Raw genomic sequence first — 140,588 nt, forward strand, 5'->3', positions numbered from 1 at the left:
GCCAAGCAGCAGTGGGCAGCTCCTGGATCCCAACTCTGGTAGGCACCTTGGGCTGTGCACCCCAGTGGCCACCATGGGGCCTCACTCAAAGAGCATCTTGTTCGGGGTCTGGGAGACCCATGGTACTTGCCAGGACAACACATGATGTCCAGGTACAAATGCTTGTCACTGGATTTCAGGCAGTGTTGGCCTAGACTGGGAAGATGTCCGGTTTGGGGTGTGATGGCAGACAGCAGGGGCTTGCAGCCCCACCTCAGCCTGTCCGCTTGCTGTTCTCTCCCAAGGTAGGGGCAAGCAGCCAGAGGCTGGAGCTGACAGGCGCTTGCAGACCCTGACCCCAAAGAAAGAATCTGGACTTGTTCAGGGGTGGGGACTGTGCCATTTCCTACATCCTGTGTTGACCATCCACCTAGGAAATCCCTGCACCAAGAGCTGTGGCTGCAGGGAAATGACCCTTGGACCCTTACATGTTGCAACTTAGCTCTGTGTTGCACTCCAATGGCGTTTATCAAAATTGCTATAGATTTACTGCGTTAGGTTACCTTCTCTAATGTGTCATGTTGGTATCTTTTGTCATGTGTAAGTTTAAAATTTAACTTTGTGTTATGTTACTTAGCTTCAATGGTATTTTGGTCTGTGTTGCTCTAGAGTGAATTTGTGACAAATGTAATTCAGGGCTAGCCTGTGACTTATTTATAAATAATGTAAATTTGTGGAGATGAGGGTTTAAGTTGGGCATGTGTGGGTCTCAGTATTTTTAAAATTATTTAAGGGCAAATTTTTCTCCAGAACGTGGAATTTGTGGATTAATCCGTTTTTACAACTTGCGTTGTAGAGCCATTGCTACATGTGTATTTAAATGTGGAAGAATTCTAAAACTGTCAAAAAATAAAATAACTAGTTTTTAACAAAAATTATCAATCATGCAAAGAAATAAGAAAGTATGGTCCATACAAAACAAAACAGTCACTAGATACTGTCCCCAAGGAGCTCAAATGTTGGAATTACATGATAAAAACTTTAGAATAACTGTTATAAATATGCTTAGCAAATGAAAAAACATGTTTAAAAAATTTTTTAAAAGCATGAGAATAACATCTCACTATATAAAAAAATTTCAATGAAGAAACCAAATAAAACTTCTGGACAGAAAGTTCAATAACTGAAATTAAAAAGGCACTAAATAAGGTCAACAAATAATTGGAACTGGCAGGGAAAAATAGCAGTGAACTTGAAGATAGGTCAATTGAGATGATCTGAGGGATGAAAGAGAAGAAGAAGAGGGAGGAGGGAAGAGAAGAGGGGAGAAGAGGAGAGAAGAAGGGAGGAGAAGAAGAAAAAGGGAGAAGAAGAAGAAGGGAGAAAAAGAAGGGAGAAGGGAGAAGGGAGGAGAAGAAGGGAGAAGGGAGGAGAAGAAGGGAGAAGGGAGGAGAAGAAGGGAGAAGGGAGGAGAAGAAGGGAGAAGGGAGGAGAAGAAGGGAGGGGGAGGACAGAGGGGGAGCACAGAGGGAGAAGAGGGAGAAGAAGGGGGAGGAGGGAGGAGAATAAGAAGGGAGAAGGGAGGAGAAGAGAAGAAGAAAGAAGAAAGAAAGAAGAAGAAAGAAACCCAAAATGTCAGAGTCCACTGAAACACCATCAAGTGCACCAGATGTACAGTAAAGGAGTCCCAGAAGGAAAGGAGAAAGGGGCACATTTCAAAACTATTTCAAGACCAATTAGTTCCCAAATTTAAAGAAAAATAGTAATGTACTTATCCAAGAAGCAATGAATTTCAATTACAATAAACAAAAAGAGACTCACACATAGTCACATCAAAGTCAAACTGTCAAAAGCCAGACTTATATATACATTGAAAGCAGTAAAAAAAAAAAAATAATAATAATAATCCAATTAAAAATGTGAATAAGAAATGAAAAGACATTTCTCCAAAGAAGACATCCAGATGGCAAACAGACACATGAAAACATCACTCATCATCATGGAAATGCTAATCAAAACTAAAGTGAGACCTCACACCTGTCAGAATGGCTAAAATCAACAACACAAGAAATGTGTTGATGAGGCTGTGGAGAAAAAGGAATCCCTTTGCACTGTTGGTGTGAATGCAAACTTGTGTACCACTGTGGAAAACAGGTTGGAGTTTCCTCAAAAAGTTAAAAATAGCACTATCCTATGATCCAGTAATCACCTTACTGGGTATTTACCCCCAAAATACAAAAACCTTAATTCAAAGGGATACATGTGCTCTTGTGTATATAGCAGCATTATTCACAACAGCTCAATTACGGAAACAGTCCAAGTGTGCATCTACAGATGAATGAATAAAGAAGATGTAGTTTATATACACAATGGAATATCATTCAGCCATAAAAAACAACGAAATCTTGCCATTTCCAACAACGTGGAGGGACCTAAAGAGTATAATGCTAAGCAAAAGAAGTCAGTCAGAGACAGACAAATACTATATGATTTCACTATATGATTTCACACAAACAAAAAGGAGCAAAGGGGAAAAGAGAGAGAGAGAGGCAAATCAAGAAACAGACTCCCAGCTATAGAGAACAAACTGATGGTTACCAGAGGGATGGGTAAAATAGGTGATGCGGATTAAGGAGTGCACTTGTCATCATGAGAATACTGTGTGATGCATGGAATTGTTGAATGACTGTATTGTACACCTGAAACCAATATAACACTGTATGTTAATTATACTGGAATTAAAATTAAATTAAATGAATGTAGTAGAAAAAAATTACTCCTAAGGGATCCACATTTAGATTAACCACTGACTTCTCAGCAGACATCATGAAGACCCATGAGCAATGGAATGACTTATTCAAAATCAAAGAAAAGACCATCAACCAGTAATTCTAAGTCCATAAAAACTATCTTTCAAAAATGAAGGTGAAATTAAGATCATCCCAGACCAAAACAAACAAACAAACAAAAAACTGACAATCTGTCTCTAACAGGTCAGACATGTATGCAGTTGAATCTTCTATTCATAACTGCATAGAAGAGTAATTACAAAATTGTGTTGAAGGGCTTAAAATTGACGATCTTATAAAGACATAATATATATGAAAATGGTACCACAAATGCATGGGGAGATAACATAGCCATACTGGAGCAATGTGTTTGTATACAATTGAAATTAAGTTGGTACTAATGTGAACTAAAATGATTTAAGTTAAAATGTACTTATAATCCCAGAGTGATCACTAAGGAAGTAAGTAAAAAGTGACACAAAAATATATAGGAGTTAAACCAGTAGAATAAACAATATCTATTCTTAAAATTTTTTTATGTTTATTTATTTTGAGGGAGAGAGAGACAGAGCACGAGTGGGGAGGGGCAGAGAGAGGGAGACACAGAATCTGAAGCAGGCTTCAGGCTCTGAGCTGTCAGCACAGAGCCTGACATGGGGCTTGAACTCACGAACTGCGAGATCATGACCTGAGCCGAAGTCAGACACTTAACCGATTGAGCCACCCAGGTGCCCAACAATACCTATTTAATACAGAAGAAGCCAGTAACACAGAAATGGAGAAAAAAATAAAGACACAGAAATGTAGAAAACAAAGAGTCACAAAATGGTAAATGGTGCAGTAAGAAGCTCCAAGAATCCATCCCTCCAGCAAAACCAATACTGAAATGATAAAAACTGTCAAAAATCACTATTTTGGAAACCTACTCTAGTTGAAAATTTGAAGTGATCAGTGGAGTCCCTGAAGAAGAAAGAGGCTGGTAAATTTAAATTCTTGGCATTTAAATATTGGTAAATTTAAATGCTTGGCATAGTAGTTATCAGCCCTAAGCCCCAGCCATGCAGAAGCTAGAAATTGAGGTTCTGTTCCATATCTTGCTGTGGCTTGTTAGTTCCAGATGAGCTTTGTCCTCCAAAATCTAGGTTTACATTTTGATCTGATTGGTTTGGTTATTCATTTAAGAAACAGCACAGAGAGTGACCATTTTAAACTCAGACAGAAGTGATTTCTACTGTCTGAAGAAAGAATTTAAAGGGACAAAACACCTGTATTTTCCTTTTGGGTCCAAGTATTTAAGGAGAACTCTGTCAGGGCACTGGTTAAACATGTAGATAGTAGAACAGAGACATCATGGTCACACATGACAAGGAATACAACATTTGCAAAAATAGTTTGGAAAAGCCTTTTTTTTTTTTTTTAAGAGAGAGAGCACGCTCACCCAATGCAGGGCTGGATACCACAACCCTAGGATCATGACCCAAGCCAAAATCAAGAGTTGGACATTCAACCAAGCCACCCAGGTGCCCTGGAAAACTCACCTTTTAAAGAAACAGTAATTTTGCAGGAAGGTAAGATGGCAGAGGAGCAGGGTGACCCTAAGCTCATCTCTTCACTTCAACAGCTAGATTAATATTGAATCATTCTGAACACCCAAGAAATCAACTGGAAATCTTAGAGAACAAAGCTGCATTTCTACAAACCAGAAAAACTACTCGTAGAAGGTAGGACCTGGGTAGAGTTCATGGGAGAAAAGGGCTGCAGTCAAACCCCAGGGGAGGGAGCCCTGACTGTGTTGGGAATAAGGAGAGAGAAGGAGGAGAGAGAAAGCACAGAAAAAAAAAAAAAATGAAAACATGCACAGAGGACTGTACAAGAAAACTACTCCCCAAAACCTTTGACAAGGAAAAATACAACACCGCCAGTCTTCTATAAACAACAGAGTGCAGATTCCAAAGTTTTGGAGGTCTATGAAATTGTGGTTCATGCGTGGGGAGCTGAGCAGTGTTCTGGTGGGAGAGCAGTGTTGAGCCCCAGTAGCAGAAAGCCTGAGGGTCCCCAGGGTCACACGGTGAGAAGTGATTCTCCTGTTTGGAGTGCATTTTGGAGAATGATATAGCCTCTCCACAGACAAAGGACCCTGTGGGCATCATCAAGCTATCCCGCTCACCATAATAGGAGCAAAGATGGTGACTGAGAGTAGCAATCCCTGGCACCAGCTATGTGTTGCGATTTACCATAAACTCTGATACAATGCACGGTTGGGTGACGGTCTTCTACGGTCTTCTATGACAAGATGGCACTAGCCACAATGCAGTATTACCCTCCCCCCAGAAGACCAGTATGGGTCTTCTACAAGGGGTCTCTGTACAAGGGTCTCTGTAGCATGGGGTTTTGAAACACAGCCACGCCTGAGTTAAAAAACAGGAGTGCTGTGGCATTTGGCAGGCTGACAGCTCAGAGACAAGATGAAGGTGGAGATCTGATGGAAACCAGGGACACAGGTGGGGTCACTGTTTGAGTGTCTCTGACGGCTCACTGAACAGAGATGGCTGCATTTCCTGCTCCCAAGAGAGAACGGGGTAAAGAATGTCTTCCCCTTATCCACCAGCTTGAACTATCTCAGTGAGCTAAACAGCACCACCAAGCAGACAGAAGCCACTACACCAAGCACTACCTTCCTGCTCCCTGTAGGCACGTCTCCACTACAGCAATTGCACCTGAGAATCAGAGTAGCAGGTTCCTCCCCCAGAAGACCAGCACAAACCCCTCATCCATAGTGATTTAGTCTACTGATCATAAACTGCTACAAAGCTTCACCTCTAGGGGAAAAAGGATCTTGCTTCCTTTGTTTGTTTTTTGTATTTGTTTCACTATTTTGTTTTGCTGATAGAAAAAGCAATTTTTAAGTTTTTAAAAATTTTTTACACACTTGTTAATTTTATATATGTATTTAAAAATTGTAATGTAATCCATTCCTTTTCTTTCTTTCTCCCTTTTTTCTATCAAGCTTCTCATAACAAGCAGACTAAAACACACGTAGGATCTAGCTTCCTTTGTGTACTTTATTTTTAATTTAATTCAATTTTTAGGTTTTATTTTGTTTTATTTTGCTTTTGTTACCCTCTGTCTCCAAAATGACAAGATGGAGGAATTCATCTAAAAGATATTCACCTAAAAGGAACAGGAAGAAATGATGGCCAGGGATTTAATCAATGCAGATATAAGTAAGAGGTCTGAACTAGAATTTAAAACAATTATAAGATTATTAGTTGGGCCTGAAAAAAGCACAGAAGACACTAGAGAGTCCCTTACTGCAAAGATAAAAGAACTAAAATCTAGTCCAGCTGAAATTAAAAATACTATAACTAAGATGCAATCACAAATGGAGGCCATGAAATCAAGGACAGCAGAGGCAAAGCAGCATATCAGTGATACAGAAGATAAAATCATGGAAAATAGCACAGATGAAATGAAGAGAGAAAGAAAGGTCATGGACCATGAAGGCAGCCTTAAGGAACTCAGTGACTTATTAAAATGCAATAACATTAACATTCGTATCATAGGATGCCAGAAGATGAAGACAGAGAAAGAAAGAGGGCAGAAGGTTTATTTGGCCAAATTAAAAAAAAAAAATAATGTTTATTTTTTTGAGACAGACAGAGACAGAGCACGAGTGGGGGAGGAGCAGAGAGAGAAATAGAGAGAGCGAGATAAAGAATCTGAAACAGACTCCAAGCTCTGAGCTGTCAGCACAGGGCCTGACGCAGGGCTCAAACTCATGAATTGTGAGATCATGACCTGAGCCAAAGTTGGACACTTAACTGACTAAGCCAACAAGGTACCCTTGACCAAATTATACCTGAAAACTTCCCTAATCTTGGAAGAAAACAGACATCAAAATCCAAGAAGCACAGAGAATTCCCATTACATTCAACAAAGGCTGATCATTGCCAAGGCATACCATAGTCAAATTCACAAAATATACAGGCAAGGAAAGAACCCTGAAAGCAGCAAAAGGGTAAAAAAAAGTCCTTAACCTACAAGGGAAGGCAAATCAGTTTTGCAACAGATCTGTCCACAGAAACATAGCAGGCCAGAAACAAGTTGCAGGAAATACTCAACGTGCTGAATGGGAAAAATATGTGGCCAAGAATTCTTTATCCAGCATGGGTGTCATTCAATATAGAAAGAGAGATAAAGAATTTCCCAGACAAAAGCTAAAAGGTTCATGACCACCTAAACCAGCCCTGCACAAAATTTTAAGGAGGACTCTGAGTGGAGAAAAAAAAAGACCAAAGCAACAAACACTAGAAAGGACCAGAGAACATCACCAGAAACACCAACTCTACAGGTAAAACAATGGCACTAAATTTGTATCTTTCCATAGTGACTCCGAATGTAAATGGACTAAATGATCCAATCAAAAGACACAGGGCATCAGAACGGATAAAAAAACAAAAAACAAACAAAACAAGATCCATCTACATATTGCCTACAAGAGAGTCATTTTAGACCCAAAGACCCCTGAATATTGAAAGTGAGGGGATGGAAAACCATCTGTGATGCTAACGGATGTCAAAAAAACCAAAGTAGCCATACTTACAAGAAACAAATTAGATTTTAAAACAAAGATTGTAAAGAGATAAAAAAAAAAGGGGGGGGCATTATATCATAATTAAGGGGTCTATCCATCAAGAAGCATTAACATTTATAAATACTTTTGTCCCTAACGTGGAACCCCAAATATAGAAATCAATTGATAACAAATGTAAATAAACTATTGAAAATAATACAATGTTAGTAGGGGACTTTAACACCACCCTTACAACAATGGACAGATCATGTAAGCAAAAAATCAGTAAGGAAACAAGGGCTTTGAATGACACACTGGACCAGATGGACTTAACAGATAAGCAACAGAATACACACTCTTCTCGAATGCACACGGAACATTATCTAGAATAGACCACATACTGGGTCACATATAAGTCCTCAGCAAGTATAAAAAGATTGAGAGAATATTATGCATATTTTTAGATCACAATGCTATGAAACCTGAAGTCAACTGCAAGAAAAAATTTAGAAAGTCCTCAAGTACAAAAAGGTTAAAGAAATTCCTACTAAAGAAAGAATGGGTTGGCCAGAAATTAAAGAAATAAAAAAAATATATATGGAAGCAAAAGGAAATGAAAACATGATAATCTAAAAACTTTGGGATATAGCAAAGGCAGTCGTAAGGGGAAATATATGGCAATTCAGGCCTATCTCAAGAAGCAAGAAAGGTCCCAAATACAAAACCTAACCTTACACCTAAAGGAGCTAAAAAAGAAACAGCAAATGAAGCCTACAGCCAGAAGAAGAAGGAAAATAATAAAGAGCAGAAATAAATGATATAGAAACAAACAAAAAACAAACAGTAGAACAGATCAATGGAAGTAAGAGCTGACTATTTGAAAGAATTAACAAATTCACAAACCCTTAGCCAGACTCCAAAAAGAAAAGAGAAAGGACCCAAATAGATAAAATCATCAGTGAAAGAGGAGAGATCACAACCAACACCAGAAAAATATAGACAATTATAATACTCTGAAAAATTATATGCCAACAAACTGGGCAATCTGGAAGAAATGGACAAATTCCTAGAAACATACAAACTACCAAAACTGAAACAGGAAGAAATAGAAAATTTGATCAGACCTGTAACCAGCAAAGAAATTGAATCAGTTATCAAAAATCGCTCAACAAACAAAAGTCCAAGGCAGATGCCTTCCCAGGGGGAATTCTACCAGACATTTAAAATAGAGTTAATACCTACTCTTCTCAAACTCTTCCAAAATAAAAAATAATAATAAAATTTTAAAAAATATATACATCTATATAGAAGGAAATCTTTCAAACTCATTATATCGAGCTAGCATTACCTTGGTTCCAAAACCAAAGACCCCACTAAAAAGGCAAATTACAGGCCAATATCTATGATAAGCATGGATGCAAAAATTCTCAACAAGATACTAGAAAATTGAATCCAACAATACATTAAAAGAATTATTTATCACTATAAAGTGGGATTTATTCCTGGGCTGCAGGGGTAGCTCAGTATTTGCAAATCAATCAAAGTGATTAAGAAAAGGATAAGAACATCATCATCTCAATAGATGCAGAAAAGACATTTGACAAAGTGCAACATCCATGCATTATTAAAACCCTCAACAAAGCAGGGTAAGGGGAACATACCTCACCATCATAGGGCCATCTATGAAAAATCCACAGCTAATATCATCCTAAATGGGGAAAAACTGAGAGCTTTCCTTCTAGACTAAGGAACAAGACAGGGGTCCACTCTCACCACTGTTATTTAACATAGTACTGGAAGTACTAGCCTCAACAGTCATACAACAAAAAGAAATAAAAGGCACCCAAACTGGCAAGGAAGAAGTAAAACTTGCACTATTTGCAGATGAGATGAGACTCTATGCAGAAAAGCCAAAAGATTCCAGAAGAAAACTGCTAGAACTGATATACAAATTCAATAAAGTCACAGGATATAAAATCAACATACAGAAATGTGTTGCATTTCTATACAACAATAACGAGGCAGCAGAAAGAGAAATCAAGAATTGATCCCACTTACGGCTGCACCAAAAAACATAAGATACCTAGAAATAAACCTAACCGCACAGGTAAAAAATTTGGAGTCTGAAAACACTTATGAAAGAAACTGAAAAGGATACAAAGAAATGTGAAAACATTCCATGCTCATGGATTGGCAGAAAAATATTGTTAAAATGTCTCAATTACCCAAATTTAATGCAATTCCTATCAAAGTACCACCATCATTCTTTGCCGAGCTAGAACAAACAACCCTAAATTCGTATGGAACCACAAGAGACCCCAAATAGCCAAAGCCATCTTGAAAAAAAGAAAACTGGAGGTATCACAATTCCAGACGTAAAGTTATATTACAAAGCTGTAGTCATCAAGACAGCATGGTACTGGCATAAAAACAGACACCTAGACCAAAAGAACAGAATAGAAAACCAGAATTGAACCCACAACTATATGGGACAATTAATCTTTGGCAAAGTAGGAAAGAATATGCAATGGGAAAATGTCTTTTCAACAAGTAGTGTTGGAAAAACTGGACAGCAACAGGCAAAACAATGAAATGGGGCCACTTTCTTACAGCATACACAAAAATAAACTCAAAATGGAGAAACACCTAAATGTAAGCCAGGAAACCATCAGAATTCTAGAGGAGAACACAGGTAGCAACCACCTTGACCTCAGCCACAGCAACTTCTTACTAGACATGTCTCCAGAGGCAAGGGAAACAAAATCAAACATGAACTATTGCAACTTCATCAAGATAAAAAAACTTCCTTACAGCACAGGAAACTATCAGCAAAACTAAAAGGCAGTCTATAGAATGGGAGATGATATTTGCAAAGGACATATCTGATAAAGGGCTAGTATCTATTATCTATAAAATTCAACACCCAAAGAGTAAATAATCCAGGAAAGAAATGGGCAGGGGAGGAGCCAAGATAGTGGAACAGCATGGAATGTTTTTGGCATCTCGTGTCCATGAAATGCAGCCAGATAAACACTATACCATCCTGCGCACCTAGAAAACTGATTTGAGGAGTAACACAACAATCTGCACAACCTGAATCACAGAACCCAGCAGGTATGCAGCACAAAAAGGTGAACTGGGGGAGAGAAGCCATGGAGGGCAGGGAGTGTTTCTGCTTGCAGAGAGAGGATGCAGTCGGGGGGACAGTATGGGAAAAGCACCCACATACACAAAAGAGGTGGAGAGAAAGTGGAAAAGTGGAAACAGCCACAGGGAATGAACTAAAAAGGGAGAAAGGAGAAAGGAGAGGGTTTAAATTCCATTAAGACTCTATAAACAGGGGGAGTGCAGTCTGAACTTCACAGCTAGATACCTGGTGGTACTCTGGTGGGAAAGGCAAATCTCCAGGAGCAGAGTGAGGTCCAGGGGTCCTCCTGACACGGAGAGAGGTGGTTCCCCTTCTGGGAGGACATCTGGTACAGGCTGTGTGGCCACCCCACAGGCAAAGGTCGTAATGGAGTCTGGAGAGCAATCACATTTGCTGGTGCTGGAACAAGGTCGTTAAGGGTGAAGCCTGGTGCCAGATGTGTGTTGTGATTTTCCATAATCCCTGAAATGCTGCTGCTACACGATTGCATGAACTTTTTCCGGGGCGGGCTGGACCCAGCTGCAGTCTCTGGACATCCGCAACAGCATGGTCCCATGAACATCCCTGGGGAGGCTGACACCTGGCCATTGCTGGGTGAGACCATCCCGTAGAGGGTCATAACAGGCCAAATCCGTAGTCCCTCAGAAGCGAGGGGTCGGGAAACACAGCTGCATCTGAGATAAAACTCAGGAGGGAGGTGCCGCCTGGCAACCTGACAGCTTGGTCATAGTGTAAAAGCAGAGAGTGGATGGAAGCCAAAGACAAAGGACAGGTGTGCTATTGCTGATTGGGGAAACAGAGTTTGGATACTAGAGACTGGGTAGCTAGGTGATGCCATTTTCATCCCTCCCATGCATGTGCATACACACCTACAAGCACTACAACAATCCAACCCAGTAAGCTAAGCAGCACCATCTAGTGGAGAATGGAGCGGTTACACTAAGCCCCACCCAACAGGGACAACCTGGCTCTTCAGGAACACCCCTCTGCCTGCTTAGTTTAAGGACTTTTATAAAGTGCTTCATAGTTTGACTTCTAGAGGAAACATGTAATTTCACTTTTCACTGGTCCAGCTATTCAATTTGTTTTCTTTTTCTTTTCTTTTGCTTGCATACAGAAAAAGAAACATTTATTTTTATTAAAAATATTTTTCTTTAATTTTATTCTACTATATTTCCACTTTTTTGAAAATATTTCAAATTCTATTTTACCTCCATAATTTCATTTTGTTCTATTTCTTTGTATTTATTTTTTAAATTTGCAAACATTTTCCATCTTTTTCCTTTGTCTCTATTTTTTTTCCTTTCTTCCCTAATCCATCAAGCTCTTTTCAACAACCAGTCCTAAAGACATATGACCTAGCATCATTTATTTGATTTTTGTTTCTGTGTCTGTGTTGTTTTTAATTTTTTAATTTTAAATTTTTTCCCTTATTAATTCCCTTTCTTCCTTCAAAATGATGAAATGAAGGAATTCATGCCAAAAGAAAGAGCAGGAAGAAACAACAGCCAAGGACTTATCAACACAGATACAAGCAAGATGTCTGAACCAGAATTTAGACTCATGATAATAAGAATAATAGCTGGGGTCAAAAATAGATTAGAATCTCTTTCTGAGGATATAAAAGAAGAAAAAGCTAGTCAGCGAAGAAATAAAAAAATGCTATAACTGAGCTGCAATCATGAATGGAGGCCACGGCAGCAAAGATGGATGAGGTAGAGCAGTAAATCAACAATATGGAGGACAAGCTTGTGGAGAATAATGAAGCAGAAAAAAAGAGGGAGACTAAGGCAAAAGAGCATGATTTAAGAATTAGAAAAATCAGCGACTCATTAAAAAGTAACATCAAAATCATATGGGTCCCAAAAAGATGAAGAGAGAGAAAAAGGGGTAGAAGGGTTATGTGAGTAAATCATAGCAGAAAACTTTCCTAACCTGGGGAAAGACACAGACCTCAAAATCCAGAAAACACAGAGGACTCCCATTAGATTCAACAAAACTGACCATCAACAAAGCATATCATACTCAAATTCACAAAATAGTCAGGCAAGGAGGGAATCATGAAAGTAGCAAGGGAAAAAAAGTCCCTAACCTACAAGGGAACACAGATCAGGTTTGCAGAAACCTATCCACAGAAACTTGGCAGGCCAGAAAGGAGTGGCAGGATATATTCACTGTGCTGAATCAGAAAAAATATGCAGTGAAGAATTCTTTCTCCAGTAAGGCTGTCATTCAAAATAGAGAGAGAAAAAGTTTCCCAGACAGACAAAACTTAAAGGAGTTTGTGACCACTAAACCAGCCCTGCAAGAAATTTTAAGGGGGACTCTCTGAAGGGAGAAAAGACAAAACAAAACAAAAAAGACCAAAAGCACAAAGACTAGAAAGGACTAGGGAACACTACCAGAAACTCCAACTCTACAAGCAACACAATGGAAAAAAGTTCATATCTTTCAGTATTCACTCTAAATGTCAATGGACTAAATGCTCCAATAAATAGACATAAGGTAACAGAATGGATAAGAAAACAAGATCCATCTATATGCTGTTTACAAGAGACCCACTTTAGACCTAAAGACACCTTCAGATTGAAAGTAAGGGGATGGAGAACCATCTATCATGCTAATGGTCAACAAAAGAAAGCTGAAGTAGCCATACTTATATTGACAATCTAGACTTTAAAATAAGGACTGTAACAAGAAATGAAGAAGGGCATTATATCATACTTAAGGGGTCTATCCACCAAGAAGACCCAACAATTGTAAACACTTATGCTCCAAATGTGGCAGCACCCAAATATATAAATCAATTAATCACAAACATAAAGAAACTCATTGATAATAATACCACAGTTGTAGGGACTTCAACACCCCACTTAGAGCAAAGGACAGGCCACCTAAACAGAAAATCAACAAGGAAACAATAGCTTTGAATGACACACTGGACCAGATGGACTTAACAGATATATTCAGAAAATTGCATCCTAAAGCAGTTGCATCCTAAAGCAGAAGGAATACACCTTCTTCTCTAGTGCACATGGAACATTCTCCAGAATAGATCACCTACTGGGACACAAATCAGCCCTAAACAATTACAAAAAGACTGAGATCATACCGTGCATATTTTCAGACCACAACTCTATGAAACTCAAAATCAACCACAAGAAAAAATGTGGAAAGATAACAAATACTTTGAGACTAAAGACCATCCTACTAAAGAATTAATGGGATAACCAAGAAGTTAAAGAGGAAATTCGAAAGCACCTGGAAGCCAATGAAAACGATAAAACCACAGCCCCAAACCTCTGGGACTCGGCAGAGAGGGAAGTATATAGCAATCCAGGTCTTCCTAAAGAAGGAAGAACGGTCTCAGATACACAACCTAACCTTACACCTTAAGGAGCTGGAACAGAACAGCAAATAAACCAAAAACCAGCAAAAGACAGGAAATAATAAAGATTAGAGCAGAAATCAATGCTATCAAAACCAACCAACCAACCAAACAAACAAACAAAAACAGTAGAACAGATCAATGAAACCAGAAGCTGCTTCCCTGAAAGAATTAACAAAATCGATAAACCCTTGCCAGTTTGATCAAAAAGAAAAAGGAAAGGACCGAAATAAATAAAATCAAGAATTAAAGAGGTGAGAGCACAACCAACACAGCAGATACAAATAATAATAAGAGAATATTATGAGCATTACACACCAATAAAATGGGCAATCTGGAAGAAATGGACAAATTCCTAGAAACATAGAAACTACCAAACCTGAAACAGGAAGAAATAGAAATAATGAACAGACCCATAACAAATAAAGAAATCAAATTAGTAACCAAAAATCTCCCAAAAAACAAGAGTCCAAGGCCAGATGGCTTTCCAGGGGAATTCTATCAAACATTTAAGGAAGAGTTAATACCTATTCTCTTGAAGTTGTTCCAAAAAATAGAAATGGAAGGAAAACTTCCAAACTCTATGAAGCCAGCATTACCTTGATTCCAAAACCAGACAAAGACCCCATGAAAAAGGAGAACTATAGACCAATTTCCCTGATGAACATGGATGCAAGAATCCTCAACAATATATTAGCCAACCAAATCCAACAATACTTTAAAAAAAATTATTCACCATGACCAAGTGGGATTTATACCTGGGATGCAGGGATGGTTCAATATCCAGAAAACAATCAATGTGATACATCACATCAATAAAAGAAAGGACAAGAACCACATGATCCTCCCATTACATGCAGAGAAAGCATTTGACAAAATACAGCATCCTTTCTTGATAAAAAGCCCTTAAGAACGTAGGGATAGAAGGATCATACCTCAAGATCGTAAAAGCCATATATGAAAGACCCAACACTAAAATCATGTTCAATGGGGAAAAACTGAGAGCTTTCTACCTAAGGTCAGGAACAAGACAGGGATGTCCACTCTCACAACTGGTATTCAACATAGTATTGGAAGTCTTATCCTCAGCAATCAGACAACACAAAGAAATAAAATACATCAACTCAGCCAGGAGGAGTTCAAACTTTCACTCTTCACAGATGACATGATACACTATATGGAAAACCCAAAAGATTCTACCAAAAAACTGCTATAACTGATCCATGAATTCAGCAAAGTTGTAGGATATAAAATCAATGCACAGAAATCGGTTGCATTCCTATACATCAATAATGACACAATAGAAAGAGAAATCAAGGAATCGATCCCATTTACAATTGCACCAAAAACCATAAAATACCTAGGAATAAATCTAACCAAAGAGGTGAAAAATCTATACACTGAAAACTACAGAAAGTTTATGAAAAAAACTGAAGACACACAAAAAAGGAAAAATATTCCATGCTCCTGGATAGGAAGAACAAATATTATTAAAATGTCAATACTACTCAAAGCAATCTACATATTCAATGCAATCCCTATCAAAATAACACCATCATTCTTCACAGAACTAGAACAAACAATCCTAAAATCTGTATGGAACCAGAAAAGAATAGCCAAAAGCAATCTTGAAAAACAAAACCAAAGCCGGAGGTATCACAATCCCAGACTTCAAGCTGTATTACAAAGCTGGAATCCTCAGGACAGTATGATACTGGCACAAAAACAGATACTCAGATCAATGGAACAGAATAGAGAACCCGGAAATGGACCCACAAGTATATGGCCAACTAATCTTTGACAAAGCAGGAAAGACTATGCAATGGAATAAAGACAGTGTCTTCAGCAAGTGGTGCTGGGAAAACTGGACAGCGACGTGCAGAAAAATGAACCTGAACCACTTTCTTACACCATACATAAAAATAAACTCAAAATGGATGAAAGACCTAAATGTGAGACAGGAAACCACCAAAATCCTTGAGGAAAAAACAGGCAACAACCTCTTTGACTTAGGCCGTAGCAACTTCTTACTTGACACGTCTCCAGAGGCAAGGGAAATAGAAGCAACAACAAACTATTGGGACCTCATCATGATAAAAACCTTCTGCATAGCAAAGGAAACAATCAACAAAACTAAAACGCAACCGACAAAATGAGAGAAAATATTCACAAATGATATATTGGATAAAGTGGTTAACATCCAAAATCTATAAAGAACTTACCAAACTTAACACCCCAATAACAAATAATCCAGGGAAGAAATTGGCAGAAGACATGAATAGACACTTTTCCAAAGACATTCAGATGGCAAACAGACACATGAAAAGACCCTTCATCATCAGGGAAATACAAATCAAAACCACAATGAGATACCACTTCACACCTTTCAGAATGGCTCAAATTATCAACTCAGGAAACAACAGATGTTGGTGAGGATGCAGAGAAAGGGGAATCCTTTTGCACTGCTGGTGGGAATGCAAACTGGTACAGCTACTTTGGAAAACACTATGGAGGTTCCTTAAACAATTAAAAATAGAACTACTCTCTGACCTAGCAATGGCACTACTAGGAATTTATCCAAAGGATAAAAAAACAAAATGCCGATTCAAAGGGGCACACGCACCCCAATGTTTACAGCAACGCTATCAACAACAGCCAAATTATGGAAAGAGCCCAAATGTCCATCGGTTGATGAATGGATAAGGAGATGTGGTATGCATACAGATACAATGTAATACTACTTGACAATGGAAAAGAATGAAATCTTGCCATTTGCAACCATGTGGATGGAACTAGAGGGTATTATGCTAAATAAGTCGGTCAGAGAAACACAGATATCATATGACTTCACTCATATGTGGAATTTGAGAAACTCTACAGATGAACAGGTAAAAGGAAAGAAAAATAATATAAAAACAGAGAGGAAGGCAAACCACAAGAGACTCTTAAATACAGAGAATAAACATAGTTGCTGGAGGGGGGTGGGTGGAGGGATGGGTTAAATGGGTGATGAACATTAAGAAGTCACTTTTTGGGATGAGCACTGGGTGTCATATGTAAGTCACTGGATTCTATTCCTGAAGCCAAGACTACACTGTATGTTAACTAACTTGAATTTAAATAAAAAATAAAAATCAACAAAAAAAGTAAAAGGCATATGTCCATTTCATCTTAGTTGTTGAATTTATTGGTATAAAGTTGTCCATTAAATGCTCTTATTATCTTTAATGTCAACATGTTCTGTATTGATGTATCACTTTTCATTCTTGTTATTACTAATCTGTTTTCTCTTTTACTTGATCAGTTTTTTTGTTTCCTAAGCTATTATAACAAATAACCATAAACTGAGTGGCTTGAAAATAATAGAAATGTACTCTGTCACATTTTCCTTTGAAAATCGAGGAGCCTTTTAAAGGCTGTAGGAGAGGATTGCTCCTCACCTCTTACTAGTTTCTAGTGGCTAGCAATCTTTGGCTTGAGGATGCATTAGTCCAATCCCTGCCTTATCTTCACTTGGCCGCCTGTTTCTGTGTCTCTTTATGGTCTTCTTATAAGGACACTAAATCATTGGATTTAATATGATATAGTATGATGTCATAACTAAGTATATCTACAATAACCCTACTTCCAAATAAGGTCACATTCTAAAGTTCTGGATGGACATGGCTTTTGAGAGAATACCATTCAGCTCAGCATATTAATCCTGCTAGGTGTTTATCAATTTTAATCATTTCCAAAGTCTCACTTTTTTGTTGATTTTCTGTGTTAATTTCCATCAATTGTGGATATGTTCTCTGTCAATCTCTCTTCAAACATTTCTTCCGTGCCATTCTCTTTTTCTTCACCTTGTGAAACTCAATTACAAGACGCAAGGCCATTTGATTTTGCCTTCAAAACTCAAATACTCTGTCCTTTTTATTTTCACTCCCTTTTCTCTTTGATTTTCAGTTTTTTATTTTCAATTGTCCTGTCTTCCAAGTTTATCAAATTATTTCCTATGTAGTCATATCATATTCAATTCTAGAATTTTCTTTCTGTTTCCCATAGTTTACATGTATTTGCTGAGATTCCCCATCTTTTCATGCATGTTTTCCACCCTTTTTACTACCTCCTTCAGCAATTTATCATAGTCAATCTACTTCTGATAACTACAATATCTGGACAATCTCTGAGTTCACTTCTATTGACTTCTCTCTGAATCAAATCGAATGTCTCTGCTCCTTGAAGGTCTTATAATTTCTTGCTGCATGCTGGATATTTTCTATAAAAGAACAGTAGGTATGAAAATAAATAATAATTACCTCCACAAAAGGGTGTGCCTATTCCTTGTCAGGCTCTTAGACTGGGAAGCTGCATCAATCTAATCTGTGGTTGATGTGGAGATGAGCTGTGCTGATTAGTTTTACCACTTGCTTCAAATATTTTAAATGAAGATTTCTTTTCAGCAGGAATTGGGATCTGAGAATTGGTGAGAACTTAGTAGAACCTTTGTGATTTTCAGCTAAATTGCCAGCTTTCCAAACATGTGGAGTTTCTCTTTGCACTACATTCCAAAGGCATAAGTTAGAATTTGAGGTTTTCTCTTTGTATTCTACTCAGGCTTCCTGAGAAGGTGAACTCTCTCAAATTACCATGTCTTTTGGAGGATACAGTTGCTTACACTCACAATGCCTCAGAAAGATTTTTCCTGTTTTAGTTCTGTTCTATGTTCTTATCTTCCTGGTAAGTGAGTACATTCTTTCTAAAACTAGCAATCTGGCTGATTGAAAAGAAGCAAGACATAAATCACGGATTTATAAGGATAAGCCAATGTTTACTGAACTTCATTTCACAGTGAGTCTATACAGGACAAGGCAGAAGAGATAAGAGAAGTTCTCTTTCATAAATCCACTGAGCACTTACAACATATGACACTATTCCAGCAAAATATAATCTCAGTAACTGGGATGGATAAAAATGGAGCTCCTAAATTATAGAAGATCTTGTTTGATTTTCTAAAATCTAAAATTAGAAGTGGACTAGTTCAGGTTCCTTTTACCATGTGATTCTGCCATCTCCTAAAATCTTATCAATAATATCCATTGAATAGAAAGAGGGAAAAAAAGGGGACGGGCATTCCCCTTTTTCAGAATCTTAATATGAAAACAACAAATACATCCATTTCACTTACATTTCAGTGGCTAATATTCAGTCTCATGCAATTCTTAATTGAAAGGGAGGCTGGGAAATGCAGTTTTGCTGTGTATCCAGAACAAAAAAGAAATACATTCAGTTCATAGAATCTGTTAATTTTGTCACCTTAAAAACCTTCTATCTTTATAGCTAAATATTCAATACAGGAACGTTGATTGAATTGAAGAGGAATGCCTTATCTGTTTATACAAGCTTCTGTACTGACATTGGAGGCAAGTCATATTTTAAGGGAGGGTGTGGTTCTCTTCCATTACTTCAGTGTAAGTGAGGGATAAACACATTCAAAAATCTATTTATAATCCCTTTTTGAATTAACATTTTCACCCTCTGTTATGTTTAAGAGTAAAAGTTACATAATGGGATTAAAATACTATTGAAGTAACTTTTTGTTTTATAAGAATTTAATGTGTTAGTGCATATTTCTAAACCTAATATTCTAGTACAGACCTGTAAGTCCAAGTTCTTCCTGTGTCATCCTCCCCACATGTAATTTATAAACTTTGATTCTATCAATCCCCCTCTCACCATATGTGGTCCTTCACAACTTGAATTTCAGCTTCCTTGATGTACAGGAGTCAGGACCCACCAGTGTTTCTCAGGTGTGGTTGCACTATGATTTTCAGAGGCATGAAAGAAATTTTTCATGGCTTGTATCCAAATATTTTTCTAGTGATGTCAAATTTCAATGCATCGATATTTATTGAAGTATCTCCCATGGTCACTACTGTGTGACCTATGTAAATAGTATTTTATTCCACTTTCTGTCTTATTAGCCCAGAAGTCTTCAGCAGTATTATTTACACAGTCTTATATCTAGAAACTTATTCCTAATTGAGATTTCTAATTCCATCAGATAACCATTTTCTTTTAAAGTGCTCCCTCTTATACGTTAAACTTGTCACCATCTTTTATTTTGGCCATGGGATCATTTCTTCTAAAATGATAAACCCTGTTAATCTTCAAAGATTCTTTTGAGAACCAGTCACTGGGAACCTTCTGGATGATCATTTTCTTCTTTTGAATTTTCTCTGGGATCTGTAAACCATTCTTTATCTGCACAGATATGGATCCAAGTAGAAGCTATCCAATCACTTGCATGACAGAGAGAGAGAGAAAGTTGTTTTTGTGGATACAAGTATCACAACTATTTTGTACCTAGTTTTCTCCCCCTCTCCCCCCTTTGGATTGATTTTGTCCTTCCTACAAAGATCACACCTTGTTTAAAAGGGTTAGTATTTGCTCATTCAAGACTACTTTCACAAATAATTATAATTTCTATATAAATGAAAATCTAAGAAGCTCTTGACAGTAGTTTGTGGTAACTTCTATTAATCATATCTGCTATTACTCACAACCTTTCAGCCTTATGTATGAACACTAGCCCTTGTTTTGTGTAGATCACAACTGAAGTAAACTTACCTATAGCTACTTCTCTCATGCATGAAGTGATTAAAATCCCATTTCAGAGACTAAGCTTCATGAACCTCTTGCAAGGATGTGTGACAGACTAGATGGCATAGTATTTGGCCTTATGGCAGGAATTAAATCAACACCTACAGAATCACTTGTGCAAAGCCTAAGCAATGAAAGTGCTTACATGAATTCAGGTCTGCTCCCCTTAATAAGTGGATTCCAGAAGAAAAAATTTTATAAAGACTGTAAGAAATGTAGTGATATGGTAAAACTATTACTTCAAAACCCAATTCTAAAGGAGCTGCTGAGCAATGCTGAGTATCCGGGGTCCTGGAAAATGTCTCTTATAAAAGTGCTCCAAACAAAACACGCTTTACGATGATTTAGAAAATATGAAAGGCTGGATTTTGTAGACTGCTTGGTACACTTCTGGTTGTTTCTCATAAGTAGGAAAAAAATCTACAATGTTGTAGTCCTTTGGTTTTATTTTCTGGGATTAAAAACAAGTATAGGCATAAATGTTTTCCCATGCTCTTCTTGATGATATCCTCTAAAATAATTTATCAAATGGCTTTATTTATGTCTCTTGTTTATCAGTGTTCATCAAAGTCACTGTCAGCCTTGATTAACTGGTTGAAAATTTCAGAGCAGAGTAAGTAACTTTCATGAACATTTTCCCCAATCCCTGAGAATCATAATCATCACAGAAATGTTTTATCCCTTCATCATAAATCTCTGGAAAGTAGCCGTGTTCGTTCATTGTTAACAGGGCAAGGAGCAGTGTCATAGAGGGTTAATCCATGTAAATTGGCTTCCACTTGTAAAGAAATTTTCTGTAACAGAAAAGAAAATTATATATAGACGTTTGTTCCTTAAAGACATCTTCAATGTCTTCAACATCACATCTTCAATATGTTCTGAGGAACATTTATGGGATTGAGGATGTAAATCAATTCTAATGAGTAACAAGAGTGAGACAGATGCTATACTGACAAAGGTATCAACTGTAGTACCAACAGAGTTGGGAAAACCAAGCTTCTCTACTCAGAAGTTCTTCATTTTTCTTTGGTTTCTAAAAGGAATCAGTAGGCGGAGGAATCAGGAAACGTAGGCGGAGTTGATGAAAATTCTGTGAAAAAGTTTCTGCAAATTTACTTGTCCTACAGCCCTATTTTCAAGGTTGAATACCTTACTAACAATACACTACTTCTCCAAACACAGAAACAATTTCCCTGAGTCGCTCCTCTTCTGGCATTGCTGCTTATGAAGTTAATTTTCAAAAAGGCTGGAGACTTGCCTATAGAAACTTCTCTTATTCCACCTGCAGGAAGTTTGACTGCATAAATCTAACGCTGTGTTTTCTTACCTGAAAATCACGGATGTAAGTCAAGAAAAAACCAAAGAAGGAGAATGACAAAGACCATTCTGCTGCAGTGGTGATCATGTGAAGCACATAACCCTTGAGTGACAATGGAAAAAAAAAAAGAACAGTTCTGTGAAATTTCATTCAAATAATCGATAATTTCTCTCAAATAAAAAACCCATAAAATTTATAATCCAATCTGCCTTATGAAAATTAAAGGACATCAGGTAAATACTAAGGACATTTTAATACACTATAGACTTTTGTTAAAAATGTGTCCATTTGAGCTTAACTATAACAAACATGCTATATTAATTAAAGATGTTAATAAAAGGAGAAGGTATAGAATACATTGATAACACAGAACCCTCTGTACTATTTTCACAATTCTTCTGTAAATATAAACTATCTAAATTCGGATTTGTTTAAAAACTTAATTCCATTTATATTTTATAAATAATTCCATATCTGAACTTCCTGTGGAAAAAAACCCAATCCTTAATTTATTGAACCTAGCTCGAGAATTAAAGACAGACATTAGAAAGTTCCTCCTAAATGATTTACCTACTGTAAATTTCGTCCAGAGCAAATAAAATTTCCATCTGAGAACTAAGACAGGAGAACTTCTACTCTATGATCAGGAAGTTACTGCCTTTCCCACAACCATAAGATTCATTAAATGTCACTAAAAACGTTTAGGTAAAAAATGCTCATGGTAAACGTGGTGTCATTTTTAGAGCATTAAATAATATATGGATTATAGCTAAGAGAATCCAGGGGCTCCTAGGTGGCTCAACTGGTTGAGGATCCAACTCTTGAGTTTGGCTTAAGTCACAATCCTAGGGTCATGAGATCAAGCCCTAGGTCAGGGTCTGCACTGAGCATTGAGACTGCTTGAGATTCTCTTCCTCCCTCCTTCTGTCCCTCTCCTCTGCTCATATATCTCTCTCTAAAATAAAAATATATATACAATAAAAAAAAAATAACTGAGAATGGGGCACCTGGGTGGCTCAATCAGTTAAGCATCCAGCTTTAGCTCAGGTCATGATCTCACGGTCCGTGAGTTCGAGCCCCGCGTTGAGCTCTGCACTGGCAGCTCGGAGCCTGGAGCCTAGTTGGATTCTATGTCTCCCTCTCTCTCTGCTCCTCTCCCACTTATGCTCTGTCTCTCTCTCTCTCTCTCTCAAAAGTAAATAAACATTAAAAAATATTTTTAAAAAATAACTGAAAGAATCTAATAAATTATTCCATTCTTTCATTCTTATGAACATGTCCTATCCAGGGCTAATTCTTTAAAAACAACTTAAAATGAAATGCCACTGAGAGGTTTGTGAAAACAGATGAACTTATTTTATCATCTACTTAGTATATGTCCCTCCACTTTTTTCTCAGGATCAAAGATGTTATCTCCATTCAGATATCCAGTATACTGGAACCCAAATGTAGAGTCCATAATAATAAACTTCCAGATAATAATTCAGAAAACACAAATTCTAATAATAAAAGATCTCAGTTGGGTATGTTGTACACTACATCCATATTTAGGAGAGACAATTTCTGAGAAAACTCTTTGCCATCACGATTCTCTTCATGTCTTGAAAATGTTCACTGATCAGACGTGAGAGAATAACACAGGTAATTCTACACAAACTCAATCATACATAGTAAATAATCCTAATTTAAGAGAATTGACTATTCTACTGAAAAAGTTTCATTTTTGGTGATGACACAAAAGAATACATCAAAACCAACCCAAATAGTCATCTTTAATATAAAACTAAGTTTTGTAGATTCCAAGCTCTTACTTTGTCCTCAGGGTTCCAATGGAGTTTCTGGTCTACATCTTTGCCATAATTGCCACTGTGCAACAATGATGAGGAAGTCAGCACTATAAAAAAAAGTAAGTCAAGGAGAATCTCGGACAAAACCTGTGCATTTAAATTAGATTCAAAATAAAAATAACTTTAAAGGTCCCAAAGGATTACTCATACATTTGTTTCCAAGGTCCAAACCCATTTTCTTAAAGACTAGATGTCACATAGCAGTAGTGAAAATTAAAATGTGCCTGGAGGATTACTATGAAATGGTCTGCAGAGTCAACTCCCCTTTGCTCAGTAAATCAGTACTATCCTCCATAATTGTTCTCAAGGACATAAACTCATCCTTCAGATGTCTGAAGTGAGTATGATCAGGCTAACCATCAGCTTTGTTCCTAGTTCAATTACTAAGGTCCTATGTAAAATTTGAATTTCACATTTCAAGTCTTTTAATTTACTAACCCAAGAATCTCACCCACAAAAGACCTGCTTACAATATGCCAACAGTGTTCACTTAAATTCTGTTATTCAATTCCCTTCCAAGTGGAGCCACATTTTACAGCAAAGGATACTGCTAAATGCACTTACTCCACACCAGATAACCAACAATAGTCTAATCCAGAAGACTTGTTTGCCATGAATTTTGGGCTGCATTTGGTAGGAAAGGATGGTCTGAACCAACATATATAACGAGCCCATACCAAAGGTGAGCACAGCTCCACATATGTGTACAGGAAAAAAGTCTGTTTTCTAAGAGGTAGAAAGAAGAAATAAGTAAATAAGGTAAACTCAAAACACATTACCAACACAATATTTAAAAGCACAAGCCAGCGATTTCAATAGAACATTCACTGAGTGCAAAAATACTGCGAATTCTACAAAATTACTTCTTGAAGTAATTCTCTCTTAGACTACTCAGCATAAGCCAGAGGACTACGGTAAACCAAATTATTCATATGCCACTACTGAAAATATGACAGTAGTTGTTCATTTACTCATTGAATACCATGTTTCTGTGAGTGCCTCTCGTGTGTCAAGCACTGTTCTAAGTACTCAGATATATCAGTGAACAAAACAGGCAAGCATCTGGCCCTCAGAGTTTATATTCAAGTGAAGAAGCAAAAACAATAAATAATAAACTTTAGAAGCAAGTAAAATTCATAGTATGTTAGATGGTGATAAGGATTATAGAAAAAGAGTAATGCACGACAAAGGGAGATTAGCAGGTTGGGAAGCTGGAGGGAGGGAGTTTCAACTTAAACCCAATTTAAATCCAAAAGCAATTTAAAGCCTCAAAAAATTTAAACACCCCACCTTGGCGCTAGTTGATTGGTTTTGATAAAGTATACACGGGATTATCATAAATTATAATTTTTCCCCCTTCACCTCACTCTTACCGGTATCCATTTACATTTTACTTTTTACTACATATACCCTCTGCTTAAAAGTGACAAGAGTGGCTCTCCAAAAATCCTACAAACATCTTCAGTTGAGCCCCTCTAATTCTCGAAGCTGGCACCGTCTGTATTTCATGTGGTTGGGAAGGCACTGCACAGCATCTGGCACGGAGGGCATCACGGGGTAGCGAGAGGGGAGAGGTAGGGCTTGGGCCCCTCCTTTCAGTCAACTGTGCTAATTCACAAATACAGAACCCAACTTTCTTAGTTGAAGCTACAGGAAGTTTCCAGTATAAAGAAGTAAAAGATAACGTTTTTGGCAATGCCATTGGTTTTCTTTTGGAGAGAAAAGGCTACTTTGATCCAGTTTGCGGTGTTATAACTGGCAATGAGTTATGAGTACTGAGAAGGGAAAAAAATGCATTGTCATTTCCACTTTGGGTAACAGAAAAAAAACCCTTCAGCACCTGTAAAACAATAAAAAAATAATAAAAAATAAAACAAAATGGTACTATCTTATCTTCATATGGGAATTTATCTGTACGTATGGATAAAGGCTGGAAAAATATAGACAAAAATGAAATTAACTATTTTAGGGCTATGAGAAGGAATATGGGTGAACTTTTCCCCTTAAAAATATTCTCATATCGTGATGACGCTAGAGATAGAACCTGACTGATGACCATCTGGGACGAGTACACAGTCCCATCAATAAAACCCTGTGACTTAAAAAGTAAAAGTAAAAAATGGAGAACATTTATTACTATATTTTTATAGTTATAATAAAGGCATAAAAAACTGATTTTAACTGGCAGTGCTTCAGCTTGTACATTAAATTTTGTCATATTTTTGAGACCAGAGAAACAGCAAAAGATCTTGAAATAGGTCAGACAGCATTCTTCCTATGGAATGCTAGAGCCTCTGGGACTGGTTCTACACAAATGTGAGTTTTACTTGGCTTGGATTAGGCTACTTTTCACAGAAAACTTCTGTAATAATAAAGCCATGTGTAGCTTAGAATTCATAGGTAAATATTTTGCATACGACTTTTGAAAATGAAACAAACCATCCTTTGAGGTGTAGATAGTTCTATATTTGTTCACAGAGAAGAAGAGTAAAGGAAGAGAACAGAAGAGAATTCTATTCATATTTATTATAGCCATTGTTCTTTGGGCATATTTTATGTAATGCTTTTGCACAAATGCATTGAAACTTGATTGAAAGTTACAGAAACTCACTTACACTTATGGAAAAGAGGGTATTTATACCTTTTATACTCATTTTACTAGAAAGGGCAATGATAGACCTATTTCTTGCATAAGCTAGATTAAAGTGTTCTGTACCTGGAAAAAAAAGTTATGTACAGAGACAGAAGTTAACTTATAGAACACTGATAGTAATACAAATAATCCACATCTGCATAAATGCAAACTGTGTCCTTTTGAATGCTATTAATTATTACCCTGTGAATAATGGCCAGTTTTGCATCATAAATTTATTTTACATTCCTTATCTGACAATAAATGTGTGGTACTTTGACTTCTCTTTTGAGCTGATTTGTAATTCCTAGTATTTCTCTCATGAATTAATAAGTTAAATAAAGTCTTTGACACATTTATCCTCTTTAAAAATATATCCTTTATCAAAGACAAAAACTTATCTTTTGACAAAGACAAGAAAAATTACAGAGATTATGTGTGGTCAGGAGCCAATGTCTGATAAAGAACTTATAAATTACATATTGATTATATCTGTAAACTTTACCTAAAAGCAGTTAATGAAACTTAGGAACTAATATTCTGCTTACTTATCCTTATCCTCTCTCCCAGGTGTCCTTGAGGATAAATTTTACAGGAAGAGAGAATGCCATGTGACAACAGAGGCATATATTACAGAGTTATGCCATGAGCCACGCATACCAAGGGTTACTGGTTTCCACCAGAAACTAAGAAAGAGGCATGGAACAGCCTGTGTCCAAAAGGGAACCATCCCTACTAACATCTTGGTTTCAGACTTCTGGTCTCCTAAACTTTGAGAGAATAAATTTCTGTTATCTTAAGCCACTTGATGTATGGTATTTTATTATGGCAGCCTTATGAAATTAACATAGATTTCTGCTTACTTGACCCTTCCAAGTTTCCTTGAGGGTAAATTTCCTAGGAGGGGAAAAATTCCTCTAAGTAGGCATTGAGGACATATGTGTTTGTTTTGCTGAATATTATCATACACAGTTGTTTTAAAAGAAATTAAATTTATATCTTTTTAGTCAGAGTTTTCAAATCTCATTACATCTCTTTAAATATGGACGGCCACCCACACTCAGATATCACCTCACGCCAGTCAGAGTGGCCAAAATGAACAAATCAGGAGACTATAGATGCTGGAGAGGATGTGGAGAAACGGGAACCCTCTTGCACTGTTGGTGGGAATGCAAACTGGTGCAGCCACTCTGGAAAACAGTGTGGAGGTTCCTCAGAAAATTAAAAATAGACCTACCCTATGACCCAGCAGTAGCACTGCTAGGAATTTACCCAAGGGATACAGGAGTGCTGACGCATAGGGGCACTTGTACCCCAATGTTTATAGCAGCACTCTCAACAATAGCCAAATTATGGAAAGAGCCTAAATGTCCATCAACTGATGAATGGATAAAGAAATTGTGGTTTATATACACAATGGAGTACTACGTGGCAATGAGAAAGAACAAAATATGGCCCTTTGTAGCAACGTGGATGGAAATGGAGAGTGTGATGCTAAGTGAAATAAGCCATACAGAGAAAGACAGATACCATATGTTTTCACTCTTATGTGGATCCTGAGAAACTTAACAGAAACCCCGGGGGAGGAGAAGAAAAAAAGAAAAAAAAGAGGTTAGAGTGGGAGAGAGCCAAAGCATAAGAGACTCTTAAAAACTGAGAACAAACTGAGGGTTGATGGGGGGTGGGAGGGAGGGGAGGGTGGGTGATGGGTATTGAGGAGGGCACCTTTTGGGATGAGCACTGGGTGTTGTATGGAAACCAATTTGTCAATAAATTTCATATATTTATATATATATATACATATATACATATATATATACACACATATATATATATATACATATATATGTATATATATATACATATTATATATGGACGGCCACAAAAGAGGCGCCTGGGTGGCTCAGTTGGCTGGTCGTCTGACTTTGACTCAGGTCATGATCTCACGGTTTGTGGGTTCAAGCCCCACATCAGGCTCTGTGCTGACAGCTCAGAGCCTGGAGCCTCCTTCAGATTCTGTGTCTCCCTCTCTCTCTGTCCCCCCGCTTGCACTCTGTCTCTCTCTCAAAAATAAATAAACATTAAAATAAAATAATAAAAATATATAGACGACCACAATAATCACAAGAGAATTTTTAGCCATCCTGCTTAGTCCCTTAGCCTCTTCACGAAGTTACTAAACAATGAGAACATGTTGGTGGTAAGTACTATGTTAGGTGCTAAATATGCAATATACACAATGGTGAATAAACCCATGGTGCTCACAATTAATGGAGAACTAGATCAACTAAAAATTTTTAAAAACCATAGATATAAAATTAGACTATAAGAAGTACTGTGAGGAATTTGTTTCCAGAGCTTAGAGAACACAAAGAATACAAATAAAGAAAACTCAAACTACACAGAAGCAAGTCTATTCACAGATTTCCCTGAGGAACTACAGCGTGCACTGAGATCTTTAAGACACCTCGATCTGTTTAGGCTTGGGGTTGTGAAATGTCCAACAAAGGAAACATGAAATGGAGTGAAATAACTTATCTTATTTAAAGAACAAAGAAAGTCCAGTGTTATGTACAAGGGAAGACATCAAGAAGGGGAATGATGCAGGGGCGCCTGGGTGGCTCAGTTGGTTGAGAGTCCGACTTCAGCTCAGGTCATGATCTCACGGTTTGTGAATTCGAGCCCCGTGTCAGGTTCTGTGCTGACAGCTCAGAGCCTGGAACCTATTTCAGATTCTGTGTCTCCCTCTCTCTCTGCCCCTTCCCTGCTCATGCTCTGTCTCTCTCTGTCTCAAAACTAAATAAAACATTAAAAAATTAAAAAAAAAAAAAAAGAAGGGGAATGATGCAGAACGAGGTTAAAGAGGTAGACAGCACCCAGATCATGTAAGACCTTTGACTTAATTAAGCAGCCTGGCAGGCAGTTTGCCAAACTCCTTTTTCTCTCCTGATTCTATGTCTTTGCGTGAAACTTTGGAGCTGTACAGCTCTAAGCAGGGGTACAGAGAAACAGAGTAGGATGTATCTATAAGTCCAAAAGATTATACCGGAGCAATATTAAATGAAAGGCTTGCAAGAGTGAGTGCAGAGGAAGTATTCAGGCAACTATGGCAGTAGTCCAGATGAGAGAGAATGAAATCTGAACTGGCTGAGAAGGAGATGGTAGGGAGAGAAGTGGAGATGAAAATGGACAGAAGCAGATGCTTTCAAGACATGTTTAAGAGGTAAGACCAGTAAGTCCCTACTTTAAAACACAGCGCTAGAGTCTCTTCCAAGTCAAGCTCTAGAACTGTAAACATCTGGTTTGTGGACCTTTTTTTCCTGTATCAATCAGCTAGAGTTTGTTTTTGCAAGACAGAAGTGGGAAGAGGGGGCAATGCACTCGCCACTTAAAATAAGCAGTAACAGTTTATGTGAGAAAGGAAGGAAGGATATCTGGGTACTATTACAGAGTCTGCTTATAAACAGGGCCCAGCAATGAAGCCATCAAGGAAGGATGTAGAAGAAATTCAATAGGTCCAAAGCTGCATGAAAAGAGATGTGACCAAGAGAGAAAAAGGAATTTGATTCAAAATTATAAGGCTCAGGTGATGAAGTGAATTAGAATGAAAGCTGAAAACAACAACAAAAAAGTATATCAACTGTTTTTGTAGGTGAATGAGATAAAGGTAGAAAGGCAGTGTGTGTGAGTGCAATCAGGAACTGTCACTGGAATTTACTGGATTGCATAAACAAATTTTAGTTACTAATAGAAGTAACATATTAAGTGTGAAAGTCAGGTTGGGATTCATTTTCCCACATGGGGGTGACAAATATTGTTAAATTGATCAAGGGACAAGCAGAGCAAAGAATCACTATCCATACACTAAAAATTTCCAAAACATATTTTTAAACACTGAGCTTTAGAAACTGATGGACGGGGGGGCGGGTTGCTGAACGGTTTGGGCGGTTAAACATCCAACTTCGGCTCAGGTCATGATCTTGCAGTTCGTGGGTTCAAGCCCTGCAGTGCGCTCTGGGCTGACAGTTCAGAGCCCAGAGCCTACTTTGGAATCTGTGTCTCCCTCTCTCTCTGCCCCTCCTTTGTTTGCACTCTGTCTCTCTTTCTTAAAAATAAATAAACGTTTTAAAAAATAAAAATAAATAAAAAAAAAGAAAGAAAGAAACTGATCAGGGAAGGCAGGACCCTATTTGTGGCAAAGACAACTAGGTAGCTGTCCACCAAAAATTGTATGTCCCTTCCATGGTTTAGAGTTGCCCCAGGAACTGATGCTCAGCAAGACTTCATTTCCTAGCACCCCTGTGTCTAGCAAATACATGTTACTAGAATGATGTGACTCATTCCAGTTACGGTTAAAGATGTAAAGAGGCAGGTGTGATTTTTGCATGTTCTCTTTGACTGTTTCAGCCAGCTGGTTGCAGAAGACATTAAGGACTTAGGGAACAGCAGAGCTCAAAGAAGGATAGTGTCAAGGCCTTAAATCATTGTGGGAGGAAAGCCATCCATCAACCAAAAATAACTACACTAGATGCATGAATATGCCTCTATAAGTATATTTGTATGATGAGTGTGTATAAATAGGGCATCAAACGTCTAAACTGAAACTTTATAAAGACTGTAGAGAGATTAATCAAAAGACACAATGTGCCCAGGATGTGGCTGAAACAATGTCAATAGAAAGGAATGTGAAGAGTTGGCAAATGTTTATGAAGGTTGACTGCCACTTTGAGAATTCCCTGAGAAAAAGCTGGAAGAGCTCCATATCCTCCCTTTACTTACTCATATAAGGGGCTGAACACCTAGAAAGAGAGGTGATCAATGAGAACATCTTAACAAGAATATAAATACAAAATAGGTGTCAGGCATATTTTTTTTAAGTTTAAGTCTATAATTTGGTCACTTATAATTTATATCAATTCTCTCTGGTCTTGGAGTAATCATCAACTAAGTAGTAATAAAGAGTCTAATAAATAAAGAGTCCTGTGAACCCTTAAAGGGATAATTTATAAATAAAGAGTTCTGTGAATCCTTAAAAGGTCAGAATAATTTATAGGTGTTCAGCAGTTTACTGAGAATGAATTTTTCTAATTGTATATGTAGTGATCTCTAAGAAGGCCAAATAATTTAATGGTAGGGGATTCTACTTTGTCAAGGCAAAGAAACAATAACTGTGTAACTGAATGTTTCAGGTTTCCTTTTTAACATGTATTAATTTAGGTACTTCAGGAAAATACCTATGCTGGGCTAAAGCACAAACCTGGAAGTTTGCCACGATAGAAAGTCCAAAACAACTCAGTAATCCAAGTACAAGGCCAGCCTTGTTTATTCTGATGATACGATTCTCTTCAGGATTCAGAGCATGAACTTGCTTATAACGAACATAAATTGTAGCAATGCCTGGGAAGAGATAATCCGAATGACAGCAAAGTAATAAATAACCAGGGAATAAAGTTGCCAACAGTTAACAAAGGTCACATATCATAGATTTTCCTTTTACATTTTATTTGAGAGAAGAGAAAAAACAAAAAGCAGAATCAGTTGTCGACTTCAAAGAACTTTTAAGGTTGCATTATGGAACTAGTAATATCTCTGTGTGACTCAAAGGCACTGGCCTCCTGTGGGCCTCACATTTACAAATATTCAGGATAAAACTTAAGAGAGAAGTTTGATGTTTTCTGAAAATGTCTAATGATAAGTGTTATATAAAACACAAACTATTCTATATGATTAGCATTAAAGTCTAAAGTAATTAGTGCTAAAATATGGATAAAATGAGTCTAGGCAAACAAAACAAAACACTAAAAGATGATTTGCCTCACTCTCATCAAATTATTACAATTTGGCTCAATGAGATATAGCAGTCAATTAGGGGGAAAAACCACACAACAACCCATTTTACTATCCTTGTTAGTCAAGAAAGAGTCAAATCAAATCAAATTTTCCATGGCAAAAATATTATCAAGGATCTCAGAAGTGTAGAAAAGGAAACAGAGATATGCTTTTGTAGACAAGTTTTTGAAAACTTTAGTCATAAGAAGAATTTCTATGCACTGAATCATTTCCTTGACTTCAATTTTTGAAGCAAGTAATAAATATCATATGGAAGAATGCAAATATTTAAAACAGTCAAAACTGAGAGAAAAAATATTTTAGTAAATCATTAATGAAGTTTGGTTCAAAAAAATAAACAGGAATGTAAAATCCAGTAGAACTCCATTCTTTTGGCATTAGAACATCATTCAAAAATCAAAACGTGGTTCCACTGCTGCTCTCAAACTTCTAAGCTGTTTATCCCAAATGAATTTAGTTGGTGTTAGTTGTGAGCAGTGTGTTTACAGCTTTCTGTCCTCTATTGGTTCCTTAAGAAATCCACTTAAGGCCTCAAGAAATATTTGGTTGTACTTTACAACTTCTATTTGGATGAGAAGTTAAATAGCCTCATAGATATGTCTATGATTTCTGTAATTTAGCATTTTTAGAAATTGCTCTTCTTTTAAAAGAAACATATCTGCGATCAATAATTTAGTGATAACAGTCCCTCCAGTAAACAGAAAGTAAAACGACGAACAGAGTAATGTTTAAAGAAGGAAATTAATTTAGCTATTAATTTCAATTTTTAAAATAATTCCCATCACTTACATAAAACTGCAGCGATATTTAACATTGCCCCAAACAAGCATTTTTCTGGAGGCAGTGTACCGGTGTCACTGAAAGAAAAAAAAGAAGGTATGTGGATTTCTCACACTAGGTATACATGTGCATTTTTTCTAAAGAATAAAAAATAGCAGGGATTACTTCAAATCCTTTGTCTTTTTATACATTTGTAAGTTCAGCTCTTATATAATTTTATGAGAACATGACAGTTTGAGCTCACAATATCCTACCTGGTTCACTTTTTCTCGTATCGCTTTAGCTTATTTCTTTTTCACATAACAGAAATCAACAGAAAATGATTCGAAAAACACACAGACAAAAGCACATGCTGGGTATGTTAGGGCTGTGTTCCTGACTTCCATCCTGGGCAGGTGTGTTCATCTGTCTCACCGGAACATTCGTTCCCTAAACACCGCAGGTTCTTTCACAACTCTGTCTTTTGGCATCTGTTGTTGATGCTGCCTATAATTCAATTAATACTTAATCATTTCCTGTTAATTAAAAAAACATTTATCAAGCACCTCCTACGTGCCAGACAGTATTTTAGGGACAGGAATACAGTGGTTAGTAAGAGACAGAGCCCTTGCCCTCCTGGAGCTTCCACGCGAGACCAGTTTTGAGTCCCCTCCCCTCCAGAGCCTTAGCCAACTCCTCTAGCAGAGTGCAGACTCACAAAGCATTCTGTCCAGACTTCTATCGAAATCACTTAGTACAATGTATTGCAATGCATCGGTTTACATGCCTGTGTTTCAGGGCAGTGTGGAATACACAGATCCAGATCAACAGTCCACCCACCATTTACTGCAACACCTTGGGTATGCTCTTTTCAGTCCTTCTGACTGCTCCTTATCTGCAAAATGGGGCTATTAATTCCCTCCCAGCCTCGTCAGACCAACAAGAGGAAATGAAACTGTGGTCATACATGTGAAGATCTAGCAAAGTAGCAGACGCAGGGGAGATGCGTATTAAATGTTACTTCCTTTCCCTTCCTTCAAACTACAGTAAAGATGAAAAAGACAAAGACTTTTTCAAAGTCTCTTTTGAAAATAAGAAGGATCTCAACTAACACAATGTAATGGGATTAAAAACGAAATGGAAACTTGTGTCTGGTAAGGAATCAATAAGGTTTGGCGAGTTAAGTTGGGTTAAGTTCAGGAAAACTAAAGTATCAAATATCAATTCTAAGTATTGTTCCTTCTGACTCTAAAATGTATCTTCAGAAACAAAAGATTTTGTTACTCTGATCACCTTCAGGAGGTGGAGATTGTGGTTTTGTTTGTTTCTTCTACCTTTCAAAATTTCAAAAATAATGCATATATATTCTTATAATCAGAAAAAAATATCCATAATAATCCATGATAGTTGTATTTCAAGTGATGCTACAGTTTTGAACTATCCCATAAGTAAACAAAAGCATGCATTTCCAAGATGACTGGCTAAGTGTGCTCCTTCCTTGGCTCTGCATCAGAATGACATAAACTGGCCCACAAGTGAAAAGAGCCAAGTCCATCACCTCATCAGCATGATGCCCCAACCCGGTGGTCATCAAATTATTTTGATCATACACTATCAAAAAAAAAAAAATCTGATCATGTAACTTCAAAATGTATGTATTATATAAATTTAAACATTGAGATTTAAACAAAATACACACAGAAGTTCTAATAATTTCTCCTCGTGCCCCAGTACTAGTCTTGTGCATTTTACCTGAGTGTCCACTACTTGAACCGCTAAGAGAACATGTGCAGTGGAACCGCTGAAGCACATGTGCAGTGGAATTGTCTTTGGAGTGAAATTTACACTTGGTTATGTCTTTTGGGACTATTAACAACTAAACCTTTCAGATAGGGTGTGTGAGCTGAAAGGAAGTTTGCAGAGCATCTAGTCTAACTCAAGCATTTTTCAGATGAAGGAAATGAGCCTGAGAAGTAAAATTAAGTACTACTGAGTTTAGATATATTAGAACGTTGGAGAAAGATCCCAGGGTAATATTACTAAGGTCATTAGCAGGAAAATAAAAAGGCAGAACGACAGGGATGGAAAAGGAAGTGTCTAGGGTACTATCTTTAGAAAGTCACATGCACTACCATCACAGAACTGAAACTCTGAAGAACCCAGTGGCCTCTTAAATGATTAAAAGCTCTTTAAAGTGAAAGCAGGGGCGCCTGGGTGGCGCAGTCGGTTAAGCGTCCGACTTCAGCCAGGTCACGATCTTGCAGTCCGTGAATTCGAGCCCCGCGTCAGGCTCTGGGCTGATGGCTCGGAGCCTGGAGCCTGTTTCCGATTCTGTGTCTCCCTCTCTCTCTGCCCCTCCCCCGTTCATGCTCTGTCTCTCTCTGTCCCAAAAATAAATAAATAAATAAATAAATAAATAAATAAATAAATAAATAAATAAATAAATAAATAAAGTGAAAGCAGACAAGTTCTCGAAGGGGAAGTAAAAATGCTGACGATGCTCAGGAATCATAAATATATGCTCGCTAAAGAGTTACTAAAGAATGAACAGGCTCCTTAAGCTACATATTCTGCTAGCAGAGTGGTGAACGGTGGTGATTCTTCATCAGATTATTCCTAGACTTGGAACCTTAAATTCTAAAGTATCTTTGGTTTTTGTACATCTTCCCAAAGTGTACCCAATTTGTTGATATCCTTTACTCCACAGCATGCTACTGTGAGAACAGATGTAGATGGTAACATTCTGATCTCTTCTTGATATTTTTAAAAGGTAAATTTAGGCTTTTGGTTTATCATCCTTTAAAAGTTCACTATTTTCTATGTTGGAAAGATTACTTTTCAGGAGATAAACAAACAAGTGAAACAACTACAGCAACAAAACAAACAATGGAAGGAAATCAATGAAACCATTATATTACCTCTGGACAGGCAGGAACTGGAGAGGGCTGAAACAGACTTTCATTTTTTACTTTTATAATCAGTCTGGTATTGCTTAAAATTTGTTAGAATAAGTATATATTGCCTTTATAATTGGGAAAAAAAGAGAGTTACTGACATAGCACATGCAACTGAGTACCCATACTAACGTCATTATTAGTTTTGAAATTTCAAAAATATTACTGATAAATTTTGATACTTAATGTGTTAGAAAGATCTAGACGACATGTCATAAAGATTATGAGCAGAGCCTGTAGAATCAAATTATCCAGTCAAACTGAACCTTGGTTCCATCACTTACTGAATCATGCGCCCTTGAACAAGTAACTTAACCTCGGACCTCATTTCCTCCTCTCTCAAATGGGGATAATAATTCTTACTTCAAAGGGTAATTGTAACTATTCAACTATTTAATGCTTGAAACATTACCTTGTACACAGTGGGTCAAGAAATAGTTGCCATTGCCATTACATTTTAAGACTATTACTGTTGTTTGCAGCATTTTTGAATTTTAAGAGGAGAATAATTCCACATCTCTCTTCTGAGACAACCTCAAGTACTTATTTGGAAAACAAGACACTTGAACGTCGTAATTCACTAACTAGTTCACTAAGTGAATCTAATTCCATCTCCACATTTTTCTATCACATGGAAAGAACCAAACATAACTTCCTTTTTATATCCCTTTGGTTGTTGAATGTCAAACATGAAATCTGAATTTTAAACGTTAGCATTAAATGTGGCTTTGGCTACTATAGACATTTTATCAATATTTGTTCTTCCAATCCATGAGCATAAAATGTTTTTCCATTTCTTTGTGTCCTATTCAATTTCTTTCATCAGTGTTCTATGAAGCAGAGTACAGATCTTTGACTTCTGCGGTCAGGTTTATTCCTAAGTATCTTATGGTTTTTGGTGCAATTGCAAATGGCTTCAATGTTAAAATGTGAATGAAACAGTCTCCTATAAAAGGATATATTTCACTGACCTGATATAAGGCAAAGCAGGGTCAACATGGTGGAGTGTTATAGCAATAATGTACGAAAATATGAAAGCAGCAGCTGTCCAAATTACTAGGGCAGAAGGAAGGAAACTGAGACCTTGCTGAAACCACCACATCTCAAACACGTCTTCCGAAGTAGAAAAAAAAACAAAAACAAATTAGAAAGATTATTCACAAGTATTTCATCTCTTCTACTTTAGCTATCCACTCCCACAATCTTGTACTTATCACCATGAGCTGTCCCACTTCTGAAATCATCCCCCATACCATCTCCTAACACCTGTTTGCTTTCAATTTCTCGGTAAATGGAACCGAGTTTCACCCACTTGCCATATTCAGAAACATCCTTTCTCCCCCATCTTTCCACACATAATCAAGTACTAAGTAATGTTTATTCAATCTCTCAAATATCCTTCAAATCTACCCTTTCTCTCCATCTTCCCTGCCACTACTCTACCCAAAATACCATCATTTCTTGACCAGATTATTGTTATAATCTCCTAAATGGTCCTTCTCTAGTGTGGACCATGATCAATCTAGACTCCACCTTATAACCAGAGTGATCCTTCTAATTCTGAAATACCAATCTGACCACCTAATTCTCCTACAAGAATCTTTCGGTGCCTCCCTGTGCCCTTATAAATTGTCTTTCCTCCTTAACACGATCTACAAGGTCTTTGTATTATCTGATCTCTACTTACCTTTCCATAATTCATCTCTGACTACTTATTTGTTCCCAGTTCCTTGTTCTAGTTATCATCATCTTCATCATCATTACAAAAGTAAACACAGTGTCTACTCTGTGTCACCAAGTTACTAAGCATCTTAATTACATGATCTCATTTACTTCTCAGAACAGAATTACAGACACAAAGAAAACTGTGCAAGGTCACAGAGCTGGAACTCAGTAGAGACAGAATTCAAACTCAGGCCTTCCATTCTAACACCAATCACTATGCTCTACTGCTATAGCGAACTTCTTTCAGATGTTCAAATGGGTCATGCTCTCTTGCACACTCATAGACCTTCACGTACACTGTGCTATCATCCCCCCAGCCCTACAACCACCTGTTAACTCCTATACATATTCAAGTCCCAGATCTTCCAGCTTCAGCTGAGTGGCCCTACTTTGTTTCCAATAGTACCCTTTACTTCTCCAACCAGGGCATTTATCTCACTTAACTGTTCCTAGTTTGCTTGGTTTTATCTTCACTAAACCTTGGATTCTAAGACAGCAGAAACCAAATGTTTTGTTCACCATTACATGCATAAGGGCAGGGGGAAGAAAAAGAGCACCTAAATACACACCTAACACACATCACCACTTTCTTTCTTCAACTCCAGACGGAGAATGTTAAGTAATCATAATGAATTTTAAGACATTAATGTATCTGAATGCATTTACTTTTCAAAAATAAATACAGAAATACTTTCAAATTCTAAGAAATTACTCCTCTGTATGTGAAAATAATTTCATGTTTGGAGGGGTATCTTCTCATAGTTTGAGGGACAGAAATTGAGTATTTCCCATGAACAATGTAAGAACAACTCCTATCAACACAACCCTCCAGTACACTCAGCGTCCGCATCTCAGACTGAGGTTCCAAACAATGAAATCTCAGCCATTTTTCACTTGTCATTTACTCTGATCATCTGACTTGTTGCTAAATATGTACATTTAAATCTTGCTAAATAAGTTTCTTTTCCTTTATCCCCAAAGTCACCATTATAGACATGGTTTGAGTAATTTCCTGCCTGAATTATCATAATCTCCTTCTTTCTGTTCTTTTTTTCCCTTCTGAGTCTGTAACATTCTATCAATGCTTTTCATCAATTTAAACATGACAATTCCTTGCCACATTCCTATAGTACTTTCCCCGGCATAAGTTTCTGGGATAATGATTCTCAATTTCTAGAAAGTTTGAACTGCTTCTAAAGTCTTTAATTTTTCTCCTTTCTTCTCTTTGAACATTATTTTAATTTGTTTTGGGTAATTCTAATGCAACATCCTTAGAGGAATCTAATTTCATATTTGTTGGTTCCACCACCCCTTGTACCTGTTTTATAGTTTTTGACCATGAACTTGTATTTGGATGATTTTAATTGGGAGAATTCTAAAAGTCTTAGGTTAAGGGTAAATCATTCCAGAAGCGCCTGGGTGGCTCAGCTCAGTCGGCTGAGCGTCCGACTTCAGCTCAGCTCATGATCTTGCCATTCCCAAGTTCAAGCCCTGTGTCAGGCTCTGTGCTGACAGCTCAGGGCCTAGAGCCTGTTTCAGATTCTGTGTTTCCCTCTCTGTGTCTGACCCTCCTCCGCTCATGCTGTGTGTGTCTCTTTCTCTCTCAAAAATAAACAAACATTGGGGCGCCTGGGTGGCGCAGTCGGTTAAGCATCCGACTTCAGCCAGGTCACGATTTCGCGGTCTGTGGGTTCGTGCCCCGCGTCAGGCTCTGGGCTGATGGCTCGGAGCCTGGAGCCTGTTTCCGATTCTGTGTCTCCCTCTCTCTCTGCCCCTACCCCGTTCATGCTCTGTCTCTCTCTGTCCCAAAAATAAATAAAAACGTTAAAAAAAAAAATTAAAAAAAAAAATAAAAAAAATAAACAAACATTAAAAAAAGAAAAGAAAAAAAGGGTGAATCATTCCAGGGAGGGTCTATAACTATTTTTGCCAGACACTCTGGCACATTACCAACCTAGGCCAACTTTAATTTCTTGACTTCCAGGTTTTTCAGACCATGTAGATATGTAAATTGAGCCCTGAATCTGAGTGATGGCAGACCCTGTAGCTTCAGGTTCTCAAGGGGGAGCTTTACTCCCTCACCTGGACCTGGGTGAAAATTTCTTTGTGATCTTCCTTTGCCAGAAAGGAGATACATTTCCTAGCCCACCTTTCATTGAGTGTGGATTTTTGAGGATCCTGGCTGAATGAGGGGGAAGGTGATTCTCCAAGGCCGTGAGTTGTACAGTTGCAAGTAGAAATCTTTACATTTTATTTCTTATGAGAAAGGCCATCCCCTGAAACACATTTACACAAACTACCCTGTGAATGGTGCCTCTTGGATTTGTACACCTGAGAGGTTAAAGGGGTATGAATTATAGCTCTCTACCTTGGGGGGAGTGTGGGGGGGGGGGTGGGGAGAAGAGGAGCCTATGAGCTGACTCTAATTGTGCTTCATTTCTGCTACCAGCCAAATGCCCTCTCCCCGCAAAAGACACATTGCTAGTTTGCTACTCTGGTTTCTGCTCTCTCTCTTTGACCTTTAGCCCTGGGCATTTTCCTTTCTGTTCTACACGCCTGCTATGCATTTAAAGGCTAATGTAATTTATCCAACATTTAGGTGTTTTAGCAAAAGTAATTTTCACAACATCATGTCCATCTCATTTCTAGAAGCATAACCTCCTCTCCCTTTAATCACTTTTGAACGCCCACATCCTTCCTATTCTTTACAATGGAGCTCAAATACCATCTTCCACACACAACCTTCCCTTATCTCTTTGCATCTGGAAATAAGCACTCCTTCTTCAGAGAACACTAGATTTGCACATCTCTCATGGCTATTATCTTCTGCAGTAGGACAGATAAGGAGAGTGTCTTTAAGTGGATAAAATCCTTGATAAGAGACTCTACTACCTAAGCATAGCAGAGGGCCTTGCCCATAGTAATCACTCACTCACTATTTTCTTTTTTTTTTTTTTTTAAGTTTATTTATTTATTTGAAAGAGACAGGCAGAAAATCCCAAGCAGACTCTGAGGTGTCAGCGCAGAGCCCAATCCAGGGCTCAATCTCACGGACCATGAGATCATGACTTGGGCCAAAATCAAGAGTTTCATGACTGAGCCACCCAGGCACCCCTCACTAAATATTTTCTGAATGAACAAACAGCCAAATCCAAATTATCTTAAACCCCAAAAGGATTCATGACTTTTCTACTTCAGCAAACAGTATTACCATTTTTCTAGGTTATCCAGATTCTAAAACCTCAGAGTAACCCTATGTTCCAACACAGAATCCTCCAGCCAAATGTGGCTATTTAAATTAAAATTACAAATGACTAAAATAAAACTTAAAATTCAGTCTTTCAGTCACACTAGCCACATTTCAAGTGCTCAAAAGCCACATGTGTCTAGTGGCTACCATGGAAGATGGTGAACACATAGAACATTTTCCATTATCAATAGGAGAGTTCTATTATACCATGCTACATAGCTATCACAGGGATTGCACTGACATAGCACAAGAAACTAACACATTACTGGTACATAATAAGGGCTAGCTTTTACAATTAACTGTTTAAAATAATGCCCACTGCACAGAGGTTTAGTCAAGAACTAAATGAATTAATATAAGTGAAATACTGTCATAGATGGTCCATAAATGGTTGTTCCTCTTGTAGAATGCAAAAGATGAATTACCTGTTTTACAAGTTCATAAGATACGTCTTCAAATCTGCACAAACCTGCACCTTTGTAAATCTTGAAATCTACACACAAAGAGAGTAAAGGGGTATTTCAAACTGCATTCTTTTAAACATGTACAATTTCAAGTCAAGGCATCAATATTTGTTCATGGGTAGAACACTATGTTATAGAATTATTAATAACTTATTTTTCTTTAAAGAGTTGATAATTGTATGTTTAATTTTTTTATTTTAAATCTAGTATAGTTAACATACGGTGTTATATTAGTTTCAGGCATACGATACAGTGATTCAACCATTGTATACATTACTCAGTGCTCAAGATAAGTGTACTAGTGTGTTTTATAATGATGTTGTAACATCAGAAATTAAGTAATATTTTAAATCCAGGAGGTCAATTTTCCTATCCTTTCTCCCATTAGACAACTTTCACTGACCTCAAAAAAGATAAAATGAAAGGAAAAACACTGAGTTTCCTCCTACAAAAGGAAAGACAAAAATGAGGAAAGAACAATAGTTTATTATTAAGCAAAATAAAACATTAGTCTGTGTGATGCAATGGAAAGAACACAGTTGTGAAATCAGTTGTGACATTTAGCCACGTGCAAATCCTAGCTTTATCAAGTCCCAGCTGTGTGATTTAGGAAAGTTACTAAGCTCCTCTGAGTTACAGTATTCTGATTTGGAAAGCAGCTATATCAAAGGGTTGTTCCTTAGAGTAGAACAGAGTAAGCACACAATTTAACAATGAGAGTTGATTTATCAATTCTGTACAACTAGCCACAGGGATGGGGAACAACACTCAATTCTTTGCATGTGTGAATCATCTTGGAGTTGTGTCTCCTTAGGCTTTGAGGGTTCTCATTGTTTAAACTGACAGTTTAGATGAGAAGCAGGGCTTGAAATGATTTACCAATTTGCTAACGACAACTGAAAACTTTAAGTGCACTGCCTTGGTAAGGAAGACTACTTTTGCTCATGTATTTTCACAGTGGAAAGCTGGAAGTATGGCTGGCTAAGTGCCAAGCAAATAAAGTTAAAATTTTAATGGTTAATGATTTAAGGAAACCTTTGAAAATAAGCAGGAATAATCTTCATAGAGTAGTAAGAGTGATTAACAAAATGTTGTTGCGTCTCTCACCTACCTTCTCTACTTTCTTTGAAGATCCACGAATCAGAACTGCAGTTACAATTCTTAAATTTCACAAATGTTTGAATGCCGTTGGTAATAAGATGAATCCCTTATTCATCTGCTGAGTCCTCTAAGTGGTGACTGATAAGAAACAACAAGAAAGTAAATTCTAGATATTCCAACTGAAGAGAGAACGCCTAAAAAAGAGAGAAAGCTTAAAAAAAAAATTCTATGGAACCATCAGGCCCAAAGCAAAACAGAAAACGGTTATTTGTCTAAACTCTAACTTGGCCTTCTAGCAAATGTGATATTCTTATAATTGCTAAATCCTATAGAGTCTAAAAGATTAAGTAACTTCGTTATACGTTGGGTCAAATGTTACAGGGAGAGAAATGGGGGAGAATCTGATGATGCCACAAGAAATACAGAAGGGCATTTGGGTACTGATTTATAAACTAAAATTTGGGAGAACTGGAAAAATTTCCCTGGTGTGTTTCCTGTTTTTCAAATGTATCCCAATGCAAAGAAAACACAGTGTGAGGATACAAAGGACCAGCCATTTACCTTTCCGTATTGGGCTCACACACCCTTCACTCCGCCCCGCGACAGAACTGCGCGTGGTGGACAAGCTTCGGGTAAACACAAGGTCAACACAGATCTCAATTTCAAACCTGCCCCCAAGCACCCTACCAAGAACTCTGAACCTGGGAGTGAAAATTGCAGTTTTTGTGGGACTGGGGCGAAGGTTCTCAGTAGCCGCTTAAAACAAAACCAAGGCACTATTTACACCGTTGCCTCCTTCAGAGGTGCAAAGCCCTCGGACTAACACCTGGGGCCAGGGAAAATGCGGGAGGCGGCGCCTGGCCTGGCTCGCGGACAGGGGGCAAGGGGGAGGGAAGTGGGAGGGGGACCGCCCAAGGATGGGGGCGCAAAGGTGAAGCGCGGAGACCTAAGCCCAGTGCACACACCCGCCCCGGCCCCCGGAGCCCGCCCGCGCCCCGACCACCACCAGGTCCCTCTCCCGCGCTTCGCACAGCGTAGGACCAGCTGGCACGCGACTCGTGCGCGGGCCACCTTGGTGGGGGGGGGAGGGGGGTGCGGGCGGGCTCGGGGCGGCTTCCACTTCTCCGACCCGCCCTATCCCATCATTTGACACACCCTCCGACAGCGGTCTGGGGCCGGCCCTCATCCCCTTTTCGGCTTACCTGGCTTGCATGGGCCGGCTAGTGCTGGCCGCCGCGTCGGGAGCGGTCCCGCCGGACGAAGACAGGGCGGGCCTCTGGGGCGCGCTCCCGAGCAGCCAGGCCAGGCCTGGGGCGCGCTTACCGCCCCGAGGAGCGCGCCCGCGCCGCCGCTCGTTCCGACCCTGTCTCCCTTTACGGCAATCGCGAAAGTGTCGCGAACGGGCCGCCGCGGATCAGAGTCACTCAGTCGCCTGGAGTAGGAGGTCTTATTTCTAGCCGTGTGCTTTCGGGGGTCGGGGTAAGGCTGCCGGGCTCGGCCTGGGGAAGGTGGCCGGGTGTGACGGACGTGTTGGGGGCACGACTCTCGAGCGGGGTGGAGAGAGAGCTGCATGCTCTGGGGTGGGGCGTTGGAATATTGGTGTGTAGGGACCCGAGCGAGGCGAACGCAGTGCTTCCTTGCGCCGGCTGCCCTCGCGCGCGGGGTTGTGGGGAAGGCGAGGGGCGCCTGCTCCTCTGGCCGCAGGTGGAGAGATTGAGGTGGCCAAGTGCCAGCGCGGGAGCCCGGGGGCTGCTGAGGGGGAGTCGGGATGCGGAGAACCTCGGCGGGCCGGGGCTGGGCGGGCCGAGGGGTGGAGGCGCTGCCCGAGTGGAACCGACCTTGCCTAGTCAGGTCCACACCCTCCTGCCCAGGTGCTGCCAAGTCCACCAGCGTGTTGCATCCGGTGCCGGGGTGGCCTTCTTTTTGGAATGCGGGCTGGGCCACGCTTCTTCATCAGCAACTTTTCTAGAAATTTCAGCGTATATTGACAAGCTCCGAGATCGCCAGCCAGGGTTTCTTTCAGCAGCGTTCTTGGAAGGAGGAAGGACGGGAGGGTTGGTAGTGTTTGCCGGTGTTCCCAGGATCACTGGGATGAATGGGATTACAGTTAGCCGCGTTTAACCTGTTTTCTCCAATTCGGTGCTTGGCGTTTCTGTGTCGTTTTGCTATTTTGCATCCTTGGTATCGGATGTGTAATTTTTCTTGAAGTCTCTTAGTTCATTAATGAATCCATATTATGATAGTCAAATTTAGTGTCTTGTATGTAGCCAGAGAGTAAAGATTCCGTTTCGACTCTCGAGCTAGTAGGAATGTGTTCAATGCTTGTGTTTAATTGACTCACAACACAAGTTAGACTGTCGTAAGGACATTTAACATTACTACTTTAGAACCATTGGCGTTCACATAAAGTTCCAGCTATCCAAGTTCTAAAAGCATTTATTTTGCCGCTTATTCTGTGCTGGGAAAAACCAGCCAAAGCCCCTTGTACAACTTGTCCCTACGATGCTTCCAATTGAGAAATAAGTTCGATGAATCTGCCTTTTGTATTAACCTGTTCCGACAGAGGCACCTTTATTTCTTGTCCAGTTGATAGATTATTACTGAATATTTACCACTGTGGTTTCATAAATTTATTCTCTTACCCACGCCCAGTCTCTCCTGAAATTTACATTATCAACATTTATTCGTTTGAGATGTGTAGCTCTAAACTTTGTTATAACCCAAATTACATTTTATTGCATAGTCTGTTTTCTAGGAGGCAGTAGACAGACATGTTCTTTAAGCTGGCTAAAAGTGCTTGGTGATGTTCTTTTGAGGGTCATGCTGTGCTGTCTTTTTTGATGGAATATGAAAATAATCTATAAAATGCCACGCTTTTGCTTTGCTTTTTTTTTTCTAGAGGAAGTCATTTCCTTTTTTTAAGGAATGCAAGATTTCGCTTCAGCAAAACAGTAGATCTAAATTGTGTTACACAGTACTGTTTTTGCTTCCAAGTCTGCTGAAAAGGCTTTTGTTTTTGCTAACTTGTTCTATGTTATCACTTGTTAAATAATGCTGAATGTAATCCTGTGATCCTATTAGTTTTCCTTTTATTTTTTTTTAACCTTTTATGATTTGCTCTGCCGCCCAAATAGTGTTGGCCATTACAGTTTTCCTTTAGTAGTGCCATAAAGGTCGGAAAGAGCTGTGTTGTCACCAATTTCTGTGAAAAGACTATAAACATACTGCTGAATCAGTGCAGCTCAAAACTTGGCACCCTGAGATGTGGGGGGTGGGAAATCTGGAATTTCACACTTCAGGTTGGATATTGTGTAAGCTTACCTTATGCTCTGCAGAGCAGTTGGAGATTCCTTTTTTAGTGGGATGCTTGTCAGATGTTCCCCAAAGCTGAACCCAGGAATAATGTAGGCAGCATGCCATTATCCTCAGCTGCTATAAGCACAGATGTTCTATGCCATAGATGTATGTCCACAAAATGTGTGTAATTTTAGTAAAGGTATTCGTTAAACATCTCTGATTATATTTTTGTACCTTCATTGGGCTTTTCATATAAATATTCATGTCTGCACAGAGAAAATCTTTTGTTAGACCATATGTGCCCCCTCCTCTGGACTCCCACAACAGTTTGTTCAGAGCACATTGTAACCTAGCTGTTTATAAGACACACACACACGCACACACACACACAGACACACACGCCCTGAGCTTCTTGGGGGAATGGATGGCACACTTCAGTTTTTCTGTTTCCTCAGGGTCAAGAATAACTAGGTGGTCATTAAATACTACATAAATCATTTTTGTTCCTTGTTCCATAAATAAGTCCTAATTACCCACTTAGTATTAGGTATGGTATGAGATTCTTGGAAAAGAATGTTGCAACAGGTGTGGTCTCTGCATTCGTGGAGCTTATAGACCAGTGTGGGGAAAAGACCAAAAACAGTACAACAAACAAAAAAATTCAAAATGTGGTAAGTGCTATGAAAGGAATATTGCACTGGAGCCAGGAAGGGGAATTTGCTGATTACAAGTAGAAAGGTTACAATAGCTGTAGGCCTGTGATCAATATTTATAGTAAACTAGATTCCAGATAATGGGAAGTTTTTCAGTTTAAAATATTCACTTTTACTATTATGATTTATGAAACATATCCTCAGTTAATAAGCTGTGCTACAAAATTACAAATTTATAAGCTCGTTGATGGCCTTTCAAAACATCAGAATAAATTCTCAGTTCCTTACCTATAAGCCTTCCTCAGTTCCTTCCTACAAACCTCTGCATTGTCTGGCTTTTCAGACTTTATTGTATGTCACTCTTCCATCTGATTTACTGCTGTCGCAGTGATCCCAAAGATACCTGAACAAGACTTGACTCAGGGCTTATTCCCTTGGACAGTTCTTTCTCCTGCTTTTGGAATGGCTACCTCCTTTTCTTCCCCTGAATTTGATACAAATGCTACCTCTTCATAGATTTCAATTACCTTATCTAAAATGTGCACCCCTAACTATTTTCTGGCTGCACACTCTTTTCCTCATAGCCCTCATCATAGTATGTAATGCTGTTTGCTCATTTACCTGTTTTTAGTTATTTTCCATTTGGACATGGGAACCGGGACTCCCATTGTCTGTCCTGTTTACTGCACCAATATAGGCTGAATGCATTTGGAACTTGGAGTTCATTTTCTCATAAAAACTTATGACTGGTGGTTGGTAGGCTAGCCAGCAGTGATTTTAACTCCTTACATTAATTGTTTTAGTTCCTTTAGTGTGGCATAGGCCTGACTCTATGTAAAAATTTCAAGTGGCTAGAATAATTTAGTAGTATTTGTTTCTCCTTTCCGTATTCCCATCCCACATCCTATTTCCCTTTCTCTCCATATAAAGTTCGATCTTCCTATTACAGTCACCTACCCTGTTGCACTCCCTTGAGATATGCTTGCTTTTCATGAGCTGAAATGCAAAAGCTCCTGTTTTTTTCTTGAGATGGTTTGAATTGCAGTAGCGTCTAGGTCCCAGATGTTATGGGATGAAGGGAGAGTAGAGATGGGCTTGTGTCAGCTACGACAACCTCTGTGTCTACCTGAATGTAGTGAAAGTAGGTGTCTGTATGTCAGGGGCTACATGTATCGGAATTTATATTTGCAATCTTGTTGCTAATAGCTTCACAGAGAGACAATGTTGCCAAATCGCAGTGTTTAAAAACTCCTTGGCCTTTTTTCTTGTATGAATTATGCAAAGGCTAGATCTATGTAAAAATCTAGAAAGGTTTGTCAAAATGTAGTTTTTTTAAAGAGAGAAATAAAAGGTAAAAAAAAAAATGTAGGTCACAGAGGGAAAACACTCAGAAGGGAGGTATCACTGTATCATATAATCCTGCCAAATGCTCAAATTTAAAACCATTAGGATCAGTTACTTGTAGTTGTTTAGTGTCTTTAGCATGTCACCTGTTTTTTGTTTGTTTGTTTGTTTTGGTTTGTGTGTGTGTGTTTTTTTACAATAGGAAAATGGAACACCACAATAACAAAATGTAAATTGAGTTGACTAGACTTTTTCTTCCCATTTTAAGTTGAATTCTATAAGAACTGATTTATTGGGGCGCCTGGGTGGCGCAGTCGGTTAAGCGTCCGACTTCAGCCAGGTCACGATCTCGCGGTCCGTGAGTTCGAGCCCCGCGTCGGGCTCTGGGCTGATGGCTCAGAGCCTGGAGCCTGTTTCCGATTCTGTGTCTCCCTCTCTCTCTGCCCCTCCCCTGTTCACGCTCTGTCTCTCTCTGTCCCAAAAATAAAATAAATGTTGAAAAAAAAAATTAAAAAAAAAAAAAGAACTGATTTATTATAGCTTCCAAATGTGAAGATGAATCATTTGACCACAGAAAATATGACTACTATAAGGCTAAGTATTTGGTGGCCTGTCACTTTCTCTAAAATGATTACAAACCAGTTGTTTGGCATTAATCAATTGCTTTGTGACACAGTTGGGTGTATGGAAGAATTCTTTGAAATAATAAGATATTATCTTTGGTTTGCCTTAGTTTAAAAAATTATTTCAGTATTTTTATACTTCAGAGCACTTTAGTTAGCACTGGCGATTCTTTTTAAGATTTTTGAAAATTTATTTAAAGTAGTTGATGATTACAGTAACTTTTCTGAACCAGTTATTGAGATACATGATTGAGATTTTGGATGTCACTATAGATCATTAGTGACATTGAAACTTTAGAATTTGATATGTATGGGAATAGGAGGAAGAAGTCTTGCACATGTTTAATACCGGGTCCATTGCTGAGATGTCCTAGTCCCTGTATCACATTCTTTATTCCCATAGTGCAACATTTCTGGGAATTTCATATTGCATTTTGGATAGCTTTCTACCAGAAGATTGAAGTATACCTCTCTTGGTTCATTGCCACTACCCTTTTAGTTCTATTGAAATTGTTCCTTTCTTTTTCCCCCCTTAATCCTCTTATGGCTTCCCTCTCTTCTGCTTTGTAACCATGAATTTCCTGCAAAGTTCCTTACTCTTTTCCTTTTTTCTTCACACTTAATCCATTCGAGAAATTTTCTACTTTCTAAAAGAACTAGACTTTAACTTTTAAGTTGATAACTTGAAATTTTCATCTCTTGCTCAAACTCCAGGTATTTGATCTTGTCTGAAGCATGTCTGCTTAAAAGTTATTTCTGTGTATTTCTTACCTCCATCCCTAAATCCCCTTCCATCACCCTTCAAGCCACAATAACTGGTTTACTTTCCTCACTTCCCTTTTTGACAGTAGTACCACTAGTATCTGACTGTTGATTCATGTTTTCTTCTGTTCCTCCAGCCTTCATATCTAATTCCTAAGTGCCTTCCTAGGATTCTTCCTTCTTTTTTTTTTTTTTTTTTTTAATTTTTTTTTCAACGTTTATTTATTTTTGGGACAGAGGGAGACAGAGCATGAACGGGGGAGGGGCAGAGCGAGAGGGAGACACAGAATCGGAAACAGGCTCCAGGCTCCGAGCCATCAGCCCAGAGCCTGACGCGGGGCTCGAACTCACGGACCGCGAGATCACGACCTGGCTGAAGTCGGACGCTTAACCGACTGCGCCACCCAGGCGCCCCCGATTCTTCCTTCTAAATAGAAGTTACATACAGATTTGACTTTCACACTTCCATTTTTACTACCCTCGTCAAATGTTTGAGGTCACCATACTAACTTTTGAGTGTTCTCACTTTGTGTTCTGATAAATATACATATATATATATATATATATGCATATATGTACGTATATACCCATACATACACATATACACACATATATACATGACTCCCCTTTAGTCTTGAATATACTCTTGTCATTATTTTCTTATGTTGCTTAGTGATTTACAATAATTATGTTATCTTTAATCTTTTCTAAGTCAAGTACAAGTACTTTTGGGATTAAATTTAAGGTCCTTTATGAACAGTCATCACTTAACACACTTATACTTTTTTTCTTAACTACCTCAGTTCATCAGGTCACTCTGCTAATACGTGTATTCTGTCCTCTTAAAGTTAGGTTTGTTACTGCTCTTCACCCCTGCCTAAAATACTCTCAATATCCCATTCCACTAATAAGTTTTTTTTATCTTTCAGTTTAGTTTAGACAGAAACCCTGTGTTTGTGTGAACCCCACTTACCAGCTCTATGAGCTTGGACAAGTTAATTAGCCCCTGTGCCTTAGTTTCATTTTCTGTAAAAATGGGGATAATTAATAATCCTGACCTAGAGTTATTGTGAGGATTAAATGAGTTAATATGTGAAACGTGCTTGAAGCATTAGTACACAGCAAGTGCTCAATGTTAGCTATTAGCATTAAATAAATAATCTGATTTAAAACCCATTTTATTCAAGTCATTCCTCTGATATTATTACTAATTTGCTAGTTATCTTTGGGTATGCCTTTGGACCTAAGTGTCCATACATGTGAAATGACTAGATCATTTCTAAGGTTTATTCCATTATATTACTGAAATCAGAGTGATATAGAAAAAAAAAAAAGTGAGAGCTTTGAATTCAGTCAGACAAACTATAAGGTTTCGGGAACTATGTTACTATTAATTCCCTTAATATTTTTCACCTGAGAGTGAAGTTATATGACTTCTTTTGGCTCACACATTTAGTAAGAATTAGAACTAAAAACAGGTCCCTCATGTTCTGATCCCTGTTTGATATGCATTAGTCTGTTACCAGTTTAAACTTTACTGACATTGACATAAATAGTGGCTGATAGATACATCTTTTTCTCTTTTTTTCAGGTAAAGACCAGCCACAAAAAGCTGTGAAACAAAAGAAATTATTCTCTTCAAATAAAAGGCAGCCAAGATCCATGAGTGGGCATCGGTCAACAAGGAAACGATGTGGAGATTCTCACCCGGAGTCCCCTATGGGCTTCGGGCATATGAGTACTCCAGGGTGTGTATTAAATAAATTGTTTCAGTTACCTACGCCACCATTGTCAAGACATCAACTAAAGCGGCTAGAGGAACACAGATATCAGAGTGCTGGACGGTCCCTGCTTGAGCCCTTGATGCAGGGCTATTGGGAATGGCTAGTTGGAAGAGTTCCCTCCTGGATTGCCCCAAATCTCATCACCATCATCGGATTGTCAATAAACATCTGTACAACTGTTTTATTAGTCTTCTACTGTCCCACAGCCACAGAGCAGGTAAGGTGAATTTCTTAACAGATTTGAGCATTTGTTATATACCCAAAACAATGTAATTGGGATTTTAGGTCATTTTTGCTAAAGATAAGATGATTTGACAATTATTTATCAACTGTTCTAAAAGATTGTATCACACATACTATTAATAAATCTTATAACTACAGTCTATTTTGTATACTCCGCTTATGAAAACCAGAAGCAAAGGGTGGAGTCTGATTCTGGTAGGTATATTAATGTCATCAGAGATTAACATGTAAGGTAATCCTTTTAAAATCAGTAAATCTCAATACAAAAAAGTTTTTTTAATGGCTGGATTTTTTTTCTTTTTAATTTTTTAATTGCTGAGTGAAATCCTAGCAAAGTTGAAAATGATCAGAGAAAAAAGGCTCTGGTAGTGAGATGGCACAGCTGTAAATCAGTCTTATCAAAAGTGGTTTCCTCTCGGGGCGCCCGGGGGCTCAGTCTGTTAAGCGTCCGACTTCGGCTCGGGTCACAATCTCGAGGTTCATGAGTTTGAGCCCTGCATCGGGCTCTATGCTGACAGCTCAAAGCCTGGAACCTGCTTTGGATTCTGTGTCTCCCTCTCTCTCTCTCTCTCTGCCCCTCCTCCACTCACAACTCTGTTTCTCTCTCTCTCTCTCTCTCTCTCTCTCTCTCTCTTTCTCTCTTTCTCTCTCTCTCAAAAATAAATAAACATTAAAAAAAATTAAAAAGTGGTTTCGTCCCCATTCCAGTGAGAATTGTTTGAATATCCCTTTTCTCTTCCCATAAATACATGTGACAGATAGACCTCAGATATATCTCTATTATTCTAACAAGGCGAAAAAAGTTCTGTTCTGTAGCCTGCACTGGCTGCCTTGAAGAAGAGAAGCAGTTATTGCTGACAAGGACTGTCTGCTTGGGCCCTTCGGTACAAGTCTCTCTACCGCTGGTCCCGCTTTTTACCCTCTGTACCCGTTACTTAAAACCAAAACTGAAACTAGAGCTCTTCATCAGAATAGGTAAATTGATGTTTATCTCTTTGGTTTTGAAACTTCCTTGATAAAAAGGGAACTAAAGTAGTTAGGTAGATGGCACAACATTTGTTGTGCCCCTCCGAATGATCAGTCACACCAAGAAGATACAAGGTGATTCTCAACGAAAGGTGTCAAACGTGACTCTGAACCATATGAAATCATAGTGGTCACAAGGATTCCTTCTCTTCTTTTAAGCTTGAAGTAATCATTTTTAAGTAGTCTTTTCAGATTATTCGTTCTTTGTGATAAAATTATCACCATCCAACCCCTTGTCCCTTTCTTTTTTTATCAATTCATTTGTTTCTCTCTCTCTCTCTTTTTTTAATATTTACCTATTTTTCAGAGAGAGAGAGAGACAGAGTGTGAGCAGGGGAGGGGCAGAGAGAGAGGGAGAACCAGAATCCGAAGCAAGCTCCAGGCTCTGAGCTGTCAGCACAGAGCCCAACACAGGGCTCAAACTCATGAACTGTGAGATCATGACCTGAGCCAAAGTTAGATGCTTAACCGACTGAGCCACCCAGGTGCCCCTACATACCTCTCTTAAAGTAAATGGCTACTGAATGTCACAGTTACTTACAAAACACATTTTTTTCCTTCTTCCAGTTCATTTCTTAATCACCCTTGAATACTTTTATTTTAATTCCTCTTCTCCTGTACAAATACAGTTCCAAACAGATTGTATGAATATATTTCTGATTTTCTATCATTTCCTTAACTATCTTGCTTCATATCAATCAGGAGACTTAAAAACCAGTATGATTGTTTAAATGTGTCCTGGGATTCTTTATCACATGTCCTTTGAACTATTTTACCTGTGACTTATTTGAGGACCTGATAGCCACTTCCAGAGGAACTTGGTTCAGGTCTCACACATCCTTAGAGTTACAGCAGAACAACAGGGGTGTGTGTTAATTCTAATGGAAGCCCTCCAACAATCCTAAGCCCGTTCCACAATAGGGGTCAGGGAATGAGAGCAAGTTTAAAGGTAGAGCTCAGCTACTAATATTTATTGAACACCCCAGAGTGTACCAGGTACCATGTTCCCTATAATACTTTTCCTCAGCCTCTGTGCTTAAGTGATTTGGAATTATTGGAATAATCTTAGAATTAGTTTAAATCTTTGAGGAAACTTCCAGAATGAGAACTAGTTGAATCAAATAGAACTTTTCAGAATGGCTACTAGGAGGAATGAAGGTAGAACATGACTGAGCTGCTATTTGTTTGGTGCTCTGCAAGGGAAGGTACTGTCCCACAAAGGCTAGGCATGGATACATTTATAGCTGCACAGTAGAAATCCTTGTTAAGCTTTAGATCACAGTGCATTAAAATAGGTCATGGCTGTCTTCCATGATATGCTCTTATTATCTCTGTGATCTTCAGTAAATTACATAAATTCTCTAAGTCACAGTTTATTCTTTGAAATTTTATTTTGTGGTACTGAAAGAGGTAAGATTATCCATTTATAGTACATAACATATAATGCTCCATAAGTAATTATTATTTCATTGGTCAAAAAGATTAAGTATGTAATATGTTCTTCCCCACAATTTCCCTCCCATTCCTCATTTCTTCTAATAAAATACTTACATATGAAAGCATGGGTATTTTTTTCTTTATCACTGTTTTGGAGTCAGAGAGTTCCATAAACTTATTACCCAGGGACATTCTCATTCATTATGATTCTGATTCCTTTGGGCCTTATTCCAGTGGGTGAGCATTAAATTTCATGTCTCCAGATATTGTGAACTTTCCATATATTTATGTTACTGATTTCTTTTAATACATTAGAGTTTCAGATACTAGTCTTTCTAATAGAAAAGAATGTCACTATTGTAATGGTTTCAGCAGAGTTTGCCTTTTTGTTAGAAAAAAAACTTTCCAGTAGATGGGAAAGGAAAATCAGTCCTTATTTTTCAAATTACTAAGGTAGAACTATAGGCTTAACCCTTTAAAAAAAAAAAAAAAGAAAAAAGCTCATCTATTTATTTAGAGAGCTTGCAAATGCGTGCACACAAGAAGCAGAGAGAGAGAAAGAGAGAGAATCCCAAGCAGGCTCCAAGCTGTCAGTGTGGAGTCCGACACCGCACTCAAACCCAGCAACCCCAAGACCATGACCCGAGCCGAAATCAAGAGCCAGATGTTTAACCAACTGAGACCCCCAGATGCCCCATCCCTTTTTATATGTATACCAAAATATACTTGTGATTTATTTCTGATACTATGTACTTAAATCTCCTTAGCTAGTAGCTTTGATTTTACTATCATAAGTTAATTTGGCATTTATCTTGCAGCTTGATATATGTTACATATGCTTGAGTTACCCTTGCAGCCTAAGACAGATCAAGGAAATTGGTATTAGCTATTTCATACACAGGAAAACTAGAACGAACTGAGCTGTATGTTGTCACCAGTAAGAGCTCTATCAGGTTTAATTAAAACTTTTTGAAATATGACCATAAGAGTTTTTAGTTTTAATGTTCATTTGTTTTTGTTTTATATTGCTAAATGAAATTCTTTTGATCTGACTTACTAAATGTGTGGTCCAGGATGGTAACCATAGCCACGTCTGGCTGTTGAGCACTTAAAATGTGCCTAGTGTAGCTGAGGAACTGAGTTTTTAGTTTTATTTAATTGTAATGAATCTAAACTAAAATAGCCACACATGGCTAATGGCTACTATGTAGGACAGCGCAGCTCTAGAGTTACTGGATTCCTGTAGGGGCAAAAAGCAGTAGCTTCAAAGTCTAGAAGGTGGGGCTTCTTAGTCACACGAGGTTAACCAATCTCAGTGAACTTGCGCATCAAGTATGGTTATGTAACCACAGTGATTGCTTTCAGGGTTTGTAACTCTGTCCTAGGGGAGGCTTACACTCTAGTCCTTTTGATAGCTTCAGTGTTCTAAAATATGAGACTCTAAGAAAATGTTTAAGAAAAGATCCTTGCCTTTAATATTGGTAACTAAATAGAAGTCTGAGAGCAGCCTCTTTGCAGTGAAGAATATGAATATTATTTGCAGCTCTGCATAGTTTTAATTTGCTGCTCTGAGCACTTAATACTCAGTTTAACTTGGTAGCCAATATCTGAGAAAGTACCTTGTGATCATAGAAATTTTTTCATGGCATGGGAAAATAGTGAAAAGTGATATAAAACACTCTTCTACTTTCTTAAAGAGAACACGCCGCATAGAAGCTCTCCTTTTTTAACACATAGCATTTCAATTCAGGATTAGTGGTTCAGTTTCTGCCTGGGAAAAGAGAAATTATTCCTTGAAAATGTGACCATAAATATTTGAAAAATACTGTTCTAAGCACTCCGTGTGCTAGATCATCATTTCCCTACTGTTGTTCCATTGAACACTGATGAGGTGTGTTGAAAAATAGGTTACGTGCTCAAATGAGTTTAGAAAATGGCAGTATGTTGTGTCTCCCTTCTGGGATATTCACAGTGTGCATTAGCAACATTAAGGGCTGGAAGGAGTCCTGCAGTACAGAAATGTTTAACATTGTTTAACCCAGTGTTTCCCACATGTGTTAAGCATGGAATTCATTTTCTTCATGCAATACCTATAAACATCCTCGAAATCCAATTTGGGAGAAACTGTACTAGATTATTCATTAATTGACTCAGCATAGTTATTCTAACTAAATGTTAGGAGGAATCTTATGGACGTTACCTAGCGTAATCTCTTAGATAACCTTACAAAGCAGTTATCCAGCATCTGCCGTGAGCAGCCCTCCAAAGCAAAGAATGTGATTCTTTTACAATTCTGATTGTTTCAGAAAGTTTTTCATTATGTAACCCTTGCATTCTCTCTCTTAGCTTCCAACTAGTTGTACTTCTCTGGAGAATGAAGACAAACTATCTGCAAGTAAACCGTTATCAGTGAAACACAGTAACGAATATGTCTTAGTAATTCTTGTGTCTTTTGTTTCACAGGCACCTCTGTGGGCATATATTGCGTGTGCATGTGGCCTTTTCATTTACCAGTCTTTGGACGCTATAGATGGGAAACAGGCAAGAAGAACCAATAGTAGTTCTCCTTTGGGAGAACTTTTTGATCATGGTTGTGATTCACTATCAACAGGTATTGTTGATTTTTTAGTGTTAATGATTAATAGTGATAAAATTAATATGATAAACAATGTTAGAATAAAAGGTTTATGGTGTTATGGTATCAGAATAAGTGATTTATATCAAATTTTAATGTTTTCAAAAGACTATAAATATGATTAATATTTGTTCATTGTTGGCTGTATTGGGAGATTTAGAAATTAAATTTCTACTTAAATTACTTTTAGCCTAAATATTATTCTTTTGGCACCTGTGATATTTAAAATCTTAGGGCATAATTATCATCAAAAATCTCATAAATTGTAGACAAGAGTACAATAGTGGGAGACCAGGACATCTGTGGTCTTTATATTTATGTGGATATTCTGTAGACATTTAAAATTATGTTGTAGACTTGCAGTATAACTGGCAATGAATGGGCTTGGATAAAAAGATTGGAAAGAGTGGTGCCTGGGTGGCTCAGTCGGTTAAGCATCTGACTCTTGATTTCGGCTCAGATCATGACCGTGTGGTTCATGGGATCGAGCCCGGTATCAGGCTCCACTCTGTCAGCACTTGGGATTCTCTCTCTCTCTCTCTCTCTCTGCCCCCCCCCCCCCCCGTCTGTTCCTCCCTCACTCATAATAGACTTGCTCTCTCTCAAATATTTAAAAAAAATTTTTTTTTAAAGACTGGAAAGAAAAATATTTACTAAAGTGCTGGCAATAGATGAGTTATATATTAGGTTATAAGCAATACATCTTGTACTGTTTTAAGAATACTATTTTAGTATTTGGAGGGAAAAAAGAGATTTAGAAACTAAATGACAGTTTCTAACTAGCCTTCCTGGTAGGAACACCCCATGCCCTCTGCCCTCACAACACGTATTTTTACTTAGTTTTTTCTGTTGGTTTCTTGTCATTTGGCATAGCATTTAAAATATTTTTTAAAGAAACAAAAACCCATGGTAGCTTTACCTCCTGAACTCAGATATGCAGATGTAGGTTCCTGTGAAAGTCATTGTTTCAGGGTGTCCTGACAACAGTTTCCTAAGTAGAGGAGAATGAATAGCTAAGCACTCATAATTCAAAGGACTCAAGAAACACTCAAGACTTCTACTGAATACAAAGGCTTAACGGGCACCTAATTTAATCAAGTGTATCCTATTTTTTTTACCTGTTTATTTATTTATTTTGAGGGAGAGCTTGCGTGCGTGTGTACCACAGGGGAAGGGGCAGAGAGAGAAGGAAAGAGAATCACAAGCAGGCTCTACACTCAGCATGAAGCCCCATGTGGGGCTCAATCTCGTAACTGAGAGATCATGACCTGAGCCGAAAATGAGAGTAGGACACTCAACCAATTGAGCCACCCAGGCACCCCCCTATCTTTTCTTTTAAGTGGTAATCTTTTTTGTGGTGTACTTTGAGTTCCAAACTTTTATAGGACATGTTTTTCTGTATAAGTCACCCATAATTATATCTGCTACGTATGAAAAGATAGCTATGGATGTAAAAAACAATCAGTCCTTTTGTGAATTATGTAGGTCTTTAGTGTTTCTTCCTCCGCCAGTAATCACTTAATGCGATATCTAATATGTTTCAGGCACTGTTTGAAATCCTTTACAATATTGATTTATTTTGTCTGGTTTTTATCATCATGTTACAAATGAGGTAACTGAGGCACAGGGGAAGTCTTTCTTTTTACTCTGTCCTGTAATTTTTTACTGTTCATCACTATCACTAAACTGGGAGGATACTCCAAAAAATGCTCAAGTATTTTAGTTGCTTTCAAGACCTTTGGTTCCACTGAGTGGTATAGTGAAAAATGGAAGTGAAATTATGGGGTGAAAGATAATGTAAAAGATTATATCCTGCTTTCCTGGAACCATAGGTACCTGAGACAAGATTGTACATTCATAGCACGTCTTTTTTTTTTTTTTTTTTCTTTTTTTTGCTTCATCTAAAAGCATTTCCAGCTCAGTTAATGTTGGTTATTGAGATTGTTCAGTTATTATCGTGATCTTTCTTTTGCAGTTTTTGTGGTTCTTGGAACTTGTATTGCAGTGCAGCTGGGGACAAACCCTGATTGGATGTTTTTTTGTTGTTTTGCTGGAACATTCATGTTCTATTGTGCACACTGGCAAACATATGTTTCTGGAACATTGCGATTTGGAATGTAAGTAACACTTAACAGTGATTTTTTTGTTTTCTCTTTCAGATATGGAGAATGTTGCTTTTACATATCTCAGTATTAGGAATTGATCAAAGCACTAAATTAGTTTAGCAAATAGAAGTTTAAAACTCTCATTATTGTAGCTGCCTCATGGTCTCTGTCTGTCCATCACACTGTTTAGAAGGAAATATTAGGACCTCCCAACCAATATTTTTAAAATAATATGAAAAGCAGTGGCCCCTCCTCACTCATACCCACTTGTCTTTCCCTCAGATAAATTCACTGTATTTTTCCTGTATTTACCTTAACTCCATGTTTTATTTTGACATACAAAAATGCATTTTCAGGAAAGATTAGATAGTTTATGAGAGCAGAGAGCAACTCTCATCTCTCAATATCATAGCTTAATTAGATTTTATTCTTTTCATATTGTTTGTGGGTCTATAAAAATCTAAGCTCTTAATAATTCAGTTGACATAAACACACCATATAGGTTACTACCACCAACAAATGCCCAAGAATTTAAAAAGTGAAATACAAACTCCTTTCAGACTCCAAAACGTATAGTTCCTACCTGTTGATCAGTACTTTTTCATAAATATTAATGAGTAAACTCATCTTGGAACAAGGTAAAAGGTGAAATTCACCAACTGGTGTTTAATTGCCACAGATCCGATTTACACGGCTCGAGTTAGTCTTATTTTTTTCATGGTGTCGAAGTAAAAGAGAAAGAACTTGAGAAAAGACTCTGAATACTTCATGAAATATCCAAATAAAATCTCTGATTGCAAACGATAGGAGAACATCTTAACCTAGTCTCTTTAAGATGAATCTTTAATGGATATTTAAATTTTAGATCCTTAATAAACTTAGTTTTCTAGCTCTTGTAAGAGCCAAATGCACAGAAATCCACCTGTTCCTTACAAATTCAGTTCAAATTGTTTTTGCTAAACTTATTTAAACAGAACTTAAGATGTTCTTAACTTATGACAGTAACAATAACTATTATTTTGGATGTTAACTAAAAGACATGTCCTGGAAGAATTTTATAATAAAGGGGTTAGAAGACATGTTTAAGGCCCATCTTAAGGTGACAATAGTAGACATGCATGTCCAGTTGAAACTCATATGCTTGTGCGTTCATCAGTTTAAAAATGATCAGTGCTCAGGAAATACTGTAGATTTCTGATACAAAAAAAAAAAAAGCAGTAATTGAAAATACTGTGTGCAGATGTTTTTTTCAAATTGTTTTTATAACCTATATCTGAAGTTTTCATAGTATTACTCTGCATTGGTAAAACCACAAAATATAATGGACTTCCAAGATCACTTGGTTTGCCCTAATTCAGTTTTAATTTTTAGTGATGTGACTGTTTTCAAAAATAGCAGAAGTTGTAATATCTGGATTTGACATAGTTTGTTTCAGTGGTTATTATCTCATAGTTAACTTGCAAGCCCTTATTTTGAAAGTTTATTTATCATCAGCCCCAATAAATTCTCTTTCCCTTTCAAGTAAAGCAGCACCAACCATGTAGTATGGGAACTGAAGGAAGGAGAGGGAGTGAACCATGGAAGTAGGGGAAGAGTAAACAGTGTTTTTAGGAGCGATTTGTTAGCACAGCTCTCGATTTGCCAGTCTTAGAATGTCCCTTGTGGTGTATTCCTTTGATAAAATATTCACTTAGAGAACTGTGAGCAGTTCCATATTGTTAGACCAAAGATGCCTGTAGGGGAGTGGCAGGAGATAAGGCTGGAGAAGATCCAGAAAATCAGGGGATTTCTATGTCCTGCCAAGAAATATGAGCTTTTTTCCTGAATCTGTGGGGAGGCTTTGCAAAACCAAAACCAGGAAAATGACAAAAGGACAATTGGAAAGAGCAGTCTGGCAGCATTCGGAGGGTGAATTGGCATGGGCTAGTACAGAGGTAAGGAGGTCCTGTCGGAGTCATCAACATAATTAACATGAGGAATGCTCACACCTGAACTAGTGTGATGACAGTGCTATCAGAGGGAAAGTCATAGTCTGGAGAGAGGCTGAAGAGGTAGAAACTGTAGGACCTAATCTCTATCTGCACGTGGGGAATGAATGAGCGAGCAGAGACTGGAGTAACTCCCAGTTCCCCTCCTTAGGTGGCTGGATGGGGGGTAGAGAAAGGCCCTACACGCAGAAGAACCTATGTGAAAGGGCGAGTTCTATCAGCACATGTATGTGAGGGATTTTAGGCATCCAGATAGAATGAAAATAGCTTAGAAAACTTAGAAAGCAAGCTTAGAAGCCTATGAAAATTGTTGAACAGCCAGAGAAGGAGGCATACCAGAATGAAAAGCCAGAGATTTCTAAAGAGAACAACGCTGAATGCTGCCAAGACTCAAAATGAGGACAGAAAATTGTACACTAAATTTGGCGATCTGAGGCCATCCGGAGTAGTTTTCTGTAGTGGGAGGGTGGAAGCCAGATTGTAGGGGATGGGAAGTGAAGGGACTAAATAAGCATGTGGTACAGGTGATGTACAGAATGTGTGGCTGCGATGGGAAGAAGCAAGGCATCTGTTAGAAGAAAGAACATCAGTGCAAAGGAAGGAGGGTTTTGAATTTACACAGAAGAAATTGGCTAGAGAAGAGATTGAAGATATTTGGGGGAGAAAAGAGAGAGATGGATCTATGGAGCTAGACTGATGAAAATGCAGGAACAATGTTTAGGGTAACAGGCAGAGGGACTAGGTGGGAAGACACTGTCCCACTGAGACTATAGTGCTTCTTTGTAATGGTGTGAAACTAGATACACAAATATTGGAGCCAGTTTAAATTTAATATCTCAATTTAAATTACATATTAGTATTACAAGGGATTGGTTTTGATTTGGAAAATTAAAGACAATTTTCTGAAATCCTGCATTCATATTAAGGCAACGCTATTTTTTTTTTTTTTTTTAAGTAAAAGCAGATCTCAACATTCAAAGAAATGTGCTGCGAGTACTCACATTTAAGGAGATATTTTTCCAATGTAATGGGGGCATATGGAATAATAGAGATATTCCTAAAGAAGTTTTAAAAATGCCATTTAAGATTTCACATTCTTTTCAAGAGCAGGTAGAATAGGCTGATGTATAATAGGTTGAATATTGAAGTAAAGTTTATATGTGTGGAGGAGAAAGTCTAAATTTTGTTTAATTAGAAAAGAATAAGATAACCTTTCAAGTGTAATTTGACTAAAAAGACTTTTTTTTTTACTATTTATTTTTTTGAGAGAGAGACCGACAGAGCTTGAGGGGAGAGAGAGGGGCAGATAGAGAGGGAGACACAGATTCTAAAGTAGGTTCCAGGCTCTGAGCTGTCAGCACAGAGCCTGATGCAGGGCTTGAACTTAGGAACCATGAGATCATGACCTGAGCCAAAGTCGACGCTTAGCCTACTGAGTCACCCAGGCATCCCTGACTAAAGAAATTTTTTTAAATCCCTTACTTTTCTTACTCCTTTTTGGAGAAACATGAAAGCGGCCCTTAGGCACCTTAGGAATTTTGTTTTAAAATATTTTTATTTTAATTGTTTTATTTTGGTGGTTACGCACAAATGAAAAAAAATCATGAGGATTTCTTTTTTATATATAATCAATTTAGGTTGTTGTGTGTTTAATAACCATATAGCATATTTGTCAAATAAGAGATATTGATTTTTCTTAATCACCTAGTGTCACTAATTTTAGTGGCTATTAAATTTGCTCATATCTTGACCAAAAATAGGCACCATAGTTAATTCATTTTTAACTAAGTAATTTCCATTCAAAGTCAGATATTATGAGAAAGTCAATGTGTTTTGGATACATCATCTCTGATATTATGACTAAATCTTCCAGCATTTTGCTCTGATCACAACTGAAAGCTGCCTTGTACAGAGAATATTAGTACCTGTCACATCTAGACAGACCCCTGTTCTGACAGTGTTTCTGAACCAAGCAAGTAGAGGTCTGATAGAGATGAGTACTGCTCACTGGGACCCTTCTAGACCCAACTTAGCCTGTTAGGATTTTTACTAACTTGGATTTGAAAGACTGGGGAGGGAAGTGGGCTCAGAGGCTAGAACTTCACAGAAGAATTGGGTCGGCCGAAGAAGATAAGAATTATGAATCGAAGTTCATTTGTACACATTTGTAAAATATACTTTAAAATGTTTATGGGTTATACTAAATGGAAGAGTTCACATTTCCTCTCCTAAGGCTTAAACCGTGTATATCTAGATATTTTAAAATATATAATTTGTAGATGTATATGTAGAATCATTTTTTAGAAATCAAATGCTTAGAAATTCTAGACAATCTCTAATAAAACTGTTTATGCAAAATACTGGCCTTAAAGAAATCCTCCACACTGTGAAAGGTAGAACTCTTAAATTGTCATTTCAGAAAAAAAAAAAAAAACAATAACAAAACTTCTCACAAGTCAAAAAAGAAAGAAATTATAATAAATTGAACTAGATCAGTATATCTTGCCTCAGGTGTTACCTCCAGACTATTGTCTGTGTATCAGCTTGAGCAAGGCCCAGAACTTTCATTTCCTAATTTGTAAGTCAGAGTTTTGGATTTGATGGTATCTAAGGTTCCTTCTATGAGCCTATTAATTTTACAGATGCTATTTTCAGTGTACTTACTATTTATAATTATAGCGCATAGAGTATTTAGTACATTTTTCAATTCATTTTTTCATACATTAGCTAAAACTATGTAAATACATAACTTCTGACTTTTTCTTTTCTAGTTAAATGAAAAAAGTTAATAGGCTATGTATTCTGGTAGTCTGGCAAATCCAGTTCAATTCTTACCCAAGAAATCTCTAAAGTATAAGTATTTGCAGATATCATAGTAATTAAAAACTGTTAATGCTATAAACTGCTAATGTATAATCCACTTTTTGTGGATTAAGAATTAGGAAGCTCCCTGTTAATGCCCATATAGGATATTCATACCTTTAGAAGTTTAAGACTTACCATGTGAACTAATAACTGTCAAAGATTTTCCTTTCAGTTTCTAGTTTCCCTGTGTATTTTTTGTTAGTAAGTCATTCATTTGGACTGTGCCTATTTTATCAAATTGTTAGAGATAAGATCTTAAAACAACTGTTTATATTAATGTAAAGCCTAGATTGCAGTTTGGACTTTAAGATCATCGGGTAAAATCGTAGACCTGTTTCTGTCACATTTAGCATTCCTAGGTTCTTAATTTTGATTACATGGCTTTGATTTGAAGTCTGTTCTATACTGCCACTCCTTTTGCCAACATCCTTTAGTGATCACATTAGACATGTTACTTATTTTTACCACTAATAAACTAATCCAATATAGTAGAGAGTTATAATGCTGGTATGGAATTAAGGGAAGAGAAAGAGGAAGAAGGATAAGATTTTAGACTAGAAATTATCAGGAAATGGGACAAGGAGCTGACCAGTTTTATTTTGTTCTGACCATATCCAAAGAAGTCATAGTTTCCCCCTTGCCCTTTTCACATATGTGTGCATTTTTTTACTGAATAGCAGAAGCAGGAGCATGATGAGATGTGGGGCAGTGAAGGGGTATGAGATGATTAGTGGTTTTTCAAACACCTGGATAACTGTACACTGGGGCTTCTGGAAGCACTCCTCTCGACAGAGAATTCTGGATAGGTTCTCGCAGAGAAAGGACCTATGTCACAGCTAATGTGATTATTTGGCAAGTAGTGTTCACTACTTGGGTAACTGAGAATTAACTGCATTTTTAGTTCTAGTGTTTCCAGCTGCCTATTTACAAGTCATGTATTCAGTGTGTTATAGCTTGAATTTTTACACTTTTCTACTATTTTGGTTTGGGTAAGAAATATACATGTTTGCATAAGGTTAGTAATAGTACTGTATAAATTGTTATTGAATCTTTAGATGTCTTTATAAGGGTAATGCTACTTTTTAAATGTTTTTGCTACCTGTAGGGCTCTTTGGCAAAAGCTCTGAGTAAAGTTATTTTGAAATGTTTGTTTCCTTATGCATAGATTCGATGTTACAGAGTCCCAGATCATAATTATAATATGCCAGCTTCTCACAGGAACCCTGGGACCTTGGTTCTGGAACTTCACGGTAACTGCTAGAATATTCATGCTGTCCAATGAACAGTGGCGTGAACTCAATAAAGACAGCACCTTTGTCATGCACAGAGTAATTAAAATACAAAAAAATAAAAAGTCTTCTGGTGGTATTTCACAGACAAACAGGTTATTAGAAAACAAATAATTTTAATATATATAGGGCAATAAAAATCCACCCTATTAAAATTTTTTGAAAATAATATTCCTGGTGATTTGATGCTAGAAACAATTATCTCTCTCACTTACCCTACTGTACCTAATATCATTTTTGCTCTTTGTAATATTTTTAAAACAAATACCTTTCCACCATTAACTAGATTTTTTTTTTAATTTATATTTTGAAAACAGAATAAAGCAAGCAGAGTTTCCCTTTAGATAAGCAAGTTGAGAAGATGCTTAATAGTAATGTAGGAAAGATTCTGTTTATTCCCTTAACTCCTTTAGAATATTCTTCAAGCAATCTAGTACCGATTCTTCTGTTTCTGTTTTCAACGATCTTAGTTTTTAAAAAAATTAATGCTAGAAGCTATTCCTATTTGTATTGTTTACTGTTTTCTTCTCTTATTGTGCTTTTAAAACTAAGTATCCTTTGCTTTTCATGTTACTATAGCCATCTGTTGAATAACATCCTTTTTCAGGTTTGGTTTGTTTTTAGTAAATACATATTTCCTTAATTAATGCTGAGTAAATAATACATCTTTTTTTTCTCTCACGTTAAAATTATAATTTAGACTTTATGACTTTTAAAAGTTCAAAAATATTTATTAGGAAAGAGTTTCCCAGTAGAATAGTCCAGAATCTTTCACACTTTAGTATGAAAGGTTTATTCACAAGCAAAGTAGAGCTTAAATTCCATTTATTTTGCAGTTCATGGAATGTTTGGGGACTGTTCATATGGACACCTAACATATTGTTCTAGCAACACAGGGCTGCATTAGGTTTCCTATATTGAATCCTCATGCTCCAAAATGTTTCAATAATGTGATAGAGTAAGTCTGGTAGCAGAGTTCTTTCTGAAACGTATCTTGCAGCATTGTAAATCCATTTATTCAGTGGCAGTAGAGACATCTTTGGGGACAGATTAATAGTGAGGGATAGTTTACATCTTTTTTTCAAAAGAAGCTTAGACTTTGGAGAATACTGAAAAGTACTATAGACATGATTTAGAATCAAAACAAAAGCCATTTTTTTCATTTGAATTTACAATGTACTTGCAGAATTATTTGTGGGGTCTATTTTCCTGGGGTAGAATAATGTGCATAGTTCAGAATGTGTCATTTTTAGTCCCCCTCTACCCATAACCTGTCTTCTGGTTCTTTCTCCAAAGACCTAAAACTTTATGCTCACTGCAGTTGTCTAGGTAGACAATTTTTGATAGCTCATTTACTATTTTTAATTGTACTCACCAAAGGTCTTTTCTCCCAGTGTTCTTAGTGAAATTAATAGTCAGGATATTGACTATATTACTTAACTTTCACCTTGTTTGTGTATGATAAAAAAGTACCTGTATTTATAGAACCTTTCCTATTAAAATGTTTCTAGAAACTAATGCAAATCTGTTCTTTTACCAGTTGCTAACTTGCAGAGACTTTTTTTGCTTTTAATATCTGTTGCTTTAACTGGTTTGATCATTGCAATGAGACTGTCAGATGTTTGTGGGTTTTTCTTTTTCCATTTTTTCAGAGTTCAGGGGGAAAATAAGCTTAAGAAAGAGTTCATTATAATTTGTTTCCAATTAATTTAATTTATTAGCATCTAAACTTGGATTGCTATTACCATTTTACAGAAAGTTGTGTTAGAATACAAGAAACATCATACATGGACACCTTAGTGATAACAAGGTAAAAACTTAGCACAGATGTTTACTCCAGTTGATTAGTAAACTAAAAATCAGAGTTTTAGCACCATGTAGGTACAACACTTCCATTTTCTTTCAAGGCTCTGCCACCTATTATCTCGGTAACCTTGGAAAAGTCCATTAACCTATCTGACTTTCCACATCTATAAAATGGTGGCAATAGTTCCTACCTCCTAGATAGTTGTGAAGATTAAGAGTATCAAAATGTAATGTGCTGGCTTTAGTGACTGGCATATAAGTGTTTGTTACCACTATTATTTTTATTGATTTTAAGACCTGTGTTAGTAACTCCCAGAAGTTGCTAGATTTCTTCCAGAATTGATTGTGCTAGTTTGAGAGGAAGAATAGGTCCATGATCCCTTCATTTAACTTCGTCACGATTATTACTAAATGAGGTGAGAGGACTCTCCTAATTCTTCTGTTTCCAAGGGTGATAAGGGTAGGCTGTCCCCTGAATTGTGAGACCTAAGCTTTAGCTCCTTTTAGAGGACTTACATTCTAGCCTTTGGCTATTTTTCTTCTTACTCGAAAATCACTGGATGGGTTGTTGTTGCGGGTGGTGTTTTTTAGTCTTCTCAGATAATCTAAAGATCCATTTAGTCCTTCATGTGGTAGATAATAAATATGGTTTTACATAATTCAGCTTATCTCAAAAATAGATGCTTAGACTTTCTCTGTATGTAACACTTTTTGAGAGTGTGTTTGTATGTGCGAACAGGAAGGGGCAAAGGAAGAGGGGAGAGAGAGAATCCCAAGCAGGCTCCATGCTGTCCGCACAGAGCCCAAATCAGGGATCAATCCCACGACTGTGAGATTATGACCTGAGCTGAAATTAAGAGTCAGATGCTTAACTGACTGAAACACCCAGGTGCCCTGTACCACTTGGTTTTAAAATATCATAGTTACCATTCAGCTGTCTGGCTAATATTACCTAACATTAAGCTTGCCATGCCCAGATTGTCCATTATCAAGGGTAGAAAGTAAAATATTGGAAGGCAGTATGGTCAGTTTCTAGGCCAGTCTTGGTTGCAGTCTACCAAGACTTCACCCCACCCATGATTTTTCTGGTATAATAAATGTTCTGGTCATGCAGAAGTTCGCTACAACTTCAGATCCATTGACAAGTGAGTGCAAATCTGTAATTAATAACAATCTAATCTTTGAATAGGATTCCAGACACCCTCAGTGGATGTCTTTTTAAACAAAATTCTTCTTTTTAAATAATAAATAGCTCACAAGTCAAATTGTACAAATCTGGGTTTCTTTGACACTTGAATTTAGCCCTAGTGCATATTCTCTTAACCAAGCCAACAGCCAACCCAAATTATAATACAATTACATTTGTTGTGTAGAGTTTAACAACAACAACATTGCTTTTATACATTAACTACAAATATATCTTTGAATGCATATGTGACACATATAAGAAAAATAGATTAACTCGTATTAGAGTGAGTGGAAAGACATAAAAATTTCAGGGAAAAGATGATTAACATGCTTACCAGCTTTCACAGAATGTCATTTAAATCCCTTCACATTCCCATTACTCCTGAGTCTTGTTGGAATTCAAATCAGATGCATTTGTTAAGTATCTCTCTCAAAACTGAACACTGAAAATGAAACTTAAAATAGAAATTTTATTCATAGTCAGTTAACTTAGGAAGTTTGAGGTTGTTACACCCCTTAATCACTTTTTAAACCTCTAATTCTGATGTAATAACTGACCTAGGCTGCCTTTCTGTTGTGATAGAGACCCCCGGAGTTCCTCACTCCCAGCTAGAGAGATTTTCTGTTCCCTGTTTAGAAGTTAAAATTACTCCTATTCATTTAAGATACCATGATCTCTTTACCTCTTAGTCAGTAGACCATTAAGATGTTGCTAGGAGTGATGGGCCCAGGGGATTTATTTCAAATATTCAGTTATTTTGACTGCCACACTTACAGCCTCCCCATCAAAAGAATGGGGGAGCTTAGTCTCCACAGCTGGTTTGCTTCTTTGCATTTTTCTTCCGTGACAGCCATTAGAATGTTGTTTATGGCTGGCTTGTTGTTGTCATTTGAAGAGATTATACATAGCAATTGGGCAAGTTCTTTCTGTACTTTGACAACCTATACTAAAATAGAAACAGGAAATTATTTAAAGCCAAACAAGTCAGAATATTTAAATACCTTCATGGTTACAGAAAATTAAGTGCATTCTCATCTAATTTCCCCCCCTCTGAAACTTTTAGGCTGTGGAAATCTAATGCTGTAGATAAGAGATTTGTTTTCCCATATGTCTTTTAAAAAAAAAAATCACTGGTGTTTTGGATGCTCCTTTGCCACATATTCTTTGTATCTTGAAGGGCTTATTTTTAGTGTAGTTCTGGAGGATGCTTTTTTGGTTTTTGAGTAGTAGTCCCAACATTTGGGAATTTCCCACCCATATTATTATTTTGAAATGAATAATAAGAAAGTGACTACAGAAATGCCACATTCCTGCCTTTCCATAACATTTTCCTTTCTGGATAACTGTCTTTCCTCCTCAGCCAAAAGTAGTAAATGATGAATTTATATTACCATAAATTCATCCACTAGTAGACTTCTTAGTGGAAAGGTAGGAAAACGGACTGCCATATAAGCAACTCTTGTCTAAGTAGATTCATTGACTCTTTTGTTCATTGTTAATCACTTCTGCCACCTGTCCCTCTTAGTTCCCTTAGTTCCTATCTCTAGGGATGGCCTCTTACTGCACCCTTCTTCATTGACAGTCAAGCTTAGAGCCACACCTCCAAGAGTGGGGATAGGCCATGATTCAGTGCAGGAGGGTCTCATCCGGGAGTACTGAGTATTCCTCTAAATCAAATAAGCAAACAGGAAAAAAAACTCTTAACTACTTATAACTGGTAAGTTTTCCCTGGCTTTCCCTCCTAACATTAAGGCATCGTGGATCTAAATACAATGGCAGTATCTGCATGGTTTAGGAAATTCTGTCTTCTAAAATTTTTAAACAGGCAAATCCATAAAACTTTCCCTAGGAATCCCAGTCTGAGCTTTATAAAGATCTTTCATGTTCCCCATTCTCTTTTACATTCATCCAGGGTACAAAGATTAATTGCATGAGGTTCCCTCCATTTTTATTTTGTAATTCTATACTTCTGGCCCTTCCCCTCCCAAAAGGCTACTTCATATATCCAGCAAAATGTTGTAAGATGTCTACCCTCCTCCACCCAAGACAGACTCGATCATCTTTGACACCTGCTTAGTCTCCTGAATCTGCTACTGAGTGTAATTCCCCTTATTGGCAACACCATTCATCAGGTCAGCTCTACAGATTCTTTTCAGCCTAATTCGGTCCACTTTTTCCCCAATAAATGTGTATGTAAAGATGACTACATCACTATATGTTTACAACTTAATAAGCTTCTGTTCAAAAAAAAAATCTGGAGCAAACAAAGCTCAGTTTTTTTTAGTTGTGAGAGCCTGGTGTCAACTTAGTTATTTATGTTGGGCATGGAAACTTGCATATCTAGCTCACATTATATGTTTTAAGTGTCAGTTTCAGAAATGGGGGCTCCATTCTGCTCTGGGAATTGAATCCCCTTGCTGTTGTTGGTATCTGTTTTTCTTAGACTAATTTTTTTAAAAATTTACCTTAATATAAGTTATTCACTTTGCTTAAAACTAACATTATAAAAAAACGTATGCAGTGTATGGTCTCCTTCCCATCCTCCTCTCCCAGCGGTCCATCCCCACACTGTCCTCTCCAGTAGGTACCACTGTTCTTAGTTTACAATGTATCCTTCCAGAAATTTGTTATGTAATTACTGACAAAAATAGAGAATATTATTTTTCTTCTTTTTTACACACACACACACACACACACACACACACACACACACACACAATAGCACTTATACATTCTGCAACATTTCTTTTCACCTAATATATCTTTGATATTTTTCCGTATCACTTTGTAGGGAGCAACCCACTCTTTTTTCAAAGCTACCAGATACTCCATTGTGTGGAAGTACTCTAATTTCTATAACTGTTCCCTCATTGAGGGCTTTGCTGTTATAAAGAATGCTGTAATAAATAACCTTGTACAAACACTTTGTGCAAGTATATCTGTAGGATAAATTGTGAGAATTTTAATTTTGGATCCAATAATCTGGAATGATAATCTCAAGATTATGTAAAGTGCTGGTCTGTAGAAGGAAAAGAATGTCAGTTTGTGCTTTGCTCCTCAATCTTTTTGTCCATATTCTTTTTTTCAGACTTTCAGACTTCTAATTTCTACTGCCCTGTTTTTGTACCAGGTTTGTCTTTTCTTGACTGTAAGATCATTTTCAGCAACCTCAAACTAATTCTTGGCTGCTTTTCAGTTCTTCTTTCCAGAAATCTTAGGGTAGTTCACCTAATAAGTGTAAGAATTTGAGAGCTGGGTGAAATTTTTTTTTCACACCCCTACTATGGAAGGCATTAAGTGAATATAACTAAAGGGCAGTAAGTTTTATAAGATCTGAGTGATTTACGTTACTTTAGTAAAAACTCACCATTTCCTCTATTTGGTACTACAAAGCCCTGGTTTCAAGACTTCATATTCTATAGCAGTGTAATGCAGTCCCCTCTGCTTGACACTCGAAATTTAATACACACATGCCCTGCCCCTGCTCCTTTTTTCTTTTTTTCCTTTTTTTGGTGGGAAAGGTTAAGCTATAGTTTCAGCCCAACTTCAGTGAGTCAGAAATTTCCTATGGAAAGGAGGGGTTTTTATTGCTCTGTGAAATTCATCAAATTAAATTAAAAGCCTCTGGATTTTATTTGATTTTGCTCATAACAAATTTTTGACACCTCCTTCTCCCCTTTCCTCAATATTTGAGATTTTTTTCTATTGTGCATGATAGAGGAATGCTGCTAAGCTCGCAAGTAATTAACTTGAAATTGTTTTGAGTAATTCTGCTTTTTTGGCTTTTTGTACCTAATCAGAATTGATGTGACTGAAGTGCAAATCTTCATAATAATCATGCATTTGCTGGCAGTGATTGGAGGACCACCTTTTTGGCAATCTATGGTAACTTTGTTCACATTGTGTATCCCATGTAATGCATGTTGTCTTTTGCTTGTGTTTTCTAATATAGGATAATCCAGTTAAAGAGTGATATGTAAAACTATTTTACTCTTTCTGAAAATGAAAAGCCACAGCAATGGTAGGACACAAACTTCTCTTTGGGTCGTGGTGAATTTTACTGCTTGGAGTCAGGTGGAACTTGAGGTCCATTCCAGGACTATTGTTTTGGAAGGCCATCTGAATTATTATTCGTCATCCCATTTTACATCGGAGGAGACAGCGGATACTATAGCCGATTAACCAATGACTAGATCAAATCAGACTTTTTTTCTTTCTGAGCTATAGGAGTCTACTAGTTTTTCTATCATATGCTTAAAGCTGAATAACAAATTTGGGGTAGCATATAAACTAGCCCTAAAACAGAATAAATGCTTATTGAAATCGGTGCCATAGAATGGTTTTAACAAGCCAGGACCTTGATTTTCAACCTGACCTATAAACACACATTCTTTTTTTTCACAAAACGTCAAAACAGGGTACATGAAAGGTATAATATGCAAGCCAAGAGCACAGGCTTAGGAACCAGACTGCCTGAGTTCAGTCAGGCTCCTCTGTGTATTGTGTGAACGTCATCTGTTACTCAGCTCTCTGTGGCTTAATTGCCTCCTCTGTAAAATGAGAACAGTAATAATACCTATTTCATAGGGTTATTCTTTTTTGTTAAATGAGTAGTACATATAAAGCACTTAGAACCGTGTGTATCAAGTAATAAGCCCTCAGTGAAAGCTGCTCTTACAATTGCCAGATCTTCTTCCAGATCTGAGTCACAGTTGTTTGTGCTGCCTGGTCCAGTTTACTGCTGATCACTACCACCACGTTTTTCAGAATTTGCCATTCATTTGGTGTGATCTCACCAAAGGATTTACTACTCCTAAACAAACATAATTCTTAAAAATCAGATTAATTTTAAGGTATATGGGAAATGTATGGAACGAGATCTTTCGCATACCTAATTCACTTTATGAGGGTCAATCAGATATTTGAGGAGGTGTAATTGACATACTTCCCTGAGTATTCATTACCAGAAATTGTTCAATACCTTTTGTCAGGAGGATAGGGTTGTGAGGAGGGAGGAGATAAAGGAATAAAAATAATCCACAGTCTGCCAGGAAAATTCTGAAGCTATCTAGTCATGTATGTAATATCATTCAAATTCACATCTTTCCTACACACGAGTCTCAAAAGCTGATAGGGTCTTTAGTGAAATCTAAGACATATTTTAGTGAAATCTGAGCTCCATAGATTCAGATATAGGTATACAGAGAGATACATAGATATAGGGAGAGAATTTTATTATTTTTGTTTTCCAGCAAGTTAAGCATATATAAATATATATAATATATAAATAAATATAATAAAATATAATAAATAAATATAATAAATAAAATAAATATATGTTATATATACAGTTGACCCCTGGACTACACAGGTTTGTTAAAGCAAGGGTCCCTTAACTATACACTTTTTTTTTTTTTATAAATACAGTGCAGTGCCATAAATGTGTTTTCTGTTCCTTATGATTTTCTTAATATCATTTTCTTTTGTCTAGCATCCTTTCTTGTAAGTGTATAGTATATAATACATATACAAAATATGTGATAATCAACTGTCTTATCAGTAAGCCTTCTGGTCAACAATAGCTCAGTTTTGGCGGAATCAGAAATTACATGCAGAGTTTCAACTGCACGGGGCTGGGTGGGTAGGCACTCCTAACCCTCGTGGTGTTCAAGGGTCAATTGTATGTTGACTTAAATTTTTTGTGTCTCTTGACTATGTTATGTTCATAGACTTTGTGTTTTATACCAAAGTCTCCCCTTCTCCAAAATTATTTTGAGTATCTTAAATGTATATAAATTACCTATACAGTTTCATCATACCAGTTACCAAAAATTGTGATTTCTGGCTTGATTGTTGCAAAACAAGTCAGCGTCAGGTATATAAACCATATTATCCTTATCAGTATGGAAATACATAAGGCATTATTGCAAATGAAGTTATAGGCTGTATGCGTATATTTTTTAAGTGGTGCCTGGTGGTGAATTTGCTTCGGGTATCCTTGTTACCTTTTTCACTAGGATTTATATACATGAACTTAACAGAAGTGATGGTTGATTGTTTTTTTTTTTTTTTCTTTTAAAAGGATCAAATAGTTTGCCCTATCTTTATAGATAATTAAGATAATATAATCATCCTCTTTTATTGTATGTTTTAAAAAGTAACTGTAGGAACTCTCAGATCCGAGACTGAAGTAAAATCCCCAGGCCCAACAGTCTAACTCCAGTAGGAGTGAGACCAGGTTGCAGGAGAGATGCAGATCCCAGGCCTTTGTTAGTGGCCCTGCTGTTACCATCATTAAAGTAAAAGGGAAGGGCCTGACCTCTCTGGTGATATTTGGAGGCTAAAAGAAATATTCTGTGTTCTTTGAGCAATTCCCAGTAGAGAGTCCCATAATTGACCTCAGACCACTATATTTCTTTTTTTCTTTTTATTTGGCCCTATGGGTTCAATGCTGAATATACTGTTTCAAATTGCATTATGTTAGTTTAGGAAAGATTACATGTAATAATTTGTGTGCCAAAATGGAGAAAATGTACCCGTTTGGAGCGTCAAATTTTCATCTCTGTTGAAGTTGAAGGCACGAAATGGACACTGCTTTCCAAATCCTCATTAAAAGGCTTTCATTGATAGTTAGGAAGCAAATCTATGGCTTTAAAAAATATATACAATTGTTTTTATAAAGCTGATTTCAGAATATCAGCTGTTTTGCAAAGATAAGTGATTTATATCTGCAGCTTATGGATTACCCATTTCTTGCTGCTTTTTTGCTTTTTTTTTTTTTTTTTTTTTCTTCAGAGAGGTGGGTTTTTACCAAAGTTTGTAATTAGTTCTGTTGGTTTGGGTTGTTTGTGGTTTTTTTCTTTTCTTTTTTTTAAGGAAAAATTGTTTTCATGCACAAAAGTCTGTGCATGGGTTTACACATTGCAAGGAACAAAACAAAAATCCATATTGTTAATTTTTTTGTATTGCTTTTCCCAGAAGAATGTATTCTTTTGGAATGTCTTGAAACTATCTTTTATCCTATCACTGTTTTTTTCTTTGTTTGTTTTTGTTTTAAGGAGAATTATCCTCACTTGAAAGGGACCCACATGCAATCCCCTCATGGTTACTTTCACTGCTGTTTCATTCTTTTTTTTTTTTCTTTTTTAAGTTTGTTTTTATTTATTTTGAGAGAGAAAAGAGAGAGAGCACGAGTGGGGTATGGGCAGAGAGAGAGGGAGAGAGAATTCCAAGCAGGCTCCACGCTGTCAGTGCAGAGCCCCATGCAGGCTCGAACTCAGGAACCGTGAGATCATGACCTGAGCCAAGATCAAGAGTTTAACAGACTGAGCCACCCAGGCACCCCCTGATGTTTGATTCTTTTAAATGTAATAGTTGATTAAATGTGTAGGAAACCATGAGATAGATACCTTCTGGAATCCATTTAAGTCTAGTGGTGAGACCACAGGTGAAGTTTCAGAATTCCTTAGGCGGAACTAAATAAAGACTTACTATGCAGTGTAATTTATTTGTGTCTCATTCCTTAGACTGAAGAAGTGTACTTAGACTTAAATAATTTAGACATGGTGATTTTCTTTAAATACTCGGTAGATGCTGTAATTATTGTTATATTAAAGTTTGATGGAAATCACTTCTTTTCAAAGTACTTCTAAATAGGCATTGCCACATTGTTTGGAAGAAGGTTAGTAGTATCTAACCTCAAAATGACACTTTGTGTTTCAGCTGAAATTTACAAAGCCCATAAGAACATTTTATTATGCCCCTAAGAAAACTAGTCTTAACGGTTTAGTAACTGATACTCTATATTAATCCAAACTGTTGAATCAGAACGTGTCCATTGTAATCTGATAAATCTAAGATTTAATACCTGCTTTTCCATCTCTAACCTAATTTAAAATGAATTACATTAGATTGATATTATTTAGATGCATAATTTGATAGCATAAATCCAGAGGGTTTGCCCCTGGCCATAGAGCAGACACCATGACCCAGAGCTCTGATAAAGGTATGTTTTCAGTACAGCTTTCTTGTATTTCTGTAGAGTGAATGCGTGTTAGCTACCTTGGGCGAGTTCCAAGATGAGAAGGCCAGAAAGGGAAAGATTGGGAAAAGACAGATTGTGTCCACCTTCCTTGATCTTGGGTGGGAGGTGAAAATGGCAACGCTTTTGGTGCTTTTTATAAGTGGTTCATTTGGTGCTGATTTTTAAGGGATTGCCTGATAAGGCTTGTGATTCCTTTCCTTCCAGCTCCCTTCACTTTGCCTCAGATTTTCTTGTAGCTAACATTCTTTTTCCTTCTTAATGTGGGAGCAAGATATGTCTTCTTATTCTCCCATGCACATAATTCTACATAGAGGGTAAGAGAAAGGGAGAAGATCTTAATCTTCAACAAGTATATATAGAGCACTTACAATATGCATGGCTCCAGAGAGAATATAAAAAATCAATGCAAACAAAATCCTATACTCAGAAACTTAGGGTTTGGTGTATATAGCTATCCTATATGATGGAAGCCGAGAGGGTCTTAGGAATGTTTATGATACTTTGCTCCTAAGTCTGTAGCTTGCTTACTTATTTTGTGGTTCAAGGCATTTACTAAATTGCCTGGCTTCTTTAATATTTCAGTTTATTCTTTCTTCTTTCAATAGCCAACAGTTTCCATGAACCTACCGCATTTTCACCAAATTTTAATTATAGTTGTGGTAATACTCAGTTCAGTTGTGGCACAGATGACTGCTATGTCAGAGTTGGCACTTACTCGATACCCTGGCCCTAATACAGGCATGCCGCTGTAATGGATGAATGCTTTGTCTCCTTTGAAATCTGAGGGAGTATAGTATTTCCCCCATTGCCATACAGGGCCTTTGTCTCTGGAGGAAAAAAGAAAACTAGCCAGGGTATTAAATTTAATTCAGGTGCATCAGATTAAGATTGTAATATCCCTAGTTTTCTGAACCAGAGCAGGAAAATCTTAGAGCTCAAAGCAACCATGGTGTTGATTTTCTCCTTCACTGTAAACAAGTGTTGAATTTGGGCTGTAGGGTTTAGAAATGAATTAGGGAAGGAAGAAGACCATTTAGGATGCTCTGTAAAGTTCTGGGCTTAACTTTTAAGTTGACCTATTTCATTTTAGAAAACTAAACACTGCCACAGTACAACTTGAAATTTGAACAGTTGATTACAATTTTTTTTCAGAGCTGCAGTTTTGCAAGAGGTCATAGAGTTGTATAAACAAACTGAGTTCTTCAGAGTTTTGAAGAAATACAGTATCTAAACATTAGGATTGTTGTCTCTACCAATTTTACTTGGGTTTTATGTATACAAAAAAAAAAATTAGGAAATGTGACATGTCCTATTTGGTTTTTAAATGGTAGCCCTAAAAAGTATAAATAGCCCTAGTTAAAATGTTTTCATTATAAGAACTCATTGCCTATTAAACCCTGTGGGCTTCTGGAATTTTGTACTTATACTCATTTGTTTCTGTTAATAGAATATATCATTTTATGTTGCTTTATTTTCAACCCATATTGGACAAAATATGAGCCTTCAGAAAAGCTAAATGAGAGGTGCAAACAGAAAGAAAATCTTAAATGATTTTAAAAAGTTAGCACAAGTGTATTTCATTTTAAATGATGGATATTGTACTTGCAAGATTGAATACTTGATCCCAGTGCACTCAGCCGCTCTCCCCCGCCCCACTTTAGGTGAATTAATCTGCATTTTCAGTATGCTTTTGTATTTTCAGTATGCTATAAAAATATATTATTTGCTTCTTCTGAAAATTTAACATGTTAAAATTTTGGATACACAATTGTACCTGCTTGGATGGTGCTTGACGTCTTTTTGCCCTGCATATGAATGTCTTCTTGGCTGCCCTCTGCTTTTTCTAGTTGCTTGTATCCTAACAGTTTGGAGTTGAGAACTCCTCTGAGTACAGCTTTTGTCTTCCATTCTCTAGTTTGCATGCTTTTTTAATCTAGCTGCAGATATTTCTAGTCTTTTATGCTCCACACTTTGTCTCTCATAACAATTAGTAACAAAGTACAGATTTAAAGGCAGAGGTCCAAAAATGTACAAAGAAACAAGCAAAGTACACTTCATTTATAAAAAGTCCAGAAGACAGCCTGTTCCACTGTTGCCAGACTTCTGGGATACATTAGGTGAACTTTACTTAGCTTGTGACACAATTTAATAAAGTTGAATCAGTAAGTTTTTTAAAGGTTGGCGTGAGAAATGAGATTAATTTCTACATAGCCTCGTCTCTTTGTTATATTGCTTCTAATAGAAAGAGGGAAATGTTCATGAATTTAAGTATTTGCTAAACTGGAGGGAATATGGAGGATATATGGGAATATGAACCAAACATGTGTTGTATTTTCTTATTTCAATTTGTATATATTTTAATTGTTCTCTTTCTCTCCACCCATTAAAGATTCCAGTGCTGAATATCCAAATGAAAATTTTTCCTGCACTTTGTACTGTAGCAGGGACCATATTTTCCTGTACAAATTACTTCCGTGTAATCTTCACAGGTGGTGTTGGAAAAAATGGATCAACGATAGCAGTGAGTACATCTTAAGATTCCCCACAATTGTTTATACTAGGACTTGGTTTTGTAGTTGCCTTTCCATTTGAATTGTATAAAACATTTGCTAATTTAGACTTTCTGCTCAGTCTTAAACAAAAGTAATATCCCAAACTCACTTTTATCTATACATGCATACTTGTATATGCTTACGTGCATTTTTTTTTGTGCATGTACACACAGACACACATGCATGCCTTTATACACAAATGTATTTTTAAAAGTATGATCTGCTTTGTAAAATAAGCCTGACAGTGTAAGTAAAATCCTCAGATTGTGCCTGACCAACCCATACTGCTGCTTTCTTCACTAGCTGTTCAGTATTTGGTTACAGAAACTGCTGGCTGTCAGGCACCGTGAGGTTCTTAAAAGTGTGAGTTGATCTGCCTTACAACAGATCCATGTTGTATCTGACAGTTCGTACCTCTCTTCTCTTTATTCTGCACAGGGAACAAGTGTCCTTTCTCCTTTTCTCCATATTGGATCAGTGATTACATTAGCTGCAATGATCTATAAGAAATCGGCAGTTCAGCTTTTTGAAAAGCATCCCTGTCTTTATATACTGACGTTTGGTTTTGTATCTGCTAAAATCACTAATAAGCTTGTGGTAAGCACTAAAGTTTTTCTTTGTTTTGTGTTTAAAATTCCTCTTATTTTGGGTTTATGGCCATAGCTTTCATCCCACAGCTTCCTGAGCAGCTCTAGAGTTTGCTCTCCTCCAGTCAAGATCCCTGGACATCAACATGGGAACTGTTCTCACTCTTCTGTGAAGCTACAACTGGAGGTTACCAGAAGCTTCTTGGACCTCCGCAGCCCTTCTTTCTGCTACAGTTTCATTTGGTGCTTTAGTTTATCTGCCTTCTTCAGTCTCCATCTGTACACTCGAATTAAGGGTGTTTATGAAAAGCATCTTCTGGGGTGGGGGGGGGGGGGGCTTGGTTGACATGGTCTGTCCCTGTGGTGTATAGCTCTCACACATAATTCTTGTCAGTTTTCTGGGGTTTTTTTGGAAGTTTAGCTTTTTATTGAGTATCGCCAAATAATTCTCGAAACTTATGAACACAACTTGAAACTTGAGCACAAAACCGATTTACTGTGACTCATGTTGCTCTAGTATGAGAGTGCCTGCATCACGGGTTCTCTTTTGTTTTCAGGTGGCACACATGACTAAGAGTGAAATGCATTTGCATGACACAGCATTCATAGGCCCAGCACTTTTGTTCCTGGACCAGTATTTTAACAGCTTTATCGATGAATATATTGTACTTTGGATTGCCCTGGTAAGTATCGTTCTGTGTCCTGTTTCATGATTTGGAAGCCACTTGTTTTCTTGTTCCTGTGGGTCAGTCCTGGAAGATAGATACTATAATTGTAATGATTTGGAATGTCAGAAAACCATATTTATGGGACTTTGTAAAGAGTTCTTCGTGGCTTCATCTTTGAGCCATTTTTTGCATTATTCTTATTAGTCCTACATCTGGGCTCAAAAATTCCAGATTTCTGACTGTAAAGCAGGAACTGATAAATTTCATCCTGTGGGCCAAAGGCCTGTTTTTACAAAGTTCTATTGGAACACAGCCGTGGCCGTTCATGAAGGTATTGTCTGTGTCTGCTTTCATGCTATAATGGCAAAAGTTGAGCAGCTAAGATAAAGACGGTATGGTCCACAAAGCCTAAAATATTTACTGTGTCTCTGAGAAAGAGTTTGTTGATCCTTAGCGTAAAGGAAAAATCCATGAGGACATTGAAGTGTTAGATTGTATGGACTTGAAGACATGTCTGGAAAGAAGGGAAGAAGGAAGCCACTCCTTATGTAGGAAGCTTAGGAATCACCTAAGCAGGTCCTGAGAATCTGACACTCTCTTTTCTTTCCAGGTCTTCTCCTTCTTTGATTTGATCCGCTACTGTGTCAGTGTTTGCAATCAGATTGCGTCTCACCTGCACATACATGTCTTCAGAATCAAGGTCTCGACAGCTCATTCTAATCATCACTAATGACATACTTGGTGTCATATAGGAAACTCACGTTTTCTGCAGGAAAGAATCAGAACATATTAAGGAGAATGGGGTGGATAAGAACAAATATAATTTATAATAATCAATGTTGTATAACTTTTCTTTGTTATTGGTAACACTCCTTAACTATCCTGTGTGAGAATGGGAATTTCAATCCCATCCTGTAATTGTACATGTTGTCATACAGGGTTTGGCCCAAGGAAGCATGCAGGAAAAATTGCCATGTGTTTGTAATTATCTTGGATTCAGAATAAAATTGTCCTGGGGAGCAGATTCCCAGTGGTGGAGATTTCTCATGTAGAATATTTGCAGGCCAAAAGATGGTTGCTTTATAATTTTAACAAATCATCATCTTTTAGTGACATCCTTGTTTAGTCTCTTCTCAAGCTTTCTTTACTAAGGAGCTCAGCTTGTGGCACAGATATATCCTACTAGCTTGTGCAATGGAATTAGTGATAAAGACCTTGAATTTGAATTGAAAGGTTTCCTATCTTTACATTGTTGAGGAGGTAATTTTTTTTTATTGCTCAAGAAATGGTATCTCTCATGGGCTTGGGATTTCCTGTTAGCATGCAGAATAATGTGGTAACTTTGTTGATCCATTTTATTTTTTTAAATAAATATATGACCTGAAAGCCAGCCTTTTTCTCAATTTTATTCAGTGGAAAGATAGACTAAGTTTTAATGTCATTTTTTTTTAAGCAAAATTTATTTCTGTTCTTTAATAAATGAGGAAATTCGGTCATCTGCTTTGTCATTATGTGTCCTGCGATCTATTCTGTTTAACTTAAAATATGGAACTGTGTTCGTTTTCCTTCTTGATAGATTTTTTTCGTTGCATTTATCACCCTTCAGATTATAAATCTTTTAGGAATCTCAAACCCTTCCCCAGAATTTTCAGTGAGAGAGGCTTCGGCCTCCCTAGGCAGTTACCGAAAAGTTGTGCTCCTGTTCTGCCTCCTCGGCATGCTGCAGTTTGAAATGAGAACCAGCTGTCTGCAGTGACTATAAGCCGGATCTGCTTCCGCAGTATGTATAGTCCAGATGCTTGAATGGAGGGGGACAGCAGAAAAGAAACTAGTGGTATCTTTTTATTGATTTGTATAGATTCTGTTGATTTGTATTTATACCCTGTTTTTGGAATCATGGGTAAACAATAGCCGTTCTGCCTCAGCTGGGAGTCGGAACTCTGCTCTCTTGCACTTCTAATGCTTCCGTTAATCCCATGTAATCTTGAGTAGGAGCGACAGTGAAACCTTCAAGTTCCTTGCTAGACTGTAGCAGTAGAGAGAAATCTCTCATTGTTTTTGCTGGCTAGCAACTCCTCCAGCATCTGGGGTAGTTTTGAAGGTTAGGACGAAGAAGGATAATTCTACTTATTTGGAACAGTTGCACCTACTGTCCTCCTTGAGTAGTACAGTAGACACAGCAGATGGTAATTACCTGCAGTGGAAATTGAGGTCTGCCGAGAGGCTAAGTGGTGTATCAGTGTCACACAGTCGTTCCTTTTCCAAATAGGGACTAGACTCCGTATCTTCTGAATCCTGGTCCAGTGTTCTCTCCTCATACCATAGTAGGTTTTTGTGGGCTAAAGCTATAAACCCAGATGCTCAAATCTTTTTCAGCCATAAAGGGAATCTGAAAAATGCTCAGATACTCCGTGTGTGCTTTCTTAGCTCCAGGTACATCGTCATCAGATCAAGGGTACATTTATAGTCAACCTCAGCTGGCCCGCCTCCTCTTTGATCCTATACCTAGTTGGGTGTCGGAATCACCTGAAGGAGCTTTAGAAATTACAGGTTCCCAGGTCCTATCTCTAGAGATGCTTTAGTCAGTTTGGGATGAGGCCTCAGAAAGTATTTTCAAAAGCTTCCCAGGACTCCAATCCATGTTCTAAAACCTTCTGAGGTACAGCAAGGTTTAGGAATGGCGCTGACTCTTAGAACCCGTGAAGAGTAGCAGCATCACTACAGGCGGTGGGTGAACAGTGGAACATGTGCCGCCCGCAGCGTGTGTCTGCTGCACCCCCCGAAAACATTTGTGTTCTTCGTATAGAATTCAGGGGCCTCCGAGGGCCACGCTCACACACACACATTCAAAAGATGAGAGTTTTGAAAGGTAAGAGGTTTCTAAAAGTTTCCCATCCCTATCAGTGTTGAAACAGAAGCTGTCATTGGAAGTACTGAGGGAAGGTGGACCAGGTGACCACTCGACTCCTTTGGACCCTTAAAATTATAATACTCTTTTCTGAAAAGGGGAAACGGCAATGCAGCAATCCCTCCACCGTTAGCTAAAGAGTTGAAATTGGTGTCTAAGGGGGCACCTGGGGGGCTCAGTCAGTGACGCGTCCAACTCTTGATTTCATCTCAGCTCATGATCTCATGGTTCATGGGTTTGAGCCCTGCATCATGCTCTGCACTGACAGTATGGAGCCTGCTGGGGATTCTCTCTGTCCCTCCCCTGCTGTCTCTCTCAAAAAATAAACAAACTCAGAAAAAAGTTTAGGGATGCCCGGGTGGCTCAGTTGTTTAAGCATCCGACTTCAGCTCAGCTCACGATTTCACAGTTCATGGGTTCGAGCCCCACGTCAGGCTCTGTGCTCAGAGCCTGGAAGCTGCTTCAGATTTTGTGTCTCCTCTCTCTTCCCCTCCCCATCTCACACTCTGTCTCTCTCTCAAAGATAAATGTTTAAAAAAAAATTTTTTTTTAATTTTTAAAAGAGTTGAACTTGGTTTCCCAAAATAACCAAGTAGGAAGTTGGATGTCTACAACTGAAGGTTCCAAACCTTCAGTTGTGATGGGCAGACAGATCTGCCTATGGAAGCAATGTAGAGCTCTTCACCGGCTTCTGGGAACTGAAATTTCCTACCTCGAGTTTCCCTGGAATGCAGATACTTCCGTGGCTAGCAGCCTTTCCTCCCGGATTCTGGAAGGCACACCCGACCAGACCCAAGAACTGCCGCCCTGTCCCAGTGCCGTTGCCGCTTCTCCCGGTATCCCCACCCTTCCTGTTAGAAACAGAGCAGCTGACCCCCAGTCCAAACACAGCCCCAAAGTTCTGGGCCACAGTGGCCAGGTCTCCCACTCCCCATGCAGTTTATTCTCCTATCTTGTTGCCTTGTGCTCCTGGTTTCTCCCCCCCGCGTGGAGGCCAAAGGTAACACATAAACAAGACTTTCATCTTTATTCTTATCTTCCTATGTCCACAGACCTCTTTTTCACGTGGAGAGACTGAGCCTTTGGGCCACAAGTACTTTTCCTGTTGAGGACTTCATCATAGTGGTTCCTGGAAGAGGGCATTCACAGCAACTTCTAAGGCTCCACAGCACCTGTGCTACTGTGCTGTGTCACCTGCGCAGAAAATGTAGCTTTGAGCCCAGCTCCGTGAGCACGGAGGTCCGAGCCTTCCACGGTCCTGGGAAAGCTGGACCCTGGGTTCCAGGGATCCCAAACCCAAGACACCAGCTTGACGCCAGACCTGGTTACCAGGACTCGGAAGAAGGCTGTGGGTTCTGGGGGCCGCGAGCTTTGCCAATCCCACCGTGCTGGCAGGGGCCAAAGTCCAAAACTGACCCGTGAGTCCAGTCCCCCTCTTTTGACCACAGCTCTTATTTCACAGTCTTTTCCCTTGATTTCTTCTGTTTCTTCTGTTCCTCGTATTCAAGTATCTTCTGTTGGAAGTAGCCTGTGGGTTCAGAAACCGGTGTTAGAGGCATATAATCCGGCCAGGTGGACGACGATGAGGTCAGGAACGGGGATCAGATATACCCTCTCTGTCTCCTCCGCCACCACACCCACATTTCCGCCAGGACTCCCATGTTCTCACAGGCCTCTGGAGATCCAGGTATTCAATTTGGCCCCAATCTGGGGCTACAAATAGAATAGTTAGTAGAAATTAACTCCAGATTAAAACAAAGAGCAAGTTCTACCAAATGGCAGCCCAGAGGCATTTTCTGAGGCTTCAAGTTACTTTGTTCCAACCCCACTGACAAGACTACATCTTATTTTGTGGGCCTCTAGACACCATGCTGTTCATCCTCGGGCCACACCTGACTTGGAGGCAGTGACCCTCTCTGGGCTTGGAATGATAGGGGCCGTCACCGCATACCTGCAGGAGGGTGCTTGCTCTTCTCAGCTTCCTGGATGAAAAGGGAGAAGAGCTGTGTCTTCACAAACTTCTTCACAAATCGGCGGTTGGTCTTGGAGGTCAGAGCCTTATAGAAGGCCCGTTCTTGGAAGCGGCCTTGCCCGTTTGCCTCCCGCTTGATGTAGGAAGCATAGTGGCCCACAGTCTTGACAAAGAACTGCACAAATGGGCCCGAAACATGCTCGTTGAGCTGCTCGGAAGCTGCTGGAGATACACAAGAGGCCGTCTCAGAAGAACCACCCACTCTTGCCTCCAGGTGGCTTTCACCGCAGGGAAGCGGCCAGGGTAGGCCTCATAATTACCAATCAAAATAGGAGATTGGGTACGGGTTCTCCACCCCTGCTTAGGAAGAATGACATCTTGCACTCAGACTGGCCCTAGAATCTAGGCACCTGGGACTGGCCCAGGACTGCTGAGTGAGTCCATTTTAGTCTGGGCAGGGGTGGTGGGGAATCCTGCCCTCAGGCTCTGTGGAGAAACCCAAATAAGGAGGACCAAGGACTTACTCTCGAACTCATTGATCCCCTGGCCAAGAGACTCTAAGATGTCATCCTGAAGCTTGGGTGGTAGGATATCTTTTTCATCACCAACCTAGGACAGAACAGAGCTCAGACGTCAAGCTGTCAGGGAGGCGGTGTCTTCACAGGAGGTGTATCGGCAGATAGTGTGAGGAGGGTGTGAATTCTACACCCCAACTCTACCCCCAAATAATTGGCCATGTAAGAGAGAAACAACAGACACTGCCTCTGGGTCTTGAGTCTGAGTGTAAACATTAGCAAGTCTTCTCTATATCCCTGGGGTACTGGGTTTACATCCCTGCTTTAGAAACATCAACACCTATCTCGCCTCATAGAATGGTCTTAGCGTGGGTTCTCCCCCAGCAAATGCACTTCAACTACGTGGAAGGAGGTGGAGCACGGGAGAGACGAGTGTGATAGACCAGGTGGTGGGCCTGCAGGGGGGGTCGGAGCCCAGATACTTACTGACATTAAGAAGGTCCCTTCACAAAGATTCACCAATAGGACCTGAAATAAAGAGAGCAAATGGTTTTCCCTCTTCCCATCAGAGACCACAGGGGCACTTACCACCTGCATTTCTGCCTGTGGCCGTACCTGTCAGCCCAAATGGCAACAAGATCGGCAACTGCAATCCTCCTTTCCTGCGTCACACCCTCCTTTCTCACCCTTCCCCTCCTTGGAAACCCCAGTTCCCTTCCTGGGGAAAAGGAATGAGGGTGTAGGAAGGGGGTGGGGAGGAGCGCTAAGGTAGGAAGGAATACAACATGGGAGAAATCACAGCCAGTCACTCTTAATGAAACACGGATCACAGGAATGGCTTCTAGATCTGGAACATTTAGCACACAGCACACACGATCGGGCTTTGCACGTTTTCTCTCAGTTAATTCTCCCCACGGTCCTGGAGAGGCAGGCACTATCCCCATTTTGCAGGTGAGGGAACAAACAAGAAAGTTGTCCAAGGTCTTAGAACTAGTAGAGCCCATTTCCAAGCCTAGATGGGTCCTACGTTCTGCATCCCTTTCTCCACCACCCTCCTTCAACTCCCTGCCCTCTGGTCAGATTTAGGACAGCAGTGGATGGCTTTTGATCTTTGGATGCTTGCAACAACTTTCTGTATGATCTCCTGGCGTCCTAGTTTAAAAACTCTCTGGGAGCTCTGGACCTTCCCACGGGAAATGGGAAGAGAAGGAAATGAGCCCGGGGCAACAGGAATAGGGAAGGAGAAGTGGTGAGGAAACCGTGTGTGTGTCTGCAGGCTGCAGAGAAGGCACGCACAGGGCTGGCAGTTGAGTTCTGCTACCGGCTCCCTCACTGCCCGAGGGGCCCTCAGTCCAGACTAGAGATTACAAATTGGCATCCTGCTGGTGGGATTCCAACCTGCTGATCTGTTTCTTTGATCCTCAGAGTACGTTTAAACAATATTGGTTTCCAATATTCAAAATGGGAAAAATCACTTAAACTTGGTTTTAGGACTCCTGAAAAGTCAGGAACTCTAACACTGGTTGGTCCACATTTCCTTATTTTTTTTTAAAACTTATTTTACGTTTATTTACTTTTGAGAGAGAGAGAGAGAGAGAGAGACAGAGGCATGAGCAGGGAAGGGGCAGAGAGAAGGAGACACAGAATCCAAAGCAGCGTCCAGGCTTGAGCTGTCAGCACAGAGCCTGACACGGGGCTTGAACTCACAGATCACGACCTGAGCTGGAGTCAGACGCTTAACCGACAGAGCCACCCAGGCACCCCTGGTTGGTCCATGTTTCTAAAGGACCATGTTCAGATGGAACTGAGTGCAGCTGCCCCCTTTAGGTAGGGCACGTGCTCAACAGTTTGCCATGATCCACAAGCCTGGCTTGGTCATTTAAAGGCCTGCTGGGCTCCCCTTTGCAGTTTGTGGACACTTGGTCTTGCCAATATGGTGAATGATCCCTTCTATGCTCCGTTCTTCCAAATAAAAGGAAAGAGGGACCGGAAAGTGTGCCAAAAGACAGAGTAGGCACTGTAAATATCCATTATCAGGGGAGAAAACGTTGAACTAGTCCAGGCCTGAAATCACTTGACTACATAGACTCACATGCCTTCATTCAGGGAAGGTGGTTCATTTCAGGGAGCTAAGAATACGCATGAAGAATTTTTTTTGTGAAGTTGTTCCCCAGAATCTTTCTAGTAATCGCTATATTACGGTCTGTTGAGTAATCCCTTCCAGAGAGCTTATGTGGGCCGCCAGAGAATCCCCCCCACAGCCCCAGCGGCCCCTGGCCTTCCCCCTTCCTCGGCCCCTGCCCATTTCGCAGAGCAGCTGCTGAGGACGAAAACAGGCCAAGGCTCTTGCACAGCAGGCCTTGGGGTGTCGTCCTGCCTGGCTGTCGGGGAGGAGTCGGAACTGCGGTGTCAGCAAGTTTCATAACTCCTAGGGTTGGGATATTTTAAGTCCTTGCTAAACGTGGGGCTAATACTCTGACCCAGTTAGTCACATGGCAAAGGCTCCTTCAAAAGTCCTGTCTACTCAGCACTTACGAGGAGGGCTGGGAAGGCCAGGGAAGTTAGGAAGGGAAGTAGCTGACTTCTTTACTTCCCAGCAACACATTGTATAAGAGGGGATTTGGTTCTGTGCTAGGTTCCATCATTGCCTGTGTGGCCTCGAATAAGTCAACTCAGTTCTTGGGACCTCCATTGTTTCTTACACAAATGGGGGAAATCTTCCCCCTCAGGCTGGTTCCTGCCTCTTCAGTAGCTTCCCACTAGACCTCACCTCTTCCCTTGGTCAGCCCTTTGCACAGAAGTCAATGGTTAGCCAGTGTAGACATCCCTAAGTAACTCTCATAACTGAGATTATAGTAACGGGCGATCTTGGGAACAGGCAGAGTGCATGTTTTGAGTTGTTCTTCCAACACTGGAGATAGCTTTACGCTACCAATGCCCGTTTTCACCACGCAGCCCTCTGGGCATGTCTGGGCCACCGCCAAGAAACCAGAAGCTGACAAAACCAAGGGGGATCTGGACCTATATCCTCATTAGCCAAGTGAGCTCTGAGGTAATCAGAGAGAGAACTCTTGTGGGGCATCTGGGTGGCTCAGTGGGTCAAGTGTCGGCCTCTTGATTCCGGTTCTGGTCATGATCTTGCAGTTTGAGTTCAAGCCCCACGTCAGGCTCTGCACTGACAGTGTGGAGTGTGCTTGGGATCCGCTCTCCCTGCCCCGCCCCTGCTCATGTACACATGCGCTCGCTCTCTCTAAATAAATAAATAAATAAATAACCCTTAAAGAAAAAAGAAGAAGGTAACTCTCGCCGCAAAAATCTGCATTTATCAAGGCTCATCGTTTGCAGGAGGGCTACATTAGCTCCCTTGCAAGGAACGCAAATGAATTCTAGTGGGGTGTGGTGGGGTATAGACCAGCTGCGCTTGTCCATTCAGATGAGTGATGGGACACCCCAGGGCCTGCCCTTTGGAGCCAACCGACCTAGGACGCTGGACGACCCCTGAATAAGCCGCCCCTTAAGCCCAGAAGGAAATCTTCCGGGAGGAGGAAGTAGCCACGTGCTGAGCATCAACCATGCGTTAGGCACCAGGCTATGAGCTTTCCGGCAGGCTCTTTCCCCCAGAACCCCTAGCACTTGAACACTGCCGTCCCCGTTTTGCAGAGAAGCAGCTCAGGCTGAAAGAGGGTAAGCAACTTGCTCCGAGTCACACGGCTGTTAGTGGCGGAGCCCAGGTGCGAAGCCAGGTGTGCCCGGCTCCAAGCGACGCCCTCTTCCTGCTGCACCATACCTCTTCCATGGGGCTATCCATAACCTGCTGCTGAAAGCGCATTTGTACTCCGACCATGAAGGGAGTGGGGCAGCAGACAGTGTCCAAAAGGCTCTCGGGGACAACGGGGATGTAGGTGTGCGCCCAGCTGAAGGGGTAGAGCAGCGCGGCGGCAGCGTGGATGCACTGAGACAGGGTGCTGGGGACAGGGCACAGAGAACACGAGTCAGAGGGGCCTCCCTGCGCCTCCGCCACGACGCACCCCCCACGGCCCCCGCCCACGGCAGGAGCAAGTCTAGAGCCGTGCCGGTCGCAGAGCTTGGGACTACCGATGGCTGCGGGGAGGGAGCGCGGGGGACAGAAGCCAGGAGCGGCCGAGGCTCCTCTCATCCAGGATGGGGCCTCTGTCTGACCCTTCTTTTCCCGCCCAGTTGGTGCCCCCTCTCCCCACTGCACAAAAACACTAGTGGCTCCAGAGAGGGGGGAAGAGGAAATGCCTTCACTCCAGCAGCTTACTGAGTGAGCCCTTCTACACGCTCACCACTGCGCTAAGGATGTGGACACCAGGAAGTACAAGGCGCTGACCCCGCTGAACAAACTCACAGTGTAGTTAAGGAGACAAACGTAAACAGTGAGGCACAGCAGAGAGGCGAAGCCGTGTTTCCTCCTTGTGGCTATCCACCCTCACCCATACGTAGTCTTTACCTCTCACGGCTCCCTCTGGCCACCGGAGGTTATTTAAAGTTAACAGGTTGGTGCCAGAGCGAGCTTGGGAAATTCCTAGATTCCAGGAACCTTTGCCCGGCAATTCCTACCCGGAAAGTCCCACAGAGGTGGCCCCTCCACCCTTCCAATGAAGCATTCCCCCGCATGATTCCTGCCTCGGTCACAGCTCAGGCAGACGCCTCACCACACCCCCAACACACACACACACACACACACACACACACACACACGGCCCGTTCTCTGTCCTCTCCACTCCTCTCCACGGCTTCTCCGTGGCTCCCCATTTCTCCAAACAACACCCAACCCGAGGCCAATCAAAACACAGATACAGAAACCGTGTTTCAGTTCTTGGAATGGAGCTTGCACTTCCTGAGTCACAAAGATTGAGTCCCTGAGGGTCTAGCCGGGCTTAGGCTGACTGGAAGTCTCCTCCCTGCCTGTGCTTCAGGGGTCTGACAAGCTCAGTGTGGGAAGGAAGTGGGGGGGGGGGGGAACCTCCCTGGAGAAAGTGAGCACCTGAGAGGCGAGTCCTGCCTGCTCTGGCCCGTGCCCAGGCCAGCAGGCACCTGGAATCACCTTCACTTCCCAAACACTGATCTCAGGGGAAAAGGAGGAAGCCCAGCTCCAGCCACAAGAGAAACTTCGTATTTTTCTACAGGGTTGAAAGTGGGAACACTATTTCCAGAGCAGAAGATGCCACCACTTCCCTCAAGGATTTAGCCTACAACGAGTGCCTTTTTGGCGGTCACTGATTTTTATAGAATGTTCAGCCCAGAGACCTCAAACCCTACACGCTTCCTTTCCCCTAATACCCATGACATTCCCCTGACCCTCTGGCCTAACATTTGAGCCCCTAAACTAACCTCCTTTTCTTCTTCCCTAAAAGATAGAACCAGGGTTGTCAGTCCAATATCCTTGGCTTTCTCCCTCCCCAGACATGAATAAAAGGTCAGCCTCCTACTGTTTTATGATATTTTCCTCCTCTTCTATCATATGTCTCCCCATGTCTTTCTCAGACTTGAGGCCCGTAAGAGGCACAGACCAAGACATGACAGTCCCCTTCTTTGACTATGTACAGGGATATATGCAACTCTGAACTTATCATGAAGGGTAACAGCTAGCTTTTGCACAGCAAAGGAAACCGTCAACGAAATGAAAAGGCAACCTACTGAATGGGAGAAGATTTGAGGATGACATAACCAATAAAAGGTTAATATCTAAAATATATAATGAACTCACACAAGTCAACACCAAAAATCATCACAGTCATGTGATTAAAAAATGGGCAGATGACCTGAATAGCCATTTTCCTAAAGAAGACACACAGAGAAGATCCTCAGCACCACTAATCGTCAGGGAAATGCAAATGGAAACCACAATGAGATATAACCTCACACTAATCAGAACGGCTTGTATCAAGAACACAAGAGATAGCAAGTGGTGGAGAGGATGTGGAGAAGAGGGAACCTTCATTCACTGTTGGTGGGAATGGAAAGTGATGCAGCTACTGTGGAAAACAGTATGGAGGTCCCTCCAAAAGTTAAAAACCAAAATACCACAGAACCCAATAATTCTGCTGTGTGTATATCCAAAGAAAACAAAAACACTAATTTGAAAAGCTGTATGCACCCTTAGGTTTACTGCAGCACTCTTTTACAAGAGCCAAGATACGAAAACAACCTAAGCGTCCACCGCTCGGTGAATGGATAAAAAAGAGTTGATACATACACATACACAAAGGAATATTAGCCATACGAAAACAATGAAATCTTGCAATTTCTTTTTTTTTTAATTTTTTTTAAACGTTTATTTATTTTTGAGACAGAGAGAGACAGAGCATGAACGGGGGAGGGTCAGAGAGAGAGAGGGAGACACAGAACCAGAAGCAGGCTCTAGGTTCTGAGCTGTCAGCACAGAGCCCGACACGGGGCTCGAACTCATGGACGGCGAGATTGTGACCTGAGCTGAAGTCGGACGCTTAACCGACTGAGCCACCCAGGCGCCCCTTCAATTTCATACCAACATGGATGGACCTAGACCTTGTACTATGCTAAATGAAAGAAGTCAGACAGGGGCGCCTGGATGGCTCAGTCGGTTGAGCGACCGACTTCGGCTCAGGTCATGATCTCACGGTTTGTGAGTTCGAGCCCCGCGTCAGGCTCTGTGCTGACAGCTCAGAGCCTGGAGCCTGCTTCGGATTCTGTGTCTCCCTCTCTCTCTGCCCCTCCCCTACTCATGCTCTGTCTCTCTCTCTCTCTCAGAAATAAATAAACATTAAAAAAAAAATTCAGAAGTCAGACAGAGAAAGACAAATACTGCATGAGTTCACTTCTACGTGAATCTAAAAAACAATACAACAAACAGAAGCAGACACAGACCCATAAATACAGGGAACAAACTGGTGGTTGCCAGAGAGGAGGTGGGAGGGAGGATGGGCAAAATAAGTGAAGGGAGTTAAGAGGTACAAACTTCTGGTTATAAAAATAAGCAAGTCACGGAGATGAAAAGTACAGCGTAGGGAAGAGAGTCCACAACATTGTAATAATGTTGCAGGGTGACTGGCCGTGACTACACCTATCTCGGGGAGCACCGAGGAACGTATGGAACTGTCGAATCAATATGTTGTACACCTGAAATTAATATAACACTCCGGGCTACGTGCATGCCTGGCAGGGAGGTGGTGCACTGTGTCATTTGATCCTCGGCAGAAGCTTATAAGGTAGGTATGATCCTTATTGTGATTTTACAGATAAGGAGACTATGACTTCAAGAAGTCAAGAAACTACCCTAAGGGAAAGCACACAGTTAAAGGTAGAAGAATGGTTTGGACTTGAACCTTGCCCTGCTGATTTCAACACCTGTGCATTCAACCACTACAGATTCCTACATCCCCTAGGGTCAAAGACCATGTCTTGTTTGTCTGTATCTTCCTGACGTTTGGCATCTGGCAGACAGCTGACACACAATAAATGTTTGTTGAATGAGTGAAAAAATGGATAGATGAGATGTGTCTGCCATTAAGGATGATGGGCTGGGGGCGCCTGGGTGGCTCAGTCGGCTGAGTGTCTGACTCTTGATTTTGGCTCACGTCATGATCTCAGTTTGTGGGATTGAGTGTCGTGTTGGGCTAAGCACTGACAGCATGGAGCCTGCTTGGGATTCTCTCTCCGTCTCTCTGCCCCTCCCCTGCTTGCACTCTCTCTCTCTCTCTCTAATAAATAAATAAACTTAAAAAAAAAAGGGGGGGATGATGGGCTTTTGACCTCCAAACCTATATACACCTTCTTCCTCTCCCTAAGCCATCAGGAGCAGAATCACATCTGCACCCACCCTGACTGGTCTCTGCCTGGAGCCAAATCTGGGTCTTTCTTCACCCTTAGACAGCAATCAAGTTTGGAGGCAGAAGCAGGGGAATTGCAACAGCTGTTTCTCTAGGAGGCTTAGTGCAAAATCAGACCTGGAGGCAGGAGGGTGGGCGTCAAGGTCCTACAGCCTGATTCCCTTAGAGAACCCTCCGGTCCGTCCCCTCAACCCAGGGGAGCCAGTCGGCCCCAGGAAAGCGGGTGGACCCACCTGAGATCTTCTGCCAGGAAGATGATTCTTCTCTCCAGCACTGCAGAGGCAAATATCTGAAGGATCTGCTCAAAACGGAGACAGTGCAACAGAGATCTAAAATCCACGTGTTCTAGGTGGGAGTCCAGGGGCCGTGTCAGGGAGATGAACTGCAGGGGAACCAAGGAGAGAGAAGGTGTCACCACATTGAAAACTCGCAGACCGTGGAACGCTGGGTCTCCACCTGCCTCCCCTCCACTCTCCTGGCTACATCTGATCCGGCCTCCCCCCTGCTGGAAGCACTTCGGTGGTTTCCCTTAGCTCTGAGGGTCATGCCGACCCCGTCCCCCTTTCCAGTCTGCTCTTCCTGCCTGAGGGTCCTCACAGGTCAGGTCACCCTTCTGCTTGTCTCCTCCTCCCTCTGGCTCAGAGGCCCGCCTAATTGGACGTGTGTTTCCATCATTTTCGCACGGAGCATCTGGTTTCTCCCCTTTCGTCACTTTAAATTACATACTTATTTGTGTCTTTCCTTATTTAGCGTCTGTCTCCTCCACTAGATTTTAAGCTCCAGGAGGTCAGGAATCCTATTCATTGTATTCACCGAGTTGTATCCAGAAAATTGCGTGGCCTGGTGTAGGGCAAGCATTCTATGGAGGCTGTGAAAAGGCCTAGCTCCTCCCCTCATTTTTACATAGGGAAGCCAAGGTTCAGAGAGGCAGGCCGACCTTCCACAGTCCCAGGGGGCAGGACTGGAAGAGACAGCCTTGTGCCTGCAGTGACAGCATCCCTGTGTGGCATGGGTGGGGACACAGGGGTGGGGAGGGATGATAACAAGTAGACAGATGGGAGGCCATGAGGGAGTGATACTGGACACACACATGGGAAGATAAGGGTGGTAATGGGGAGAAATGGCCGTTTGGGGCTGGGGGCACAGTCCATTCTAGCACCAGAAACCTTAGCTTGCATGTTTTATTTATTATAAATACAAGTCTTGGTGGCCCAAACAGTAAGTAGGTCCCTGGGAGCATCAGGTTGGGAGGGTCAGAAAACGTGGGTTTGATTTTCAGCTCTGTCAATCCTTCTAGTCAGGCCCCAGTCCTGGCCTGGCTCAGTCTGGGTGTGTTAACCGGGGGGGGGGGGGGGGGGGGGGGGGGGGGGGATGGCATGACCGTGACAGCGGTACCACCGAAGCTGGGGCTCACGCACTCCGTAACCCACCTCAGTGCCCGAGTCGGGGATGAAGCTCTTGAGGGTGACAGTCTTCCCGGGGGCAGGGAAGGCCGCCTCTCGGAGGCCCTGCATGAACGGGTAAATGACGGCCATGGAGATCTGGTGCCTCTTCTCCACCTCATCCAGGATCTGCAAGGAAACGGCTCAGAGGGATGCCACCGGGAAGTGGCAGAGACCCCCGTGCGTGCGTCTTCCCGCCCTGCACCGATCCAGCCAATCCCCGTGGACCTTCCAGGCTTCCCTCCCTTCCCCGGCAGAGCCCAGTCTGCTGTTTCTCTCCTGCAGGAGGCCTGTCGCCTTCTTCCTTTCACCCTCTCCCTACCAGTCCGTTCCTCCCTTTTCCTGGCACCACGTGACCGCCTTCCCCCCGGCAGTCATCCCAGAGCCAACCACCGCACACAGTGGTACCATGTCTCGTCACGCTGGGATGCTGGGTGCAGTGGGAGCCTAGAACCCTGGGCCTCTTGGGTGTTACTCTGCCCTCCGACTTCCACCGGAGACTCGCCAGGGCCAGGGCCAGACTGCATCCCCAAGAACCCAGCCCAGATGAACACTCCACCAAGCAAAGGCTCACAGCGTCCTGCCCTCACCCTCTGAAGATCCTGCTGGGGGCAGAGCACATTGAAGCTCTTTCGTGGCCACCAAGACATGCCTGTCCATTCTGAGGCCTGACTCGGGTGCACAGGCCCTGCAGTTAGCTCCAGCAGTCCTAGGGACCTCCCCCCCTCAGAGGGCTCACGGGGAGTCTCGGGGCCCCCCTGTAGAGCAGCCGTCTTCACACTTGTTCAGTGTTCTGCATTTCTCATGTGGCTTCATTCGAGCCTCGTGTCAGGCCCTAAGCCAGGGAGGTGAGCCATCACTGCACGCCCTTGACAGATGAGGAAACGGGAAACTCCCGCCCCCTAACCTGGGGCTTTCCCTGCTGTCCTGCTCCAGCTGCTTTCTTACCCGACCAGAGGGGGAGCGTGGGCTCTCTGCAGGGGAGAAAGTCCCAGTTTTCTGGAGCCCAAGCTCCTCTCTGCCTCAATTTCCCCAAGTGTGCCTAGGATCGACCCCGGCTGTGAGAAAAGAAGTCCACTGAGGGCCCAGGGAGCACAGACAGGTCAGGCGGCCAGGCCGACCTGGAGGCTGAACAGGCCAAACAGGCCCCAAGGAATCCCGCTCCACCTCTACCTTGGAGAACAGGCCGAAGCAGCCGATGCAGCTGATGATGCAGTAAACCTTGGGAAGGCGAGGGCCACGGCCGGCGGGCTGGGGAGGGACAGACAGGCTCCTTCAATGCCGCAGCCTCCCCAGGGCTTCTCCCAACTGGGGCTGACAGGGCACACGGCTGGTGGCTGGGACTAGGGGACTCATGGGGAAAGGCGGGCCAGACGGAGAAGCCCCTGGCTGTGCAGAGCTTCTGTTCGTGGCGCAGGCAGCAGGGAGGCCAGAACAGCCACCACGGTCAAAAGAAGATGGCCTTGAGGGGGCCAAGCCCTGCCACCGTCAGCACCAGCACCATGTGGGGCCCGCAGAGAAAGGGAGCAAGTGTGCTGTAGAGATGAGGGAATGGCGAGGGAGGACAGCACTGTAAAAGTGACTTGGAGAATCCTCTTGAGACCCAAGAATCATCGTCCAGCCCCAGTCTATGCTCTGGGAGGCTCTGGGGGCCAAGGCGGCCAGGCCTGGGTACAGAAGGTGGAGAGGGGATTACGCAGGAGCCTCCCACACAGGGAGATGTCAGAAGCTTGGGGAGAGAAGAGACCAAAGCATGGCCAGCAAAGGTCCCCTGGGTGGGCAAGGAGGGGCAAGTGTCCCCGTTCCTGCAGGGTTGCAGAGGGCACTAACATGGCAGCAGGTGCTGGGCCGTGCGCTCCCCGCAACCACCACTGCCAAGGAGCCTTGGCTTTTGCAGCTGAAGCTTGAGCAAGCCCAGCTGTGGAGCCGAGCGGGCTGCAGAGAGGAGGGGGCAGTTCTGAGCAGCACAGACCAAGAGGCGCCTGCAGTATCCAATCTTCCTGCTCCCATCCACGTTGGTCAGAACGAAGGAAAAGGTCTCCCTGAAGAAGAGCACACACATGGTTTGCATTTGCCCACTAGACCCTAAAACAGGAAGGCGACAGCCTCAGAGAGATGCTGAGCAGGGTCAGGGGGGCAGAGGGGAGCTGCTGATTAATCCTGAGAGTAATAATAACACCAGTAATTTATTATGTGCTTATTGGCTCCCAGCTCTAAACGCACCACCTCGTTTAATTGTCGAAACAACCCTTTGAGGTAGGTTCAATTACGATCCCCACTTGAAAGACAAAGGAACTGAGGCCGCAAAGGTGGTTCTTATCCAAGGTCATTCGACTCAAAAGTGGTAAAGCCAAAATGCGAACTCGGGCAGCCAAAAACCAGGGCTGATGCTGAAAGGGACTTTGCCACATTGCCTTCATTGAAGCCAAAGGCCTTCCGCTGAGTCCAGCTTCTGCCAGAAGCAGCCAAAACATGGCGACTGTCATTCCCGGGACAGGTGAGAGAACCTCGCCCTTCTCTGGACAGAGGTGACAGGCCGGTTGACCGAGTTGGCTAAGATCCCTGGCCTTGGGGGACTCCAGGAGAGATGTTTATAAATGGATTGACTACAGCCCCTCCCCATCAGGCGAGAAGCTGGTGAGAACTGGCATCCACACCAAGTGAGGGAGCCACAGGACCCACATGGCTCACACGTGTCCCTTCTCCCCCAGTCCCAGGTTCCTCTGTCCCAGGCCCGGGCAATTACCTGGGGTACTCAGTGAGCGGTGCCCACTCATTCCCATCTGGGAAGCAGAACAAGGGGATGGCACTGAGCAGCCGTTCCTCCTCCTCCTGCTGGCCCCGGAGCAGGTTCTCTCGCTATAGGAAACAGGGGAAGAGCCCAGTGAATTGTGGGGGCAGGGGCAGGAGGAGAGGGCTTGAGGGCTGGCGGGCTGCTCTTGAGGCTCTAAAGCGGTTTGAGAATAAGCTTTCCTGCTGGCATGGGGGCTCAACGTGCCTCTGCCTGTCACTCTGCACAGGGACTTCATTCAGGGTCCGACCAGCCCCACGGCTGAGTCTTCATGAGCCTGAGTTAGACATCAGTATCCTAAGGACCCACATAGGCAGGAAGGGGGCCAGGGCCTCACTTGGTATAGAAAGGCCCAGAGGCTGCCTGGCCTCCTGGAGGGGCCACGTGAGAGAGCCACCACATTAGAGAGGACAGGTGGCCAGCTCAGCTGCCGGGCCGGCAGGGTCAATGAGGATGCCCTACGCCCGCCCCTGACCGCAGTGCGGGAGCAGACATGAAGGAGCCTGGTGTTTGGGCTGTGGCCACAGGCTGAGCCTGCCCACCAGCTGTGTGCCCGCCCCACCCTCTCCTTCCCACCCACCCCAGGGAGGGGGATGCCCGCAAGGAGGTCTGGCAGAAGGTAAGCTTCTCTACAGAGAAGGATGACTAAGGATGGAATTTGGAAGAACTAGGAGGCCCCAAAAGGGGCAGAAGAACCAGCCTGGTCTCCCGGCCAGGGAGCCCAGGTCAGGTCCTCACAAAGAAGCCAGACCTAGATTCTGTGGGTGATAACAGGAAACAGGGCTGGGCCTGAAGGAAACAGGAGCGGAGGAGCGCAAGGCGGCTCTAGACCTGAGCCCTGGCACCGCCCCCCTCTCAAACACCCAAACCCGGGCTCCCCCTGCCCCCTCCTTCAGTCCTTACCTTGGGAAACTGGTAGGTGATGGTGGGCTCATAGTCACGCCCTGAACTCTTTTTTTTGAGGGAAACCACGAAGAGGTATTCAAAGAAGTGCTGCCCTCCAGCAAAGGTGGACAGACAGTGCTCCGGGGCCCTTTCTGGTTCCTTCGCAGCTTCCCTCAGGTTGTCCTGGCGACTTCCTGAAACCAAGACACCAGACCCCACTTGGTATCTCCGCAGCCCATGCCCCAGGTGGAGCCTGTGTGGCTCCCGGCAAGTTGTGCACCTCGGGGCCGCCAGGCCAACGCTAAGGTCCCCGGAGCCTTCCCCGCTCCTCAGGGCCTGCAACAGGGTCAGAACCAACTGGGCAGTTTCCGTGACTGCCCTGGGAGATTTGAAAACCCAGGGAGCCAAGAGGAGGACAGAAGCCACTGATTTGGATGCCAAGGAAAGGGACTGGGGAGCTGCTTGGGAGGCCCTATGCCCCAGAGGCAGAGACTGTGCCCACCCACAGGTGCCCAGGGCAGTACCTGAAAGAGTAAGCCCTGAGCGGACATGTATCCAAAGCAGAACAGGTCCCAGAGCCACGTGCCTGTGACCACACAAACCCCCCCATGGGGGGCATGACCAGCTCTAAAATCCAGTAGGGGAAGTATTCTGGTCTAGTCACACAGGGGACCAGATGGAGGTCAAACTATAAAGATTCTACATGTAAGAAAAGGAAGAAGCATTTCAAGGAAGAAACAGCCCCATCCAAGAGGGTCACCCTAGAAAACAGGAAGTGGGTAATCCAGTCCAGACCTGCTCGGAGTCGGGGCAGCCGGTTGCGGAACAGCCTGAGCATCGTGCCTACCACTTGTCCTTCCATCTTCTCGAACCTGCAGGGCATTGGAGTGCTTCCCTTCCCTCCTACAGACCGGCTACAGAGAGTCTGAGAGAGGGGCCGCTTCAGGCTCCAACCACAACTCCGTGAAGCCAAGCCATGTGCTGCCTTCCAAACGGGGGACGGCAGTTTCCATGCTGAGCACCCAATGGCTGAGCAAGAAGGATGTGACGGGACCCAGGAAGGCAGCAGAAGGCCCGCACCAACAGAGGCAGCATCCTGGCACTGCAGCTCAGACCTCAGCTCCTCCCAAGAGCCCCAGGGTGTGGCGAGAGAAAAGGTCATGAGCAAACACCTCCAAGGCCCAGCTGCTTTCTGGGCTAAGGGCTGTGAATTCTGGGCTGCGGATTGTGCAACGGGTTTATTTACAACTTCCGGGACGGTGAAGAATGCCTAAGAGCATCAGACTGTGGGCACTGGAACTTCACCAACCCCAGGACAGGGATCTTATATCCCCGTAACTTTGACTCCCGACCTTTCACATCTCAACTTGGTCCGCTACCGCCCCAAACCCCTGCAAGGCCCCATGCTGCATTCAGGAGTTTCCAGGACTTCAGGACTGCAAGCAAGAGGATAGGACCAAATATTCCCCACAGCCAGCATACCACTGCCTCCCTTGATTAAGATAAATAGAGCCAGTCCATTAATTCTCTAAATGGAAAAAAACCGTTCTAGCATGAGAGAGTTCTGGAAATTGATACGAACGTAAAAGCCTCCTCTCCTGGAGGTAAAATAGAGAACAAATCCATCTCTGAGCTGGAGAGTTCCTGATACTTCAGGATGATCTACAGCGATGCATCTCTCACCGCACCCACACCCCCCTGCAATATATCCGAAGTCTGACTTCTCTCACGGGAACTGTTCCAGGGCTCCAGCAAAGGATCCCACTTCCCAAATAGGAAGCACTGACTCAGGACAGTCTCCCTGGCCTACAGTAGGGGACGGACCGGTAGCCTCAGCAGCTTGAGGGGCATTCGGTGACAATGGAAAGCAACTGGGTGATCTCTGCCCTACCCCCACTCCTGCTCAGGCTTTTTCCCCGTTGAGCCAGGTCAATAGTTCTGCCCAAGCTAAAAGCAGAGCAGGTGGCCCCTTGGGCTCTAGTGGTATCTAGAGCTAGGAGGCTGGGGAAGAGAGAAAAATAACAATAAGTCACTTACGAATGAGTAAATGCCCAGGGTCAGAGAGGACTTTGTCAGAAAGTTGACTCTAAAAGGGACCAGGAAGCAAAAGGGTTTGGTATCAGTGTTTGCCACTCCAGCAAAGAATTAGCAGCCCACTGGAGGAAAGTGGGTTGCTTGAAAGGGGGAGATGGCTGCCTTCTTCTTAAGAGCTCCAGATTGGCTTTTGTGGGACTAGTAAAAGCCAGGACTCAGGGGCCCCAGACACGACTCGTGGGGAGAACCCACAAGTAAGGATGTGACAGATTCTGTCATGGTGAGGACAATGACCCAGAATACTCAGAACTGTCACCACGCCTTACAACCTGCACAGACTTGTTGTACAACCCTCACCACCTGAGGAACAAGCATCTTCCTCATACAGATGGGGAAACTGAGTCACAGAACAAGTCAGGGGCTATTCAGGGACTATTAACAGAATGGGGGGGGGGTGGGTAGGAATTATGAGAGTCCCATGTCTATGCTCCTGCCTTTTAGATATAGTACACACCAAACATTCCACAAATGTGGGCTGCCTCCCGTTTACAAAGGTCTTTGAGAACCCAAATCTTTTCACGGACCATTCCAGAACCTCAGGAAATTATGCCTTTCCCTGAACCCTTTGGGTTGCATTTTCAGCCCATTTCCTCCTGCTTTATCAGCAGAGCCAGGAGAACAGCAAAACTCACAAAATCAAACAAAAGAGATTACCAGACTTTTGGGCTGAAGCCCAAGAAATCCAGAAAAGGATTGCTTTCTTCTCCCTTTCAAAGAGGTTTATCAACAGAAGAGAAAAGCTGAACAGAAAACATTCATCCTACGGGCGCCTGGGTGGCTCAGTCGGTTGAGTGTCCGACTTCGGTTCGGGTCATGATCTCGAGGTCTGTGAGTTTGAGCCCCGCGTCGGGCTCTGTGCTGACAGCTCAGAGCCTGGAGCCTGCTTCGGATTCTGCGTCTCCCTCTCTCTCTGCCCCTCCCCTGCTTGCACCCTGTCTCTCTCTGTCTCTCAAAAATAAATAAATAAATGTAAAAAAATTAAAAAAAAAAAAAAAGAAGGAAAACATTCATCCTATTAATATAGGTCATCTCATTTAATCCCTGGTGCCCTGGAGTGCAATCACAGTCCTGAGTTTTTTAGTTGAGGAGGGAGCCACCCCTTCTAGGGAAGTCGAGAGTCTGGTTACACTTGTTCCTCTACCAGGAAGCCCCTCCCACGGCCACCTGACTAAAGTCACAAAACCAGCTAGACTATAGGTAAGGGGACTTTTTAGAACTTTGATGTAGAAGGCTGGCTCTTCCTTTCCTAGCTCAGCTGCTCTCCACTCAGGACCACTACCACTGCCACTTCTTCCCGCCAGGATGATTTACACATGCGTGTACGTGCACACACATAAACACACGCACACACACACTTCTTACCACACAACTGCCCTGAGGCCAAAAGGGACAAGAAGATGCGGGAACTCCCCAGAAAGGTGAAGGATGGTATGGAAGACGAAGAGAGCACACTCTCCTGGCCCGACAGGTGGCCAAGCTCAGGACAGCGAACACGGGCTGCTCACCTCACAGCTCCTCCTTGATGCCCAGACACCATGATCAGCCCACTTTGGGGGCTGGGGTGGGAACAATTGGAATGTCTCCTCTGGGCTGCCAAAAGCAGAACTCTGCCATTCACACAGCCTTCTGAGGGTTGAGGGAGTCCACGAGAGCCCAGGCCAGTACTCTCCAGAGAAAGGAGGACACCAGCGAGGTCAGAATGGCCGAACTCTGTGCCAACCCTTGCCGTCCAGAGCCCTGCCCCCATTCCTGTCTCTGAAATAGTCTGGGAGTGAGGGGGGTGGGGGGTGGGGGGGTGGCAGGAGGGAGGGCAGAAGGAGCACCTGTGTCTCACCCCAGATCTGCCCAATTCGGGGGCCTGGCGTAGGAAGGGGACTTTTCAACTGCCAATGTTAGAAGGCTGTCTGGGAGTGACCCGATTTACCTTCCAACCGACTCCTTTCTGCTCAGAAGGTGCGACCTCTGGGCAAAGTATCTAAAGGACACTTCAGGACTGGCTACCGGCAAGCCGAAATAAATGTTTGTTGAATGAATGAAAACATGAATGAATTCCCAATTGTGTTCTTGCAAAGCCCAGCGCCCCTGCTAGGAAGAAAGGAAGTGACTTCTACTGGAGTCCCCACAACCCTGGACGGGAGGAATTCTTTCCCCCTCACCTGGGGGTGGGGGTGTCAGCGGCCAGGGCAGGCGTGCCCTGTCTGGTTCGCAGGCTCTAAGGCCCCGCAGAGCAGGCACTCTCCCAGGTCTGCCGGGGGCCACACTCTCCGGGGCCCCGCCGCCCGCAGGTGGGGGCGGTCACGTCGGGGGAGCGGAGTTTCCGAGGAGCGCAGCGGGCGGGGCGGGGCTGGGGTTCCAGGAGGGCGCCTCAAGCACACTGCGGTTGCACCACAAGCTTCCTGGCTGGGAGGACACGTGGCCCCGGGGCCCCACAACGGCTTCCTTCGGCCCGCCGCCTCCCCCTCGCCCCCGCGGGCCTGGGCGCCCCTTCGATCTGCGACCCCGGCGCCACCTCGCCACGTCCCCTCCACCTGCGCCCCCTCTCCGGCTCACCTGGCGCGGGGCCTGCGCTCCTAGTGGCCCTCAGTCGCCCCCCCCCCAAGTTTCCCCCCCCCCTCTCTCCCGGCCCCCGCCCCGCCAGCCTCGAGGCCCGGCCCCCGGCTTCCCCGCCCCCGCGCCCCGGCCCCGCACTAACCCCCGCGGCGGCGCTTCAGTCTCAGGCTGGCTCGGAGGCGGTGGCCGAGCCCATCCATGGCCCGGCGAGTGCCCGGCGCCCGTCCCGGGTCCGCGCCGGCCCCGCCCCCGGAGCTCGCCCTTCGCGGACCCGGCACTTTCGCTTTCACGCGGGGGGGTGGGGGGGGAGGCCGAGGGCACAGGCCCGGGACCGGGCGGCGCACCTTCCGGACGGCGGGCCAAACCCCGGCGCACCTGGGCGGGCCGCCTCTGCCCTGGGCACCCCCCCCCCCGCCCCCGGCGGAGCGGCGTGGGGTGACAGAGGGCGCTCGACGCGCGTCCGGGAGGGGGCGGTGCCACCGCGCTCCCACCCTCCGTGGGGCGCCCCGGGAAGCTCGACTTGCCTGAGCCCGCAGTCCCCAAACACGCGGGTGCGACGCGGTCACGCCCTACCTTCTCGGCACCGGCTGGGAGTGCCCTGTGGGCACCGGGGCCCTTTCCAGGTGGCTCCACTTATCTCAGAGTCGGCACACCTTCCACCCTTCCATCTTTCCCCACCCCGCAACTGCTGTAGCCTCTGGCCATATCCTTCTGTGTCCTATGCTTTCTGTGTCCTTGCACCCATAGGGCACGTGTCCCTCGCTCTTTTCCCTATTTCACTTCCCTAAGAACCAACGAGCCAACGACAGCCCTTCGGGCTCCCGAGGAGGGACTGGAAGAACCCTTAGGGATCTGACCCTGACTTGCGTCCAGAGTGTGCTTGGGCAGCTCAGCAAAGTGGGAGTAAACCCTGCCCCGCCAGCCCACAGACACGTGAATGCTAAGGAACAGAAAGCTCTTTGTAGACTATCATGTGATACAAATGTAAGGGATGGTGATGATGATGGTGATGATGAGGGTGGTGATGGTGATGTCAGCTGCAGCTATCCACACTCCTGGTCTAATCCGAAATCCCCATAGAGCCTTCCTTTCAGCTCCTCCTCCGCCCTTCTCGTACTCATTGAATTCCGAACGAACACGCAGAGACTTCAAGCTTTAGTTGTCAGACATGAAAATTTGCATCTGATAAGCCCCACTTGCTTCTGGGCCACCTGCCTGGCTCTCCTCTTCCTCCCAGACCTGCACCTGTAGGGTGGGAAGGGTGGGGCGTGTGCAGAGTCTATCTGAAGTTTCTGCATTCACAGAGGTTTTAGCCTCAGTTTCACGTGTGAGAGGCACAAGGCAGAAGACACTGGCAGAAATATGTCTGGGCTCTATAGAAAGGACCCTCAGACCTACACCTCCTTTCTGTCACCCACGCATGGCCTCCAGGTACCTCTCCTGTCACAGACAGGGTGGGTGAGCAGGAGTGGAGAATCCAGCCCTGGTATTAAACTGTCTAGTCTTTGCCAGAAGGTTCTAAAAGTTGGCCTCTACTCTGGGCATATGCAATTTTGTACTTAATTACACAGTCTGTTTCTGTTCCCTATTCTCTGTGTGTTCCCACACGCAAGGACACCTCCTCCCCAAGTATCTCCTCTTGGCTGGTGTCTCATGCATCTCTGTGTAAGTACAACAGTTGTTCATGATCAACGTGTCCAGTCGGTTGAATATTGTCGTGCCTTAATTTTCTCAACCTATTTTATGGCGGTCCAGACCAAATCACTTCCTCCCTTTAAAAACAGGCAAAGAAATATGTGCACGTGTACAACTAAAAAGGCATACACAAATATTCATGGAAAGCCTACTTGAAATAGCCTCACACTGGAAATAATCTCAAGTGTCCATAAACAGTGAAATGGATGGACTGTGGCATATTCTTACAATGGAGTACTATGCAGCAGTGAAAAACATCAATAAACCACTGTGGCACACAACATGGCTAGTCACACAAATGTGACGTTGGGCCAAAGAACCAGACATGAAAGAGCACATAATGTAAGGTTCCATCAATATATAAAGTTAAAAACAAGCAAAACTAATATATATAGTATGAAAAGCCAGGATGATGGCAGATTTACGGAGGAAGGAGGAAATAATGACTGGAAGGATACCATAGAGCTTCTGGGTGCTGGAATGTCCTCATTCTTAACATAGTGGCAGATACATAAATGTGTTCACTGTGTGATCATTCTTTGTATTGTCCAGTTCTATGCATTTTTATATATGTTTCTATATGTTTCATTTTTCTTAGAGAGAGAGAGAGAGAGAGGGCACAAGTGAGTGAAGGGCAGAAAGAGATAGATAGAACTTGGGGCTCACCCGAAGTGGGACTCGTGTTTTTACCTGAAAGGGGGCTCATGTTCACCTGATTCGGGGCTCAAGCTCACCCGACATGGGGCTCGAACTCACGAACTCTGAGATCATGACCTGAGCTGAAGTCAGATGCTCAATGACTGAGCCACCCATGTGCCCGGAGTTTAATTTTAAGAGACTTTAAAAAATACTCATCAGGACCGTAGGGTGACATAAATGGAGGTATAAGCCAGTTGAGAATGAGAAGGTACAGATAACTGTAGGAAAGTTAATTGTGGCATAGTTAGAGGGACATATGGGTTTGAAGCAGTGGGTTAAACTGGGAAAGATGAGAAGATATTTGTATGCATAGGGATGGGAAGCAGGGACAAGATATAATGTACGAGAGAGAGAGAGAGAGAGAGAGAGAGAGAGAGAGGTGGATCAAGGTCTGAGAGGAAGGGAGAAGGGTTAGGTATGAGACTGGCTTCAAAAGGGAAAAGAGAACTTTATTTGAAGGAGAAAAAAAGAGATGCTGATTTGTATGAGGAAGTGGGAAGTTACATGATACAACAAGAGACCTCAGTTTCTAAGTGAAAGGTGTTTGTTTGTTTGTTTTTTCTTCTTTTCTTCCTGTAGTTGCCATTCCCCGCCTAGTCCTCAGGTTATTCTCCCAAAGTCTGGCCCTGGAGTGGAAGAAAATGACATGAGCTTTTCTTTCTCGGAGGTCTCGGAAGGAAGCTCCCAAGTGAGTTTTATCCAGGGAGGTAGCATGGCGGAATAGACTGACGTTGGACCCAACCCCACCTGCTTACTTGCCCTGTAGCCTAAGGGTGGCATTCCCCTGAGCCCTGCTCTCCTCTAAGATGATGCAATCATCTTGCAGGTGGTTGTGAGCGCTGGAAAGAAGAGATTGGTAATCCGAATGTCCAAACTTCACACATCCCTGTAATGCCCAAATCACTGTGGCCTCAACTCCGTCTCTTGTCATGGCACAAATACTGTCTTTTCCCAGGCTCCTGTTTCCAGGTATTTCTGAGAAATGCTTAAAGAGTGTTTACAAGGTCTGCAGACCAATTCTGGGTAGTTGCTTGTCATTAGAGTTTGTCATTGGGATCCAACTACTACTTTCTCCTTCCCCAGTTATGCCCGTTTGCCTCAAGACAGACTGCTCCTGCTCTCCCCTGTGCCGTTCTGTCCAACCTGATATTGACCCTATCTCTGGTTCCATAAGGTGACTGCTAAGATCAGGAAATAAGGTTTGTTAAGACTATGCTGAAGGCTTAGTGACACGAGAAGGATATTACCAAAGAGGGAATTTAAAAGCGAAGTATCACTGCTCTTGGGTCTGCAGACGGGTCCTCTCCTGGACACTTCCCTGCCTCCCTGTTGCAGGGGCCAGTTGACCTAGCTGCGATAGAAATACCCTGGGGTCCATCCCTGCCTCCATACTCACATATCTAGAATGATTGACGATGACAGTGTCTATTACACACAGGGGAGAATGCTGACCCCCACACAGGATGTGATCTTGTCCTTTGGTGCCAAGACACCAGAACAACAACAAAATCAAAATCATCTCCAAAGGATGGGCTCTCTGGTACAGAATAACATTATCAGTAGTCCCATACAATTCCTCTTCAAGGCTTGAGGTGAACAGAAGCTCAACTATCTAGCCTTCAAACCATCTTGGAGTCTTGGCTTCTGATCTCCTGTGACAAATGATTAGGACAATAACCCATAGATCCGCCAGGAAAAAGCAATAATGGCCAGGATTAGTAAAGAACATCTGAATAATGGAAACAAAGATGACCTTTTATATTACAACAAAGAGCTTCTGGAGCCGAAGGTCTCAAATCTCTCCCTTTAAGACAGGAGTTTGTGCTCTATATTTGGATAACCTTGAGATTACTCAACTACACTTTCCTTTTCTAGAGTTTTCCCCAAGAGGCATCAGCTGTGTCTCTTTTGCCTAACTCTGTGTCCCCAGGGCCTGGTAACAGTGTAGGCACACACGAGGTAATCAGTAAATACTTGAGTGAATAAATGAATGAATGAGTCGAAGGGTAGTTTGCCCTAAACTTCCATCTCTACGGAGACAGAAAATCACTTGAAACGTTTTGTTCCCCTGGGTTCTACTGAGGTTGCTTAACACCCATTCTGCCTTTTACTTTGCTGGCAGCCTTTGGCCAGAGTTGTATCACATGGGTGGAATCTGAGCATCGTAGCCCCAGTCTCCTTTCTTGAGCCTCATTTATAGTGGGCATGTGACCCAGTTCTGGCTGGTAAGGACATTATCTGTTCTAGTCGAGGAGTGATCTGCTGGGGATGTCTGGTATGGGTTTCCCTAGAAGGGATGGTGTTTTTCTGCCTCTGGCCATCACTGGGTTTGAGGAGGGCAAGAGCTGCGGAGGCAAAGCCAGCACATGCACAGAACAAAGCCAACGTGCTCTCAGAGTAAGGAGGCAGGAGCCCGGTGTGGCTGGCAGGAGCCGGGAGCACCTCTTGCTACCTTAGGTAATGGCTCTCTTGACAGGTTAAGGCAGTGAGCTTTCTAAATACATTTTACATGGCTTCCAACACAAATACACACGCATGTAATATACAAAAACTACAGAAGTTTCACAGGACAATACCACTCCTACTCTTTGCAAGATAGTTCTCCTTTTTTCTTCCATTCTATTGCTGCATTTTTAAAAAGACATAACTGAGGGGCGCCTGGGTGACTCAGTTAAGCGTCCGACTTCAGCTCAGATCATGATATCATGGTGTGTGGGTTCGAGCCCCACATCGGGCTCTCCTCTGTCAGGGCAAAGCCCACTTCAGATCCTCTGTCCCCCTCTCTCTCTGCCCCTCCCCTCCTTGTGCTCTCTCTCTCTCTCTCTCTCAAAAAAAAAAGTAAACATTTTTAAAAAGACATAATTGAGGCACCCTAAAATCATTACACAAACCCAAAAATGTGTGTGACCTACAGCATAAAAAAATTGGGAGTTTTCTGGTACTTTTTCTGCAAACTCTGAAGTCCGACTACCTTGGGTTGGTATCCCAGTTACCTTGGGTTGGTAATCCCAGTTACCAGCTTTGTTCAATTGCCCAAGCTTCTTAACCTCTCTGATTCTGTTTTCTTATTATCTGGTGGGAGTAAGAAGGGCACCTACTTCCTAAGGATTGTTGTTCTAAGGATTAAATGAGTTAATATATGTAAAGCAGTTGGAATGGGGAGCCATTGGGAGGTCTGAGCAGAAAACTGACAGGATCTCCCAAAGCTGACTTAGGCATGGTCCCTGCGCTCACAGAGTTTACATTCCTCCGGGGAAAATATAATGCAGAGGTACTGGGATGAAGAGAAACACATAGCTGTCTAGAAACATGAAGGAGAAACTTGCATTTTGGCTGGTAAAATAAAGTCTCATAATCTCCAGGAACTAGGACTGGGAGATAAAATGAATTTGGAAAATTCTATTTGCTTAAAAAAATATAATACACTAAGTTTTAGAGCAATGTCAGGTACATGAAAATCGAAAGGAAAGTACAGTGCAGAGCATATTCCCTCACCTTCACCCTCACAGTTTTCCCTATTATTAACATCTTGTATTTGTGTGGTACATTTGTTAGAATTGATAAGGCAATATTGATACACTATTATTAAGTGAGGTCTATAGTTTACCTCAATGTTCACTCTTTGTCCCATACTTTCTGTGGGTTTGGGCAAATGTACAGTAACACGTATTCATCATTACAGTATCATATGCAATGGTTTCACTGCCCTAAACCCCGCTCCCAAGCCTATGCTCCACCTACTTACTCATCCCTCCTTCCCTCCCGTGAAACCCCTGGAAACCCCTGATCCTTTTATTGTGTTCATAGTTTTGCCTTTTCCAGAATTCCATAGAATGGAAATCATGCAGTAGGTAGACTTTTAAGATTGACTTCTTTCACTTAACAATGTCTGCTCACTTTTTACAAAACCTTTCTAGGGGCGCCTGGGTGGCTCAATCGGTTGAGCATCCCACTCTGGTTCAGGTCATGATCTCACAGTTTGTGAGTTCAAGCCCTGCGTTGGGCTCTGTGCTGACAGCTCAGAGTCTGGAGCCTGCTTCAGATCCTGTATCTCCTCCTCTCTCTGGCCCTCCCATGCTCACGCTCTGTCTCTCTGTCTCCCAATAATAGTAAATAAATGTTAAAAAAAAATTTTTAAATCAAATATGAATAAATTCCCAGCAGTATGACTACAACATTAACATGTGGTCAACACGTATTTGTTGAACTGAACTACAGTCCTAACCCCTTGATTACACTTAGGAATTTCCTAGATCTCCTTGGCCATTCATATAATAGGAACAGACAAGGCTCACGGATTGAACTCTTCATATGTGCAGGCACTGTGCTAAGCATTTTATAAACATTACTTTAAATCAGCTTTACCAATAATCCTTTGAGCTAGGTGTTACTATCCCTGCTTTATAGATGAAGAAACAGGCTCAGAGATGTTCAGAAACTTGCCCAAACTCACAAAGCAGGTAGAGTTCACCTTTCATTCACACTCAAATGAGAGCCTTATCTCCAGGTTCCTACTTCCATAGTGCTCTCAGACAGATAGCTTGTGTGATTAGAGTAGGCCAGTCTTCTCATCGTTCCCCAAATTCCCTACCTTCCTTGCTGAGGAATTCCAACTATGTATGAGGGTTTTTGTCATTTGTTGTTTCCTATATGGGACAGAGCCTCATCATAATAAGTGTCACACGTCTTGGAAGTATGGAGATGTAAGTGATACCTCCAGAGATAAGGCAGGCATATAGTCCTGTCACGCTAGGGAAATGAACCCACCATTCACCATTGTAGGAGGAAAGAAGGGGACTCAAAGATCAGGGAGGGCTTTGTAAATCATCAAAGATTATTAGACATCTCTGCCTACAATTAGAAATGTTAAATACCTGATTTTCTCCAATGCTTCCAACTTCTGGCAGGGAAGACTTACAAATCTAATAAGCAAAATATTTCAAACAGGTAGACAAGTCTTGTAAATCAAACATTCCAGCCTGCTAAATGTGGTAAGGTGACACAGTACAACCAAAGCAGCATCACAAAGACAAATTACTCTACCTGAATGAACACAGTTTATCAAGGTATTGATCCTGTATTCATGCCTTTATTGTCACCCTGCGTCTTTGTACAATTTCTTTGTACAATTTGAACTACATGTGTTTCTCATCCGACCAAGGGAAACTTATAAACCATCTCAGTCCCATGACTGCAGTAACTGACATTTCAGAATCAGGGTTTGGTCTGAGACTCTGGACGGGGAAACAAGGCTTGCACAATAATTCCAAGAACATTCTAGATGAACCCTTCATTAATAAGTTGAATCCTGGGGCGCCTGGGTGGCACAGTCGGTTAAGCGTCCGACTTCAGCTCAGGTCACGATCTCGCGGTCCGTGAGTTCGAGCCCCGCGTCGGGCTCTGGGCTGATGGCTCGGAGCCTGGAGCCTGTTTCCGATTCTGTGTCTCCCTCTCTCTCTGCCCCTCCCCCGTTCATGCTCTGTCTCTCTCTGTCCCAAAAATAAATAAAAACGTTGAAAAAAAATTAAAAAAAAATAAGTTGAATCCTTCTTACGGTAATAAAGTCTTAGTCCTATACCTTTCTCAGAATATTGTGCATCTTCTATCACTGTTTTGATTTTTTGAATGGTAACCTCTATCGTTTACCAAGGTACCGTCCACATGAATTTTATTTTTTTTAAGACTTTTTTATTTGTAAGTAATCTCTACACCCAGCGTGGGCTTGAACTCACAACCCCAAGATCAAGAATCAGATGCTCCACCAACTGAGCCAGCCAAGCCTCTCCCACATGAATTTTAATTGACTAATTTGAATCAAAACTCTCTTCTCCTTGCCTGAATTGCAGTGAAATATTTTTATTGCCTGCTTGAATTCCATTTGTCTTATTAACCACCATATTCTGGCCACTTATTGACAGAAATAACTTAGAATTATAGAAGGTCAAGTTGGAAAAGACTGTATCCGAGGCATTCCTATGCCCCAGGCTGTCCCTGTCAGGCTCTGGCACCTTTGCTGGCACAGTGGAAAATCCCCACCTTGAGAATGAGAGCCTTCCAGTCCCTGGCCTCCCTGGCAGGGGCAGGGGTGGGGTGTAGGGGTGTGTCGGGGTGGTGGTGAAGTCTTGTCGCAACTAGTTAGTGGCTGTCAGGATCAGAGCCCTAGATGGCTCTGTCCAAACCCCTGTCTTCAGCCCGATGAAGGGATCTGATGAAGAACCATCTTCTATTGTTTCCCCTTTATTCACTTAATGAGCAGAGACAACAAAGAACAGTGAGTACTTAGCACAGCCCTAGAACATGGAAATGATAAATATTTGTTCACTGACTCATTAATGACACCAACACCCAGCTGTCCTGACCACATTCACCCAAATAACAAAGCCCAGCAAGGTATGGCTTCTATGACCCCGTGTTTCAACCCCCTCTGTCCCTGCCCATCCCAGGAAGGAGTTGAACAACTGTGGTCATGGCCATCGTGAGGAAATGATGAAAGGCTTTGAAAGACAAGCATGTGAAGAAAGGGAGGAAGAGTGGGGGAAGGTCACAGTGGGCAGGGACCTGGAAGGAAGAGAGAAAGGTGGTTGGGTAGAGAGCCTGGGGGGCAGGACTAGCATTACCCTCACAACCACGGGCTCCCATCTGGGTCTCAGAGATGGCTCTCTTCTCTTCCCTTTGGCTCCTGCAGAGAAAATCATTCCATCTTAAGTCTTGATCATACTTAAAGAGATGATGTACATAGATGTGTGTATGGACGCACACAAACACTCATACAGGTGCTCATGGGTCTGTTTAACTATATGTAACAAATTGGCACCTGTTCCAAAACCGGACTCTACCGAACAGAGCCATTCAAAGTGGGTGCCCTGAGGGAGCCTGCACCCTTGAAATCAGATACCGTCTCAAGGGTAAGGGTTAGCCTCAGCCTCAGCGGGTGCCCTCTCCGGACCTGATGAAGAGCTGAGAAGGGCCACAGCCTACTTCATCACTTCTTCTCTTCTCAGCTTGCTTTACCTGTCACTCTAACCCCTCTTCTGCAGCTGTCCTTTGCTGAGCGTCTCCTGAGTCCCAGACATGCTGCTGGGTGCTGCAGGTTAAACCTTGCAAACCTGAACTCCGATCGAAGGAGGCGCCATCTCAGCTCTCAGAGGACTTTCCACACCCAACGTAACCTGGAGGCTTCTTGCGAAGACCAGGGGAGACCAGTTGTGAAAATGCTCTGAATAAGTGGAGTGTGTGAACTAATATTACATCACATATACAGTGGTGCACGCAACAGAACTCCCTAGTGTGCTTGCTGCTGAGAGGAAGCCGAAGGTATAATACTCAGCACCCAATGGACCACATGAGAGGTGGAAGGTCTGAGCAGCAACCAAGGTGTGAATACGTGGGAAATCATGAGCATCAGGTTCCCAGGGCGAATGGGGCCGTGAAATTAAAAACCGCTTTGTTTTGCTTTTGCCTTCCTCATTATTTTTTCTTTTGGTAATATTCAAGGAAGAACAAAACCCAAAGGAAACCATATTCAGATTGGTACTTATTCTATAGGGGCCCAGACACCAGCCCCCTGCTTATCAGTTGCCCGAGTAACAGAAGCCGGGCTGCCGGAGACCTGGGGGTGGAAGGTGGGGCTAAGGCTGTTTACCAGCTTGCTTGGGGAAGGAGGTGAAACCATCACCCACAGCACTAACCAGAGGAAACTGCCTGTTCCCCAAGGTCATAGTTAGTAGAGCTTCCTGCCAGAGCACCCGGCATCTGAGTTCACGACTGAGGTGGCCTTCACAGCCAAGTCTTTCCATAGATGGAGATCAGAGGGTTTGTGAATGACCAACTAACTGCCTCCATGCTGCCTGGGGTGGGGCTGCAGGTGGAGAGAGGGAGCACCAGGCTTTTGTTTGGTTCTGGGTTTTTTGTTGTTGTTGTTGTTGTTGTTGTTGTTTTTCAGGCTTTTGAATTTCTGTGTTTAAATCCTGGCTCTTTCATTTGAAAGCTATGGGACTCTTTCCCTGTAAAACAAGAACAGGGTATAATGTCCACTGGCTGACGGTTATGGAACTTTCTCTCCCATCCATCTTAATTTTCCCCTTTCCTTTCAGATCCCCGGGATCCCTTTACCCCCCCCTCTTGTGCAACCAGCCCAAACTCAAAAAGGAATTTTGCTTTCTTTGTGTCATGGTTTGCTCTCTGAAACAGATCCTGGGACCCAGCTTTTCAGAATTGAGTGTCAGGCAAGTGCTTTTGCTGACAATAACAACAAAAGTCCTCTAAAAGGAATTCTGCCCCCAGCTTTAATATAACATGCATTTCTTTCCCTTCATGGCTCCACCGATTCTTCCCTCTGCACTTCCCTTTTATCTCAACACAACCTACAATGAATGAGATGGCCAAACCCACAGCCGGACTGGCCTACCTGCTTCACAGACTTCATGAATCTCCAGTGCACTGTTCCCTCACAGGCCATTTTTTAAACAATCTAAGACCGATCATGCCCACCCTTTCCCCCTCCACGTCTCTCCAGTCTTTCTTTCAGGAGCTTATTTATGAAGTCTTTCAAAACCACTATGCCATCATGCCAACATGGTAGCAGGGAATGTTTACTACATATACCTGCCAAACACGGGGTTGGGGGAGGGTTGTTTTTTTAAACAAAATTACAAAAACCAATCAATCGATGGTAGAAATCGGCCATCACTCTTCTAACATTCTTCCTGAAGTATGCCCCATCCACTCTGCTAATAGAACCTCGTTTGTTCAGCTAATAGCAGAAATCCTTTGACTGTAGGGAGAGAAGGCCTCCTACTCTGGCCATAAAGAATGAACTGCAATTTGCCTAGACCACACATAGTAATCTCATTCTCCTAAGGTTGGCGACATGACCCAATGAAATATTAGGGGAAGTTTGCTGGATGTGGCTTCCAGGAAAGCTTTTGCTTTCTTGGGTTAAAAAAGGACAAACTCAGCTGGCAGGGTCCTTTTTGTACCTTTGTTATTTTTTCTTTCCTGGAATACTGATAATATGCCTGGAAGTACAGCAGCCACCTTGGGACCATGAGGCAGAAGAAGAGGGCAAAGATAAAATCTGTTAAAGTATGGCTTAACAGAAAGATAGCAAGAGCCTGGGATACTGATGGTAACCTCAAGTAGCTGACCGACCTTGGTCCCACCAGTCATGTGAAACAAATATGCCTCCATTTGCTTAGGTCGTTGGGCCTTTGGTTACACATACCTAAATGCAATCCTAACTGATACATAGTTCTTGCTCTCAAGAAATGGGTAATGGCTCAGTGTATACAACTTGATATCATTCTTCATTCTAAATCTAGTGCATGAAAAAACCCTGTCTGCTCTACGATCAAAATATATCTCAGGGGTACCTGACTGGCTCAGTTGGGAAAGCAGGCGACACTCAATCTTGGGGTCATGAGCTCAAGCTCCATATGGGGCTTAAAGCTTACATTAAAAAAAAATCTGTATATCTATATCTATGTATCTATATACCTATATATATCTATATAGAGATATAGATATCTCAGATTTCAACCATTTCTCATTGTCCTGATATTAACCTGGATTAAGCACCATCATCTCTCACTCAGAATATAGCAGCATTCACTGAACAGACCACCTGTGTCTAGCCTTTCCCCTCTGTGGCTTATTCTCAATACAGCGACCAGAGAGCTTCCACTGACAGGTACACCAGATGGTATCCCTCTGCCATCAAAACTCTCCAGTGGTGTCTAAGGTACCCAGAGTAGAAGCCAAAATCCTTAAAGTGACCTACAGGGCGCCTGCGTGACTCAGCTCCTGCTTTGTTGTTATTTTGTATGGTTTCCATCACTCTGCTTTGAAGTTTACTGGTATTTTCCTCCTCAAAATCGAATCTGCTTTTATGCCCACCCAGTGCCTTTTTCATTTTGAACATTTCACTTTGTGGCTCTTGAGTTTCCTTTTGTTCTTGGTTTCTCTCTTCATTGTATTCATGTTTCCCTTTACATCCTTGAGCATAGTTACAATAGCTGCCCCAAGGCCCTTGTTTGTTAATCTCTGTCATTTTCTGGTCTGTTTCCATTGACAGATTCCCCCCCCCCCCCCGCACCCCCCCACCCCCACCCCTCCTGTGTCACATTTTCTGCTTGTTTTGGGGCATATCTAATAATTATCACTGGACACGGAACATTGTAACTGTTATGTTGTCGAATGTCTAGATTTTGTGGGCAGCGCATTTACTTACACATTGACTTGAGCATTTTGCAGTTTGTGTTTAAGCTTTGTCCGGGAAGGTCTCGAGATGTCTTTGAGGCCCAATGTGCCCTTTACTGAGCATTGAACCTTCTGAGATCCCAATTTAATTTCTTAGCTGCTCAACAAACACTTTCCACCCTGGCCAGTCTTATATCAAGTACCTCCCAGCCCTTTGCGAGCTCTGGTGTTTGTTCAGTATCCAGTTCTCTGGTGGTGGTCTTGTTTGTCCGTCTGTCTGTTTTTGTAACTGCTCTTTGTCTATTCTTCTGGAGTTTCACGCTGTGTAGGGACAGCTTTGCATTCAGCAGAAGATCCAAGGGAACCCCATATAGGTTTCCGAAGCTCTGTTCCTGCATCGCTCCCTTAGCTCTGGTATTCTCCGGCACAATTTCAAACAGCCTCTTCCAACTCCTGTCTTCACCTTCTCAGCTCAGTGAGATGATCCACCCTCTTTACAGGTTCCCCTGCTTCGCCCGTTGTGGTCAGGAGTTGCCCCAAGGCAGAAGTCTGGGGTAGCAGGGGGCTTCCCCTCACTTGTTTTCCTTCCCTCAGGGTTCACCGTCCTGCACTCTGTGTTGCCCACTGCCTGAAAACGTGGTTCCATATATTTAAGCTAGATTTCTAGTTTATGGCATGAGGGTTACTCAGTCGTACCTGGAAGTGGCCGTAAACACTTCTTCAATGTGTAGTGCATTTCGGCCTCCGTGTCAGTTCTTAGGACACCAAGTTGAGTGTGAGTCCATTGACATGTGGCCAAGGAATTGAACCTCAGAGTGGCGAAATAACTTGCCTAAAACAAAGCTGTGGCTGGAGCTAAGATAATGCCCAGGAGTTTGGGGCTCTTAGGCTGGCTTCACGCTCAAGCTGTATCACCTTTCCCCAGCTTGGCGCCTCTGAACACTCCCTCCCCCTCAGTTCCTTAGAATACAGACTTCTTCAGCCAGCATCCTCTCCAATACCCTCCCCCAGACTAGCTGGGAAATGTCTTTCACGCCCCAGTGGTTCAGACCATTTAGAAGGACTGAGGCCCACTCCATCACAAGCCAGAGGGATGAGCTCTCTGGTTCTCCCCACCACCCACTTTGATTTCTGCTTCAGATTTCCCCCAAAGGCCCCTCTCACCAGCCTGCAACAGGATGAGACCACGTCTGGCGAAACTGTGTTGTGAACAGCAACACTTAGGCAAATGGGATTCATCCAAGAATAACTGAGGTAGAAAACATCTGCTTCTGAGTGGGTCAGGCGACAAGGGGCCGAGGGTCACAAAAGGCCTCTTTGCTCCACAAGTACTCATTCCAGGGACTTGCAGGGGGGCCTCGGCAGACAGGCTCCTGCTGCTGGGGTTCCCAGGGTCTGTTCCCATGCAGATAGTGCTTTTTCCCAAGGTCATGCCCTTACGAGGTGACTGAATGAGGTGGGAGTATAAAGGCCCAGGCATTTTAGTCTGAATGAGGCAGGCCAGCTCTGGCAGACAGCACTTGTTCTGGAGCTCCCGGCCAGGCTGGCCAAAGCTTTGTCAGGGTTGCCTCAGGACTCTGCTTCCCCCCTGCCCAGTCCTGCCTCCTCCCCGGCCTTTTGCAGGTGACGATTCCTGGTGAATGATCTGCACCCACGTTCTGGCTCCACCTCTGTTCCGAAGCCAACCTGTGACTCAGGGAACCACCACTGGGGCCATCCAGCCCAGGTTCCCTGCAGCCAGGGCCTCAAAGTTAGGCAGTGGCTGCTCATTCCATAGGATGGTCACCCCGATATGACAGGTTTGGGCTCCTCACAACTTTCCACCTCCCTTCTTTATTGGTGTGATAGAAAATTGAAGTGAGCATCCAGAATGTATTGGGAAATAATATTGGAAATTTATCGAGTGTACATTCTGAGCCAGACACTACGCTTCACACACACAGTCACATTTAATCTCCACAAACGATCCCATAGGAAAGGTAACCCTATTATTCCCACTCTTTAAAGACTTTTTCTAGCCTCTGTCTGCAAAGAGTTGGGGCAGGTCCATGGGTAGGTGATGAATGACTATCTCAGGCTCTCTCCAGGGTCCTGGCCCCATTTTCTATGGCACGAGCCCCTGACCGTGGCTTCCTTCTCATCGCTGGCTGGTGCTTACATCCTCCCTCTCCTCCTTCCTCCCCCAGCTCTCAGTTCTGCGGCTCTGGCAGCCCCTGCACTGGCCCCACTAGCAAAGCAGAGGCACTTTCGGTGCCCAAAACCCACCCTTGAAAGTAGGAACATAAGAACTCTCAGCCCACATCCTGTATCTGAGCAAATATCTCACAGGTGGTTCAGCCCCGGCAAGCCTTTATGCAACATCTTGCAGCCTACCACCAGTCTAGTAACCACCAAATCTGGGCTCCCAAGAGGTCACTCATTCATTCATCCATTTATCAACAATGAACTACCAGCGATGGACCTACTGGGTACAGGGGCTGGCTGGAAGAACACAGATGGACCACCTATTCACTTATTCATGCACTTGCTTACTTGACAATCACTTACTGAGATCCTATTTTGTCTGAAGCACACGTCCTGATGACATGGTGGGAGCCAGAAGCAGTCTAGACCTTGCATTCCAAAGGAAGGGGGGAGGGTTAGAGTCCATTTTGCAACTACTTTACTAAAGAGTCCAGTCTCACACACAAAGTCCAGAAGGATGTACAAGAGACTTTTAGTTCAGGTTGGAGAGTGACTTCTCATGCAGAAGGGATTCTTGGACGAGGTGTGCATCTGGGCATCTCTTTCTGTTGGTTCCTCCCTAGTTCGTTTTGGGCTGGGTCTTTCCATTTAAGCTCTTTGGGTGCCTTGCTGGTGTACTCTTCCCACCAAGGAGCAAATATGTCTCTGTGAACCTGCTGTCTCCTCTCTTTCCTTGTAGATGGGCCTCTCTTCCCTTGTAGATGGGCCTTTCTTCGCAGGCCTCCTATGTGTTCCCAGGCTGACATAGGCTGAAAAAGCCCATCCCTTCCTCTGCCTAGAGGCACGTGAACAAAGAGCCCCTTTCTCTTAAACCAAGTTAAGGCCTGAACCGGGTCCCACAAAGCAAGCTGGGGAGGTGCCAGGCCTTAGGAATGCATGCGTGTGGGGACAAGCAAGGAAAATCTATCTGGCCATACTTAGAGTGTTTCTTCCACCTTTTTCTGCCTGTTTCCATTTGACTTTCCCTGGTGTTCTCCTGCTTTGGGGTCCATACCTATTTCTGCACTGAGCTAGGTTATAGATTCATTCCTCTCTCCCTACCCATCCACCCAACTTTCCTGAGACAATCCTTATCCCAAGAAAAGACTGAGGAAGGGGAAGACAGCACCCTCCCAGGAGTCTACCAGGTGTTGAGCCTCCTGCCAACCACCACCAGAGGGCGCTGCTCCCCCTGGTCTCCTGCGGTGCAGGCTCTCCCCCAGTCCAGGCAGGGGGTGCTTCTGAGGCACGGCACAGGCCTCGACCCAGGTTTCTGTCTGGACAGTGGCAGTGCCTCCGTTACATATTTCATTTTTATTTCCTCCTTTAGCAGAATAGTCTTCTGAATTTTGACCTCGGACAAATCACTAAAGCATATGGTTTCTGACCAAATCTTGGGTTAATAAGTATAGTTTTCCCCACCTTTAGGGATTCAGGTCTCCCCTTGGGTTTAAAACAGAGCTAGATCTTGCCTTCCCAGGCCCCTGTAAATCAAGGTGACCCAGGACTGGCATTTAAATCCGCCCTTATTAACCAAAAATGGGTGTCCTCACATCTCCACCCATGTGGCGATTCTTAGTTGCTATGATGCCCCTAAAGGCCCATCAGTCACTCTTGTTCCCCATGAGTACCCAGGGTGACCATTTCTGCCCCCGAAACTTCACTGAGGACTGGCTACAGTGTACGTTTCTGACTTTCCTTCTGCACCTTGTCAATGCCCAGGCCCTCTTTCTAAGCCTATTTCAAAACTCACTTTCTCTCTTTTTTGAAAGTTTTAATTTAAATTCCGCTTAGTTAACAGTGTAATATTGGTTGCAGGTGTGCAATATAGTGATTCAACACTTCCATGCATCACCCTGTGCTCCTCACAAGTGCCCTCCTTAATCCCCACCTCGTAAGTAACCCACCCCCACCCCCTCCCTTCTGGTAACCATCAGTTTGTTTCTCATAGTTAAGAGTCTGTGTTTTGGTTTCTCTCTCTCTCTCTCTCTCTCTCTCTCTCTCTCTCTCTTTCCCCTTGCTCTTTTGTTTTGTTTCTTAAATTCCACATATAAGTGAAATCATGTGGTATTTGTCTTTGACTGACATATTTCGCTTGTCAAAACTCATTGTCCAGAGGAAGCCAGCCTGATCCCTGCCAGAACCCCACCCCGCCCCATTCCATTCACCATTAATACTGCTGTGCTGCTCGGATTCAATCCTTTGCTCCCTCCTCCTACATCTTCCATAGCTCCTGCCCATGTCCTCCGTCCTGGGATTACATCGGAAGCCATAAATGAAGATTGACAGAGGGGTACCTGGGTGGCTCAGTCGGTTAAGTGCCTGACTCAATTTTGGCTCAGGTCATGATCTCATGGTCTGTGGGATCAATCCCTGCTTTGGGCTCCATGCTGAGTGTGAAGCCTGCTTGAGATTCTCTCTCTCCCTCTCTCTCTCTGCCCCTCCCTTGCTCGCCCCCTTGCTCCCTCTCCAAAAAAAAAAAAAAAAAAAAAAATCACAAAACAAAGATTGACAGATTGAACTCCATGAAAACATTTGTAATTGCACAAAGACAATATAAACAATACATGAAGAAAAAATGAGTAAATTTTAAAATAAATATGAGAGAGGAAAGATCAACTTACGTAATGCAGAGAGAAGGACAACCCCATAGGGATGGGCAGGGAACTGGGAGAAGCAATACTTTGGTCAATAAATATATGAACAAATAATTGCTCAACCTTTCCTTTTAATAGAAGTTCAAATAAGAAGGCACTGTTGTTTAATATAAAAGATATAAAACACTGATAACACCCACTTTTGTCAGAATGAGGGAAACAGGCATACTCCATACACTGTGGGAGGGAATATAAAACTGAAGCTCATTTTGAAGAGTAGTGTAGAAGTAGTAAGTGTCTGTTCTTTTATACCAGCTCATCTCGTGGCATTATTGTCTGTTACTGTGAAATGTAGAGCCAACTAAAAGCAGTGGGAGAGTGTAGCCGCTTAAAAGGGCATATAAACCGATATATCTAAACTGATGACACATACGATGGTTTATCTTAACTTGTGTGTGTGTGTGTGTGTGTGTGTGTGTGTGTGCGTGTGCATGTGTATACAGAGGCAGACAGAAGGAAGAAAACTAGGAATGCTATATGCTAAACCATTAACAGTGGTTTCTTTAGAGAATGAGTAGTCACTTTCATTTTTTACTTTATATACTTTCATATCCTTTAGGGTTTGGTGGCAATGCACGTTTGCTACAATTATATTTTTTTTCCATATTTCCAGTATGGGGCAAAAAGGAACAATTTGTTTATTGTTCTGAGGACATAAGGACGTAAGGTATGTCTGAGGACATAAGGACGTAAGGTATGTCTGAGGACATAAGGTATTAGAAAGCTGGAACCAAATCATATTTATATTTATGAAGTGGCTGGCATAAATACTCCATTCATATATTTTGAATTGAGTTTCTTTTACACATTTTAAAGGTTGATGCTCTATTTAGCCTTTCATTCCCTATAGTATTATATTTTGTTGTATTTATATATTTGCCTCCCTAAGTAGAGTGCAAGTTCCTCGAGGCAGATCAGAGGCATCCCTTATAAGCTCCTAGCAGTTCGCTGCAAAGTGTAGATTTTCCATGAAGTTTGCAGTACTTGTTGGGTACTGAGTCATTGAAAGTCTCACTTCCTTTCTAGACCCCAACCCCTCCACCCATATTCTCTTCCTCTTCCTTGGTGGGGCTTTGAGTTTAGAACATACTAATATCTGTGTGATTGGGAAAGAGCAAAAGTCTAGTAAGGAATGTCTCCAATTCAGGTTTGAGTCAGAATAGACAATGTAACAACGGAGTAGAAGACCTGACTTGGGATAGAATCCACACCTCGGAACGAGAATGAGACTTGTTTCAGAAGGAAGTCTGCAGGAGTGCCTGGGTGGCTCTGTCAGTTGGGCATCTGACTCTTGATTTTGGCTCAGGTTATGATCTCAGGGTTCATGGGACTGGGCTCACGGTTGATGGTACACAGCCTGTTTGGGATTCTCTCTCTTTCTTTCTCACTGCCCTCTCCTGCTTGTGTTCTCTCCCTCTCTCAAGATAAATAACTTAAAAAATGAAAAAGAAGAAGTTCTGCAAACAATTATCATGACCCTGAAGGTAACAGAATCCAGGATGGGCTGGAAGTAGGCAGTGAGCTAGGAAGAGCAGGACACAGGAGACTGAGGGAGACTGACTGTCTTCACATATTTGGACTTTCCCATTCTTATGTTCCTTTGCCACCTGCTGCCTTGTTTTCTTATCGATTACGCTGGTTCTGTCCTTTTGATGGGTTTCCCACAGACTTTTGAAATAATAACTGTAGTCATTTTGATTACCATTTGTTGAGCACAGTCTGAGTCAAGGGCTTTCTTTTTTTTTTAATTTTTTTTTTAACATTTTATTTATTTTTGAGACAGGGAGAGACAGAGCATGAACAGGGGAGGTTCATAAAGAGGGAGACACAGAATCTGACACAGGCTCCAGGCTCTTAGCTGTCAGCACAGAGCCCGATGTGGGGCTCGAACTCACGGACCGTGAGATCATGACCTGAGCTGAAGTCGGCCGCTTAACCGACTGAGCCACCCAGGCGCCCCATCAAGGGCTTTCTTTACATGTGTAGCAAACACTGACTCCACCACAATAATTCCTTAAAAAACACATCAGTCTGTTTTAATTTTCTGAATCAGAATAAATCTGATCCTATGCCCTTAACTTGCTGGACGGATGAGAAATGCAATCTCAATCATTACTAATGCTCTGTCCCTCCACCCACAGCTGATCTTACTTTAGTCCAGACATTCGGGAGTTCCCATGGTCATTGTTGATATGCTCCTGCATATCAAGTCTATCCATTGCCCTAGAGGCAGGTGGTTTGGATGCCCTTGTCACCCCTGGGTTCCGGGGGTCCTATGGCCTCTTATGTAGGTAGGAGCTGTTGCTGACCTGCCAGCCAAGCCGAGATGGTCAGAGCAGAGAAGCAGAGGGCTGGAGAGGACTGAAGCCCAGAGTAGTTTGAGATCTCCTAGACTAGACCGCTGGGCAGCTGCCTTCCAGCTCTGAGCATCTACGGTTTAGTGACTCCATTCGGGCCTTACATTACTAACTTGGGCTTTGAAATATCTTTTTGTTTCCAGACTTAACTTATACCACGGTAGGCAGGGTGACCTTACCACATGCTTCTTCTCCAGGAATTCTTGTGTAGGATTCTTGGAGGCTACACGGGGCCCTCCAAATCTCCCTCTCTAGGCCTTCCCTTCACTTCCTCTCAGACCTTGGACTGGGCCTGGCTTTGCTCTCCTGTAGCTGCTGGCTCGTTCCCTGAGGCACGAGGAAGAAAAAAATCATTTTGTTCCAGCAAGCGTGGCCTCATTTGTGCAATCTTGACCCTGTGGTGTAAGGCTGTCCTGTCCCTACTATTTGTGGGGCCCAGAGCGGGGGTACAAATGGAGGCCTGTGTATCGTGTGTTTAAATATTTAAAAGTGCTAACTGTTAAAAATCTGATTTATACTCCTACATTAACAAACAGGATTTCACAACAACCTAGAAGATCAGGCTTGAATTCAGGATTCTCAGGCTCCTGAGAATTCTGCACCAGCTTGGGGCAGCATGTGTCCTCGGCTCTCAGCCCACAGGCCATGCCCCACTTCTCCCTTTCAGCCTCTCACAGAGCAGAGGCTTCACACACACACTTGGGGGCACCTCAGTCTTTGCACCCATGCTTCGTCTGTACCCCACGCCCATCCCCAACACACACACACACACACACACACGCACACACACACACACACACGATATCCTCTGGGCCAGACATGTGTATGCCAGCTTTGGAGTCCACACTCAGGATGATGGGACCAAGGAAAAGGCCTATTCAGACCCTGAAAGTGGGAACCAGGCTATTTGGGCAGGAATCCTGAGTATCTGGGTCACGGTGTAGAAGAGGAGAGATGTGAATTCCAGGTGGATGTGCCTGCCCTTAGAGGAGTCTTCGTTTCATGGTGGGGGTACGGCTGCTGGAGGACCAGAGTGGACCCACCAAAGGCAGAGGGGTAGGCAGCTATGGCCCCCCAGGGCAAATCCAGCCCACTGCCTGTTTTTGTAATTACAATTTTTTTGGAACACAGCTACTCCCAATTTGTTTACATATCGCCTATGGCTGCTTTCCTTCCTTAGTGGTGGGGAACTTGGGGGTTGGGAAGTTACCACAGACAGAGAGTATGGCCTGCAAAGCCTAAAATATCTGGCCCTTTATAGAAAAGTTTGCAATTCTTCCTCTAAAGCACGGTGCCCAAAGCAGGGACTAAGGCTGTTTGGGTCTAAGGCTCCTTCTGGGTTCAGACACCTTAATATCACCATAAATTTCCCCCTGATTCCCTCACTTCCAATCCTTTCTTTCTAGAAAAATGATTTGCTTCTGTTCTTGTTTTCGAGGAAAATGATTTTTAACCTAAACTCTGAACAACGCTTTCACAAACCGATTTAATCCTCGCAGCCCCCGAAGGCGGTCATACAGGCCTAATTTGCAGAAGGAGCTAACGGGGACGCAGGGAACCTAAGGTCCTGTTTCTAAGTGGTGGCAGCAGCAGAATTTCTGTGGAGGAGAGGCTTGGTGATGGCCATGTGATCCAAAGGGGAGTGAGAGCTGGATGCTAGGGGATTTCTTTCTAAGGGACTTCGAATATTCCCTTATGACTGAGAAAACACCAGATGTGCATACTGAGGAACAGGGTGACAAGCATTGCTGGGGTGGGGGAACTTAGTGCCCAGACACCCCTAAACACTGCCCCAGTGCTCAGATTTTCTTACCACAAGGTAGACGTCACCGGGGCACCTCTCTGATTTTCTAACTGGTTCAGTGTTTTCATTCTTCCGGTCACCATCACGTTCTCCAGAAGCAGAAGAGCACAATCTGGAATCAGACGGCCTGGGTTCACCTCTCGGCTTTGCCACTGACTTCCCGGCTGCGCAACCTGGGGCAAGCTATCTACCTTCTCTGTGCCCCACTTTTCTCGTCAGCAAAATGGGGATAATAAGAGTATTTATCAGCTATCAGCTGATTCTGATGAGCTGTTAGCCTCACTCTTCCCAGGACAGGCAGTTGCTGGCATTTTTTTCTGCATCATTTTCTTACCGGATCCTCAGCACTGTATTCTACGTGTCCCGGGAGGTGCCATCCACGAGGGATTCATCGTGGACACTGTCCCCAGGAGTTTGCCTCACACCATCCTATGAGCTAGCCACCAATTTAACCTAAAATGGATCTTGTGCCAGTTAAATGCTTAGCATATTTACTGGGTGACAACTGTGTGCCAAGCATTATGCCGGATGCTTTTCACTTGCTATTTATGTAACCCTCACAACAAACGCTATGAAGTTAAGAACACTGCAGTTAAAAAAAAAAAACAAAACATTTTAAAGTGGAGGAAACTGAACCAGAGAGAAGCTAAATGCCTTCCCTAGCCCACAGACTAGTAAGCGGCAGAACCCAGGAATGCCTGATCAGCTTATTGGATGGGTTAATTGACCCTTTGGTCCAGTTGGGAATCCAATGGGCAGATTTTAAGGTCAAGCTCTCAGGACCTGGGTGCCTGCTGGAAGACATCATGGGAAAGAGAAGTTTGGTTTGAATCCTGGCTCTTTCACCTTACCAGCTAGGTGATCTTAGACAAATGACTTAACTTCTCTGAATATCACGTAAAGGTCAAATGAAATTACAGTGTCCTGCCAGTGACCTCTTCACTGTGCAACCAGACTGGAGTAAAGCAGGGGAGCTGGGGGTGAAACTGGAACCATGAACTCTTACTTCCAGCAGGATTGGTGGGGTGCGGAGAAAAAAAGGGGAGGGACGAGGGAAAGGTGGCCCAAGCAGAGCAGGGAACATCTGAGTCAGGACTGTTCCTCCTGTGCCTCCCCCGGGTCTGCTCCTTCCTGGAAGGAACCACCAAGGTGTGGAACAGCCCCCCAGGAGGTTCCTTCAGGAACTCATCCATCAGCAAGTTTACTCATGTCTCAACTCCAGGGCTCAACAACCCCACACGAGCCATACTGGTTATTTGAGGACCGAGCGCAATGTCAGGATAGCCTGAGCACTCCGCGGGAACAAAGACCGTCAGCACTGATCCCAAAATCAGCTCACTTAAAAAAAAATTACCTCATTACTGTCTTTATTGTCACACCACACCCAAATGTAGCCTGCAGTTCCCTTGGGGAAGGCACCAAGAAAGTTCAAAGAAAAGGCACATTACAGCAAGGGTGCGAGGTCTTGCTCCCAGCGTCCTGGGGACAGCATGGCCACTACCTGTCCTCAAGCTGGTTACCAAGCTGAAGAAGCTGAGGAAGAATGCAGCTCACTAGACAGGAAGTGCTTCCCCACTAACCAGCTCCCATGGACATGGGGTGGAGGGTTCTGCTGTTATGCTCTTTTGACAAAACCCGGACAGACGGCAGGCACTTGAACACATGGTTACATCTAAATGCCCACTAGTGATAAGCAAGTTTTCCTTTCCTGGCCCTTTCTGACAAAGCTTAATGATAGCCTCTTGCCATGACCACTGGTAGGATGTTTGCTGGTAAACTGGCAGTTGCTTAGGTGGAAGTGGCTGGAGACAGCTGTCTGGTCTCCAGGATTGGTTGGGGAGGTTCTGGTGACCAGCCACTTGTGCCATGGCGTGAACCATACATAGCCCGAGAGATGTACACGGTCCTCCGTGGCCCCGCCAGTGGAGGGATCAGTGGCAAATGTGGGAAATTGTAGGTTAAGAGTGTGTGGGATATGAAGAGGGAGACAGAAGCCAAGCAGTCTTACCACTGAGCTTGTCAAGTAGTCTGAAAGCTCTTGCTACGGGCTTTGTCAGTTATGGTGTGGCATAAATCCATAGTCACTTAGTTATTTTATCATTGGATAACACTTTTTTATTTTGTAAGTAAATGCTTTTGTCCACGATGAGCCAAGAAAAATAAATTTAAAGTGCCTATATAAGGACGAACTGGGTACTCGATTTCCATTTTCCAAGAAAGTCCAGACAAATGTATAACTTGCGTAAGATGTTAGCTGACATTTGCTCTCCCCCCTGGTGCTGTTTGATATTGCATAAGACCCAAAAGACACCAATCTGCTGAACAAGGATCGGCATCTACCTGAAAAGTACTAATTTTTAAAAAAAATTTTTTTCAATGTTTATTTTTTGAGAGAGAGAGTGAGAGAGGGAGAAAAAGAAAGAGCGTGAGCACAAGTAGGGGAGGGGCAGAGAGGGAGACACAGAATCTGAAGCAGGCTCCAGGCTCTGAGCTGTTAGCACAGAGCCTGATGCCCTGCTCGAACTCGTGAATCGCGAGATCATGACCTGAGCCAAAGTTAGACGCTTAACCAACCAGCCACCCAGGAGCCCCCAGAAGTACTAGTTACTCTAAGAGGATTTGACCTCAAGACCATGACTTAATAAAGGTAATTGTCAAAGGTGTTTTTTTGTATTACCCCATAAAGCATAAATTTTCATTTAGGTAGGTCTAATGATAGATGTGCCAAATTAATTTCTTTTTTTCTATTCCATGTTTTTTGTTTATACATGTGTAAAAGAGGAGCTCTATTTGCAGAACAAACCCACAAGTTATTAAATAATGTCAAATTCATATCAAAGTCACCAGATGCTTCAAATAAAAAAATCACATAAGTTACTTGTAATAATGGTTGAATTTTTTTCACCCAGTTCACGAAATAAAAGTAAAGCTTTTGAGGGTTCATTTTGTCAAAGATAAATCATCTGACGTTATTGTAAAGGCTATCGTAAATTCAGTTTAAAGCTCAACATTGAAAATGAATGTTTTTTGGGGCAGCTGGGTGGCTCAGTCGATTGAGCATCTGACTTCGGCTCAGGTCATGATCTCACGGTTCGTGGGTTCCAGCCCTGCGTCAGGCTCTGTGCTGACAGCTCAGAACCTGGAGCCCGCTTCTAATTCTGTGTCTCCTTCTCTCTCTGCCCCTCCCCTGCTCACACTCTGTCTCTCAAAAATAGATAAATGTTAAAAAAAAAAAAAGAAAGAAAATTAAATTTTTTTGTGATAATAATAAAGTCAAGTATTAATGGAGCACAACATGATGTAAAAACAACATTCTTTCTAAATTAAAAAAAAAAACATACAAAACAGAAATGCCCTGGGGATTGGGCGTAGGCCACAAATCACTCATTGATGTGTCCAAAAAAACCCATGATATCCCATCATGCAAAATAAAAGTTGTCAAATTTTCAAACATTTTTATTTGATCTATGGCTGTTTTTTTTTTTTTTTTTTTTTTTTTTTTTTTTACACTGATGTTGAAATACAAGAAAATGTCCATCAGGGTGGCAATACTTGCTTTCTCTCTTTGCTGCCTTTTGTCTCTTGGATTTTAGAAATGTTTGGCCCATTGAAGAATTACTTCTCAGTGACTTTGAAGTGTTTCACAGTGATGCTGAACTTAAAAAAAAAAAAACACAAATCCTCTAAATTTTGGTTGTGTTTTATTCCAAATCAGTTATAAATATTTTGTCAGAGTATTCAATGGGTGAGGCTCCAAAACACTTGAGCTTCTGAGGTTTTAGTAAAGTGATTTGAAAAAAAAAAGACTTTCCCCCTGAAAAAGGCATTGAACAACCCAAATAGATACTCAAATGCTATACAACATACAATTTTGAAATTCTAAAAATTGAAATATTTCAATCTTTTGATGGAGCTACTATTTTTTAGCCACTATTTTTAATTAGATACATTTATTACTATATTAGATCATTAAGGAACTGAATGAAAAGGCCTATGATCTTGCAGCATCTAAATTTGGGGAATTGTTCAAAAGAGTCATAGAGATAACTTAAGAGTTTTGTCTTAAAAACATATTTGCTTAGGGGCACCTGGTGGCTCAGTCAGTAAAGTGTCGAACTCTTGATTTTGGCTCATGTCACGATCTCATGGTTCTTGCATTTGAACCTCACATCCGGCTATGTACTAATGTACTGATGCACTGATGATGCAGAGCCTGCTTGGGCTTCTCTCTCTCTCCCTCTCTCTCTCTCTCTCTCTCTGTCCCTCCTCGGCTAAGCGCATGCATTCTCTCTCTCAAAATAAATAAATAAACTTGAAACGATATATATTTGTTTCAAAAAAGTTTCCCTGGATGGAGGTAAAAAGAAAATAGCATCTGTGAAAATATTTGAGTTGAAATATTTAAACGAATAGAAAAAAAATTACAATTGAAAACACCCCCCATTGAGCAGACTTTCCTCTAAACATCTGGAGAGAGTTGTTCCCAATTAAAAATTTTCTGGCCTACAAACAAAAATCAGTAGAAGCTGTGTTGTGGGCTGAATTGTGTCCCTCTAAAATTCATATGTTGAAGTGCCTCAGGATGTGACTATTTGGAGATGGGGCCTCTAAAGAGGTGACTGGTAGCATGAGATAACTGGGGTGCACCCCAGTCCAGTATGACTGGTGTCCTTATAAGAGGAGAAGATCAGAACTGAGACACACAAACAGGGAAGACCATGTGAAGACACAGGGAAAAGGCAGCTGTCTACAAGCCAAGGCGAGGCCTCAGAAGAAACCAATCCAGCAGTCACCTTGACCTTGGACTTTTAGCCTCCAAATAAAATTCTGTTGTTTAAGCCATATCTGTGGTATATCGTTATGGCAGCCCTACCAAACTAACACAAATGGTATCAGCATCTTAAAATAATGAACTAGGAAGAGCAACTTCAAAAAAGATTTCAGGAAATATTATGAAAAAAAATTAAAAACAATAACACAATATTGAAAACGCCATTCTTCAGAAAAATGCCTGTGATGCCATGCTAAAAATATGGATAAGAAACTGATTGAAGTTTGTCAATGTGTCACAAGAATAATTACTCAGATTTTTGTTTTTGTTGTTTTTTTTTTAAATTAAAAAGAAATTTTTTAACGTTTATTTATTTTTGAAGGAGAGAGAGACAGAGTGTGAGTGGGGGAGGGGCAGAGGGAGAGGGGGAGACATAGAATCTGAAGCAGGCTCCAGGTTCTGAGCTGTCCGCACAGAGCCCGATGCGGGGCTTGAACTCACAAACTGCGAGATCACACCCTGAGCCGAAGTTGGACGCTCAACCAACTGAGCCACCCAGGCACCCCTGTTGTTTGTTTTTTAATCATTTTATTTTATTTTATTTTCATCACAATAGGTGTACTCTTTAATTCCCATCCCCTATTTCACCCAACCCCCCATCAACCTCCCCTCTGGTAACCATCAGTTTGTTCTCCATAGTTAAGAGTCTATTTCTTGGTTTGTCTCTCTCTCCCTCCTTTCTTTACCTCTGCTATTTTGTTTTGTTTTTTAAATTGCACATATGTGTGAAAGCATATGATATTTGTCTTTCTCTGACTTATTTCACTTAGTATAATACACTCTAGATCCATCCACATTGTTGCAAATGGCAAGATCTCATTCTTTTTGATTGCCAAATAATATTCCATGCAATAATCCAATAATGGATTCCATTCCAAATAATACACACACACACACACACACACACACACACACACACACACACACACCATATCTTCTTTATCCATTCATCTATTGATTGATGGACACTTGGGTTCCTTCCATAATTTGGCTATTGCAAATAATGCTGCAATAAAATAGGGGTGCATATATCCCTTTGAATTAGTGTTTTAGTATTTTGGGGGTAAATACCCAGTAGTGTGATTACTGGTTCATAGGGTAGTTCTATTTTTAGTTTTTTGAGGAACCTCCATACTGTTTTCCACAGTGGCTGCAATATATAGCTAGAATAATTACTCAGGTCTTTAAATTTTGATTTACTGTGCAGATATATATTATTTTTTAGAAAAACATATTTTTGAAAATAGTGTTAATGGAAATAGTTGATAAGTTTATTCGTATAGCAAAACAATCAAAACTAAATATTTCTGGATTTGGAAGTGTTCGGGTTTGGATGTGTCTGGGTGTGGATGATGAATTATGTGAAGGGATTCAGAATTGTTGGCCAGACATTCCATTATACACTGAATGTTCTCTTAGGTCGGCAAAACAGAAGACCCCAGATTTGTACCAAGTGCTGGCCCAGCTATTTTGTAAGTGAGTTATAAAAAGAAAACTTGAAAATATTGCACAGCCCAGCATCTCTGGCCCAGGGTTTCCCCAGATTCCCCTGCGATCCCTGCGGCTTGCACTTTAGCCATCTGTCCATGTGTTTGGATTACTCTCCTCATCTTGAGAGTCCACACACCCCTTATCTCATTGCCCTGGCTAGGCCAGGAAGGAAATCACCCTGGTATTCCCCAGTCCTCAGCTCCAAGTCCCTTCCTTCTGCTTTATTTATTTAACCAACACGTACACAGCACCCTATAAGCAGGCCCTGTGCTCCCAGCACTCAATAAACATCAACTCCTTGAATCTTCGTAAGGACCCGCTGAAGTAGTTATGGTGATGATCAGCATTTTACAGAGAGGAAAGTGGCGCAGAGAGGCCGAGAGCCTTGCCTAAAGTCATTCAGCAGGAAAAGGCATTTCAAAGCTGGCAGGGTGGCCAGGGAGTGCCTGACCTTGCCCCACACTCTGTGCCTTCCTTTGGCCGGACTATACCCCAGACCGCCCCTCATTCCCAGCCCAGGCTCCGGTCTCTGGATCTTACTCATAACTGAGGGGAAAGCCGAGTGGAGTAGGTCCGGTGGAACCACCCTGTGATTTAGGACCTCCTCCTCCGACTTCAGTACACCCCACCCAGAACCTGGAGCCATCATGCTGCTCCAGACCGGTCGCCCTCTCCGCGTGGCACGGACCTCGCAGGCGGCGCGGGGAGAATCGAGTGTCGCCCTCGAGTGGCGACTCCGCTCGGTGCCATCCCGCGCGCAGCCAGCCCTCCGCACCCTTCCCGCCTGCGCAGAATGTTCCGCCCTGAGCGGGGCCGCGACAGCGATCTTCCCCGACCCCTACCCTCTGTCCCCCGCAGGACTGGAGCCGAGCCAGAGCGCCCCTAGCGGTGCGCCGGGAGAGCGCACTTGCTGGCACTCTGCGCTCCCTCCCCCTCCCGTCCCGGCCCCCACCATCCCTTTTCTCCCGCAGATGATGGGGTCCCGCCACCCCACACACGCTCGAGGGATGTCCGAGTGGAGGAGCCCTGGGCTGAGGGGATGGCCTTGGCGTCGAAATCTCCGCTTACAGAGCTGAAGTGGCGGCAGGAAGCTGGCCTGCCGGCAAGGCGGAATGGGACAGAACGCGCGACAGGGTGGGGAAGGCACAGTGATGGAATCCCCATCTCTGTCCCCGGAAAGAGGAAATTAAAGGTAAAGTGATACTCGGTGCTCTGGAGGTGTCCGAGACCAACACCTCTTGCACTTCACAATTCTCGCAGCTACCTGCGCCCGTCATCCACCCACTGGTGGGTGATCTATTGCTACAGGTTGTCAAGAGTGTCTCAAATCCTCTGTAGGCGTATCCAACAACCCTAAGGTGGATTGAGCTGTCAAGCAAGACAAATGCTGGCCAGAATCCAAGGGAAATACTGCACCTCCAGCAGGCTGGAGGGAGCGTCAGGTCCTGCTCGGAAAACAAGTGAAGTGCCCTTACCCTCTTTGGGATGCCGGATGTCCAGGTGTCTGAAGACGCTCAAGGCCACTTGGCCTAGCTCTTGGGGTTCCCTTCCCGCCAGCCCATGTGGGCCACCACGGTGCAACCAGGGGCAGTTACTACCATCCCCAGCAGCAAAGGGCAAGTGGGGCCCTGGGTTTTTAAAATCTCCTGGCCAAAAGTTCCAAGTGCCCAGATGCGAGGCAGGCAAGTCTGTGGGACCGGGTGCCCACCCCACTGCCACTTGCTCCCTTCTTGTTCCGCTGTCTCTATTTCCTCACTCCTTCACTCTGTTTTTCTTTTTACATCCCTAACAGAGTTATCATTTGGATGTGACAGGTGGCTGCTCCATCAGCTGAAGCATTTCGCAAAATGTGTTCTAAATAACACTAGCGTTTTGCAAGCTAGTAATAGACTAAACACATTTTGGGAAATGCTATATGTGGCCATTCTGTATTTATGGTAGCCAATGAAAAATAGGAAATGAGTTACACAATTTATAATGTCCAGAAAATCATAAAGAAAAAAAAAACCCAACAAGACAATTAAAAAAAAAAAACCACTATGTTAGATTCCAGGAGCAGAAATCTACTTCCCCCAGGGTATTTACAAAGAGAACACCGTATAATGTTAGGATGAACATCCTTACAATAAACACCAGGCCTCTTTTATATATGGATGCTCTCTATAGCATCCCTCAGAAGAAAGGGTGGGCCTAAGTCCAAACTACAACCAATCCAAGCAAACCTACAGGAAGCCTGGAAAAACCAGATCTGAGCTCTCTGCTGGTCTCTTCAGAGCTGGGCTGTCCAATACGGTAGCTGATGGTCCCAACACTTGAAACATGGCTACTCCAAACTGAGATGTGTGTTTAAGTGTGAAATACACCCCGGATTTTGAAAACTAAGGGAAAAAAAAACAAGTAAAACATCTCAATAACTTACACATAAATTATGTAAATGAGTAGAGCAGTCCATGATGAAATGATATTACAGATAAATTAGATTCAATAAAACATATTGAATTAATTTTACCAGTTTCTTTTTACTTTTCTAAAGGTGGCTATTAAAAAATTCAGAGTTATGGGGCGCCTGGGTGGCTCAGTTAGTTGAGCGTCCGACTTCGGCTTAGGTCATGATCTTACAGCTCCTGGGTTCGAGTCCTGCATCAGGCTCTGTGCTGACAGCTCAGAGCCTAGAGCCTGCTTCGGATTCTGTGTCTCCCCCTCTCTCTGCCCCTCCCCGCTCATGCTCTGTCTCTGTCTCTCTCTCTCTCAAAAATTAATAAACATTCCCAAAACAATTTTTTTTTTAAAATTCAGTGTTACATATGTGGCTCCCAGTATATTTCTACTGAAGAGAGATGCAATGTTTATTAAACTATGTACTCTAAGATATCAATAAATATACATGATGAAAAGATGCCATAAGTTTAACGACTTGGGAAATACTGTCTATAGTTAGCCCCTTCTTGGTGTGTTCTGAAGGATGGTAATGTAACAAACCTGGGAGAAAAATTCCACGAATCGACATGTTTGGGCAATGCCAGATTAAGCATAGAGGGTTTCTTAGGACTCTTAATGATAAGTGATTTTCTAAGAGTGCTTCTCATAAGTAGCATTTCTTCAACATAACCAACCAAAGAACCCTTTTTATCGTGAACACAACACCTGTTGATGTCATTCTGAAAGGCAGTTTAGGGAACACTGGCCAGGAGGATTGAGCTCATGGGCTTTTACCCTGGCCCCTAAGCCTCCCTGTATGGCTTGTGGTTTGGCTCTGAAGTCTTTCCTCTTGCTATTCCAGATAATATCTAAACCAATATTTTCACCTGATTGAAAGTCCTTACCCCAGACTTAATGACTCAGCTTTGAGACCACCCTTTTTATATTGGTAAACTCTGGCTGCATCATTAACCACCCCAAAATATAGTGCCTTAAGACAGACACAATTTCACATGCTACAACATGGGTGAACCTTGGGGACATTATGCTGGGTGAAATAAGCTGGTTACAGCAATATGAATACTGTATGATTCCACTTACATGAGATATCTAGAGTGGTCAAAAGCATGGACCAGAGAGTGGAATGGTGGTTGCCAAGGGCTGTGGGAAGGGGGGATGGGAAGTTGTTCAGTGGGTAGTATAGAGTTTCGGTTGGGCAAGATGAAAAAGTTCTAGAGATCTGTTACATGACAATGTGATTATAGTAAATGCTACCGAACCAAACACTTAAAAATGATTAAGAGGGTAAATTTTATGTTTTCTACCACAACTTAAAAAAAATAAAACTTAAATTTTAAAAGGCCAGCAATCATTAATTTCGTTCACAACTCTGTGGGTCAGCAGTTTGGGCTAGGTTGAGCTGCGTACTTTTTCTACTGGTCTTGGCTGGCCTCACTCACACATCTGTGGTCGGCTGGCAGTCAACTAGATGGGCTTCCGGGAGTTGCCCAGCTGTCAGCTAGGGCCGTTAGCATGACTGGCCATATGTTCCTCATCTTCCCTCAGGCAGGCCCCACTCACGTAGCAGTCTCGGCATTCTGAGACTGTGAGAGCCAAAGTTTCATGGCCTGTTCAGGACGGGGCCCAGAATGCACCAGTGTCACTCCAGCCGTATTCGGTTAATGGAAGCGAGTAACAAGGCCGCTCCCATTCAAAGGGTGGGGTGAGCATCTCTACTTCCTGGTGCAAAGAGCTCACAAGCACTGTGGCCATTTTTACAATGCTCCACACTTGCCCATAGTCCCGTTTTCCAGAATAATCCATTATTATCTGTCTCTCGTGCTATATACGTAGAGAAGCATCCTCTTTCCCAGACACCTCTCCATCTCATCAGCATCACAAAGCTGCTTTATTCTTTCCAGTGGTGAATTTTTGCATTATCACTTCTGTTGGGCTTCCCTTGCCCCCGTCTCTCCCTGTCTTTACTGTATCTCTATACCAAATGATGGATATTCTAAAAACGGTGTTCTCTAAAAATGTTTTCTTGACTCTTCACCTACCTCTGATCATTTTTGAGGTGGGGGGGATCCTTATATCCAGATGCATAGCTTCCCACTCCTCAAGCTGGACTCCTTTTTATTTGGCTCTAATAGTTACTCTGGACTAATTTGTCTGGTAGCACTTAATTCACCAGGTCATAGTTTTCCACTTATGTTTCTGCCTGCACTGATGACAGTGAGCCCTGTGTCTTGTTTATTCATATAGCTCAACACCCACATGGTACCTGATACAAGGTAAGCAACCATTAAATCATTATTAAATACGTGAATGAACATTATTGAATGACAGGTTTGATACAGGTGTATTCCCATGGCATTTATTGTGAGTAGAGTATGTAACCACCAGGTTACAGAAGATGGGAACTGCTCCTCCTTCATTTCTTCCTTCCAATTTGTGACTCACCTTTACTGGAAGAATGCCTTTTTTTTTTTTAATACCTCCTACATGGTTCCCCATATGTGAATTCCTTTGGTAACACTCTCAGCATTCTGTCTGCACACACCTATGCGTCCCACCTGCGAGAATCTGTCTCTTCATTAGGCTATTTCTTCTTCGCATGTGCTTTCTGGGATGAGAGCTCCCTCTGACCCCCTTCATGCCCTCATGTGCACTTGAAAAGAATGTGATTGTGCAACTTTGGATACAGTGTTTTATGGATGTCAATTAAAATTAATCAGGTGCTCAGATCTAGACACTTAACTTTCTGCTTTGTTCTATTACCATGAGAGGTTCTTTAAAATCTCCCACTATCATAGTGAACTTTCAGTTCTGTCAATTTGTATATCATAAAGATTACAAATTTCTATATATTCTTGTTGCATCAACTTATTGTTATGATATGTCCTTCTTTATTTCTAGGATGCTTCTTATCTTAAAGTCCGCTTTGTCTGACAGCAGTATGCTATATCAACTTTGTTTGGTTAATGTTTGCATGGTATATTTTTTCCACCCTTCTACTTTAACCTTGCCGTATCTTTGTGGTATGCTTCTTAAAAGCAGCATTACTTAAGCATTTTTAAAATAAGAAAATAGATGATCAATCTTTGATTTATACGTAGAGTATTTAGTTTATTTACATTCGTTGTAATTACTGGTATGTTTAGGCTTAAATCTACAATCCACCCCCCCCCCTTTTTTTTTGGCCCCAGGGCCATGGAGCTCGTGCGGGAGGTCACCCTTGTGGGTACAAGTTGTTGGTGTGGCTTATAACATTTGACAGTGTGGGGGTACAGGCAAGGAAAGTACTTGGGACATTTCATCTTGTTGAAGTTGTACTTCTGGGAAAGCTGGTAGAGGGAAGGTTCAATAATGCCACTTGACAGGAGAAACACTGAGTTCAGGGTGGATTTTTTTCTGGATGTTGCAGTCTGAGTGTGGCCACTCTCCAACTGTTTACTCACAAAAACCAGATGCCACTGGTTAAGTGGGAAGCCTTCCCTGTCTTGAATTTTGGCTTTGACATTCTTGATGATGACACTCCTCAACCTCAAGGGTGTGGTCTTGCCCATCAGGGTCTTACAAAGGTCTACATCTCTACCTCTGCTGACTGACTGCCTCACTGAAGAGAAAGAACTAAATCTACAATCCTTTTTGACCCACATTTTATATTCTGTTTTTTCTCCTCTTTGGAAAGAATAGCAATTGTGAAAAGGAAAGCAAGGAAGGAAAATCTTCAGATTGCAAACTAGTTTGGAGGCAAATAAATTCTAGTAAAGAATACGTAGGGAATTTGAGAATCTCCCCATGTATTCTATTTTTTAAATTTTTTTAACGTTTATTTACATTTGAGAGACAGAGCATGAATGGGGGAGGAGCAGAGAGAGGGGGAGACACAGAATCTGAAGCAGGCTCCAGGCCCTGAGCTGTCATCACAGAGCCCGACGTGGGGCTCGAACCCATGAACCGCGAGATCATGACCTGAGCTGATGTCGGACGCCTAACTGACTGAACCACCCAGGCGCCCCTGTATTCTCCTTAAAAGGTTTAGGTATTCTAGCATCTGATATAACAGCACATGGGAAAGAGAGAGACAGAGTGAGAGTATGTTAATCTGTTTCTAGAAGGTACCATTGAAATCATTTGTTACAAATACATGAGATAGGAGGCCAAAGAGATTAAGTGACTTTACCTAAAGCCTTCAGCATGTTAATGGCAGAGATCACACTAGACATGTCCTGACTGCCAAGTCGAGGACACTTTCTCATCCATTGAACATTGTACTTGGGTTAAAGGGTATATCTGCCTCTTGCTCCCCTCCCTCGCCCTGCCCTTACTACTGCTGTGATCTTGGTTCTTAAAGTCCTTTGAGGGGTATGAACAGTACTGCCCTGGAATTATAGGCTGGGTTCTGCCTTTACCATTGAAAGACAGCCCAGAACAAAGGAATACTAATAGCCCCCTAGGGCTTTCCAGGAGCCCACACAGGAGGAGAAAACTTTCAAAGAAAGCAGCTCCACTACTAAACTATCACAAAGTTCACGATTGTGAATTTCCTTGAACTCCTCTGAGAGCCCTAAGATCTGGGAGGGTCAGGACCTCAATGCCATTCGACAGATTGGAAACTAAAACCAAATCAGAGGTAGGGCTGAGTCCACATCCACAGGCACCAGCAGAGCTCTGCATATGCTATACTGCTAGTGCTCCCTAGCTCACTCATTTTATTTGTAAGGGACAGGAACATTTGGAACATTCTGAAACACAGCTAGAGAAACACAGGACAGAACAATGGGGAGCTGGGAGGGCTGGAGCACAATGTAAGAAAAACCACACTTACCTTTCCTCCGGGTGTACCTGATGTGCACACTGCCTCAGTGCCTCACTTTTTTTTTTAATGTTTTTATTTATTTTTGAGACAGAGGGGGATAGAGCATGAGCAGGGGAGGGGCAGAGACAGAGGGAGACACAGAATCCAAAGCAGGCTCCAGGCTCTGAGCTGTCAGCACAGAGCTCGATGCGGGGCTCGAACTCACAAACCGTGAGATCATGACCTGAGCTGAAGTCGGACGCTTAACTGACTGAGCCACCCAGGTGCCCCATCAGTGCCTCACTTTTATGGCTACAAGTTTTATAGCAGCCCTTCTCAGACTACAAAACTCAACTGAAATTCATCCAGCAATTCCTAATGCTTGCACTAAGATCGTGTCTAGACAGTTTTCTACAAGGTATGACTTGGGGCAGAATATTCCTGCTCCAAAAGATGCCCTTGTACCAGCCCGCTCTTGTAGATAAAATACTCACAATGGTTACTCCTACTAAAATTAATTCATTTGGTGTTCAATGTTTATTTGGGGGCCGATTTTGCACAGGAAATAGAACTTAGGTGTGATAGGACAGTCAACATTGGCAACATTGGTTTGATTAGTGTTCATAAGCAGAGGGGAGATAACGCACATATGCACTATTCTATAATTATAGTTATCATTTTAGGTTGCTTATTATGTACTTTATTTCTTTATATATATTTAGTTCAAGGCTTAAGAACTGCCTTGAAAAGTAGACATTTGTATACCCCTTTTACAAATTAAGAAGCTGAGATTAAGAAACTTCCCCAATTTCTCACACCCAAGAAGTAGTAAATAGGCTTTGAACCTCAACGTGTATGGCCCTTCCACTCATTCCACACTTCTTCCCTACAAATGGTCCATTAGAATAAGCACTGAGTTATCTGAGTGGTAAAACAAAATGCCAGAGATTCAGAGATGAAGAAGACAATCACTTCCAGAGGTGATGATTGGGAAAGGTGTCATGGTGGAAAGCATTTGGGAGATGGTGGTGGGACTTGGGTACAGAAGGAATATATGCTATTTTCTAGACAGAGGGAATGGCTCCAGCAAGAGCATGGAGACGAGACTGGTTTGGGTCATATAGAATGGTATAATTTAATATGCAAGATTTATCCTGAAAAGATAGCAGGAGGCAAGGCAGGAAAGGTACATTGAGGCTAGATTGTGGAGAGTCTGATAAAGGAGAAAGGACTCACCCTATGTGGCAATGGGGAGCCATTAAAGTCCCTACCACCACCACCGCCACCACCTCTAGGGACTTGGGGCCATATATAGACGAGATTTAAAAGGAAATGAGGAAATGGGAGTCCACACTACACTGCCACAGATGATAAGCTCTAAGAGCAGTGGTGGTAGAGAGTGGAATAGAGCATCCTGAGAAGGAGGCACTCTGGCACCAAGGAGAAGAGCACTATATCTCAGTGACCAATGGGTTGTGGAGAGTAGAGGAAAGGGATAAGTCAAAAAGACTCCTATGGGGAGAGCTTCAGTGACCAGGAGAAATTTGGAACCATTTACAAAATGTGGGCAACAGGAAGAGTGTTGGCCTAGGGGAAAATAACCACCTGGGAAGTGTCACCTCTTAAACTCAGGGTCTGGTGGCCAGGTATGTTATGCTGGGGGCAGCCAAGGCTGTGGGATGGAGCCTGAGCAAAGAGGAACCAAGCTAGGGCCACTTCAGCAATAGAAGTCTAGGATCAAGTAGGAAGAACAAGAACAGGCAAATAAATAAGAGGAAAGGAGATTTGGGGGCAAAAAGACAGAGTAGGCTACTCCCCTCTATCCCTTTGCTTAAGGAGGGACCTTTCTTCTTACAATGAATGAATGGATGACTGCAAACAATGAATGAATGTAAATTTAGCCAATGCTTCTGCCTGTCAAAGAAAGTGTGAAATAGTCAATTAGTTGCTTCACTATCCAAACAGACTATAGTCCACTGTAAATAAACCATTTTGAATTATGTAAGCCACCCCATAATGGAGCTTACTGGTATGGTTCCTGGGCTTGAGCCCAATCTTTTCTCATAAAGCGAAATCAAGATAGTAGTGGTTTCCCAGCCAATAATGGGTTCTTAAATGGGTTTGAGCTTTGTGAACATTACCAAGATCAACATTTACTTTAGGGGCAATCACAGTAAAGAAGAATTTGTTAAGTCTTGGGAGAGGAGAAGGAGAGTCTAAAAGGCAAGTTAGATGAGGTAATCTCTACCACTGAGGCAAGATGGCCAACCTCACCCTCCTCCCTGGCAAGAACCACCACAGCTCTGTGCCTATGAGCCACTCTCTCCCTCTTGTTTTTTTACCCCTTTAAAAACTTTTAAACAAATTGCCTGAGATGATAGCCTTCGGCAAAAGTACAGGGACAGAGTCCCTTCCCAAGTGATAGGCCTCTCACTGCCCGCTCTCTCCTCCCCACCCCCCACTCCCCTTCACAAGTCTCAAGGTTATGGCACCTTGATGGTCTTGTGAGTAGAAGCAAAGGGGAGTGAGCTTCCAAGAGAAACCTTCAGGTTTTATCAGCCTCAGTAGGTTTGGAGACTACAGACAGTATTAAAAAGGCTCAAAGAGTAAAAGAGGAAAAGTTTCCTACTACAAGTAAAGCACTAGTTTACAAAGGCTGCTCTTCCTCTAGTTCATTGTTATGTTTCTTTAAGATCTGCTTCTTGTGCTTACAGCTGAGATAGGTATGCATCCTTGGGATGGGCCACCATATTGTTCCTTTTTGTCTTCATAATTTGGAAATTCAGCATTTGTCTTTCTACTTCAAACAAAGAATAGCAATTCATTTTTTTGAGAGTTTGAAATTACCTAATCACATTTTCAGGACTGGGATCATTGACCTGAGAATCCAAAAGCTGAAACCAACTGATAGTGGCCTTAAAAATGAATGTTAACGATAAAAAATAGTATGGTGAAGCGATGCACATGGTGTCTTTGGCTCTGTTGAAGCATTTTCAAGCCTGTCATCTTACTGGGTCTCTGAAACAACTCTTTTCTGAGAAGTGGACAGGAAAGGCATTAATACCCCATCACACAGACCAGTAAACTAAGACAGAGATTAGTCA

The 140,588-nt window shown here is 42.0% G+C and overlaps 3 protein-coding genes across 18 annotated transcripts; 1 reads left to right on the plus strand and 2 right to left on the minus strand.

Moving 5' to 3' along the window:
* Nucleotides 1-17,037: 17,037 nt before the first annotated feature.
* Nucleotides 17,038-43,762, minus strand: DRAM2 (DNA damage regulated autophagy modulator 2). 10 transcript variants are annotated; one of them, XR_002744641.2, is made up of 12 exons: nucleotides 43,625-43,762; nucleotides 42,433-42,560; nucleotides 41,283-41,350; nucleotides 36,854-36,995; nucleotides 32,959-33,026; nucleotides 31,577-31,716; nucleotides 24,236-24,413; nucleotides 23,652-23,734; nucleotides 21,850-21,942; nucleotides 19,596-21,316; nucleotides 19,048-19,115; nucleotides 17,038-18,138 (listed from the first exon to the last, which is right to left on the minus strand). XR_002744641.2 is itself a non-coding variant. In XM_045033276.1 (11 exons), the coding sequence occupies exons 4-10, from the start codon at nucleotides 36,982-36,984 to the stop codon at nucleotides 19,071-19,073; spliced, it is 738 nt and encodes a 245-aa protein (XP_044889211.1). In that variant the 5' UTR covers nucleotides 36,985-36,995; nucleotides 41,283-41,350; nucleotides 42,433-42,560; nucleotides 43,625-43,762; the 3' UTR covers nucleotides 17,038-18,138; nucleotides 19,048-19,070. The 10 variants fall into 10 exon arrangements, 5 of the variants coding, with proteins under 5 accessions (XP_044889211.1, XP_044889210.1, XP_023114742.1 ...); XM_045033276.1 differs by lacking the exon at nucleotides 19,596-21,316; XR_002744639.2 differs by having other exon boundaries at nucleotides 17,038-20,161; nucleotides 20,668-21,316.
* CEPT1 (choline/ethanolamine phosphotransferase 1) lies at nucleotides 43,745-80,709 on the plus strand. Of its 3 annotated transcripts, none has more exons than XM_019837604.2 (9): nucleotides 43,745-43,866; nucleotides 50,693-51,102; nucleotides 56,055-56,202; nucleotides 58,202-58,343; nucleotides 71,269-71,353; nucleotides 77,902-78,033; nucleotides 78,503-78,661; nucleotides 79,209-79,334; nucleotides 79,930-80,709. In XM_019837604.2, exons 2-9 carry the CDS (start codon nucleotides 50,764-50,766, stop codon nucleotides 80,047-80,049), a joined length of 1,251 nt encoding a protein of 416 aa, XP_019693163.1. In that variant the 5' UTR covers nucleotides 43,745-43,866; nucleotides 50,693-50,763; the 3' UTR covers nucleotides 80,050-80,709. The 3 variants fall into 3 exon arrangements, with proteins under 3 accessions (XP_019693163.1, XP_006935058.1, XP_003990502.1); XM_006934996.5 differs by lacking the exon at nucleotides 71,269-71,353 and adding an exon at nucleotides 64,350-64,434 and having other exon boundaries at nucleotides 43,767-43,901; XM_003990453.6 differs by having other exon boundaries at nucleotides 43,767-43,901.
* A 2,526-nt stretch (nucleotides 80,710-83,235) lies between these two features.
* On the minus strand, nucleotides 83,236-102,773 carry DENND2D (DENN domain containing 2D). 5 transcript variants are annotated; one of them, XM_023258977.2, is made up of 12 exons: nucleotides 102,451-102,773; nucleotides 97,683-97,858; nucleotides 96,735-96,847; nucleotides 95,961-96,030; nucleotides 95,162-95,239; nucleotides 93,977-94,117; nucleotides 92,780-92,928; nucleotides 88,502-88,679; nucleotides 85,201-85,242; nucleotides 84,724-84,808; nucleotides 84,179-84,418; nucleotides 83,236-83,755 (listed from the first exon to the last, which is right to left on the minus strand). In XM_023258977.2, exons 1-12 carry the CDS (start codon nucleotides 102,506-102,508, stop codon nucleotides 83,679-83,681), a joined length of 1,407 nt encoding a protein of 468 aa, XP_023114745.1. In that variant the 5' UTR covers nucleotides 102,509-102,773; the 3' UTR covers nucleotides 83,236-83,678. The 5 variants fall into 5 exon arrangements, with proteins under 5 accessions (XP_023114745.1, XP_023114744.1, XP_003990503.3 ...); XM_023258976.2 differs by having other exon boundaries at nucleotides 84,179-84,421; nucleotides 102,451-102,771; XM_003990454.6 differs by lacking the exon at nucleotides 102,451-102,773 and adding an exon at nucleotides 98,460-99,692.
* Nucleotides 102,774-140,588: the final 37,815 nt, after the last annotated feature.

Source organism: Felis catus, chromosome C1 (assembly GCF_018350175.1).
Source record: "Felis catus isolate Fca126 chromosome C1, F.catus_Fca126_mat1.0, whole genome shotgun sequence".
NCBI classification, from domain to species: Eukaryota; Metazoa; Chordata; class Mammalia; order Carnivora; family Felidae; genus Felis; species Felis catus.

Coding starts and splice junctions, on each gene's coding strand:
- DENND2D (XM_011285063.4), bottom strand. CDS start 98,826: ATGACCTTTTCTCTCGCCACACCCTGGGGCTCTTGGGAGGAGCTGAGG. Junction 96,031..96,734: donor CCGCTCACTGAGTACCCCAG/GTAATTGCCCGG, acceptor GCTCTTCTTCAG/GGAGACCTTTTCCTTCGTTC. Junction 84,422..84,723: donor GGGGATCAATGAGTTCGAGA/GTAAGTCCTTGG, acceptor GTGTATCTCCAG/CAGCTTCCGAGCAGCTCAAC.
- DRAM2 (XM_023258974.2), bottom strand. CDS start 36,984: ATGTGGTGGTTTCAGCAAGGTCTCAGTTTCCTTCCTTCTGCCCTAGTA. Junction 23,735..24,235: donor TGGAGTAAGTGCATTTAGCA/GTATCCTTTGCT, acceptor TTTTTTTTATAG/TGCTGACTTCCTCATCATTG. Junction 21,317..21,849: donor CTTACATCCGTGATTTTCAG/GTAAGAAAACAC, acceptor TTTCTGTTACAG/AAAATTTCTTTACAAGTGGA.
- CEPT1 (XM_019837604.2), top strand. CDS start 50,764: ATGAGTGGGCATCGGTCAACAAGGAAACGATGTGGAGATTCTCACCCG. Junction 78,034..78,502: donor AAAATGGATCAACGATAGCA/GTGAGTACATCT, acceptor TATTCTGCACAG/GGAACAAGTGTCCTTTCTCC. Junction 78,662..79,208: donor AAATCACTAATAAGCTTGTG/GTAAGCACTAAA, acceptor TTTTGTTTTCAG/GTGGCACACATGACTAAGAG.